This window comes from Neolamprologus brichardi, unplaced genomic scaffold (assembly GCF_056152115.1).
Source record: "Neolamprologus brichardi isolate AB-2024 unplaced genomic scaffold, ASM5615211v1 NODE_ptg000038l+_length_1369362_cov_1, whole genome shotgun sequence".
Classification (NCBI taxonomy): domain Eukaryota; kingdom Metazoa; phylum Chordata; class Actinopteri; order Cichliformes; family Cichlidae; genus Neolamprologus; species Neolamprologus brichardi.
In genome coordinates this window covers 921,108-1,037,500 of record NW_028270040.1, presented here as the reverse complement: position 1 = coordinate 1,037,500, position 116,393 = coordinate 921,108, and the positions used below count along the sequence as shown (strand labels likewise).

At 44.6% G+C, this 116,393-nt stretch overlaps 7 protein-coding genes across 10 annotated transcripts; 2 read left to right on the top strand and 5 right to left on the bottom strand.

Annotated features, from left to right (window-relative positions):
• Nucleotides 1–29,109: 29,109 nt before the first annotated feature.
• On the bottom strand, nt 29,110–34,571 carry hhex (hematopoietically expressed homeobox). Its single transcript, XM_006801642.2, has 4 exons — nt 34,026–34,571; nt 30,263–30,441; nt 29,739–29,789; nt 29,110–29,640 (listed from the first exon to the last, which is right to left on the bottom strand). Exons 1-4 carry the CDS (start codon nt 34,414–34,416, stop codon nt 29,392–29,394), a joined length of 870 nt encoding a protein of 289 aa, XP_006801705.2. The 5' UTR covers nt 34,417–34,571; the 3' UTR covers nt 29,110–29,391.
• A 2,500-nt stretch (nt 34,572–37,071) lies between these two features.
• Nucleotides 37,072–43,178, bottom strand: trub1 (TruB pseudouridine (psi) synthase family member 1). The gene is made up of 8 exons (XM_006801641.3): nt 42,987–43,178; nt 42,802–42,900; nt 40,467–40,522; nt 39,620–39,701; nt 39,435–39,507; nt 37,881–38,020; nt 37,735–37,791; nt 37,072–37,660 (listed from the first exon to the last, which is right to left on the bottom strand). Exons 1-8 carry the CDS (start codon nt 43,132–43,134, stop codon nt 37,479–37,481), a joined length of 837 nt encoding a protein of 278 aa, XP_006801704.1. The 5' UTR covers nt 43,135–43,178; the 3' UTR covers nt 37,072–37,478.
• A 77-nt stretch (nt 43,179–43,255) lies between these two features.
• On the top strand, nt 43,256–57,984 carry lrrc45 (leucine rich repeat containing 45). Its single transcript, XM_087837001.1, has 18 exons — nt 43,256–43,520; nt 43,942–44,227; nt 44,657–44,718; nt 44,819–44,889; nt 46,111–46,289; nt 46,435–46,563; nt 46,655–46,767; nt 47,360–47,418; nt 47,509–47,586; nt 48,948–49,083; nt 50,563–50,640; nt 50,720–50,831; nt 50,909–50,979; nt 51,096–51,188; nt 52,758–52,850; nt 53,661–53,834; nt 56,633–56,780; nt 56,927–57,984. The coding sequence occupies exons 2-18, from the start codon at nt 43,999–44,001 to the stop codon at nt 57,124–57,126; spliced, it is 2,025 nt and encodes a 674-aa protein (XP_087693127.1). The 5' UTR covers nt 43,256–43,520; nt 43,942–43,998; the 3' UTR covers nt 57,127–57,984.
• A 653-nt stretch (nt 57,985–58,637) lies between these two features.
• Nucleotides 58,638–74,746, top strand: rac3b (Rac family small GTPase 3b). 2 transcript variants are annotated; one of them, XM_006801639.3, is made up of 6 exons: nt 58,640–58,828; nt 62,143–62,214; nt 63,127–63,244; nt 65,681–65,743; nt 66,318–66,477; nt 72,162–74,746. In XM_006801639.3, exons 1-6 carry the CDS (start codon nt 58,794–58,796, stop codon nt 72,290–72,292), a joined length of 579 nt encoding a protein of 192 aa, XP_006801702.1. In that variant the 5' UTR covers nt 58,640–58,793; the 3' UTR covers nt 72,293–74,746. The 2 variants fall into 2 exon arrangements, with proteins under 2 accessions (XP_006801703.1, XP_006801702.1); XM_006801640.3 differs by lacking the exon at nt 65,681–65,743 and having other exon boundaries at nt 58,638–58,828.
• A 1,849-nt stretch (nt 74,747–76,595) lies between these two features.
• On the bottom strand, nt 76,596–82,350 carry dcxr (dicarbonyl/L-xylulose reductase). 2 transcript variants are annotated; one of them, XM_035912453.2, is made up of 9 exons: nt 82,101–82,350; nt 81,910–81,955; nt 80,825–80,922; nt 78,997–79,151; nt 78,824–78,866; nt 78,304–78,403; nt 78,159–78,223; nt 77,167–77,284; nt 76,596–76,886 (listed from the first exon to the last, which is right to left on the bottom strand). In XM_035912453.2, the coding sequence occupies exons 2-9, from the start codon at nt 81,926–81,928 to the stop codon at nt 76,783–76,785; spliced, it is 702 nt and encodes a 233-aa protein (XP_035768346.1). In that variant the 5' UTR covers nt 81,929–81,955; nt 82,101–82,350; the 3' UTR covers nt 76,596–76,782. The 2 variants fall into 2 exon arrangements, with proteins under 2 accessions (XP_035768346.1, XP_006801701.1); XM_006801638.3 differs by having other exon boundaries at nt 81,877–81,955; nt 82,101–82,348.
• Nucleotides 82,351–84,795: 2,445 nt separating this feature from the next.
• rfng (RFNG O-fucosylpeptide 3-beta-N-acetylglucosaminyltransferase) lies at nt 84,796–93,382 on the bottom strand. The gene is made up of 8 exons (XM_087837025.1): nt 92,886–93,382; nt 89,826–89,874; nt 87,753–87,855; nt 87,526–87,679; nt 87,361–87,446; nt 86,978–87,143; nt 86,097–86,182; nt 84,796–85,962 (listed from the first exon to the last, which is right to left on the bottom strand). The coding sequence occupies exons 1-8, from the start codon at nt 93,378–93,380 to the stop codon at nt 85,887–85,889; spliced, it is 1,215 nt and encodes a 404-aa protein (XP_087693151.1). The 5' UTR covers nt 93,381–93,382; the 3' UTR covers nt 84,796–85,886.
• Nucleotides 93,383–100,016: 6,634 nt separating this feature from the next.
• On the bottom strand, nt 100,017–114,510 carry LOC102796497 (protein NLRC3-like). Of its 2 annotated transcripts, XM_087837024.1 has the most exons (12): nt 114,446–114,510; nt 114,262–114,367; nt 113,878–113,991; nt 113,363–113,441; nt 113,015–113,234; nt 104,776–106,573; nt 104,506–104,673; nt 103,097–103,270; nt 102,750–102,923; nt 102,451–102,624; nt 101,215–101,261; nt 100,017–100,696 (listed from the first exon to the last, which is right to left on the bottom strand). In XM_087837024.1, the coding sequence occupies exons 2-12, from the start codon at nt 114,345–114,347 to the stop codon at nt 100,140–100,142; spliced, it is 3,591 nt and encodes a 1,196-aa protein (XP_087693150.1). In that variant the 5' UTR covers nt 114,348–114,367; nt 114,446–114,510; the 3' UTR covers nt 100,017–100,139. The 2 variants fall into 2 exon arrangements, with proteins under 2 accessions (XP_087693150.1, XP_087693149.1); XM_087837023.1 differs by lacking the exons at nt 114,262–114,367; nt 114,446–114,510 and having other exon boundaries at nt 113,878–113,992.
• Nucleotides 114,511–116,393: the final 1,883 nt, after the last annotated feature.

Below are 116,393 nucleotides of genomic sequence, written 5' to 3'. Positions count from 1 at the left end.
CATTGTAGCTAATAAACAACAGCTTTATTACCTTGACCCCTGACTCGCCATGTCTGTAAAATCACACAGTGGAAAATACTTTTGATCACTCAAAGATATTTTGCAGTAGAAATGTGTGAGTCTCTTTAATACTGAGCTGTATTTGTATTTATGTGTCATTTACCTTTTACACACCAGCGCTCTCTGTAGAAAACCATACACTTCATATGGAGTAATGTTCTTGAGGTCATCCATGTCACCACAGCAGTGGGGCTGTGCTGTCCCTGTCCCTCTGTGTGCTCTTCCTCTTCATACTCTGCCAGCTTCCTGTGTCTGTTCTACTACTGACCTCTATTGTAAGTTACACTCCAAACAAATAGCACTGAAGGACATCCTGGAACGAAGACAATCTAATGTTGAAGCCAGGAAAGTTTTCTGGGTGTTTTAGAGCAGGGCTGCTTTCACTCACATGTGAAGTTTTAACATGGCGTTTGGGGGAAATACAGTTTTTGGAGATCTAAAAAGAAGGAGGAGACAGTTGGTAAATGTTGTGTATTAAAAATATGAGGAAGTCCGTCCCGACCAAACAGACAGACAAAAGGTGTCTGAGACCATCCACAGACTAATTCAGCAGCACTTTCTATTACAGCTCAGTAAGATAGAGGTAATAGTGTTTTATTCCTTAAGTTATATTTAGGACCATGACTCTTGTAGTCATTAACTTCACATCCTATCAACTCCCACCACTAGCAGAGTAGCTAACAGTACATTAGTAGCTAAGATTAGCTTAGCTAATGATACTGAGAGTAGCATAAAAATAAGGTTGTTGTGAAATAAGCTGACTATTATTACTGTAAATATGGAGAACTAGATGCTGTTAGTTATACTTTCAAATAAGACATACACCACTGAATCCTCCAAGCTCGGGTCCTCCACCAGAGGCCTGGGAGCTTGAGGGTCCTGCAGTATCTTAGCTGTTCCCAGGACTGCGCTCTTCTGGACAGAGATGTTGTTCCCGGGATCTGCTGGAGCCACTCGCCTAGTTTGGGAGTCACTGCACTGAGCGCTCTGATTACCACTGAGACACTGTTACCTTCACCCTCCACATCCTCTCCAGCTCTTCTCTGAGCCCTTGGTATTTCTCCAGCTTCTCGTGTTCCTTCTTCCTGATGCTGTCATTCACTACATCGATCACTACGGCCGTCTTCTTCTGTTTGTCCTCCACCACTATGTCCGGTTGGTTAGCCACCACCATTTTGTCCGTCTGTATCTGGAAGTCCCACAGGATCTTAGCTCGATCTCCACCACCCTTGGGGGCGTCTCCCATTGTGACCTCGGGACTTCCAGGTTATACTCGGCACAGATGTTCCTGTACACTATGCTGGCCACTTGGTTATGGCGTTCCTTGTATGCCCTGCCTGCTAGCATCTTGCACCCTGCTGTTCTGTGCTGGATTGTCTCATCTTTACACAGGCTGGGGTCTTGCCTGGTGTGATAGACCCCAGCCTCTATGGATCTGTGCTCAGAGCTTGTTCCTGTGCTGCCATGATTAGTGCCTCTGTGCTGTCTTTCAGTCCAGCTTTTCTGGATGTCAGCCACTCAGCTGTGCATGATGGAAAACCACCTACACTTTATCCTTATCTTTCCACAGGATGTTCTTCCAAAAGTTTTAATTTGTTGACGCAACTTTGCAAATCTAAGCTGTGCTGCATATTCTTTATAGACTAAAGAGTCTTTCAAACACTTTCCAACAAGCCACGCTTCTTCAGCCTTTTACTAACTGTACTGTCACAAGCTTTAATATTTAACATGCTAACGTCACTGACTCTATGTGTTCACACTGTACTGGCTGCATTAAATCTAATTTAATTTGATTTAATTTGTCAGCTGAATGAGGCATCACAGCGGTGATCAAGCCTGGAGCTGCACATGCCCAGTTTGCACTGCGATTTACAGGCGTGTGCTGTGTGCAGCATAAATCACATCATAGGTTGCTTTTTATTTGTAGGATTAAACCTTCAGTGACAAAAAGCTGTTCCATAATCATCGATTCAGCTCTCAGTGCTTATTGATTATAATGATGTGTGAAATAAAAGACATAGATTAGAGAAACTGCTGCAGGTTCAAATCAGTATTTAAGGGAAAAATATGAACTGTGATAAACTAATGATGTATTTTTCTGTTCATCCTCTTTAAATTCTTTCAGCAGGGCTGTGAGGAGCAGCACTGACTGTTGGACACCAGCAGAGGGAGCCATAGAGGAGGCAGCTGCCAGGCTGTGGCTTTATTAACAGCCCTGTAGTCAGAGGTGTTTTGATGGATGTCACCTCTGAACAGACGTTTTGTGTTTGTAACTCTGAAGTCGTCATTTCAGGTGAAAACGAGTAACCTCCCTCACTCGAGACCTTTTAAAATCCCAAAACCTCGATTCAAACGTCCAGCCCACAGTCAGATGTGCTCGTTCACAGAGTGTTTGACACTCATGTCAGCCAAGTGAAATCATTTCCTGATAAATGTTGAAAGTTGTCATGTGACTCCACATTGCCCAACATAAACATTTCACCTGCTCTCTGTGGAAGCCACAACAACACCTCTCATTTCTCACTTTTTATTGTTTGTTTGGGTTCTTCTAAAGTTATATTTCATAATCACTTTCTGTTGTTTGTTTGTTTATCAGATGACACGTTCTGGTTTTCTAACTGTTCAAAGATGAGTGAAAGTGTGAGTCTGTGTGAGTGCTGTCTCCTGGAAGGAACTCGTAACTGTAACGACTCGTGTTTTTACAATGAAACTTTAGTTTTTATTTTGTTTCCAGTTTTGTGATATTGTTGCCTTTTGGTTGTTGCTCTTATCGATCCTTCCTCATTGCTGTTGCTTTTTTATCATGTTTATTACGGGTTTTCTTGTCTCTGTATTTAGTTTGGCTCTTTGGCTATTTCCTCTTTTACTTTGTTATTTGTCTTTTGCGTCTTGTTTTACTTTCTTCCCTGTGATTGTCTTGATTATTATCTAGTTTCTCTCACGTTCTAAAGCTTCAGCCAGTAGATCTAGTGATATCCTTCTTCTTACTCTTTGTCTTTGGGCCCCTGTACTCCAGTCTGGTCTGTGCTTTTGGACTTTGAGTCCTTCACGATGCACACCTGAAATAATCGATTCTTTATATGAGAAAAGCTTCACAGAGGCTGTAGAAGCCACCAGTAGATTTTGTGGTTGCAGGTTGTCAGGAGGCAGCATCTTTGAGCAAGGAGCGTTTTTCAGTCTTGGATATATAAAGAAAATCCGTTGCTTCAGGGTCCTGCAGTATCTTTGCTGTTCCCAGGACTGTGCTCTTCTTGCCGAGATCTCCGATGTTGTTCCCGGGATCTGCTGGAGCCACTCGCCCAGCTACATATACGTGTGTGTGTGTGTGTTGGTAAAGAGCTCTTGTCATTCAGACAAAGGGCTCTGATGGCTCTGTGAGTGTGTCTCTGCATGTTTAGTGTACTCAGTCACGTTCACTACTTAAACGAACACAGAAGTGTGCGATGATTGCTCAGTAGACACAAACCACTCGGAGGCAGTCAGGTGGCTCTCCTGTCGCCTTCAAGTGTGCAGGTTGAAGCTGCTTCTCGTTCCAAAAACTGGCCGTCCGATCAGTGTTTGCGTTGCTACACAGTGCAAACGGGAGGATCTTTAAAACACTGACAGATAGAGTCTGTTTTATGGCCAGTAAAGCTCTGTCAGCTTGTCTGGTTGAGTTGGTTGACCATGTTTTGGAGTAAGTAAAAGTTACTTAGTTACTTTTACTCATGCATTGAAAAGTAGGCCTGCAGTGTGCAGCTGAACCACAGGTCCCTGCAGACGTGTGATTGTTTGCAGTGTAGTCTGTGTGTCTGCTCGACTGTGGACTCTTCTTCACCTCTGTTTCTCTGAAAGAAGAGGTCACGCTCATCCTGCCACGCAGATTTATCAGACACTAAGAAGAGGAAGTCAAACAAAGATAATGGTCTTTCTCTCTGACTTGTGTAGGCACAAGACTACAAGGGTCTCGAGGGTTTTCAGCCCATTGAAGAATGCTGACATGTAATTTCACTGCCAGGTTTATTTGAGCGTTTCAAACCAGGTTTACAGATGTGATGATGACGTGCAAATGAAACAGTCGTTTCTGTTTGGCTGATTAAAAGCAACAACAACAACAGCCTGACACTTTCTTTCTTTCCTCGAAGTTCAGTTTGTCGACCCACGGACTCATGTTTAGATAAACAAACAAACGAACCTTTTGTGTTGATTTTATTTTTGTCTATTTCATTTAGAGCACATTCAAATGACAAACGTTGACCAAAAGTGTTTCAGGCACATTTACATTCCAGGTCTCCAAACACAGCGTCAGTCCACATGAAAGGCTAAGTTGTGTTTTGTTGTGCTAATTATCGTGGAAAGTAAAAATCGCAGCTCATAAAAATCTGTTCACAATTTGCAAATTGATGACCGTCCATAAAATCAATCAGTCACGGTCCAGGCCGAGTGTCGGGTTTTTGGCGTGTCTTTCCTGCTCCTGAGTCCAGGTCCCACCTTCTCACCTCTGGGTGGAGTTTCGGTTCCACCTGTGCTCACCTCGCTTCATCAGCAGCACTCACCTGGCCTGTATGTGAGACCAGTCTCTGCTAGCCTGCCTGCTACGCTGAGCCTCACACTGTTTCTCTTGTGTTAATGTTGTGTTTTGTGTCTCCAGTCTACCTTCCCACCAATCCGCTGTTACCGTCTCGCCATCACGTTACCTGCTGAACATTTACCTGCCGACTCCTGCTGCTGCTCGTGCTTCTACCAGAGATCAAGACAGGAAAGGTTGGACGTCTTGAGTCTCGTGTTTTGTGACACTCACTGACACACACCTCTGAAAACTCTTCCATCCGATAATCCAAAGTTAAGCTAACACCTTCCACTCTCCCAAGAAAACACCCACCTTGAAGTCTTGTGTTTAATTAATCAAATTAATTAATCGTCTGTATGTTCGAGGGGATTTCGTCCCTGTTACACTCCCTGCCTATAACATTAAGACTATATAATTAAAGTCGATGCCCAATGAGTCTGTTTTTGGGTTCACACTTTGTTTTTATTTCATGTCTCTGTTTCCTTCCTTTTATGAAAGGTCTGTATATTGTTAGGTTGCAAACCTGATGCTGTATGCTAGCTGTAGGTGTGTGTCCACGATCAGCATGAGGACCGCAGCAAACATAAGCAGCTGAGGTGGACACCACCTGCAGAGCTTCATTCTCCTGTCACGGGAGTTCCTGCTGTGACCTCTGAACTTTGATCTGTGTCTCGAAGGAGTAAGGAGTAGGGATGGGTATCGTTTAGGTTTTATCCGATACCGGTGCCAAACCGGTACTTTTGAAACGGTGCTGGTGCTTAAACGGTGCTCAAACCGGTGCTTAAAGAATGGAGATCACAAACTTTGTCCAAAAACCTCTCATGTTCAGCTGTTTTTTTTTAAAAAGATAACAATGTTAGCCTTTTCTGCAGCTATGGGGCATATATGGTATCACTCTTGGCTGGAAGCAGCTTAAACAATGGAAAAAACACAAACTTTGTCTCGAAGGAGTAAGGAATGAGTTACCTTTTATTCTGGAACTGTTTAAAAAAATCTCTAATCATACTAAAACATTTACTTATGTCTCATAATCGCACCATCACCTTACAGCAAGAAGGGCCTGGGTTTGATGCCACTGTGCAGCGGGGACCTTGCTCCGTGTGGCGTGCATGTTTCCCTGTGTATGATCCAGAGACATGCACTGGTTGGGTTAGTCACTCAAGCTATGTTGGCCCATAGACATGAATGCGAGTGACTCTGTGTCACACCAACAGACTGGCAACCAGCCCAGGGTCCATAAGCCCAGGAACATGGATCCTCATAACATCCCCACTCACTGAGCTTCCTTCTGGAAGATGTGCAGCAAGTGTTTGATGCACAGTGTCTTCATTGATGGAACCTCGTTAACATAGCTTTGTGTGCGTGCGTGTGTGTGTGTGTGTGTGTGTGTGCGTGTGTGTGTGTGTGTGTGTGTGTGTGTGTGTGTGTGTGTGTGTGTGTGTGCGTGTGTGAGAAAACTTGACAAAGTTGCAGTTGATGTAATTGGACCCATTTCTGTCGAACAGCCACTCACAGTCCTGACGGCTGATAGAAACACAGACTCGCTCAGAAACAGACGCTCACTGAACCTTGTGTGTGTCTGTTTGATAATGTGAATGTTGGTCTGTTAGTCTTGTGAAATTGGCTCGGCTCTCATTTCAAATGGGGAAGTGAAAGAGAGGCGCACACATCCAGTGTTCAGTAAAGCAGTGCAGACCTGTGTGCGGTCTAGTTTGTTTTTGAGTCGACGAACATGTGCTATTACTGATAGTGATGGCACCCAGGGGACTGACTTTACACTGCAGAATGTAGAGAAGCACTCAGCCACATGCACCATCCAAGAACACAAGCGATTATATCTGCTGTTTAAGTCGACTGTTTCACATTTATCACAAGAGTTCATTGAATCTGAGGCAGGACGTGTGTGTGTATATGCAGGGACGTCTTTCAGACAAGTGTGTGGAGTGGTGGCCCCCCAACAGACGACACAAAATAGAGATTTGATTGCAAACTCGGGAAGCTTCACCAAAACAATAAAAATCAAAAACAGGACAACTAAAGCCACCACAGGCAGCAGACGGAGCAGGAACATCTCATCTCATGCATATTGTGCATCTCTTGCACAATAAACACAAGGACGAGGATATTGCTGCATTCATTTAATGTCTAAAGTTGTAAATTTCAAATTTGACTCAGAAACTTCAGTTGGAAAACGCCCTGACCCTGGACTTCCCACTCAGATCATCCAGCCTGAGTTTGAGGGGAGGAAGACGGGACAGGAGGCCCTGAGAGCGACAGCTGAAGCTGCGTGGAAATCGCTCCCTGTTTGTGCCTCATTGATACACCGAGCTCCAGAGATGGTACAAATAAACACAAATGCAGTTTTCCAAGTATGTGTCTGGACTTTATTGCAGTATTTATTTTTCCGGCACCTTTTCACTTTTATTCATAACATGTTTTTACTTCAGAATAAAGCATTCATGAGACGTCACTTCCTGTCACTGCGAGCTGAATGTAAATGGATCGAGGTTACTGTTGCACATGAAGAGATACAGAAACATATCATTTATGAACTCGGTGATTTAAATGGGCATCAGTATCTAGCGAGCACTACAGAAGAGGAGCATAAAGGCAATAAAAATGTGGCAGGTAACTTCTGCCAGCTCACAGTCCAGCTCTGTGCTTCCAGGGAGGAAAGGGTGCGAGTTCATTTCAATCAGAGATGGAGAAAGATGCCAGAAAGTAGAGGAAGAAGAGAGCTTGTTTTTAAAGATAACGACTGCTCAGTGATTTGATTACATGCAACGGTGCTTCAAACTTTGAGTCATGCAGAAGGTGACCCGAAACGAACACTGATGGAAAATCCACACATATTTACCTTTATGTTGTAACATTATGTTGTTATGTTACTTTCAAACATAAAATAGTTGTGAGGACCTGTTGTAGTGTGTAAGAATCGTTTAGGCTGAATCACCACAGACGTCAGTATAACATCATCTCAGCTGACTCTTTGTACCCCGAGGCAGAGGCTCAGCCGTGTTGATCATAAGTTTCCAAACTAAGCTGAAGAACATTTAGTAGTAAAGCAGGAGAAACACATGACCCATCAAATCATCGAGAAATCATTCATTGAAGCCCTTTATTGTGCAGACTCAACACTCGGCATCAGTTAAATGCTCCCATTCATACCAATGTACAGTTCTGAACACATGGCCAATGAAATATATTCCTGCAGGTGCCGTTAACATGAAATCATCATCAGGTACTAACCCTCCAATCCACACATGCAAAAACCAAAATGTTGACCTGGAGGATCCAAATAAGTGTCAGAGCCTTCCTAAGGTGCTGCTGTGGAAAGGATGCCCCGCCTGTGCTCCAGAGCACGACGGGCTCTTTTATAAACGGCTAAACAACATCAAATCAACTTTTAGCCAACGCCACTCTGCTTCCTCTTTATCCTTTTAGCTCTCTGCATTCTTTCTTTTACCCACTGACTGGGAGGAAGTGAGAAAACTCACATCCTGTGACCCCCATTGTCTTGCATAGCACTTTCCACGGATAGCAAGAATGCACTGGGGCTAAGGGAGACCTCGTTCCTGACCTTGCATAGAGGACTTTGTCTGCCGTGGCGTGCTGAACATAGAAACGAAAACAGCTAAACGATAAAATACCAAATATGAAGAAAAATAGGAGCAACGTGAATTATTATTTGGAAGGTTTAAAATGTGGAGAGCATATTTGGTTCAGGTCAAAGTGAATCTTCCTGACAGTGCAGATCTGTCTGTACTGCAGAACGTGAAGCATGAAGGATGTTGCATTTAAAACCCGACTTTCATGGAAGCGTTTCTTCTTTCTTCGTCTTCTGTGTCATTCTTCCTCAGCGCCTAACACAATGCTCCTTCTTTTAAAGACGCTCTAACTGTTCATTCTTTAACAATCTGTTTCCAGCTTTCTGTCTTTTAACCTCTTTCCTTATCAAACATCCTCCTTTGTGCTGGACAAGCCCCACCTTCCCTCCCAGCATTCCTTCATCTATTAATGTTGCTTCCTGTCTGTGTGGCCATCACTGTTTTCACAGTCCTTCGCCGGAAACCAAACAAATTAACACAGCATTGTTCTGGCCAGTCGCATTATAGCTGGAAACATCAGCCCAGCAATAGTTTCCTGAGGGCCACATTAAAAGGAAAGGCCAACAGCAATACATGTACGTGTCTCTAACGACTTTGAGCTTAATATGCACCGTCTTCACTGATGGGATGTAAATAAGGCAAATCCAAACAGCAACACAGTCGCTGTACAGCAGAAACCTCACCGTGGTTATGAAGCTGGGGCTCCTCCCACTCTCGTTAGTGGGCCGGACAAAATAAAGGTTTGTCTTTATTTTTTCACAGTGGATCATCTGCTTCCATCTCACCCTTTTCCCAGCATCTTCCTCTGTCACACGAACCATATGGATGCCCTCCTTCACTTCATCCTCTCCTCCTCCTGCCTGTCTTCTCTGTCTGGTGTCCACCCTGCCTCAGCCCTGCCTCTCCAACCTTTTCTCCAAAGCACTCAGCCTGAGCGGTCCCTCTCTGTGGCAGTGGGTGTGTTTGTGTCTCAGCTGCAGGAGAGGCTGGCTGGTACAGCCGGTGCACATTTTCTGAGGGCAACAACTGCAGAGTTACAGCAGTGAAGTTACAGTTGGGACGTTCCCATCATGCTATGACGTCCTGCTCACTCCCAGTAGGGTCTCCACACCCTCTTATAAACCTTCCCCATCATAAATCCTTCCTGTCCATAGTTTCAGGTGGCTGACACCAGGTATTTCAACTTATCCACCTTCTCTGTTCATGTTCACATTTTAGTCACATGTACTCTTTACTAGTGTTGTATTCTTTTTGTGGTTCCCACAGCTCTGCATTGTGTATGCGTGCTGCCACTTACAGGAAGGTAGAATTTAAAAGTACTGCCAGTGTTCGTGGAGGCTTTGAGCTGATGGCAGCTGCCACACTATTGGCACGCTAACTATTGTTAGCCTATCAAACAGTCTACTAGAGACTCCACAGACTACTGCACGAGCAGCACTTTACTGTTTTGCTCTAGGTAGCAAAGCTATGACCTGACAGTGTGATCGGGCGCAGGAATAAACAAAGCAAACACGTATGTTGCTGCTTGTTAAGGTTTCCACATGTCAGCAGAAAGAGAAGCATCCCAACACGATATCTGAGATTACCTCCATATCACTAAGCCCAAACACACACATGCAGGTGTGTGTGTGTGTGTGTGTGTGTGTGTGTGTCACACACTTTTACCCACTCATTTCTGTCGACTGAGGAGGTTTTATGAGGGGCCTACTGTTTGCACAGGGAGTGAAAATCAAATGTCATAAAACAACCAGCAGCAGATCAATAAAAGCTTATAACTTGATCATTTACATGTGTGTGTATGAGATGACGATAAGCTGCTTCAGCACTGTAAACATGCATACATACTGAGAGTTATTTATACTGAGAGTTCAGTTATTTATGTACTTGATACAGATGGTTGGGACATGTTCAACCTGGGCCCCTTTCAGCTGTGATGACAGCGATGACAGGGCGCGGTTTACCTTGAAATAACCTTTAAAATTTACCTTTAAATGCTCGTCCACAGCATGTCTTTATCCTGTCTTCCTTCTCTCAGCCCAACCAATCACAGCAGATGGCCCCGCCCCTCCCTGAGCCTGGTTCTATTGGAGGTTTCTTCCTGTTAAAAGGGAGTTTTTCCTTCCCACTGTCGCCAAAGTGCTTCTCATAGGGGGTCATATGATTGTTGGGTTTGTGTGTGTTATTGTAGGGTCGACCTTACAGTTGTTGGGATTTGGTGCTGTATGAATAAACATGAATATAAAATGTAATTTTACATTAACATACACTCACAAGATCTGTGTAACACAGCAACAGTCCTACACTAAAGTTTACATTGAAGAAATCTGATTGATCTCTTATGCGAGCATTCAGTGGCAGCAAGACCAAAGGTTAGGACAAACGGACGGGCAGCGTGCTGGCATCTGTTTTTTCTGGTAGTCCAGATACTCTCCTGATGCGTCTCATCGACTCACTGAAGAGATTTGCGGGAGGTTCCTGTCGCATCACTGTCACATCCAGATGCTCCTGATTATTGTTGATACCAGCTGTCAGAAATTAAACAGTCTTTAATCTCACGGTCACGGTCCGGGCGAGTGGTGGTGTTTTTCCACAGTGCTGTGATCTCCACCCCTGGGCGGAGCCATCATCACCTCACCTGTTGTCTGCACCTGGTGGTGATTAGGCCGGCGCACACAACTGTCTGCTGCTCTACATTAGTGCTAGTGAATCATTGTGTTTGTTGTTCTTGTGCCCTTTACATTCTTCTGCTCAGCATGAAAGATATTTGAGCTCATCAGTGCAAACAATCTTAACTGAATTCAAATGATGCGTCTAACTTTTTCATTTTTGTTTAAGGTTCATGCTTTCTGTACTTCGTACCTGCATAGTTGTTTCAGCTGTGGCTGGATCGTGTCCTGGGAGAAGAAAGCTGTGCATGGGCATCAAGATTCATTAGTTTGGCTGTGATTTTGTCCAGGGCCAGCCTAATGCATATGTGTCTATATGCACAGTTAAAAATCATCATCACTCTGTCATACCAAGGCTCGAGTTGGACCCAGGGAGCAGACTCAAACAGTGAGCGGTTCCAGCTATGCAGGGATCTGTGTGGAGATGTACTGTTAGTGACTGAGAGGGATCACCATGTGCCAGCCAACAGGAACTCATTACAGAGAGTGCCCATTTCCAAGGCGAGCAGGCAGAGGAAACAGGCAGGAATGATCCAAGTGAGCCTTTACAGGTCAGCAGTTATCTGGACGTGGTATCTCCAGAGGAAAGCTGGAATGGTGGAAACTCCAGGAAATGACTGGAGGACATTGACATGGAAACTAGAGTTACTTCACAAGAACCAAATAAGTAAACAAGTTACCACTGAAGTGGAGACGACAATCGGGCGGAGAACTGCTGCCACAGCTGCTTAAAGACTCGGTCTTCAAGAGCGATAGTGGGGTTTCTTTGTAACACAGCAGCGTCTTTACAGAACAGTATAAGTGCCTCGAGGAGTTACTCTGACATTATATAAATAAAACTGTTGTCACACACAACTGAATTCAATATTACTTTTTAAAAATAAATTTCTCTTTTTTCCCGTCTGTCCCGTTTGGTTCTTTTGCATCAGAATTATTGTCTCAAGGCAAAGAAAGATGCCCAACAGATTTACTTTACCAAATGGACCATCCCAGCCTTGCCTTATTGGCCTATTTGATTCACCTTTTATTGTTTATTTTATTTTATTTTCACTTGCTACACACGGGACAGACTTGACTGGGAGAAAGAAAAAGAGCGGTGAAGAGGGACGGTGATAAAGGGCAAAAACCAACAAAACAAACAGACAAAAAACACATCTATCAATCACCTGGATCACCTGTTGAGAAAGAAAAAAGAGAAAACAAGCAAAAAAAGAGCAACATAATAAACAACATCATCGCGATGATCTATGTGAATATAACAGTAAATACTATTAAATATTATTGTGCAGCCCCGTCCTCCAGGGCATGAAGCAGGTATGGAGGAGATCAAGACTCCAGACATCCAGAGGCCCCCAGAACACAAGAGACCAAGGAAGACCAACAGAGGGAACCAACAGAAAAAATGTAATCGATCCATTAAATATAAAAAAGCACTTCGCAAAACTTGCAACACGGCGTAACTCGGCTCATAACCGTAGTACGTTGCAGCAGTGTGCATCACGTGATAGAGCGGCTGTGTGTATTTGTAGCCTTGCTACCAAACCAGCATTTCATCTCCGAGGAAGTTTTCCCAGAGAGAAGTAAAGCAAGTGTGTAAGTTCATCTCTGAATGTCTGTAAAGCGTTCAACAGATATATGGAGCCAGTGCCTCTCTCTCTCTCTCTCTCTCCTGCTGCTACTTCAATCGTGAAACTGATCAATGATCAGCTGATCGCCTCTCTTCTTTGTTTTTGTCTCACTTTGCACCAGAAAGAGGAAACCAGCGGCTGAACAACAGCAGCACGTTTAAGCTTGATAAACTATTGTTAGAATTTATTTAATATTATTTCTACACCAGGATCTTTTTCTACAGCTGACGTAACTGTGCAGGGGCGGATCTAGCAAAGTTTAGCCAGGGGGGCCGATAGGGCATGAACAGGGAAAAGGGGGCACAAAGACATACTTTTCTTTCTTATTCTCATTTAAAATGTCGAGCTTTTAATAAATAATTATCTGACTCTTACACCCAAAGTTTTAATCTGATGTAAAATATATAGAAGTCCATTACTGTATATAGTAACTATTAAGTCTAATATACCCTAGTAAGCTGTAGTACTTTTTCCTTTGGGAACCATCTGTGCAGTCTGCAGTTCTGTTGAAGAAAGATGTTGAATCTATTTAATTATTCTTGAAAAATAATTGATTTCTGTGCATTTTTTTTTTCACACTGCATCAAATTAAATTTGATTACATCGATTAAGCATCATGAAGTGGGGGGGGGGGGGGGGGGTGGTTCCCTATTTTTTTTGCTGGGAGTTTGCAACCCTATTAGTTAGGTTGCTTAATATTTCTGCTAAGTACTCTTTAAAATACCAGAATAGGGAGGATGGTGCAGGTTTAAGTTTATTAAATTGATCAGTTTTGCTGAACTATGAAATATTTGGGCGCAGTGTGTTTTTTACATACAGGTGTAACAGAATAGCTTTAGTGTTGTTATTTATTTAAACTTGAGTATAAACTTATACAAAAGCAGCAAGATATTAAAAACTGTTTTATTGATTAAAAACACTATATCGGATTCATATCGGTATCGTCAGATATCCAAATTTATTATATCGGTATCGGACATTAAAAAGTGGTATCGTGCATCTCTAATATAGACACAAACAAACAGGCACACACAGATACAAACATCCATTCCCACCCTCATGCTCTCATATACAATTACTCAACACTCACCCAACGTGGAGACAGACATAGAGAGACACTGTACACACAATCACACTCCCCAAGCGTACTCTATACCCCAGGTCTATATCCTTGCCCCTGGAGGGGGAAACTGCACCCAGACCCAAGTGGTGTTACCCTTTTCCCTGGGGTGGAAAAAAGCAGACCGCCCCTACTCGGCAGCAGCAGGGAGGCCCCACATTCCAGACCCCAATCTGACGGCCAACTCCTCCTCCCAGCCCCCCGCTCCAACAGGCTGCAGAGAACGGGGGTGTGAGAAGACTCCAAACCTCCCTCCGCCCGCTCATTTGTAGTGTTGATGCATGTGTGTTCTAAGGTGCATTTAAAACCCAGGAGTGCATGGAGCTACCTGCCAGAGAGCAGCAGGTAAGCGCATAGCCCCTCCCGCTAACCCTCAATGTCTATGTGTATTTAAAATTGAGAGGTGGGCAACGACGCCAGGGGTGAGGTTGTACACCTCGATGGTCATCTGGATGCCGTGTAGCGTGCCCAAGAAAGAAAGAAAGAAAAAAAAATTACTTTCACACTAAATACATAACAAAGAAAGTATTTTGAGGGACACACTCACACACACACTGTGCTCTGTTTCAGTGTGTTTTATTTGTGCTTTGTCCTCTAATTTCATCTTTTTTCCTATTTTTTTCTACCTCCACGTATCTTCTTATCTTCCTCCACTTTTTACTCATCTAATTGTTATGTGGTGCATATGTTTTTGACTTTTGCTGCCATGTCTCTCTTGGAAATGAGATTTTTACCTGGATAAATAAATGACCAACATCTTCTTCTCCTTATCTCTTTCCTTTCCTGCCCATTAGCTCTGGTATTGTTAGACTACGTAGATCAGCGGTCCCCAACCCCCGGGCCTCGGACCGGTACCGGTCCGTGAGTTGTTTGGTACCGGGCCGCAAAAGTTGAGGCTCAGGTGTGAAATGTATAGTTTTCAGTGTTTTTATAAGTTTTCAGCGTTATTTTGTTATTGTTTTTATTGTTCACTTGGTTTTCCTGGGTCTTTTCACGTGTGTTATGAATAAATTTTCTTTTTTTCGGTAGTTTTATTTTGTTGTATTTATCCGCGACACCTTAAAGGCCGGTCCATGAAAATATTGTTGGGCATAAACCGGTCCGTGATGCAAAAAAGGTTGGAGACCGCTGCCTTAGATAGAAAAGAGCTAAAAAGAGGAGCCTGTACAGTTGATAGAGCTGCTCTTGACAAGCAAATAGACCCAACAGTGCTTCATGACCACGGTTCTGCTTGCTAATGCTCGAGGACAGGACAGCTTCACAAAAAGTAAAATATATAAAAATATAAGAAATCACCTAAAATAAATATGAGAGGTTGTTTTGTTGTTGTGAGAGTGTGTCAGAATGATTGTGTGTGTGGTGAAGGCCTCAGCATTACCACGTTAGGCTGAGTTTAGCCTGTTTGTCGGACAGATGGCGTCCACAGTGACAGCAGTGTTTTCCACCTCTGCAGAGGTAGCATGAGTCTGACAGAGGGAACGGGTCAGAATTATTCTTATCAGACAATCAGCTCACCCCACAGGGACACAGTGAGTCCACTTCACTGTGGGAGGGTAAAAAGTCACCTGCAGGTTTTTATTTTTCTTCAAGCTTGTCTGGAAGTTCACATGTTGCTGTTTAAATTCTTTCTGATTTTCAGATTTTTACATTTATCCTAATTAAACATTTAATTTGAGTCGAGGTTTACACATTAAAACCTTTTGTTTTTTAGGAATATGCAAATATTTTCTCAACATTTCTGTGGTTACCACAGTTACTGCCTTATAGTGACATCAGACTGCGTCCACGGTCTCAGCATGTTTATTTCCAACTGTTTTGATCCAGCGAGGTGCTGAACACGTTACAGTGGGAACCAGGAGGTCCTGACATAACTGTGATGAACTGATGGACGGGGTTAAGGAATAAAGCACACCGAGAAGATGAAGCTGAAGCTTTGTGAAATTATTAAAAAAATTAAAAAACACTGAAAAGCGAGTGCATGTTTGATGCAGCTCGTGACGAGTCAGAGTGATGAGTTTCCTCTTAGGAAAGAAATGAAGATAAAAGCCTGTTTTTAACGTCTCATTACAACAACGAGATGTTAAAAAGTCTTTATTTTCCACGATATTCACCCAAGAGATTTAAGAGATTTCCTCTTATACGGTTCCAGAAACGTCACTTGTGCTCTAACAGCACCTTAATTTAGTCGGATGTTTGCAGCCTTTGGCCATAACTATTTATTATCTGTGTGTGCTCTGCCAGGCCAGCTTGTTTGAGCAGTTAATCGTTCAGATGGACTCTATCTAAATTGGATGGTGAGGCATAAAATCCTGCACTCGTTTAACTAGCATGTGAATACTTTTAAAACCTCCCTATCTTCCATTTGGATATGGCCTAATTGAAAAGTAAATAGTACACTTGAGTGCACCCATGAATCAGTGAGTGATATCTCCTTAGCTGCCAGTGGAATGAATCTCTAAGCTGGCCCCACGCCGCCTCTCCTGTCTTCTGCTGCTTCAAATGGCCTCCCTCCTGCTTTATCTATTGCATTATTGTTTGGGGGATTAATGTCTTGATGCAGGTCATTTTCACACAGACAGTAAGTGGTTTCTGGGCTCCAGGCCTCAAATGTTGACTCACCAGATGGAGCGCTGAACAAAGCCGAGCTTATACTCTCAGTATTCAGGGTGACTCGAGGGACTGCGAACATCTCGGAGCATTAAACGTGTTTCTATTGTTTGGTATGTTTTATTCTCCACACACTGCAGCTGACTACATGTAGCACAGCTGCTCCACATGAGGTGGGAAGATCTGAAAACGACACATAACATGTTGAAACATGTTTTCTCATCTCTCCCAAAAGTTGGGGACAAAGAGGTGTTTGGGTGGTTGTCAGGTGACAGCGATGTGAACTCATCAGAACGCCTCCTCTTTGATTTTTGACACTGAACGAGATCATTGCCATTCAGTCGGAGCTAAATACTCTGCAACACTGAAGGTTTCTGATTAATAGCTGAAGAGGATGAACTGTGGTAACTGCTAAAATGTTTCCATTCTTACCTGATACAGGCTTCATTGTTTATTCCAGGTGCTCAGAACAAAGGTCGTAGCATTTCATCCTCATCAGATCATTTAGTGAGCCGGTCATACATCTGGGTTTCTCACTGCATGTGTGTGTGTGTGTGTGTGTGTGTGTGTGTGTGTGTGTGTGTGTGTGTGTGTGTCGTTAGGGGGAGGAAAGGATAAGAAGGAACTTGATGAGAACACTTAGGTAACAAAATCAGTAACAACCACTAACAGCAGAGTTTTACTTCTCTGCTTCACTATAAACAGAAAATTGTTTCATGGAAGGAAAAAAGTTGCCACAGATGTGATGGAGCCCGGTGACGGAGCCCTGTGATGGAGCTCTGTGATGGAGCCCTGTGAAGGAGCTCTGTGATGGAGCCCTGTGATGGAGCCCTGTGAAGGAGCTCTGTGACGGAGCTCTGTGATGGAGCCCTGTGATGGAGCCCTGTGAAGGAGCTCTGTGATGGAGCTCTGTGATGGAGCTCTGTGATGGAGCTCTGTGACGGAGCTCTGTGATGGAGCCCTGTGACGGAGCTCTGTGATGGAGCTCTGTGATGGAGCTCTGTGATGGAGCCCTGTGATGGAGCCCTGTGAAGGAGCTCTGTGATGGAGCTCTGTGATGGAGCTCTGTGATGGAGCCCTGTGAAGGAGCTCTGTGACGGAGCTCTGTGATGGAGCCCTGTGATGGAGCTCTGTGATGGAGCTCTGTGATGGAGCTCTGTGATGGAGCCCTGTGAAGGAGCTCTGTGACGGAGCTCTGTGAAGGAGCTCTGTGATGGAGCTCTGTGATGGAGCCCTGTGAAGGAGCTCTGTGACGGAGCTCTGTGATGGAGCCCTGTGATGGAGCTCTGTGATGGAGCTCTGTGATGGAGCTCTGTGATGGAGCCCTGTGACGGAGCTCTGTGATGGAGCTCTGTGATGGAGCTCTGTGATGGAGCTCTGTGATGGAGCCCTGTGAAGGAGCTCTGTGACGGAGCTCTGTGATGGAGCCCTGTGACGGAGCTCTGTGACGGAGCTCTGTGACGGAGCTCTGTGACGGAGCTCTGTGACGGAGCTCTGTGATGGAGCCCTGTGACGGAGCCCTGTGACGGAGCCCGGTGATGGAGCCCTGTGATGGAGCTCTGTGACGGAGCTCTGTGATGGAGCCCTGTGACGGAGCTCTGTGACGGAGCTCTGTGACGGAGCCCTGTGACGGAGCCCTGTGATGGAGCCCTGTGACGGAGCCCTGTGACGGAGCCCGGTGATGGAGCCCTGTGATGGAGCCCAGTGAGGGAGCCCAGTGATGGAGCCCAGTGATGGAGCCCAGTGAGGGAGCCCAGTGATGGAGCCCAGTGATGGAGCTCTGTGATGGAGCCCTGTGATGGAGCCCAGTGATGGAGCCCAGTGATGGAGCCCAGTGAGGGAGCCCAGTGATGGAGCCCAGTGATGGAGCTCTGTGATGGAGCCCGGTGATGGAGCTCTGTGACGGAGCTCTGTGATGGAGCTCTGTGACGGAGCTCTGTGATGGAGCTCTGTGATGGAGCTCTGTGATGGAGCTCTGTGACGGAGCTCTGTGATGGAGCCCTGTGACGGAGCCCTGTGATGGAGCCCTGTGACGGAGCTCTGTGATGGAGCTCTGTGACGGAGCCCTGTGACGGAGCCCTGTGATGGAGCCCTGTGACGGAGCCCTGTGATGGAGCCCGGTGATGGAGCCCTGTGATGGAGCCCTGTGAGGGAGCCCGGTGATGGAGCCCAGTGATGGAGCCCTGTGATGGAGCCCAGTGATGGAGCCCAGTGATGGAGCCCAGTGAGGGAGCCCGGTGATGGAGCCCGGTGATGGAGCCCGGTGATGGAGCCCTGTGACGGAGCCCTGTGACGGAGCCCTGTGACGGAGCCCTGTGACGGAGCTCTGTGACGGAGCTCTGTGACGGAGCTCTGTGACGGAGCTCTGTGACGGAGCCCTGTGACGGAGCCCTGTGACGGAGCTCTGTGACGGAGCTCTGTGACGGAGCTCTGTGACGGAGCCCTGTGACGGAGCCCTGTGATGGAGCCCGGTGATGGAGCCCTGTGACGGAGCCCTGTGATGGAGCCCGGTGATGGAGCCCTGTGATGGAGCCCAGTGAGGGAGCCCAGTGATGGAGCCCAGTGATGGAGCCCTGTGATGGAGCCCAGTGATGGAGCCCAGTGATGGAGCCCAGTGAGGGAGCCCAGTGATGGAGCCCAGTGATGGAGCTCTGTGATGGAGCCCGGTGATGGAGCCCTGTGAAGGAGCTCTGTGACGGAGCCCTGTGACGGAGCCCTGTGATGGAGCTCTGTGATGGAGCTCTGTGATGGAGCCCAGTGATGGAGCCCTGTGATGGAGCCCAGTGAGGGAGCCCAGTGATGGAGCCCAGTGATGGAGCTCTGTGATGGAGCCCGGTGATGGAGCCCTGTGAAGGAGCTCTGTGATGGAGCCCGGTGATGGAGCCCTGTGATGGAGCCCAGTGATGGAGCTCTGTGATGGAGCCCAGTGATGGAGCCCTGTGATGGAGCCCAGTGATGGAGCCCAGTGAGGGAGCCCAGTGATGGAGCCCAGTGATGGAGCCCTGTGATGGAGCCCGGTGATGGAGCCCTGTGATGGAGCCCAGTGAGGGAGCCCAGTGATGGAGCCCAGTGATGGAGCCCGGTGATGGAGCCCGGTGATGGAGCCCGGTGATGGAGCCCAGTGAGGGAGCCCAGTGATGGAGCCCAGTGACGGAGCCCTGTGACGGAGCCCTGTGAAGGAGCTCTGTGACGGAGCCCTGTGACGGAGCCCTGTGATGGAGCTCTGTGATGGAGCTCTGTGAAGGAGCCCTGTGATGGAGCTCTGTGAAGGAGCTCTGTGATGGAGCTCTGTGAAGGAGCCCTGTGACGGAGCTCTGTGACGGAGCTCTGTGACGGAGCCCTGTGACGGAGCCCTGTGACGGAGCCCTGTGACGGAGCTCTGTGATGGAGCTCTGTGATGGAGCCCTGTGACGGAGCCCTGTGACGGAGCCCTGTGAAGGAGCTCTGTGATGGAGCCCTGTGATGGAGCCCGGTGATGGAGCCCTGTGATGGAGCCCTGTGATGGAGCCCAGTGATGGAGCCCTGTGATGGAGCCCGGTGATGGAGCCCAGTGATGGAGCTCTGTGAAGGAGCCCTGTGACGGAGCTCTGTGATGGAGCCCAGTGACGGAGCCCTGTGACAGAGCCCTGTGATGGAGCTCTGTGACGGAGCCCTGTGAAGGAGCTCTGTGACGGAGCCCTGTGAAGGAGACCGGTGACGGAGACCGGTGATGGAGCCCTGTGACGGAGCCCTGTGATGAAGCCCGGTGATGGAGCTCTGTGACGGAGCCCTGTGACGGAGCTCTGTGACGGAGACCGGTGATGGAGCCCGGTGATGGAGCCCTGTGATGGAGCCCTGTGATGGAGCCCAGTGATGGAGCCCTGTGATGGAGCCCGGTGATGGAGCCCAGTGATGGAGCCGGTGTGCACCACGAGGACAGAAATGCACAGCTCGTTACGCCCTGAGTCTGTAATTTGATTTAATTTAATTTATTCTGCTTTTCTGAGGAGGTGCATCTCTGTGCTTTGGTCTCTGAGTCTTTAAGGCTCACATGTGGGTGTCAGTATTTGCTGCAGAGCTTCTACACGTGTGCAGTTAGCTCACCGTGCGGCTGCAGTACTGCTGACACGCACAGTGATGCTCTCTGGTTTTACTTCTGTGTTCTTAGCAGTCGTGTCAGCAAGGACAAGCCCATCAGTTTTACACATAATCGTATCAGGTAATACTCATCCGGTGACAACAGTTTTCCTAGTGACGCCATCAGGGTTATCTCAAACTGGAATTTGGAAAGAATGCCTGAAGCACAAACTGGAGTGGGCGTCGAAGAGAAACACAAACCAGGAAAGAAGTGCACGACATTTTCAAATCTTCATTAACACTGGGATGTAAAAACACAGAAAACACTCTTCTATGTTTGTGAGCCCGATTTGTGCATAAAAAAATAAAATAAAATCGAGTGGTAATGAAATTTCATCCTTTCTATCAAAGCTGATCTGAATTAGCAAACGATGACACCAGGTTTGACAAACGAGGAAGTATAGACGCCTGCTATCTTCAGATAAAGAAACATAATGAGGTACTTAGACAGCCTGTTTCTTCAGATAACATTCAAATGAGCAGGTCTTCAGTCAGAATCTCATTGGTCCATTTGAAATGATGAGATTACTAAAGCTGGTGATGAAACAGTTTACATGTTGATCACAAATCAGATCATTATGAGCATCAATATTTAAAATCACATAGAACATTTTGTGCACCACATCATTACAGTCTGCAAAGTACAAAAGCTTAACAACATGAGCAGATTTCTCCTGTGTCGGCTTCCCTTCATTGGCTCCCTGTTAAATTCAAAATCCTGCTCCTCACATACAAGGTCTTAAATAATCAGGCCCCATCTTATCTTAATGACCTTGTAGTACCATATCACCCTATTAGAGCACTTCGCTCCCGCTCTGCAGGCCTACTTGTTGTTCCTAGAGTATTTAAAAGTAGAATGGGAGGCAGAGCCTTCAGTTTTCCTGAATCCTCCCTTAGTTACGCTGCAATAGGTCTGTGTGTTTATACACCACTCTGCATTGAATTATTAGTTATCCTTGACTCTCTTCCACAGCGTGTCCTATCTTCCTCACCTAGGTCTATAAATATATATTTAAAAGTAGAATGGGAGGGAGAGCCTTCAGTTTTCAGGCCCCTCTTCTGTGGAACCAGCTTCCAGTTTGGATTCAGGAGACAGACACTATCTCTAAGATTAGGCTTAAAACTTTCCTTTTTGCTAAAGCATATAGTTAGGGCTGGACCAGGTGACCCTGAATCCTCCCTTAGTTATGCTGCAATAGACGTAGGCTGCCGGGGATTCCCATGATGTATTGAGTTTTTCCTTTCCAGTCACCTTTCTCACTCACTATGTGTTAACAGACCTCTCTGTATTGAATCATATCTGTTATTAACCTCTGTCTCTCTTCCACAGCATGTCTTTATCCTGTCTTCCTTCTCTCACCCCCACCAATCACAGCAGATGGCCCCGCCCCTCCCTGAGCCTGGTTCTGCTGGAGGTTTCTTCCTGTTAAAAGGGAGTTTTTCCTTCCCACTGTCGCCAAAGTGCTGCTCATAGGGGGTCATGTGATTGTTGGGTTTTTCTCTGTATCTATGAAGCGCCTTGAGGTGACTTTTGTTGTGATTTGGCGCTATATAAATAAAATTGAATTGAATTGAATTGAAGTTTGCATTCATAGGTTACTTAATAAATCGCTGTCATCGTCCTTATAAGGCCTTAATATGTTTTGAGGCTGTTTACTGATTTTATATATATATATATCTATAAAAAGAGTCCCTCTGCTTCCCCCCCTGACCCACAGATAACAGTGTTCTTTACAGAGCTCCTCATCAGGAGATGGACTGAGTCAGAGGATCTTAGTTCGTGCACAGTTTGTGAAACAACACTTAAGGCTTGCTTGGTCTACAGCAGCAGTCCCCAAATGTATGTTTTTTATTGTTATTTCTTTACTGTTTTTATGGTTAACTAAACGTATCGTTTCTCTGGGTCTTTCCTGTGTGTTATGAATAAATCTTCTTCTCTTGGTACCAGTACTGATGTTGTTTTGTTATTTATCTGCGACACCTTAAAGGCCGGTCCATGAAAATATGGTCGGACATAAACTGGTCTGTGGTGCACAAAAGGTTGGGGACCGCTGCTTTACAACACTGATAACTTTGGTTTCCACTTGCTTGTTTTTTCTGCTTTGACTGTTGGCAGCACGGTGGCACGGTGGTTAGCACTGTTGCCGCACAGCAAGAAGGTCCTGAGTTCAATTCCACCATCAGGTCTTTCTGTGTGGAGTTTGCATGTTCTCCCCGTGTTTGCGTGGGTTCCCTCCAGGTACTCCGGCTTCCTCCCACCGTCCAAAGACATGCAGCTTGTGGGGATAGGTTAATTGAAAAATCCAAATTGCCACTAGGTGTGAATGTGCGAGTGAATGGTTGTCTGTCCCTGTGTGTTGGCCCTGCGACAGACTGGCGACCTGTCCAGGGTGTACCCTGCCTCTCGCACTATTCAATTCAATTCAATTCAATTTTATTTATATAGCGCCAAATCACAACAAAAGTCGCCTCAAGGCGCTTCATAGATACAGAGAAAAACCCAACAATCATATGACCCCCTATGAGCAGCACTTTGGCGACAGTGGGAAGGAAAAACTCCCTTTTAACAGGAAGAAACCTCCAGCAGAACCAGGCTCAGGGAGGGGCGGGGCCATCTGCTGTGATTGGTTGGAGTGAGAGAAGGAAGACAGGATAAAGACATGCTGTGGAAGAGAGACAGAGGTTAATAACAGATATGATTCAATACAGAGAGGTCTGTTAACACATAGTGAGTGAGAAAGGTGACTGGAAAGGAAAAACTCAATGCATCATGGGAATCCCCCGGCAGCCTACATCTATTGCAGCATAACTAAGGGAGGATTCAGGGTCACCTGGTCCAGCCCTAACTATATGCTTTAGCAAAAAGGACAGCTGGGATAGGCTCCAGCGCCCCCCGCGACCCTGAAAAGGAGAAGCGGAAGCGAATGGATGTATGACTGTTGGCTGATGCCGGAGCGATCGTGGCTCAACAGCTGGCAGTTCGTCTTGTAATCGGAAGGTTGCCGGTTCGAGCCCCGGCTTGGACAGTCTCGGTCGTTGTGTCCTTGGACACTTCACCCGTTGCCTACTGGTGGTGGTCAGAGGGCCCGGTGGCGCCAGTGTCCGGCAGCCTCGCCTCTGTCAGTGCGCCCCAGGGCAGCTGTGGCTACAATGTAGCTGCATCACCAGTGTGTGAATGGGTGAATGAATGGGTGGATGACTGGATGTGTAAAGCGCTTTGGGGTCCTTAGGGACTAGTAAAGCGCTATATAAATACAGGCCATTTATCATGATGTTCAGCAGACTGCTGAACTGCTACGCAGAGCATCAACACTGCATATGGAGAAATAATGTGTACCCAGTGCAGTTACACCGAGGGACCTGTCACGTGCTCTGAGTGCTTGTGTAGAGCAGACAAAGTGCTGTAAGAACCATTCACACTCTGTGTGGCACAGCTGTTAAAGAACACTGTCTGTAGTGTGGAAATGCCAGCACCTTGGCTCACACAACAGGACTGAATATTCCAGCTTATACTCCATGTGTGGTTCTCATAGGAAGTAAACAAGCTGCATTCTGAGTGTTTCAAATGATGTTTCATATTTTGTTCATAGTTATTTGAATTTTTTTTTTAAATAACTTCACATCAGTTTCAAGGATTTCAGGAATGTTTCAGTTAAATATGCAGCAGAGTTTGTATATTTGGTAAATTACCGCATATCCTCTGTTTCCATTAGCTGTTAAAATACAGATTATAATAGTATTTAAATATAAATCACTGCATTACTTTTAAAACCGTCTGCATGCAGCTATTCTGTCCAAACTGTGTAAAGCTTCGCAGAAGTGTAATGCACTGTTAGAAATGTTAATTATGCACCAGCATTAGATCTCAAACACTGTTGCAGTAACCTGTGGTATGCAAGAAATAGAAAACACTGTCAGTATTTCACTGGAATCTGCTCGATTCTTCAGACTGAGGCACTTTGCAGATAAACTCACTTGATATTATTTGGTATTAACCTGCCTCAGAGGTGCTGGAGTCAGTGCAGGACTGTTAATACTGTGGTGTTACAACTGTCTGCACACCAATCTATGAGTGAAGGACTCCACTCAACAACATCACACCAGCCAGAGCACACACAAAGCTGCAGCAATGCAAATGTAAAGGCCATTACGAGTCGCACTACTTTAGTCTGCCACAGAGCGTAAAGATAAGCTGACACCAAAGATGAAAGTTGTGTTACTCTTAGTTAGATGCATGATCCCTGCAAGAAACCTGCTGCGCGCACAAACTGTCCCAAAGGTCTTGATATAGATGCATTACAACTTTGCAAAAAAACACAAAAAAGAGAACCAACAACAAATGTAACAATGTTGCAATAGTTAGTACTCGTGTAAAAATGGCAACTTTCTGAGTATTCTGGTGTCATCAGTGCCACAGTCTCTGGTTAAAGATGCATGACAAAAAAATACTGTAATAATTACAATACTGCAATATTACACATGAGAAGCTTGGGCTGAACCACAACAGTCTCAGCCGTTAATATGATTTATAACTAAAATTTAAAGGTCTGGAGAGTTTTGTGATCACGTCTTTCATCATTTTGGTCCTTTTGCCTCGACAAGTTGTGTCCACAGGCAGACACATGAACATCTGTCTCTGTGTTTGTTTCTCTACAGATGTGTACCTGTGGTGGGAGGCATCTGTCAGGCTAGGAGAGCTGAGCTCTGGATGGCCAACGTGTGCATTTCCATTTCATCAGGTGTGCATGGCAGGGACTGCTGCTCTTTGCAGGATGGTGTTGTTTGTTTAGGATGACTGCCCGTGTTCTTTGCATTTCATCACACAAAGGTTATTGCAGTGTCTCTGTCACCCGTGTTTTTGTACGGTGTGACTCTGCTTCTCTCTTCAGGACTTCGTGCTGCTTGGTAACGAGGGATCCTGTGCAGCTCTTCATCCAGGCTGGTGCGCTGTTGAGCTTCTCCAAAACAGCAGATACTCAGGGCTATTCAGCACATGTTCAGTGACAATACTCTCTCTGGCACACAGCTCAGAGTAGTGTCCACCTCAGCCCTCCATCTATCGTCTCTGATCCTGAATTATCTCACCGTTTATAGATTTTGCTCTGTGGTAGAGGATGGTGAAGAGCTGACTTGTTTGAAAAGAGTAAAGCTTCTGCACCTGCACACACTCAGAAGGAGCCGGCTGAGGCGCTTTGGGCATTCAGAAAGGCTCTCGTCTCAACAACATCTATGTCAAGTGTTTTGGGTGTCCAACCTGAAGACCCGAAGGCAGAACCACTACAGACATCATGTGTCTCTGCTGGGTCGCAAATGCTCGTGTTCCCCAGAAGAAGAGCTGGAGGAGGTGGTCTGGGCATCTCTGATGACCTCTGATGACCTCTGATGACCTCTGATGACCTGGGCCAATAAGTGAAAGAAACTGGATTGGATAGTACTATCACTACTATTGCTGCCATCTTCCCTCACTTTGCCCATCCTTGTCTCAACAGTGATACTGAACAATGACAGTAATCTCTCAGTTTCTGCCCCCCCGACCTGTGTCCCTGTGGCTGCTGGCGACACTAGTATTGATGTAAGTGCTGTTTTCTCTCATTAATTTATCAGCTCAGTAGAGGAGGGGGCCTCAGCAGGGCGAGATAATGGCTTCCATTTGGCCAAGGTCAACAGTCAACACATTCCTCAGTCGTTCAAATATAACCACACATTAACTTGTGTCACCAATACCACCCACACACACACGCACACACAGCTAATAGACTGTCAGTGAGCTGTCCTGCTGCCTATGACTGTTTCATCCTGTTAAAGAGGTGATATAAAGTCCCACATCTGAGAAACAGACCTCACCTCATCAATATCCTTCCTGTCTGTGCGTCGCTCGTCATGTTTCAGTCTGAGAGATGAAAGTTGTTTCCAAATGTCTCATGATCATGATCAGGTCACAGTGACGTTCTGTTGGTGCTGCTGCTTAATGCAAATGAGTCAAACTATCACAGTCATTGGATCTTATTATTCTACATAACTTGTTAGGACAAAAACAAGCAGTGTGTGTGTGTGTGTGTGTGTGTGTGTGTGTGTGTGTGTGTGTGTGTGTGTGTGTGTGTGTGTGTGTGTGTGTGTATTGGCCAGATCAGATGGGCACTTTGGAATCAGTCAGCTATCGTCTGAACATTTCACCCACCAGCTGTTTGTGCTATTTGTCCAAATGTTGACTTTAGCCTGCACAATTTGTGAACCATTACTCAATACAGGAGCTGAGATCAATCGGTGTGCTCTTGGTCTGAGTATAGTCTTGTACGGTGAGGCCGTTGAACCTCAGCGATGGTGATGCAGCTCAAGTATGGCTACAAGAGCGATGACCTCTCCGTCCAAATATCACACAGGGTTAAGAGAAAAGTTACGTTTCCCAGAACACGTTTTCATTTCAATTCCTGATTGGTGTTAAGTAATCTATTATATGAACCAGTACTGTGAGCGTATTGTAAGACTATCAATCCAGCCTCGCTGCTATCTCTCTGCTGTCCCCGGTGCTGAGGGTTCACTCAATCATTAACCTAATCTACTCACTGCAAAAGTCCCACTCATGCTGTTTGCATGAGATTGACGATAAGCTATTTGAAGTTGAATGTGGTGATGGGACAACAATTGACAAGGACTAAACTGTTTGATAATCTTTGGCTGCTTTTGATTCCTCAGAGATTCTGAAACTGGATACAGCAGAATGAAGAGCAGCTTTGTTGGCGCCGCCTCACAAATCTCAGCTGACACATTTTACACATCATGAAATAAAAACTACGACTAATCTAGAATCTTCTATAAAGTCCAACAACTGGTCCCAGATCTCCCCAAAGACCCGCAAAGTGTTGAACACAAATGAACGATGGTTTTAGGGTTTGTGCAGATTTTGTTTATTTCCTCTTGCTCTCTATTTAGAAAATCACAGAGCAGTGTGACTGTAATTCAGCTTAATGCACGCACAGAGTCTTAATGTACCTCCTCACATTCACTGCTGATAGTGAAGGCAGTTATCATCGTTATCACTGAGTGATTACACACTCTGAAGATCCTTGACAAGTTTGAAGCTCTTCCTTTTTAGCTCAGCTGTTCTTCAGTGTTTTTGTCCCTGACGCTAAATATTTTATAAAGCCACACGTCTGGATGCATTTTACATATAATAAATTACCATCTCAATCACACATATGGTTCTTACACACACACTGGACATTCTGGACATTGTTTCCACTTCATCACTTAAATCACTTTAAGCATATTTGCACTGCACAAGACACTAAATAATGTGGATTGCACAACACTGGACATTATGTTCCTCATTTCCAGTTAATACTTGTACAGCTGCTGTTATTGTGTGTATATATATTTATATTTCTTCATACATTCTTATATATTACTGTGTATTGTGTATTTTGTTGTACAGTTATTTTATTTTCAACTTTAATTTATATATTTTATTTTATTTTATTCCTTCCTAGTTAAATTTACCCTTTTTAATTTTCATATTTATTTCCTATCTTATTCATAGCCTTTTCTTTTTTCTTTAGGTCACGAGCAGTTGTCTAAGCATTTCACTGCATATCGTACTGTGTATGACTGTGTATGTGACAAATAAAATTTAAATTTAAATTCTGATTTTCCATGAATGTAACAGCAACATTAAACCAATATTAATAAAATATTACTGAAGGCAGCTCCTTTTGTTCAAGTCAGATTTGAAATGCACTATTTTTATATTGATCATGTGTTGGTTCATCTACAGTCTGCTTTTCTTCTGTTTTAAACGCCACTGGTTTCCACACTAAAAGAATTAGAGCTCGTGGTTATAACCAGCACAGCCACACATCATAATGTCCTGTAATATGACTGCTGCTGTTTTATGAGACAAACTTTTAACCAATGAAAAAAGAATATGTGAAAATAAACAAACAAAAGGAGAAACGTCTCAGATCTCCAGCTACACAAAAACTACCACGTTGGATATAAAAATATATTTCAGGCTTAATGTGTAACAGACACAATATGACGTCTGTATGACGTTTATTTTATGATTCTGCAGCTCAGCATTTAGACAGACAGGTTTCCTGTTGATCGCACGTTTACTCGCAGTGATTCTTTATTAAATGTACTTTTGGTCCGAATATCCCTGAATGAGTGAGTTTGAAACTGACCGGAGCGCTTTGGTTCTTGTTGTTTTGGGTTTCTGTGATTATTTGGACTGATTATAATTCTTCCTGCTTCTTGACGGATCTTTCACACGTTGCTCGATTGTATGTCTTCGTTTATTCTCACCCGCAGGAGGAAACTCCAGAAAGTGGATCTTGTTCATCTGGATGTGGAGAAATGCTTCATTTACAATGTTTCATTTTCACACAGCAGAGAAAAGAGTTCACAGACCAGCTGAGCTGCATCGAAACGTTTGGATTGATTGTCAGAAAATAGTTTATTAGACATCAGACAAAACTGAATTTGCGCTACATTGATTATTTAATAAAATGTCACATAAAAAAACACGCCGACACACACACACGCCGACACACACGCCGACACACACACACGCAAAACAAAACAAAAAGAACTAAAAAACACGCTATAAAAACACGTATATGCTACAGTACAGAGAAACTGATCTACAGGCATACTATTCATCTGAAGAACATCTCTCACACACACTCACACACACAAACTCACACACTCACACACACACACACACACACGCACACTCACACACACACACGCTCACACACTCACACACACAAACTCACACACTCACACACACACACACACAGTTACAGAACATTACGCATATGCACACAGGTTCAACAAAGAAGACAGTTCTGATGAAAGGCACTCGGGTTTGAGGGGCTGACTTGTCTTAGTATTACATCAGGAACCAGTCTATCAATCTGCAAGTCACCAGGCTGGAGGAGGAGGAGGAGGAGGAGGAGGAGGAAGGAGTTACAGCGACCCGACCGTCGAGAGCTTGAGAGCTTCAGTGTCCGAGGCAGATCTTTATGGAGCCTGTGTTTCAGAACTGGGGGTTTAGTGTGAAGTCCTCGTCGTCCTCTATGTCCAGTTCCTGGTCCGTGTCGTCTGACACGTCAGAGTCCAGCTCTGTGTGGGCCTGCTGTAAGGACGCACAGTGTCCCGCTTGCGCCAACTCGGGGGCCGAGCCTGGCTGCCTCTGCTCCTGGTTCTGGATCCCGGCAGCTTCTATCATCTCGTCTCCTTTCTTACCTCTGGAACTGTTATCCTCCACCTCCCTCTTAGGATTCTCCTGGTGAAAGCGAACCCCGTGGGTTAGGAGACGGTACGAGTGTATTTTATATGAAAGAGTGAAAGGAAGGTAGGGCGACACCAGTCACCGCAGCTCACCTGTTTTAGTCTGCGCCACTTCGCACGTCGATTTTGGAACCAGGTTTTAACCTGAAAGGAAATGTTAAAAAAAAAAAAGAAGAAAGAAATGAATTTAAATCTTTAAATATTAAAACTCTGAAAGGATGTTTCTTGTGCGCAAACTCGTCCGTAAGATTTAGCGTCAATTTAAAATTCGGTTGGTCCGCTACGTTCATGTGGAAGCGGTTTATTCATTTTGGATCAAGGCCCCATTGAATCAAATCAGCACGCTGCACAAATATCACACACACACATACACACACACACACACACACACACACACACACACCCATCAGTAATTCGTTACAAATTTCAACCATCCGCAGTCAGTAAATAGCTTTCTAGTAATAAAGTAGCTAAATCTAGCATTATGCTACATTCCAAAAACGGAATAAATAAATGTATAAAAGTGTTTCATCGAAGATTGCGGCCGATCCTCCAGAGATCCTTCCAAACAGAGTCAGGCCCACGGCACGTGTGTGAACCACAGAGGCTCCGCTCACCTGTCTCTCGCTGAGCTGCAGCATCTTGGCCAGGCGTTTCCTCTCCGGAGGTGACAGGTACTTCTGCGTCTCAAACTTCTTCTCCAGCTCGATGGTCTGGTCGTTGGAGAAGCGCACCTGGCCGCCTTTTCGCTTATGTAAGGGCCGCTGGATGAACGGCGTCCACAGCAGAGGCTTCCCTGTGGAGAGACCCCACGGAATGCACCGTGTTTGAAATACATGAAATAAAACGAAATATTTATTTCTGGCTGTGACGAACGTGCCCGCTACAGCATATAAACCTTCCTGCTGCCATCTCACATGAAATGAATTCTTTATGCCAAAGTACATGAACAAAACACGCTACGCGACATAAACACGGTACATTTGTACTGCGTTATATTAGGCCCACTGACGGCATTTTCACTCAAATTCACGCGTTTGAACTCTTGCGATAAATGAATTTTATCCACATGAAAATATAAGACAACACATTTCAAACATTTTCATTAAAAGCTCCTGAGCTGACGGCACCGGTCTATACGCAGACATGCGCAGTGCAGAGACGTCGAAAAATCCAACTATTCGGTAACAGAGAGAAGATGTGTTTTTAGACTCTGCGGCCTCTCCTGGTCACCACAGACAGCTGAGGACTACAACGTGGAAAAGTTTATTATTTTTTAGGATTAATTATTAAATTATTATTATTGGATTTATAATAATAATAATAATAATAATAATAATAATAATAATAATAATAATAATAATAATTATTATTATTATTATTATTATTATTATTATTATTATTATTATTATAAATCCAATAATAATAATAATAATAATAATTATTATTATTATTATTATTATTATTATTATTATTGTTGTTGTTGTTGTTGTTGTTATTATTATTATAACAGATAATAATAATAACAGATGTAAAATTGTAATGAAGAGTTTCTGATGGACAGGGCATAAACAGGAAGAAAAAGTGGAGACTATTAGTTACTAAATATCGGAAATGTGTGGGATTAAGTAAGCTCGCGCTTCTTTCTATTGCATTGTGAAATAAATGTAAGTTATATATAATTATTATTGTTTTGTTTGTTTGTTTTTCTCTGTTGTTAAAATATTTTAACATGTTCAAAATAAAGATTTCATACAAATACAAATAATAATTATTATGATTATTATGATGTTTTATGTGTTTGTTGTTTTACGCCGGTGCTGATTTTAATGAGGCTCAAAATCTCCGAAAGTCTCGATGTGCTTTTCAAAGTTTATTCCCTAAACCTCGATTAGAAATGAACATAATTCCTAATTTACTGCGGATTAATGAGGGGAAAGGATCGGTGCTGTTGAAGAGATTTATTGGAGCGAAAGGCCGCTGGGTGCAATCAGAGGTGTTTTTGTCCTGTCTGCTTTCCTCCCCGGGTAATGGCCGGGAACAAACAACGGCAGCCTGCAGCCTGCTGCGAGCTGTCTTTTCAGGAAGGTCGTGACAGTGAAAACTATGGCCAAATATCCGCTTCATGTGCTTCCTGCTTTGCGGTGTGATTATAGGCAATGGCATCCACCAACAGACACTCCTGTGCTGCGCTCTGACACAATATGAATGTTTGTGGTCGAAACTGCTGTCAAAGACCTTCTTATTGCTGCGCTTTTCCTAAGGAAGTTAGCCAATCCAGCCCCAAGAGACACTGAGCGAAAATACGAGTGCAGGAAAGATTGAGTAAAAATCAATTTGCGGCACAAATGAAGGAAATGACATAAAATGAAACATTTTCACTGAATATGCTTTAAGTTGACGTGTGAGAAGTTTGTGTTCGTGCCTTTTACGCTCGGCTAATAAAGATCTGTGAAACTCAGATGATTTGCGCTAATTCGTTATAACTGTGGTCATTAAGCACGCGCACTTCTGTTTGAAATATTTCACAGTTTTTGTTGGCTTTGTGTTACTTTGTAACTTTCTGCCGTTCGTGCGCACAGCGGCCTGCAGACAGTCTCATCAAATCAGAGTATTACCGTGAGCGCTGTAAATAGATGCACAGATGTTGGGATGACTCGTTAATAACAGTTTCATAAAACTGTGAGTGACAGAGATCGGAACATACGGGCCTGAAAGCGCGCACACTGCGGGCTGCTTAAAATAGCCAGAGGAGGTGTGCGCGATATTTATAGAGCTCCGCATCTTTAATGCGCTGTTCAGAAGACAAATCATACGAGATGATTACAGATGATTGTAGCGCTGAAACCAATCATTGTTCTCCTCGGGCAATCTCAGTTTATGCTTGTTTGTCGTCTGTCTGAAAGGTCAGCAGTTGGGAGGACAAGACTGTAGCTGCTGTTAGGGGGACTTTATCTTTCTCATAAGTCCCCATTAGCTCTCTGTTTGCCTTATTTTCCTCTCGCCGCCAAGCATAAAGAAAGTCAGCCACATCCTCGCGAGCCCGGCAGAGGAAGTGCAACAATATGTGAAAAACGGATCCCGGGCTATCAGAGGCCGAGTGTTTCCTGAATATGTCTGTATTGAGGATGTCGATAAAATAATCAGCAGCGTGCAGCGGGCTCCCGAGGAAGCGGCTGGCCGGGGTGAGACAGGAAAACATTTAACAGCTTCTGAAACCAGATTTACTCCTATCGACAGGCTCACAGCTTCCGCTATGAACGGAAAAGGCCCGGCTTGTTCAGCAGCACAGTCAGACGGTCCGCTTGTCACACTATACTTGAGAGGACCATCACTTCTGGCCTCTAACACGGCACACAGCGTGCGTGAGCTCCGAGCACCCCGTGGACATCATGTAAAGCAGCTTTCACGGCTCCAAACTCACACAGCTGATTTCTAACAAGCCCACAACATCAAGATCGGCTTGTTTCACGTCCTCCAGCCACCGCCGCTAATACTAATACTGCTAATAATTATCATAATAATAATAAAAACTTGTTGTAAGCTCATGGTCAGTCAATACCCGAGAGAAAAATAACCTAACTACTTGGTGCTCAAAAGTATATGACGCACGCACGCACGCACACACACACAGAGCAGTGAAATAACAAGTGATTTAGGGCCTGGCTATGTTTTAGTCACTCGGTCCTCTGATGTTTCAGAACAATGGGAGTCAGGAAAACGAGTCAAGGTTGCCATGCACCTCCCTATCACCAGCAGCACACTGAATGGATATGCCTGCTGCTATTGTGGCCCCAAATACGTCTGTCACAATAACAATGTGACTCATGTGTGCGTGGTCGGGCATCACGCACACATGTTCTTGTGAGACCAAAACGAGTTGAAGGCTGAAGACGCACAAAGTGTGTTTAAGAGCAGCAGTGCAAGTGTAGATGATCTTGAGTTCGACATGCATGACGAAGCGTGATGTTTATGCAAAAATGGTTTCGTTGGGACTGAAACGAAGCTTGTGAAGACATTAAAGTTTTCATGCAAAGAGCAAAACGTTGTCTTACTGCCACATCATCCAAGTTTATATGTCGCCGCGAACAGATTTCAGGTTCACCTAAATTGTCACTGAGGGATATAATGTCCAATAATATATGATTTATTTATTTATTTACAATGCAAAGTGTGAATATATGACCTTAACTGTTTTAAGGGTCCTGATTTCCAGTGAAATAAAACCAGCAGTGCAGACTTGAGGAACTGAGTTTAACTGGCGCATTTCCACACAGGAAAACAAGAAACGTGATGCTGTCTGACGGCAAGAAAATGTCCCGCAGGATATGTTTGCTAAAAAATGATAGGACAAATATCAATGATGGAAATGAAACTCACCGAGAGGGTCGTGCCTGAGCAGCGCCTGTGCGTACTCCCCCATGGAGCGGTGGTGTTGCTGGTGAAACGGGTAAAAGGAGCCGGTGAAAGCCCCCGCCGAGGCGTACGTCGCCGTCAGCGCAGCGTGGTGCGACAGCGCGGGGTGGATCGGCGTGGGTTCATAAATCGGGGTTCTGTACGGCGAGATCAAACTTTTGAAGGACGAGTTGGGAGACGGGAGAGTCGGCGTGGGGATGACCGGAGTGGAGCAGGAAGATGAAGACGTTGGCGATGAAGAATAGGACGGAGATGTGGAGGTGGTGGTGGAGGTCCTCCCCAGAATGTCCTCGATGTAGAAGGGGGTCGGGTGTGCCGGCTGAATTGGGGTCGGTGCGTAAAGCGGGACGCTCATGATGCCGATCACCGCTGCTGCGCACTGGATCCAAACGAGGGGAGAGCTTCGCGTCTTTAGTCCCGCAGCCTTCCTCTTTCTATCACAGCAACGCTAACCAACGACCAGAGGCTGTTTCCGAGCTGCTCGGGGGACCGTTACACTGTTTTAGTGTCCATCAGGTCGCTGAGGAGCTGCCACTCTGTTCAACTGTTGCTGCTGTTATCTGTCTGCAGCCGAAGGAGGGAGGAGATAAGTGGACGGCCAACTTCCTGCAGGTGGCCGGCGGCCGTTTCTGATTGGCTTGCGCGCAGTTCTTAACGAACCCCACAGTGATCGGATGACAGGAGAGGGGAGATAATTGTGTTCCAGAAGAATCGACCCGACGCAAACAGGTAATCAGAAAACAGACGAGTGTAATGGAACAGAGCAGCTGATAGCAGCTGGGTCTTAAAATGCAAATACGGGACCAGCTCACACTTCAGCCTCCCCACGGTCACACTAAGAGTGTACACCGCCCATAATGTTTGAGTAAAAGTCACACTCCTGCTCAGCTCAAAAACTGTTTGCATTTAAATATACCCAAAGTACCTCAATCAAAACTTGCATGCAAAACCATATTACTGAATAATGAGTGTGAACATCCGTTTATTGTTGCAGTATCTGCACTGCTGCGTCATATATCAGCACAGTGATGTGTGGAACTTGGCACAATAAGAAATAAGTTTTCACATAAATGAAATATAATAGTACACGCACTGTTACACAGCGTTCGTGACATTGTCTGTTAGCAGCTGTCAGATGATTTAATGGTAACTTTTTGCATTAGAGCCGGACTTTCAAAGATAAGTGTGATTTGAAATGATCGTTTTCACCGGTTTTGCTCCAGGAAGTATCGTGTCACAAGTCAGCGGATTGGCCCACGAGGGTCACTCTCCAAACTGTTTAGGTTCAGCCAGAGATCGGAATCATTGCTTTATGCAAAAAGACGTTCCCCGTGTTTGGCTCCACGCTGAAGTAAGACAGGCAAAGAGCGCGATGGTGCACTTGTTTGAATAACATTTCTGTGTCAACATTGTTTTTAAAATGTTCAACAAATGTTGAATGTCAGATGTAAAACCCACGTGAACAGAGCACAGACAGCACGCAGCGCTGGCTTTATACCCACACACACCTTTGTCCAGTCAAACGGGCCGCAGCCTTATCTTAACAGCATAATAAAGGCCGATCCACGGCCCAACGGCGCTGCTCAATCAAGTGGCATTAACTCGTGATTTGAATGTTAGGAGTTTTCCTGTGAAATCCACTCTGGGATGAGATAAACGCTCGTGTGTGTAACCGCTCACTAAGTGGGTGGATGTCCCGTTAAACAATAACCGGAGACTTCTGCTTTAGTTACAGCGGGGCCCAGCTGCACGCGCGGAGGGCCTCGCGACATTTTATCGTCACACGAGTTCATTAATCGTCGCTGCAAACGGCGAGTCGCACCCGGGAGCCCGTGTTGTGTATTTAAACTGCTATAAATAACTTGTTGATCTACAATATGTGAAACATATGTCACATGTATCCCTCATGTCATCTTAACCAACAAACAACATTCCTGTAACAAGGTAGAAGCGCAATCACTTTCTGGCAGTGACGTTTATGTGTCCTTTATTTATGCAGTTAAAAAAAATGTTTACTTTAAAAACGTCTGTTTTAAGAGTCATCTGGCCAAGAAGACATCTGAAATTGCAACAAATGCAACAATAGTTCTGTAAACATATTTAAGTGGACAAAAGGAAGCTGATTGATTATAATTAAGTACAATAACACAGCTACGAAGATAATTGAGAAACAGGTCATTTTTTTACATTTTGTATATAACCCCTTTGCAATACCTGTTCACCGAAGTCTATTTAGCATTATACGTAACGATATTACACATAAAAACACACGGAAACATCGGACATCACTTTTGACACAACACCGGCCGACGTTTATCTGCTCGCGCCCCGAAACCAGCCGCTGGCTCCATTTCCTGGCGCGCGCCCCCGTCTGCCAACTTTCTAACGGCTGTAATTTAGATAAAGTGACTCCGAGAGCAAACAGCGCTGCAAGCAGCCTTAAAGACATCAAAGAAATCCACGAAACGGCTAATATTTGGACTGAGACAATCATTGCAGCTCATTGATCCGCCAGCCTCCCGTGGCGTCAGACTCCGGGCCAAAACCCGCTGATAACTCGAGTGAGCCGCCCCCCGGCAGCTGGCGCCATATATCTGCCATCGTCAGTGCAGGCCACTCACAGTCTCCTCCTCACGAGTCAACAGTATCCCAATTATCAAACGCATCGGGATGTGCCGGCCTTCCTTTGTTCAGGTTTGCAATGACCGAGGAACCGGTAACAGTGAGAAACGGCACAGAGCATGCGCTATGGACATAAAGCAGCAGGCGATACTCGGAAAATTAGAATAAGTATAACCATGCATACGCAGTCTGCACTTGTTTGGGCCCCTTTTGCATGAATTACTGCGTCAATGCAGCGTGGCGTGGATGCTATCAGCTGTGGCGCTGCTGAGGTGGAGGACTGTGGCCACATTTTGCACGATATTTGAATTCTTCGAGTTTCACCTGTGGATGTCTTCATTGTAGTGGGAGGCTCAGAAGCACAGAAATAACAGTCCACACGGGAGGTTAGAGGAGCTCAGGGGCTGTTTTACTGAAGCATGTGCATCACTGCACGGAGCAGGAAGACTTTGTAAAAGACATTTTTACATCAGTGAACTGAGTGTAGGCGCCTAGAAAACAAATCAGATCCTAAACTTACAACAAAAACTTTGATCACACTGATCTCGCCGTTCCCTCGGAGCTCCTCGCCGATCGTACCATCAGGTTATTTACTCTTCACAAATGTGTGCAGGTCAAGCAACACCTGCTGAGTCTGCTCACGTTTCTCATTATAACTGTTTGCTTTACAACTTTTAATGTCATGATGTTCAAACCTTGAACCACACATGTAACTAAAACTGAAGAGTATGAACCAAAAACCAGTCTTTACATGAAAGGAAACCCCTTCCTCTCCCCTCTGGATCCTGGTCCCGGTCAGGTGACTACCTTCTTTGGCTTCAGATGCTCCTCCTGCTGCTCTCCCTCTGAGCAGGTCTTCAGCGAGCGCAGGACGTGTTCCAGCGTCCACTGCTCCTCGTGTAAGGCGTGCTCCTCCAGCGTGAACGGGCCCTGCTTTGTCCTGGTCAGCTCCTTCACATGAGCGCAAGAGGACAGAGCTGCAGCACACAGACAGCGTTACTCAGCGACACGCCGTCGATGCAAAGGTGAAACAGGTGGAAGGCAGTCTCACCTTTTCCCAGGTCATCCACCAAACTTCTGACGTAGAACCCACCACCACACTCAATATCTGCAACACGAAGGAAAGCGAAACATTCAGCCAAAGAGGACACAACACCAAGTTTGAGAGGAGTCGCTGTGGGAGGCAACGTGTCGAACCCAGAGTGAAGAGAGGAGGCTGGAACTCCTGCAGGGTCAGGTTGTACACCGTGACCGGCCGGGCCGGTTTGGCATCCACCTTGTGACCTTTCTTCAGCAGGACAGACAGACGCTGGCCATCCTTTTTTAATGCCGAGTATCTAAAACGATTATAAGAAAAGAGTTAAAAATATACACATTTAGCACTAAGAACTGTTTTTATATAAACTCCATGTATAACGACACAAAGGCACTGCTCCTGCATCAGTGAACCATTTACCCGTGAATCAGCACTGCAGTGGAGGCAGTGAGCGAACAGTGACCTCCAGAGGCTTCATGGGTCACTGCGCTACATTAATAAGACAAAAACCCTCAAATGTTTAAAGAACTTTGAAAGCTGGATCATTGAGAGGCCTTTCATTCATTCTCCCAGAACGGCATTGAAGGACACACGATCAGTTTACTGCAGCTGGACATTTAGATCTCAGAGCATCTTCACACAGAACCGGGTCCACACTCCGCCCTCAGTGAGCCCACACGTCACTTCTTAGCCTTTACAACAATCTCTGATCATATCATTAACATCAAACTGGCTGCACATTCAAAGAAAACTGGTTTCATTTCAGCCACTGGTTCAAGCCTCTGGCGTCTACTGCAGCGTGTTGTGTGCTCTGCTGTGAAGGCGATTGGCTGCAGACTCCCATCTCTGCAGGACCTGTGCACCTGCAGGACACTGGGGCGTGCAGCTGGGATCACAGCTGACCCTTCTCACCCTGGTCTGTTTGACCTGCTCCCCTCAGGCAGGAGGCTCCGCTCCATTCGCACCAGAGCAGTTTCTCCTCTGCTGTTGGACTCATGAACAATAACCGTATGACTGGTCCCACCACTAACACATGGTCCCATACTTCTCTGCATCTGTTCCACTTTTGCACACATGTATATATTAATCTGCAGCACTTTTCATCTTCATGTTTATTTAAGTGTTTGCCTTCATTTCCTAATGTTGTAAACCTGCTCAACATTTGGCAACAAAACCTTTTCTGATTCTGATCTTTGCTTGTGTGGACTCAAAACGATGGCACGGCTAATGCTCCTCAGAAAATGGAAACAGTTTCTCCACACATGGACATGTAGACCTATTTTAACAATCACAGTCATTTTGTGGTTCCCTGATTTGAATTTCCCGGCTGCATCAGCCAACCTGGCAACCTGGAAGTGTCTGTGATAAAGCTGGAAATCCACATCGAAGACGAACCGTCCAAAGCTGTCATCGCTGTTCAATTCATGCACCTTCATGTAAGGTAAGCATCGAACCACTGCACCACAGAGCTGCTAAATGACTGCAGCCCCCAAAAAGGAAACTCACATGACCCCCACGTTTATACATCTACCATCAAATCCAACACCATCCCAAACAAGCACAGAAACAGAGGACGTGAAGTCCTGAGCTGCTGCTCTGACACGTTTAGGTTTCGTTTTCTGTAAAAGAAGATTTCATCTTAAGAAATAAACATTTGGTTTGATCGAACTAATGCTTCAGATGTTTGGATGTTGACTCCCAGAAGCCGTACTCACAGCGGAGGCACTTGCATGATGTCACCAGTGAAAGCTTTCAGCTTTTCCTCCACGTCCAGCCTGGTTATGTGTTCTAGAAAATGTATGAAAACACGAGTCACTGAGAGACAGACGTAAAGGAGAAACCGAAGTTTGCAGATTCTCCTGCATCTGAAAGATCGAATGAACCGATTTACACCATTTACCAAAACCTTTCTCCAGAGTCACGCTGCCGGTGGCATCAAGAGTGTCTGTTGCTTTTCCAAACTCTCCAACGGCAACGTATTTCTGAAAAACACACAACATGTGTCACGTTTGTATCACACCAAGTTCATCCACAGTTAACAAGTTACAGGAATCATTCATTTGTCATCGCAGACATCTAAAGTTCACGAGGCGTTCGAGTCTGTTGTATACACGCTACACAATGTCCTTATCAATATATTTGCATGTGCACTTGTACCTAAAAAAGTGCGTCTTCTACACACAGAGGTTTGTGTTGTGGTTTCTAACAGCTCGTTAGTACCTGTTAGATCTGCTACCATGAAAGCAGGAACAAACCAATCAGCACGCATCGACACAATGCTAGAAGTTCACGGGGGAAACTTCACTGTGACACAAACTAAAGGTCGTTTTATGTGGAACATGTCAGTGTGCATCTGTTAAACCAACATGTTTGGCTTCGTCCAGGTAACGACATACAGTCAGAGCTCGGCTGTGCTCGTCAGCATGCACAAAAAACTCAGCCACGCACAGCAGTGCAGCTCTGACCTGCAGTAACGCAGCTCTGACCTGCAGTAACGCAGCTCTGACCTGCAGTAACGCAGCTCTGACCTGCAGTAACGCAGCTCTGACCTGCAGTAACGCAGCTCTGACCTGCATCAGTGCAGCTCTAACCTGCATCAGTGCAGCTCTGACCTGCAGTAATGCAGCTCTAACCTGCAGTAATGCAGCTCTAACCTGCAGTAATGCGCGGTGCCTCGCACTTCTCACCAGACGTCATGCTTTAATGCACATGTTAGTTTAGTTCAAACAGCAGTGAAGCAAACTGACCTTTGACCCAGTCAACATTGTGCTGAGCATTTTGGTGCCGTTCCCAACACCAACAACTGAAACAAAGAGAGTCCAATGATTAAAGTCCTGCTGGTGCCCCCTACAGGTTGAAATGTTCACTGAACTCATGTTTAATTCATTCATCTCATCAAAGTTCAGCAAACTCAGAATACACTGAAACATTTATATTACGTGTTCATCTTTGTGCTTTAAGTTGATAACAACCTTTATTCCCTTCTTCATGACATCATCACTGGGACTTTGCGAGCAGCAGTGAAGCGGCTGCTTTTCCCTCAGACTGACCCAACATCACCTGACTGAACAGCTTTGCTTATGCTTACGGACGAGGTGGAGGCGTGCTCTCGCCTCGCTGTGCTGCGGAGCGCAAATCAGACAACACGGCATCGTGCTGCAGGATGTTGTAGCAGCCATGCTGGTTAAGAGCCGTCTTCCAATCAAAGCCATGCCACACTGTGGGAAACGTGCACATATTTGTCTTCTGCACCTCACAAAGGCACAGCAGCTGGAGCATCAAATCTCACATTATCAAAGTCCATATTTGGACTCGTTTAACGTCTTTTGCTTGTATTTCTTGGTGCACATGGTTCCTTTCGTCATGACAAAGACACTTCAGGTTAGCTCTGACTCCATTTTCACTGCTTTTCAAAAGACCAGTTTGGTCTCTTTACCCAATTTTCCCTTTGATGGTGACTGTGGGTTAAATTCAACCACAGTGAATTAATTTTTCCTAAAATTATGGGTGTGGCCACTTTGCCAGACGTACCAGCACAATCAGCAGGGTTGTCTGGTAGGTTCATCTCTGCTAACTGGAGTCAATGGACCAGACTTCTGCACTTTTAGCTGCTTTATAAAACACTTTAATAAAGATAAGAACTGCAGTTGGGCTCATAAGTTATGAGGAAAATCGAGTCCTATAACATCATTGTTCAACGACAGTGGTTTAACTTGCATTTGAAGGAGGCCATCATTGATTTAAAAACACAAAAACAAAATACAGCTATCAGAGAGCAAATTACCAATGTAGTCCGTTCTTAAAAAGATGGAAAGCACGGGCCACCCAGAAACACCTAAAGGCCCAAAAAACACTGAAGAAAATTTAAATGAATTCTTCATGTGAAGAAATAAAAATCCTGACACGACATCGACTCAAGTCCCAAAAACAGTTGAGGAGCTCGGCCTGTCATTGTTAAAACCTACGCCATGGTGCAAACCACTGGTTACACTCAAGCCCAAGAAGGCCGGACTACATCTGCCAGGAAACATTTAAAAGTCACAGTTCTGGAGAAAAAACCCCACTTTTGTCAGGTGAAACTGAGATAAATTTGTACAAAAATGATGGGAAGACAAACAGTATGCAGAAGGAAATGAAGCATACCACATTATCTGTCAAACATGCTGGAAGCAGCATTATGGGCTTGTACGGCTGCCAGTGGAACTGTGCCACTTAAAGATGGTGTGACTGCTGATAAAGCAGCTCAGAGTTAGACAAAGGGGACACTGACAAACTGGGACACTGACAAACTGGGACACTGACAAACTGGGACACTGACAAACTGGGACACTGACAAACTGGGACAGCCTGTTCTACACTGCAGAAATGCAGGAGAAAACACCTGATAGATCTAACGAGCTGCCCATAGACACTGATGCTGTTCCCACTGGCACCTTGGTGGAAGTGAGAGAGAAGGAAAGACAGGAGTGTGGAGGTGCTGCCTGAACATCATCTGTGATATCAGTGCACCTCCCCAAGGTTGTGTTAAAAAGTCCACCAGCCTCCCTCCTACACATCTCCACACCTGCACAGGTGTGTCATCTGGACCATTCCACTCTTCATAGAGGATGACGGGCCAGCACCAGGAGTTCACTGCGTATGATATAGCTATATATCAAAACAATAAGAAGATCAGATTTTACTATATTTTATCCATAGAAAAATAGCAAGCATGTTGTCATAGGAAATGCAGGAGTCACGATGTCGCGGACTTTCTCAGGACACGCGTGGGAAGAAAAATGTGCAAAAGAAAAGAAAATGCAACAACTTCTAGACAAACAACGTGTATATCTCAGGAATTTGTTATCAATATAAATCAATTTGATCTTAATAGTGAACTCTGTCGTTCAGAGACACGCGTGACTGAATCAGACTGGGGTGATGTGGAGCAGCCCTGAAGCTCGGGCCCTGTCGGTGCTTTACCGATAATAACAGTAAACACGGAGGGTGGGACTGACCCCCTCCCCCCTCCTCCCAGGGCAGGAATGACAACAGTCGCACGTGGCCCAGCACCGGGACGTGAACGCTAGCCTAGCCGCTTACCCAGCACCCCGCTGGCAGCGCTGTCCAGCGTCCCTCCGTGTCCCATCTTCAGGCTCTGATTCTTCCTCTTCCGCGGGTTTGGATTTTTGACTCCCGCCTCTGAAAGATAAAGCGACACAAACGGTTTACGCTCAGCTCTCCGCAAACACCGGGCTGGACGTCCTGCGGCTGTTTGGTCCCGTTACCCTTGAGCAAAGCTTCCTTGAGCACATTCAACACGTCCGCGGAGGTCGGCCCTTGTTTTTTATATATCGCAAACAATCCGTTTAAAGCCTGTAGTTGTGACAAAGAGCTAGCTATCGCAGGGACGGTGTTACTGACGCTCCCGGCCATGCTCGCTTCTCTGTTCTTTGGCTAATGTCCATCTTCTTCTTTTCCCCTCAGTGGCAACTATGCGACCCGTTGTTGTCTTTACTGCCCCCTGCTGGTTGAGCAAAAACTTCTTCCTTCTGCATGAATATTATTAAACAACACGACGCTTAACAACCTTCTGTTTTTGACGATCTGTTTAAACAGTATTACAGGCAGTCTCAGCTCACACAGATCAGGCCTGATAAAAACGAACAAACAGATAAATACAGACTTATTTTTTCGAAACTACGTTGACCAACATGCTTTGCGTCAAACACTTCCTAGTTACTCTGCGCCCTGGTTTCCTTTTTCTGTCAGCTGGTCGAGCTACAACAACAATACCTGTCAGGACGACCGTTTTGGTGGAGGTCTGTGTTTTTATCTTAACCTGAAATTATTATTTTGATCGCTAGTCACGAAATCCGGTTTAAACACCTCCTTACTTTGATCGTCGGTTTAAGATTTGATTGTCCCGCGCGAGCCTCTGACTCGCGTGGAGATAGCTCCTCGCGTCACTTTCATTCAAAACTGGCTGCTCAGCGTGGCTCTGCCTGTTACAAGCTACCGTGTAAATACACGTCAGTACGCTTTACATGCACACAGCTGTGCAGGCTGGTCGCTACAGTGCTCACAGTTGAGTCAGTGTCGTGTGATCGTCAATTACTTCTTAAATTCAGCGAAAGCTCGGCGTTTTCGTTATTGATGAATGAATCTTTGATACAAAGAAAATCAACAGCACATGTATAGACAGCAGCAGCAGCAACTTTTGTCTCTCCTTCTTTTCACCAGTTGGTCTGAGGACGGAAAGCTCTGCTCATCACATGATCAGGAGTCTGCAGAGCCTGGATGGAGGATTTCAGGCGGATATACCTCCGTCTGTGTAAGGAGGGCGGCGTGGAGCCTCAGGAGGGGGTTGTAGCTCAGCTCCAGGAGAGCAGGTCTGCTCAGGGCTCCAGACTGGACCTGAGTGGACAGAGCCTGTCTGCAGATACCTGCTCGGTGCTGGCTAAGGCCTTCCATAAGGATACTGTCTTTACTGAGGTGTCACTCAGCGACTGCATGCTCAGCGAGGAGGGTGCGTAAGGACAGTCTTTATGTCATGTGGAGAATTATACAGTATGTGCAAGGGTATGGTGCTCGGTGATGTGGCCCTGCCCGAGTCACACTGCTGCGGCGCGTCTATTTAATGTACTTTAGTCAGTCTGATGATTGATAAAACTATCAGAACGAGTGTGTTCGGCTACATATCACACAGATGCTGTGACAAAAAGTCCTGAACACATCTTCACAGAGTTTGCTCTGCTTGACTTAGAAGGATAAATGCAAGCAGTCTTTTTTAAATGCAACAAACAAACAGAGAAATAGAAAATATTCATATAGATCTTTTTTCTCATTAGCATAATGAACCACATCTGCTGCTCTGGTAAATATTGTGACTCAGGATGCTGAGTGCAGGTTAAACTTCTGTGTGTGTGTTAGTCACTGTGCTGTGTGCGACTCTCAGGTGCCAGAGTGCTCCTCAGTGGACTGTTTGACAACACGACTGTCAAAGTCCTGGATCTGAAGGTACCAGCTCCCAAATCAGACTCTCCACACACGGTGACACTAGAGTTAAATTATTGCACAATATCTGTGTGTCCTTAGGTTGTGTTTTTATTGTTCACAGGGCAATAACCTGAGATCATCAGGAGCTGAGGTGCTGGGACAGTTGTTGGCACAAAACAAGACGCTGCGCAGGTAAGACTCGTGCTTTTCCCGTCTGTGTACGATTTCCTTCCTTTCCCTTATGGCTGTTAATAGTTGTGTAGTACCAGTTTACAACAACAGATCGTAAGCTGTGTTTTAACAGCAGGAGACCTGTGAAGCCCACAGGCTGAGTGTAGAGACACGCAGACACTTTAGTGATCACACAGAATATTTAGTAGTTGAGTTAACCACACAAAAACCGCTGTAGTCACTTCTGTTTGTGGTGAGAAACACTCTGACTTTGTATTTCACCACAAACGAGTTTCAATCAAACAACCAAGATGTGAACAAGAATATTGCATTTGTGGGAATTAAAGCGATTTTCAAACACATGACATGAAAGTAAGAGCAGACAGCCTGTAGTGTGGGACATCGTATCCTGGGAGGTCATCATACTGAAAACAAAATAAACCCATCAGAGAGACAGCAGAAACGTGACCCAGTCTCATCACGCATTTCTGATCATTGAAGGAATCTGTCAGCACTGAAGAGTGTCCCTAATTAATTCAATTCAATTTTATTTATATAGCGCCAAATCACAACAAAAGTCGCCTCAAGGCGCTTCATAGATACAGAGAAAAGCCCAACAATCATATGACCCCCTATGAGCAGCACTTTGGCGACAGTGGGAAGGAAAAACTCCCTTTTAACAGGAAGAAACCTGCAGCAGAACCAGGCTCAGGGAGGGGCGGGGCCATCTGCTGTGATTGGTTGGGGTGAGAGAAGGAAGACAGGATAAAGACATGCTGTCAAAGTGAATCAATGTTTTATTTTTTGTGTACAGGTACAATTTGGTTAAAAAACAGACATAAAATCATTTGTTCTTGCCAAAACTGGGAAGTGTGTGACGACTAATCATTTTTATACAGATATCAGACATTAGGACATAGGTACAGTACACTTTTTTTAATCCTTGGGCAATTAAAACTACCATCTACACAACACTTTAAAAATATCTAAATGGCCCAAGCTACTAGGGAAATGTCTACATTGGCACGCTGAGAAGTTGGAAGAGAAGCTGACAGTTGGCTAAACACTTAACACAACAGCTGTAATATTTAAAAAATAAATAAATTATAAACCCCAACTAGAAACAAAGGTGTCTTACGCTGAGACCACTAGCCATGAGTTCTGGAGTGTGCACAGACAGGTTCCTGTCTGAATTTAGGAGTCCTTTAAGTGAAATTAACTGGCAGTGTTTGGTCTTTGCAGGCTGGTGCTGGAGTGGAACGCGTTGGGCGTGTGGGACGAAGCTTTCTCGCTCTTCTGCAGCGGTTTAGTTTCCAACTGCGCGCTGACACAGCTGGACCTGCGCAACAATCAAATCAACCACCATGGAGCGTCGGAGCTCGCTCTGGCACTCAGACGCAACAGCACGCTGGAAGTTCTAGGTGAGTCTAGCTGGTTAACCTCATGTACCGTGTTGTTTGGTAGAAAGAGCAGCCTCCGTCGTATGGCAGCATCGTACGTTTAGGTTGTAGAGGCTGCTGTTGTCATCAGCAGATGGTCCATGCTAACTCCTCTTACCTTCCTCAGATCTGAGGTGGAACAATATCGGTCTGCTGGGAGGCAGGTCCATGCTGGAGGCCCTTCAGAACAACAAGAGCGTAGTGCAGCTGGAGATGGCTGGGAACAACATTCCCGGTGACACGCTGAAGGCTCTCGGTAAGTCCTACCTGAGGTCGTAACGCTAGCAGCATGGCTTTGTTAGCGTTACTGTTGCACGGTCACGCTGAGAGCCATCTTTACCTTTCAGAGCAGGCCACAGGGCACAACTCAGACAGGCGCTCCACCCTGAGGGAGAGCCGCAGCCGGACACAGGTCCTCAGCAAGGAGATTCAAACACTGAAGGAGGAGAAGGGCCGGCAGGTAACCTCGCATTCCCGAACTGCACCACAGGTCAGCCAATCACCTCCAAGAAACATTTCTCCCAGAGAAGCGATCAGAAGTCTACAACCTGTCTGGATACGGGACTTCTGATCCTCCCAGCACTCGCACCACCAGTAGGAAATCCCAGTGCATGCACTCCTGTAGCTATAGCCCACTGTGATGACAGATCCACAGATCTACAGACCACAGCATGATTCTGGTTTATTTTCTGTGTAGTGATGCACCTTTGTTTACTTTTCCAAAGAGACAAATGCAAACAGATCAATGTCAAAAAGCAATTTGCACTCGAGAGGTGAGTGCAGCTGTTTCTCATCACATAGTGGACACGCAGCCTACTTCCAGCTCAGTGTCCCATAAATAGCCAAGACACACACATCGGTACAACTCAGGTTAACGTTTGGACTGAGCTGATAAAGGTGCAGCGAGGGTTGATGAGTCTGATATCTGCACGGTTGTCTACACAAATTTGTAATGTGTAGTCGGATATTTCTGTGAGTCATAACGAACCACAGTAATGCCCAGTGGGGTCAACATGTCCACATAACCCACTCAGATTAAACTTTTGTTTCAGTTCCTAAGCCTGATGGAGACCATAGACAGGCAGAGGGACGAGATGGGACGCTCCAGTAGGTGAGTGGGGACTCTGTGGCCTCTGTGGAAGATGGCGTGTGGAGACACCTGCGTCCTCTTATGATTCTGTGACTTTCTCTCTGTCGTCAGGTCAACCTCCGTTCAGATCGGCCAACTTCAGGAAGCTCTGAACGAGAGAAAGTCCGCTGTCAACTCTCTCACCGCAAAGTAAGCGTTTCCTCCTCCGTCAGTCCTCGTCCAGTAAACAGCCGTGTGAGAAGACGGCTGCTCGTATGTGTGGCTGCTGCAGTCATACAAGAAGAAAGCACGAGGATCACTTTATATCAGGAGACTTGGCGCTCAAAAAAAGCCAGTCATGTCGTGCTGCCGCGTGTGAACACGAGGTTGTAATGCTGTGAAACTGTATGTGTGCCCAGCAGGTGTGGAGGAAAGCTCGTTACATATACTTTGTTACAGAGTCACAGAATGTTTGTTTTTGTGGGTTTGAGACCCACTGAGCACTGAAGTGATCGTTGTCCTGCTGGATCTGATCTGAGATGGTTACAGAGTAGCTACAGGGACGTTTCTGGGAGGCTCAGTCAGACGGTGGATGGACGTTTACAATCCAGCAGAAACGCAGGGTTCTGACTTACTTCAAGGTCACAGCTTTCAGATGCTGTGGATACATGTGGATTCAATTCAGTTCAATTTTATTTATATAGCGCCAAATCACAACAAATGTCGCCTCAAGGCGCTTCATAGATACAGAGAAAAACCCAACAATCATATGACCCCCTATGAGCAGCACTTTGGCGACAGTGGGAAGAAAAAACTCCCTTTTAACAGGAAGAAACCTCCAGCAGAACCAGGCTCAGGGAGGGGCGGGGCCATCTGCTGTGATTGGTTGGGGTGAGAGAAGAAGACAGGATAAAGACATGCTGTGGAAGAGAGACAGAGGTTAATAACAGATATGATTCAATGCAGAGAGGTCTGTTAATACATAGTGAGTGAGAAAGGTGACTGGAAAGGAAAAACTCAATGCATCATGGGAATCCCCCGGCAGCCTACATCTATTGCAGCATAACTAAGGGAGGATTCAGGGTCACCTGGTCCAGCCCTAACTATATGCTTTAGCAAAAAGGAAAGTTTGAATCTTGAAAGTAGAGATAGTGTCTGTCTCCTGAATCCAAACTGGAAGCTGGTTCACAGAAGAGGGGCCTGAAAACTGAACAGCACATGCAAAAATGTCCCCAGACATCTTGTAACTGAAGAATTTTTGCATGAAGCCACAGCCAAAAAGTGAGCAAGCTGAGGAGAGCAGTGGACAGTTATGCAAAAGGCAGAGGAGATATTTCTGCCAAAGAGGGAATTTTACCAGCAGACAATTATGGTTTCCAGTATCCAAACATGATAGCAGTTCTTTGTTTGTCCTGTTTTCCTGACAGGAACGTCAGGAACGTCTCGAGGCTTGGCACAGACGTCAGTTTGGACAAAGGATTAGCTGATTAGAGTTTGATAGTCAGAGATTAAAGATCAGTGTAACCGGGGCCTCAAACATGCGTTTAACAGCATCATCTGTTGTCGTGCAGGCTGCAGATGACAGAAGCTGCCCTCGCACTCTCTGAGCAGAAAAACCAAAACATGGGAGAGCTGCTGTCTCGACTGAAAGCTGAGAAAGAAGAACAGAGGGAACATCACAGCAAAGAGAGGAAGAAAGAGCACGAGGTACAGAGCGATGGCAGCTTTACCTTTAAATGGTAGGACACTTATAAACGAGCTGAAACACGTGACCGATGAGGTCACAGAGTCAGCAGACAAATCCAGTAATACTAACACATATTAACATCATGCAGAGCAGAGGATGTTATAGTGCTGCTGAAAACCCAACAGTGCAGTTAGCTAGCTTTTTCTCGCAGTAATTTTCAGTGACCATAGAGACAAAAAGGAGGTTTGACTCTGGTTTGTAAGGAATAATGGATCCAGTCCTGCTTTAAAAGTGGCTGCATGATCACATCACATAGAGACAACGGAGCCGAGAGCCTGACACCATGATGTCAGGAGAACAACATGCCGGAGCTCGCTGTGGCTGCAGGGAAGAGGCTGATACCTCCTCTTCATCGAGGTGGAGAGAGTCAGCTGCTTCAGCTTGTGAGAATAAACATTAGTGATGATGTTTGATGCTCACAAAACAGCAACACAGTGGCTCCTCTTCCTAAGGTGGCTGAGGAGGACTGGCACAGGCGGACGTATCACCTCCTTCTGTCATCCAGAGTATTCTGTGTGGCTGCATCACATGCCATGATGGCACCGGATACCGGTAATTTACGTATGTAATTTACGTTGAGTAGGCTAACCACGTTATTACATTAATGCATGTAAGGTGAACTAGCAAACACCATCATAGCTACATGCGGCTGTCTTCTTGTTTGATGGCAGATACTCCCTTCACCCTGGACAAAAAGGCTAAAATGACCAAAGAAAAAGTGGAAAACAGTTAAACATGAGAGGTTTTTGGACAAAGTTTGTGTTTTTTCCATTGTTTAAGCTGCTTCCAGCCAAGAGTGATACCATATATGCCCCATAGCTGCAGAAAAGGCTAACATTGTTATCTTTTTACAAAAAACAGCTGAACATGAGAGGTTTTTGGACCAATTTTGTGTTCTCCATTCTTTAAGCACCGGTTCGAGCACCGTTTAAGCACCGGCACCGTTTCAAAAGTACCAGTTAAAACCTAAACGATACCCATCCCTAGTCCCACCTATAGAGTCTTCACATTCCTGCTGTGGGCAGGTGTTAGCGGAGCATCCACACCTGAAACAGCAACAGTGATACAGCAGTAGAAGTTTCAGTCCACAAACCAGCAGCTGCTGAACTGATGAGAACGACTTCACCCGCAAACCAAACTCACTCTACAAACGAGTTGATTTCAAATTGCACATAATTCACATATCCCAGAACATTTATGTGCATGCACACTACTGCAGACATTAAAGTACATATTAATATAGAATTTTTACTAAGTAGTGTTTTAATGCACAAAATTCAAAAAACTTTGAGTCTTTGGCAGTTTGGTGGTCGTGTGTACGACCACGTCACACATTTGAGGGAGATCTTCTTCCAACGACACCTGACGTGTGTGTGTGTGTGTGTGTGTGTGTGTGTGTGTGTGTGTATCACTGTCACCTCTCTCCGTCCATCCTGTAGGACGCTGCACTGAGACAGGGAAAACTCCTCAGAGACATCCAGAACCTGACAGACACCAACGGTCAGCTGAAGACTAACGTACGAGGCCATCTTTTCACATCATTTGCACTTTGGTATTTGCACTGTGAGCACTCTGGGATGTTGGTGTGTGTGTTAGGTGGAGGAGGTGGAGCGCAGGTGTAAGTCTCAGCAGCAGCTGATCTTTGAGCTGAAGCAGGAGCTGACCACCAGCACAGCTGAGCTCAAGCTGCGACTAGCCCAGGCTGAAGGTAACGTTATCAGCTATGAACACATAAAGTCCTTTTGTGACGTGAACGGCAGCAGAGATTTCCTGTGTGTCTGACAGACCGCTTGGAATCAGAGAAGCGAAGGTCCAAGCAAGCCCTGGATGACATGGACAGTCTCCGGCAGAAAGAGGTGTGCTGTCGGGCGGCACACAGCGCCACGCAGAGGAATCAAAATAAGAGCAAAATGTTTTAATAGATGGAGTCATTTTAACAACATCAGTTACTGAAAGTTTATGTTCTGTGAAGGTGGAGCATATAAACCGACATCTAGAAGAAAGCGAGCGAGCCCTGCAGGATCGCATTTTCAAACTGGAGGGACAGCGGATACAACTGGAGGAGGTCAGAGGTCACACCACTCAAACTGCAACGCAACATACAAGTATTTATATGTTTACCACAATCAAAGTGATCCGTGCCAGTGTTACATCATCCAAATCTGTGACAGAGGAACTTGGCATAAGATACACTCTTGTATAGGGATGCACCGATACCGATACTGTAAAATGTGTGTGTACTCATACTCGTAAAAGTTAACCGATACCATGAACCGATACCAACTTATTTCATTAATCAGAGGGTGGCTTGTCATTTCTGTTGTAGTTTTTTAGATTGGCCACTAGGGGGCCAATTATTATTTTATTTATTATTTATTTAATAATAATTATTTTGTTTGTTTGTTTACAATATGGACACTCTGCAATAACTTAAAAGTTTATTTTATTCTCAAACCTAATTTGTATTTATGTTATTCCAAACAGAAGTGTTTATTTATTATTCTGAAAGCTCGAGACAGTGCCAATAGTTCAGTGATATTTTGTTAAATTACAACGTGGAGACTCTGCAATAATTTAACAGAAGTGCTTATTTTTCACTTGAAATTTTTTTGTGGTCATTTTTATTAAGATTTTATTTTTTATCGACAGGGAATAAAATAAAACCTGTCTTCCAATTCATTGTGTTTGTGTGTGTGTGTGTGTGGTAGAAGTATTGTTTTTGTACTCTGTATCGACAAGTACTCAGATCTAAGTATCGGTATCGTATCGGTTTGAAAAAATTGGCATCATTGCATCCCTACTCTTGTATCATCTGGCTTCATGGACAGATAGAGCTGGGTGTCATCTGCATAGCAGTGTAAATGTATGCTATGTCTTCTAATGATGCTGCCTAGGGGAAGCATGTATAATGTAAACAGAATTGGTCCTAGCACTGAACCCTGTGGAACTCCATAATTAACCTCAGTGTGTGAAGAGGACTCTCCATTTACATGCACAAATTGGAGTCTATTAGATAGATATGATACAAACCACTGCAGTGCAGTACCTGTAATACCTACAGCATGTTCTAATCGCTCTAATAGGATATTATGGTCAACAGTATCGAACAGATCCAAAACTGGAGTCTCTGATTTTGATCTGTCATATTGTGAATGGAAGATATATACATAAACTGAAGGCTGTCAGTGATGATATCAGAATAGTGACAGATCCAGGGATGTACGAGCTTTAACACAGAGCCTGTATTTAAGTTTGTTTCTTTACTATATTTAAGGTTCAGCGACAAAGACTGTGGGTCTCTGTTTATTTAAGGATTGAAGGGTCAGCTTTCCCCAACTGTATATTCCAGACAGTTATTCAAATCCACAAGCAAACACCTCTTTGGCACCAGGGAATTTCCCAGTTATCAGGCCAAACTGAAGGTGACTGTAGAGAGCATGGGACACCTTGGTACTGCAGAGGACGATGATAAAACCACAGCTGCTGCCCACAGTTCAATAAAACAGTTTCCCTGTAATCTGGGAGCATTACAGAATAAATGACAGTGAAGTGGAACTCTTAATCCTACACCCAGAGTGGGAGTGAACACCCCGAATGTGTTTCTCATGATGATCTGTCGTCTCATCTGTTCCAGGAACTGAGTAAAGCTAAAGCAGCGTTTGTGGCAGAAAGGGCCCAGGCAGAGGAGGAGCTGGGAAGAGTGCGAGCTCAAGCGCGTTTGGAAGAGGTGAGTTCAAACTTTGGTCACTTAGTGACTCACAACCTTCGTTTTCAAAGGTGGTGAGTGGAGAACGAGCATCTCCACTTTTCTTTCTCCACCCACCACTTTGTCTTTGACTAGCAGGACGAGTCATTTACTCAGAGCTCACCGACCCAACTGTCATCATGCTGTGTGTGTGTGTGTGTGTGTGTGTGTGTGTGTGTGTGTGTGTGTGTGTGTGTGTGTGTGTGTGTGTGTGTGTGTGTGTGTTGACCTGCAGAAACAGGAAGAAGCGTCTCGCTGTCTGTAAATCTCTAAATCTTGTACATGAATTGATGACGGTCGATTTCCCAGAGACTCCCTAAAAATGACCTTAAATGTATTTTTCGAGCGTCTTGAAAATGGTCTAAGCTGAGTAAAAAACTCTTTTTACTTTGCTTTGAGCTCCAGTGACCCTGCAGTCATAGCATCAGGCAGAGACGAATGAATTACATTTTACATTTCTTTGAATGGGTTAAATGCAAACTGCACCATATTTTATTTAATATATGAACATTTTGACGCACAGTGAGCACAAGCTCGCTGGTAAAGACAAAAAAAGAAGGCAAACTGACTCCACAGGTTCTTCTGTAGAATAAACGCTCTCTCCTTTAGTTACACAGATTTGTTGATTTATCACATAACTGATCACAGAATCAATATGGGCAACTTATTGGGATTGCATCATATTGTAAGTTTGCCTAATGTTAGAAACCACTGTCACCTGTAATAGCTGGACTCTAATACCTGAGAAAGACCCTCCACAGCATTTCCTTCTGTCCTGATTCCTCTGAGCAGCAGGAGCACGTGTCGTCCTTGGAGGAGAAGCTGCGCTCGGTGCGTTCATCCCTGCAGGAGGTCCAGCTGCACTGTTCCCAGCAGAAGCAGACCATCTCTGAGCTGCAGGCCAAGAACAGCCAGCAGAGCATTGAGATGGACGGACTACGACGCAGGATAGAGGAGCTGCAGCAGGTCAGGATGCACCACCTGCCTGTCGTACAAACACCACTCCAACTGTAGCTCCTGTATCTACAGCAGAGTTTGGGCCTAGAACAGGTTTCAGCTGCACACCTCTCACTATAAGACCCACCAGCAGAGGGCGCTAAAGTACACACAGTGTTTCCTTACTTGTGTTAAACGTTACTCAGTAACAGTGAAACAGTGCAGGTTCTGAAATGTACTCAGAGTAAGGACATTACTGCCAGATACTGCTCGTGCTCTGTTATCATCACAATCAAATAATATTAGCACATAACAGTAAAACCTCTGCCTCCACATCTAAACAGAGAAATGAGTACTAGGGTGGATTTTGATTCTCGATTTATCGATTAAAATCGATTCTAGCTTGCATAACGTGATATTGATTCATTAAAATCCTGAATCGATTTTTAAATATAATTTTATTTTGCCCGAAACGCCAGAATCTCAGGTTAAACCTCACAAACAACAACCAAACAGTAAAACAGTAAATGAGAGCAGGAGCACGGATTCTGCAGAGAGACGTAAACACAAAGCTTGGACCCGCCGACGCATCAGAATCAGTGAGATGTCGCCTTTCTCTCGCTGATTCTGATGCGTCGGCGGGTCCGAGCTTTGTGTTTTTGCCCTTTTTGCGCCGATTCTGAAGCTGCAGGTTTTATCTCTCTCCAAACAATATTGACCGAACCAGCAGCAAAAGAAGATCCAAACTACGCTTCACATAAACATCGTCATGAATTCACTCTGACTTTTGCTGTTTTGCTTCCACCAGGATAAAATCACACTTCATGCACAGCTCTCTCTCTCTCCCTCTCTCTCTCTCTCCCTCTCTCTCTCCCTCTCTCTCTCTCTCTCTCTCTCTCTCTCTCTCTCTCTGTCTGTAGTTTCCCGTCTAAAAATCTGTTTTCTGCATTATTCGCTTGCTTGTTACGCACAAGTTGTTTACAGCCTGTCGGCTGCTGTTTTTTTCCTTTTACTTACTTTCGAAAAAGAAAGCCTCATTTCTGCTCTTCAACAGGCTTCTGAACTTATTAAAAATTATGCAGAATTGCAAAACGCTGTGTTTGTAATCAAACTGCTGTAACTTTGCTCTGCTTCACTTCAGCAGCATCAGGTAATGTTCAGATGTTGTTTAATGGTTTTCTTTCGTTTTTGATCGACTGCAGAATATTTTAAGGTCATCGCTATAAAAAGCAGGCCAGGAAAATCTCCTTCATGCTTTTCTCTGTTTCATCCTCAGTTACTTTGACACAAAGGCCTCTGCTGTGATGCTCACACCTTTGATAAAGTCTCACAAGTGTCAGCTTTCTTTTTATAGATATAAAAATATGGAAATGTACTGATGCATGATCTGAATTATAATATTTCTCATGGTCTGAGGCAAAATTTCCCCGATTCAAATAAAATAGAATTGAATTGAATCGTGGATCGAATCGATTCTAGAAATCAGTGATGATAGCCCTAACGAGTCCAGTCGGGGTCAAAGACGGGCAGTACTGGCTCCATGTTGCTATTGTGAGCTGCAGCAGGTCTTCTTCCTCTGCAGGCTGTGATCAGCTGACCTGTGCCGCTGCTGCTCTGAGGTTTACTGCTCTTTGATTTGATGTAACACAAGCTATCTTGACTGATTTCCTCTGCCTTCATGCACACACCTCTGCTGCAGAGCTAGCTTGATGCTGAAGCACTGCAACCACCATTTTTGGACATCTACACCAAAATAGCCATTCTGGACCATTGCACCTACTTTAATACCCGAGCATAGCTCCATAAATGATACATCAATGTTATGATTTTGTCTCCTGCATTTCTTTGTAGGCAGTAAACCTCGGTGATGCTAGATATGCAGCTAGCTTGTGTCAACAGGAAACCAAAAGACAGGAGCAGCCCTGAAAGCACAGCTACCATAGTGTTGGCTGCATACAGCCAAGCATCTGTGCAGGCTGTTGGCTGATGTAGCAGACCGAACCAAAGGCCTTATATAGGGGTGTTGAACTCCAGGCCTCGAGGGCCGGTGTCCTGCAGGTTTTAGATCTCATCCTGGGTCAACACGCCTGAATCACATGATGAGTTCATTACCAGGCCTCTGGAGAACTTCAACACATGTTGAGGAGTCATTTATCCATTTGAATCAGCTGTGTTGGATCATCTAAAGGACACATCTAAGAACTGCAGGACACCGGCCCTCGAGGCCTGGAGTTCGAGACCCCTGCTCCACACAGAAAGGTCCGGCCAGGCGGTGGAATCGAACTCTGTGAGGCAGCAGTGCTAACCACTGCACCACCGTGCTGATGAACGAATGAAAGTAACCTTAGATATCAGCAAAGTGCTACTTATATTCATTCATGAGTCCGTTTCAGAGGCATGTGGTCTGTAAACACTGTGACGTGGACGTCCAGTGACACTGTGAGGACGCCTGCAGGAACTTTTGTCCTGTAACATTGAACAGTCTGCCTTCTTTCACCTGAACAACATTGTCTGAAGGGAAGCTCCTGACTCACAGTGGAGCTGAAAATAATGAAAATATTTCTGACTGATTCCTAATCCTTGATCCAGAATGCAGCACCAAGAGCTCTGAAGAGAAGTTGTTTCTACACATAGAAAGATTTTTTCATTGGCTTTGAATTGTTCTAAAATTAAAATAACATCTAAAAAAAGAAATAACTGAAATTGAATTGAATTAAAGATGTTGAGCATGGACAAATGTGACTAGAACAGTTCCTGTCAGAGCCTGAAACGCTGAAGTAAATTGGCCTAATCTGAAGTGATAAATGAGGGGCGCTGTGCTCTTACAGGAGCTGTGCTGTAAAGACCAGGAGAAGGTGGCTGAGGTGAGCCGGGTGAGGGTGGAGCTGCAGGAGCAGATTGGACACCTCCAGGCAGAGAGGACGGCTCAGGGAGCACTTAAAGAGAAGATCAGCGCTCTGGAGAGAGAGCTTAAAGGTTCGCCGTCCGGTTTTGTTCTGGTTACTTTGAAACTTTACATAAACTTTGCGTCTTTGTGCCAGGACTGTCTGGAAGCAACCGTGTGATTTGATTCTGTGCTGCTCTCTTTCATGCTGTTCTCTCTCCGGTTTGCCGTCTTGTAGTGCTGAGTAGTAACCACAGGGAGGCTCTTCTGGACAAAGAGAGCGAGATGTCTTCCATGTTGGAGAAGCTGCGGCTGAAGGAGGCAGAGATCCATAGGATTAGGGAGGATGAGGCCAACAGAGCCAGCTATTTGCAGAGTGCCGTCCTCTCGTACATCCACGGTTCTCCTCTGGGACACCACAGCAGCCTCCAGAAATGAGCCAGCAGGGCCTCTCAGGGGTCCCGCACTGGGCAGGACATCTACTGGGCAATATAAGGCATAGCTCCACAGAGCTGAAGAATATTCTGACGTGCTCAGCAATATGAGCATCTGATAAATAATAACCATTCCTAACATAATGTTAAAAAATGACAAATCTCATCAGGACGTGCTGGGTTCAATGGTGTGCTACTTTCTTTTTTTATTGCTACTTTTAATAAATACACAGCGCACTTTTTAGTGCCAACACTTTCCACATGTGTGAAATGAGTGAATGTAGTAGAAACAACGAGGTTTTCAAACGATGAAAAATAAGAATCAGCTGTGCATTTGTAAAAGGAACTTTGGCTTCACTGAATGATGGAGCGAATGGATTTACAGTGGCTGAGGGGAAGAACTGAGAGCTGTCTGAATAAATACTGATTTCAGAAACTCCTAACAGTCCAGAGGCTGCAAGGCAGCCATCACACATCTGCAGATGTTTCACAGTCACACAGCTGTTCGCACACATCCAGGACATGGTGACTGTGACCTTCCACATGTGAAGGTCAACGCTGCTGAAAGAGTCCTGTGATCAGAACCTGGTCTTGTGTCATAAATGTCCATTTTTATGTCCTTAGCTCACACAGTACATGTGATAAACTGTACTTAGCTTTTACTGCAAGCGAGCGTCATTTCTGCCACATTTCTCCAGTTTGAGTAAACGTACATGTTTACAGTCAACATGATATTTGGTTCAGATATGCCTTAATATTGTATACTAGACACTGATGCAAAGCAGGACACCTGCTGTTTTTACATTTTATAATGAAAGTCCAAATAAAGCTGTTCTGTTTCAGGTCTGCTATCAGCGACAAACCAGCATTGCGTTGTTTTGTGTTGATGCATCGTGATTCTGTGGTTGATCTGGATTATTCTAACAGATAAGGTTACAGTAGTGATAGTGATGGTGTGGCGTGTTGTTGGGGTGGGGATGTATGAGGTCACTAGTATTGAAACTGCAGCCAAAGATCATTAACTGCCGAGATGGTTCAGGCACAAGCTTGTGGAGCTTTAACGTAAAACTGCTGCGCTGCTGAAATTCACATCCAGGGGATCGTTTAAGATTTATTTTTAATGCGTTGAAACTTTATCAATTGAAAGTTTCCACTTGTACAAGACACATTTCTTTTAAATCGAGTATATCGAATATGATCAATTCTAAACGTTTCCACAATCTGGCGATTAAGTACGTTTCCGGTCTGCGTTTCTAAATATTTATGAAGGCAGCGGACACACATTTCACGAGGCTTAGCTCAGGATTGTCCGACGGGGTTAAACTAAATATCTTTGTGCTCAGTCACGTGAATTACCCTGTACTAGCTGTCTTTATAACTTAACGTTGTTCATGTAACGTAAGTAGCATAGCTGCTAGCATGTAGCGATGGCGGAAGTGATCGGAGCGAACCATCTCTTCGTCTACTGGCGTTCTTCTGTTCCACCTCTGTCCCTTTAAGAACGCTCGGCACTTCTCGGAGACTGTCGTAACTGCTCGTCATCGACCCTTTTCACTGCGGCTCCATCGCTGAGCGGACTGGCCCGCTGTTCTCGTGCGAGACCTCAGCGCTTACTGTCGGATCGGTGAACTCCCAGCGCCGGCTCCCTGAAAGCCTCCAGCTGCTGTCCAAATGCAGGCGATTAAGTGTGTGGTGGTCGGCGACGGGTAAGAGCACGCTCACAGAAACGGCACATTTGTCATGTGGGGCTCAGTGATGCATCCACTGATGGATGGATGATGGGAGGATGCTATGTAGTGAAAAGGGGCTGGGGCTCGGCGATCCGTCGGTCGCCTGTCTTTCTCAGATACAGCTCCACGGGCATCTGCGTGTGATCACGTCTTCATCCAAAGGCAGGAGCGGAGCATCGAGATGCTGCGGGAACACCTACACGCCTGGTAGGCCATTGAAGGCGGGCTGAAGTGCTGATGCACGCTAAGGAATTTGTGGCCCTGTCAGTGGCAAGCAGCAGGCCCCGCTGCCCTAATTCTGCTCCTACTGCATCCAGATCCCACCCAGCGGCATGTGCACTGAAGTCTGCTGCGAGAGTGCGCCGCGCCGTTTGGAAACGCTAATATGATTAGTGGCCGCTGATTAAAGCCGCCGGCACTCATATCAGTTCTTACAAACATCAGGAGCGGCCAAAGGTCTTTTTATCATCAAAGGCAAAATGGGGAAATAAAAGAATGCAAATGTTCAATGTCAGCGCTGCTGTCTGCACACACCGTGTTTACAGCACGGTGTGTGCAGACACACGGGAGCAGTCCAACCTACAACACAGTTTACCTTTCAAGTCCTCGCCTGCCTCCAGAGGGAGCTGGGGCCGCTCGGTCACTGCAGGAGTCCCAGTCTCACTTATTATTGCTCATTACTGAGATCACGCTTCTTTAACACACATTCAGCAACTTTTAAAACATCGTCCAGTTGCTGAATTTTTAACCTCGAGGGCTTAGGCGAAATAAGCCGGATATTTCCGAACAGCTGCACTGGTTTTATGGCTCTTTCTGACCAGATCTGAGCTAAATGTGCCACAGCCTGCACAAGTGTGAGTCTTTGACTTGTAGAGAAACAGGCTGTCTTGGATTTGTAGCAAAAGTTTAAAAAAAATGCAGCAAAATTATATAAATGTCATTTAAAAATTCTTTAAATAGTCTTTTTTTCACTTTAGAAGCACAGACTGTAAGTAAAGATGGCAGTAGCTTCTGGGTGTGAAAAGCAATGGCACCTTAGAGATGCATTACTTCTAATGGCCACCAGGAAAAGACCTCCAGTTTCACCCAAGTCTGTGGAAATGATGCTCAGCAGTTTAATCTAGTCTCACCTCACAGGTGTCAAGTTATACTGATGACATCACAAAGCCCAACGCAGTCACCAGGAAGAATACACCTGTGTCTGCTACTGAGCCGCCGTGCCCGGCTAATGTGAGGAATCAAAGAGCTACAGCGTGACAGTGACAGGTTGAGCATTCGCAATCAAAGCGTGACCCCGCGGTGGATACTTGCATCTTTGTGATGCATCCACTGACTTTAAACGTCACACAGCCCTGACAGTGTCGCTGAGATCACCGCAGGGCTCAGAAAGCTGTTTCTAACAGGAACCTGCTGTTATGTGCGATGAGGCTGTTTACGAGGTGGGCGGGATATAAAAATGTGTGTTTTTCTTATCAGCTGCCACAAACAGCTTTAACACAGACTGTACAGATGCTGCTAGCTGTGCGTTTGGTGTCTTCAGAACGTGAACAGATTGTTACCTGATGCCGTTCACGTCATTTGACCCACGCTGACAGTAGCACGCAGGGACGTAATGAAGTGAACGGCAGCAGGTTCGCTGCTTCAGTGTCGGAGCAGGGATGTGGTGTTACCAGCACCTGTGCATTCACTGCTGTGCATCTGAACGTGTAGCACTGTGTGTGTTTGTGTAACAGCATCTCTGTTTCCCTGCAGTTGTTTCAACTTCCTGTTCCTGTGGATCTGTTTGGAGACGTTTAAACTCACTCATGTGTGACCTTTTTGCAGGGTTTTTCCTTGTTTTGTTGTGCTTTGGTGCTACATAAATAAAACTGAATTGACGTTGAAGCGTGCACATCTTACAGCTGCAGTTTGTGCGACGCAGAGCAAACCTGAACCATTTGTGTGTTTTGAGTGAAACAGGTGTGATTGAGAGACGTACTGTGTGAGTCCAGAGGTCTGGAAGTGAAAGCAAAGGCTTTGCATATTTTCCAGGAGACGGGTTCTGCTTGACATCTCCACCTCAGTGGGTGTCACGGTGGTACAGTGGTCAGCACTGCTGCCTCACAGCAACAAAGTCCTGGTTTTGAACTTTGCATGTTGTTCCTGCATGCTTTCTCTCCTGTACAGCGGGTAGTTCATCTCACTGTAGCTGTAATTCCTTATTTATGCAGTTCTCTTGTATCTGTGACACAGTCACGTAGATCTTTGTGTTTTGTGTGCTGCCCAAGGACAGCCTGGATGAGCTGGGGATCACACACCAGTGTTTAGATCAGTGGATGAGCCGCTCGATCTTCTGAAGAATAGTCGTAACCACTGAAACTGACTAATGAAGCAGCTGTAAGTGTCAGTGTTTCCCTTCTGACCAAACAGACCCACTGACCTCAAACCACTCTCATATCAGTCACACATTTTGCCACCGTGTGTCACTGCTGTTGGTCATGTCTGTGGAGACGAGCACACAGAATCGCTCATGAGTCATGCATGAGCAGCCAGCCAATGCTCATCCACGCCGCCACCAGTAGCATCGAGTGGCTCGAGTGGGAGGGGAGGGGTGCTGTGGGCCTGTGAGCAGAGGGGAGGTGGGCTGTGTGTGCGAGTAACTGTGTGGACAGGTATGAACGTCTTTGTGGGGACCAAAAATTGGAAGCTTACTATACTCGCTTACTTTCTTCTCTCACCCCAACCAATCACAGCAGATGGCCCCGCCCCTCCCTGAGCCTGGTTCTGCCGGAGGTTTCTTCCTGTTAAAAGAGAGTTTTTCCTTCCCACTGTCGCCAAAGTGCTGCTCATAGGGGGTCATATGATTGTTGGGTTTTCTCTGTATCTATGAAGCGCCTTGAGGCGACTTTTGTTGTGATTTGGCGCTATATAAATAAAATTGAACTGAAGTCTGAAGGCATTTTTGAGACTCAAAATGTGGTTTTACTCGTGCTGTTCTAGTGTCAGGGTTACCATTAGGTTATGGTTAGGGTTAGCCATTCATCTTTGATGGTTGCATCATGTCCATGAGATGTCCCCACAAGGATATAAGAGTGTGTATGTGTGTGTGTGTGTGTGTGCGCGCGTGGCTACCATAGAAGGCTACTGTGTCCCTAGGCAACATGTATGTAGGCCAGTGTGTGTGTGGCGCTCAGCTGAAAGCGGATAGAGGCCTCATTGTGCTCACACATACATGTGGCCTGTTTACGCTCAGGTTTGTATGAGAGTGGAGCTGCAGCCTAATTCTGGATCCTCTGCTGTCACTTCCTCAGGGCTGTGGGTAAGACCTGTCTGCTGATTAGTTACACCACCAATGCCTTCCCCGGTGAATACATCCCCACTGTGTGAGTAACCCCAACACTCCTCATGCTCTCACCACACCACCATCGAACGCTGTAGGGCTGAGCGCTCTGTCAGAGACACTGTGCTGTCTAAAGGTTTCAGGGTTTAATAATAATTATAATAATAATAATACAGCTGCTCTCCTACAAGACCTTAGTTGACAATAAAGAGACGAATGAATGTCGAATCAGATTAAATAAAAGATATCGCTCATTCAGCGAGCTGTGGATGTGCTGCACAGTTCTGCACACTGAGAAACTATACGTGCTTATCAATGGATGATATTTGTAGTATTTACATATTTAATATTGCAAATCAAACAGACTGATGTTATGTAAACTCCTTAATGCTTTTTTAACTTTTTAAATTTTAAGCTGTTAAGATATTTTGGTGTTTATCAGCTACGTCGTGACACAAATGTTACATTTTTAAACCAGCATAACAAAATAATCATGACGACTGTGCCAAGCCCAGAAAAGTTCCTTAAATCCTGTTTTTCAAATATCTGCATCAGTCGTGTTAAACTGAGCCAACTGGCTCTTTAGTGTGAACAGCATCCATCCCATAGGTTGGAAACCAGTTCATATCAAATTAGAGTTAGTGGAGTAATTCAGTTTCAAAGTGCTGGACCCACCTGATACCTGAGAGCCCAGTGAGCACTGGGCTGAATGAGGAGCTCCCAGTTCAGCTCAGGACTGTTTGCTGTCCCTTAAATTTCATTCTCTCCTTTAAAAGCTTTTATCAAATATAGTCATGCAACACCAAAAAGTAGACTTGGAGGAGAAAAAGCTTCCTTAAATATTTACCAACCCTTATCTACGCAGTCATGTAGTTCTGTTGTTTAGGAGTAATCACACTACTCTGTCAGTAGTCTCAGCTGCTTTTTACTCAGTGTGCTGTCCAACTTCCTGCAGCTTTGACAACTACTCTGCCAACGTGATGGTGGATGGGAAACCAGTGAATCTGGGTCTGTGGGATACAGCAGGACAGGAGGACTACGACAGGCTCAGACCACTGTCTTACCCACAGACGGTACTCCTACTCTTTCCTCCCACACTCACAGCACGCCGCAGATACGTGACTGAACCGAGCTCTCTGTTGTGTGACCTGTTTAGATGAGCGAGTAAGGGAAGGTGGTTAATGCACGAAGGATGCTGCAATGCTTTGTAGACCTCAACATTTATCAGTTTATTCATTTAATATGAAAACTGTTTGCCTTAAATTACAAATGATTTAAGTCCAAACTGCACTCACCAGTTCAGATGGTTATGTTCAGATGTACACGGTGTGAGGAAAAGGCTGTTCTCCCATTCAAGATTAGCAGCTGCTTCCCTTCCCCGTCTGCAGTGCATGCTGGAACTCTGGCAGTCCGTCATCTTGATTGTTGTGGCAGGTTATCCAGTTAGTGAGCAAAGAAACGCCACCATTTTCACTGCGTTGTGCACGGGCGCAGGGTAGATCTGCTCCCCCAGACACCCCAGGGTGTATGAGCGAGCTCCTCCAGCATGCAGCGTGTTCGGCTTTAAAGCTGCTGACTCTGTAAGTGCAAACTGCCAGCTCTCATCAACAACGACAGTCCGTCACGTGAAATTCAGGCTAGTTTGAAGAAGAATTGGATTTGAAGTCTGATGAAGCCTGTGCAGTGTGGGCACAACAGAACTTCTGGAGCGATCCAGAAATAGCAGGTGGAAGCTGCCTGGAAACGGCCAGAAGGATGATCTGGGAGGCGATTATGCACCGAGGCACTGAGTCAAACAGGGATTTTCACTTTCATATCTCTGTCCGCGTGAAAAGCTAAAAATGATGTCAAACACTGGGATGACGAGAAAACAGGCGGAGAAACGTTGGTCAGCACGGTCTGACATCAAAACAGGAGATAACGGCGCACGCCTTTGATGTCCAAGAGGAAATCAACATTTTCCTTCACCAAGTGCACGAGCAGAACATGGTTCCTGAAAGCGTTCAGCCTGGGCTTTAAGAAGCCGTGTGTTTATAAAAATGGGGATTTACTTGTGTATGAAAAACACTGAAAAACACTGAGGAAAAGCTACAGTTACCAAAGTAGCGCACGTGTGGGCGGGGCTCCGGTTCAAGGGAAGGTTTTCATGCACAGTGCTCCCTCGCTATAACGCGGTTCACCTATCATGGCCTCGCTGTTTCAGTTTGTTTTGGGTTTTTTTTGTGCAATTTTGCTTTTTAAATTATTTTTTTTATTACAGCGCATTGTGTTCTCTCTCCTGATTGGCTGTAGACCACTGTCAATCAGTCTCGTGCCGTGTCTGCACGATCTGATATCCTCGTGTTGGTGTTGTTCCCAGATCATCATACTAAAGGTTGTTCCAGGATCAACATTGCAAGTGACCAATCAGGATGTTGTGATGTCATACTTTTGCGACTTCGGGAAAAACCGGCGTAAAACAAAAAACTGTACTTAAGCTGCGAGAAACCGCCTCTGTCCGCCGATCAACGGACCCTAACCCTTTAATAAACGCTAAGCAGAATTGATATTGTCCTTGCAACATTGGAATTTCATAAATGCACGAATGGGTTGGTGCGCAAAAGAATAACGTCACAATAATGTGATTGGTCACTTGCAATGTTGGACCTGGAACAACATTTTCATGATGATCTGGGAACAACACCAACACGAGGATATCAGATCATCCGCCGTGTCTCCTGTCCAGGACAGAGTGCGTTCAGCTTGTCAAAGTTACATAAATCTTCGATCCCAGCAGCGTGACTCTGCTGCACTGTATGTTTGTACGTTTTCTCCCCAACAAACACAACGATGTCGATGAAAACGTCGTCACCTGCGCGTCTTTGGTTTCATCCTATAATACTGGACTTGAGTTTAAACAAGAGAGAAACGTGTGAAGATGTTTCTGCCTGTCTGAGTGTATAAAGTGTGCAGTTACAGCCTTAACATTAATCTGTAATAACTGTAAGAAATGAAGCTGCCTACTTCGTAGATTTCACCTATCGCGGGTTATTTTTAGAACGTACCTCCCGCGATAAACGAGGGAGTGCTGTGTATATTTGCCCACTGTGTTGATAACCACTTCTTGTGTAGATAAGTACCAAACATTCATCCACTGTCTTATCCGGTTTAGGCTTGCAGTGGTCGCAGCCTATCCCTGCTGCCATAAGGCGAGAGGCGGAGTCTGTCCTGGACGTCCTCGGTCTATTAAAATGTCTTTGAACAAACAATATGAAGCAGAACCACGCCTCTCTGAGCCCTTTGTGTTGTGACTTTTAATAAGTGTCGAAGACTTCAAATAAAGCTGATTTCTTGTGGTGGTTTTACACTCTCACACACTCACACACACACACACACACACACACTCACACACACACACACACACTCACACACTCACACACACACACACACTCACACTCACACTCACACACACACACACACACACACACTGATCTCACTCTCAACTAGCGATGTCTCTGGTTCTCTCCCAGGATGTGTTCTTGATATGCTTCTCCCTGGTCAGTCCGGCCTCCTTTGAGAACGTCCGAGCTAAGGTCAGTACGCTGACCGTCCACCCCGTCCCCTCCTTTCCCCCCTTTCACGCCGAGTCTGACCACAAGGAGGCACATCTTTGGCTCCACCTGGTTTATCTCACCTGCTCAGTCCTCAGCTTACAATGGTCTGGATTTGATGTTACTCCAGCAGGACGTGGAGCGCAGACACACGTTGTAGGCTGAGGCCTGAGCGAGTGCAAACACTCTGCAGAGGGAGCGGCCGGCTGTGGTTTGATCTGCTGAGCATCATGAGACGCTCTCGTGTGAAACCACACTTTTCACGAGGTCGGGTCCCTCTGTAGAGTCTCTGTTTCTGACGGGATTGTCCCATCGTGTGATGTGATTGGAGGTTTCTTTGCCTGAGGATGTCTTGTGTTCATGCAGCTATGCCTTCATTCAAACTTAATAACAATGTTTTCTGTAGCCACAACTCAGTTTGTTGTCACTGTGGAAAGGCTCATGATGTTCTTCCACCGCCTCCAGCTGACTCTTCTCTTTCTCCTCTCTCACTGACTTTGTCTTTTGTATATCCATATGTACACATCTGTGTGTGGTTGTGTGTGTGGGGCCCTAGTGGTACCCTGAGGTGAGACACCATTGCCCCAACACACCCATCATTCTGGTGGGCACCAAGCTGGATCTACGAGATGACAAGGACACCATTGAGAGGCTGCGGGACAAGAAGCTGTCCCCCATCACCTACCCGCAGGGCCTGGCCATGGCGAGAGAGATTGGTGAGGCTGTAACGGCATCGTTTTTTCTTTAATTTAGCTTTACATAATGATTGTTGTTTGTCTGTTGTCTCAGTAAGTCACATATTAAATTGGATACCAGTGACAGTTGATCCAAAGAAAAGTGTGTATACAGTTTTCTGGGTTGAGGGAAGTAGAATATTGGTTAGTCAGAGGTGGGATAACCAGGCACATTTACTCACTTATGTAGGTGTAAACTCAGTTTTAGTTGCTAATTAATTCAATTTTATTTACCAAATCACAAAAGTCGCCTCAAGGCTTTTAAAATGAGTTTCCTGCCCTTCCTGCACGGTGACAAACTGAAACCAGCTGTTTATGGACGAGTAGCTTCTTCTACTTCTCAGCACACTTACAGTGGGGCAAAAAAGTATTTAGTCAGCCACCGATTGTGCAAGTTCCCCCACTTAAAATGATGACAGAGGTCAGTAATTTGCACCAGAGGTACACTTCAACTGTGAGAGACAGAATGTGAAAAAAAAATCCATGAATTCACATGGTAGGATTTGTAAAGAATTTATTCGTAAATCAGGGTGGAAAATAAGTATTTGGTCAATAACAAAAATACAACTCAATACTTTGTAACATAACCTTTGTTGGCAATAACAGAGGTCAAACGTTTACTATAGGTCTTTACCAGGTTTGCACACACAGTAGCTGGTATTTTGGCCCATTCCTCCATGCAGATCTTCTCAAGAGCAGTGATGTTTTGGGGCTGTCGCCGAGCAACACGGACTTTCAACTCCGGCCACAGATTTTCTATGGGGTTGAGGTCTGGAGACTGGCTAGGCCACTCCAGGACTTTCAAATGCTTCTTACGGAGCCACTCCTTTGTTGCCCGGGCGGTGTGTTTTGGATCATTGTCATGTTGGAAGACCCAGCCTCGTTTCATCTTCAAAGTTCTCACTGATGGAAGGAGGTTTTGGCTCAAAATCTCACGATACTTGGCCCCATTCATTCTGTCCTTAACACGGATCAGTCGTCCTGTCCCCTTGGCAGAAAAACAGCCCCATAGCATGATGTTTCCACCCCCATGCTTCACAGTAGGTATGGTGTTCTTGGGATGCAACTCAGTATTCTTCTTCCTCCAAACACGACGAGTTGAGTTTATACCAAAAAGTTCTACTTTGGTTTCATCTGACCACATGACATCCTCCCAATCCTCTGCTGTATCATCCATGTGCTCTCTGGCAAACTTCAGACGGGCCTGGACATGCACTGGCTTCAGCAGCGGAACACGTCTGGCACTGCGGGATTTGATTCCCTGCCGTTGTAGTGTGCTACTGATGGTGACCTTTGTTACTTTGGTCCCAGCTCTCTGCAGGTCATTCACCAGGTCCCCCCGTGTGGTTCTGGGATCTTTGCTCACCGTTCTCATGATCATTTTGACCCCACGGGATGAGATCTTGCGTGGAGCCCCAGATCGAGGGAGATTATCAGTGGTCTTGTATGTCTTCCATTTTCTGATGATTGCTCCCACAGTTGATTTTTTCACACCAAGCTGCTTGCCTATTGTAGATTCACTCTTCCCAGTCTGGTGCAGGTCTACAATTCTTTTCCTGGTGTCCTTCGAAAGCTCTTTGGTCTTGGCCATGGCGGAGTTTGGAGTCTGACTGGTTGAGGCTGTGGACAGGTGTCTTTTATACAGATGATGAGGTCAAACAGGTGGCATTCATACAGGTAACGAGTGGGGGACAGAAAAGCTTCTTACAGAAGACGTTACAGGTCTGTGAGAGCCAGGGATTTTCCTTGTTTGAGGTGACCAAATACTTATTTTCCACCCTGATTTACGAATAAATTCTTTACAAATCCTACCATGTGAATTCATGGATTTTTTTTTCACATTCTGTCTCTCACAGTTGAAGTGTACCTCTGGTGCAAATTACTGACCTCTGTCATCATTTTAAGTGGGGGAACTTGCACAATCGGTGGCTGACTAAATACTTTTTTGCCCCACTGTACATGTGATTTTTGAATAAACTGATCATTCTTGCTCTTACTGAGGTTTCCACATGCACAAGCTTTCCCTGTAGTAAAGTATTGTTACGATGTAGTATAAGTATGTATGTAGCTTTCTACAAACGAGGTCACCAAAGCCCTTTTCCAGAGTGACTCGGCGGTTTTCAGGCTTTCCCATTAGGCCATAGTTCCTGGTACCAGTTACTTTTTTAGCACCTGCTTGGATTTCAAGTGATCCAAACAGGTACTAAATGTGACGTCATCAGGCTGTATGCCACTGATTGGCTGGCCGTAGCGTTCATGAAAGTCCAAATCGCCATTTTTGAAACTGTAACGAGGGAAATGGCTACAAAAACAACGCAGTGATCTCTGTGTGACAGAAAGCCACGGACCGAGTAGCAGGCATGTGTTTGCTTCGACGTCCACCTTTGTTGTGGCGTTCGTGTCGCATATTAATTACGTCTCGAGACGCGCAGACGCGTTGCTATGACGACAAGGTACGACAGCGTTCTAATGGAAGACCAGTCGAGTAGGCGGGAAAGGGGCTCGTGTGACACAGTGGACAGAAACACGCTTTACAAAGTCGATTCCTAAAAAGCTGTGAAAATGAAAACAGGCTGCGTAGATTTAAAGATCTCATGAATTCATATTTTACTGATAATGGAACATAAAAAACGTTTAAACCGGACAAATGTCACATTTTAAGAGAAATAAGAGCTCGTTATTCACTGCAGAGCAGTAACATGTTCACAGCTGCTGCTGGTGCTCAGCAGAACTTCATTCAGACTGAAAGCACGAACGAAAAATACTTTTACCAACTTTTTTTAACCTCACTCACTAATTAATGCATAACGCTGTTTGTTCTGTGTACACACACAGATGTGGAGAGGGTGTGCTCAGCCCCCCCTGTACATAAACATGTCCATTAGTTTGGGTTAGAGCTGCTTTGAGTTCAGCCTCTAAACTGAGGAACATCCAGCCTCAGAGTGCTGAAACAGCCCACACACTGACGAGCAGAAGCATGAAGGCGTAATCGGAGGATGATGTTTGTGTAAGTGAGGAACCATGAATTAAACACAGTTCCAGCTGTCAATGAAACATCCTTCTATAAACCTTTGAAGCTTATTAACTTTCCAACATGACTGTTAAAGAGGATTTAGAAATCATGACCACAGTGACTGTGAGGAAACAGTGACCAGATATCTGCTGGGGGATGTTGTTGTTGCTGTTAGAATGGGAGTCACAAGGAGTCGACTCGATCTGCTGTCAGTGCACTATAAGTAACTTCCACATGTGCCTTTTTGTCCTGACCTCCTCTCAATACTCACTGGTATCCATCTCACCAGTTCAAGAGCCAATTTACAGTAACTGTCAACCCAAATCAATTCATATTGTAGGATAAAGACCCACGAATGTCAGTTAGGGACCGAGCTACCTGCAGACCTCTGCTGGTGTCAGGATTGCTGGGAAAGGCAATGTTAGCCTATAAATGCTGTGGGCACATGAATCGTATGAACAGCTGGAGAAAGATACCACGTTTGTAGTTTTCTGCTTGTCACATGAAGATTATTTGCTCCATTGTTGTAGTCCCACTAAGGAGATGATCCAGTGTTACTCCGGCCTTTGTAAAGGCTTTCAACAATCTTATAATCTGAAAGCAGCCGATGATGTAGTAAACCTTTAATTCACTTTGACCAATTCAAATATGGCTGATTATTGTATATCAGTTATGAAATTATTGTATGTCGGTATGTATATAATTATTAAAAGCTGTGATAAGAAGCAGATGTTTATACAGCAGCATAATATTCAAGGAGCTGTTCCAACATGCCAACATGTTGATGATTGTTATGATTGTGTAATCCTGATTCATACATGTGGTTGCATGACTGTTGTTGTGCAGCATCATTGTTTTTATGAATGATCTGTGCCACTTTGATTATTTGCTTTTTTAATGAAGGATGTTTCAGTGCATCCTCCAGTGGATACTGAAGGAAGCACTGACGCCCTTTCCTTAGTTTATTCATTTAGAAACTGGTCTTATCACAGCTTTAGTGCAGGGACCAACTCGTTTAGAAAAGTCATTTTTAACTCCAATTAAAAAAAAAATCATTTTAAAAACAACAAAATGAAATGATTTGCAAATCTCATAAATCCCTATTTTATTCACAATCGAACACAGAAAACCTGGTAAATCTTTAAACTCTTCATTTTGAACTATTTCACAAAGAATCTTGACTCATTTTGAGTCTGATGACAGCAAATGTTTCAAAAAGGTTGGGACAGGCGCAACAACAGGCTGGAAACTCAGTGGTCCTAAAAAGAACAATGGGGGAACAATTTCAATTCAGTTTAATTGTATTTAGACCGCTCCAAATCACAACAACAGTGACCTCAAGGTGCTTTATATTGTAAGGTCGACCCTACAATAATACATACAGAGGAAAAACCCAACAGTCATATGACCCCCTATGAGCAGCACTTTGGCGACAGTGGGAAGGAAAAACTCCCTTTTAACAGGAAGAAACCTCCAGCAGAACCAGGCTCAGGGAGGGGCGGCCATCTGCTGCTGCGTTTTTATAACTAATAATAATTATAACTAATCAGTCTGTCTGGGTATAAAAAGAGTTCCTCAGAAGTAGGCGGGACCAAACTGTGTCTACAAATCATGGACCAATGTCAGCACACTGTTCAGAAAGAGATGGACAAGAAGAGCTCCTCGAGGCAAGTGTTGTTGTGATTTCTCTCGATATAACTCAGACTGAAGATCCAGGACTGCGGAGCTAGTCCTGTCAGACCAGAACGGGACAAAACTCCACAGCTGCTCTCCTGTTTCCAGATGTTAGAGAAAGATACTACAAAGATGGAAACATGCTCCTGTCACAACCTTTTGGAGATGTTCTATTGTGAATAAAGTATTGGTTTATGAGATTTGTAAATCACTTTGTTTTGTTACTCAGCTTCCCAGTAGTTGAACTGTGGCTGTGTTGAGCAGTGGGTAGAGACAGCGTGTCATCTTTAAACAGTGTTTAAAAACAAGATTAAACTATTTCATTTAAAATAAAAACATTATTAGTAAATATTTATATTGTGATTTGAATTGCACTCGCCTTGTGTCAAGGAGGGAAAGACGATCACGCACCTTCTGTAACAGTTGCAGGGGTCTCAAACTCGCGGCCTGGGGGCCACTCGCACAAACTCTGTCACTTGTATTTTGTTAAATACGAACGTGTGTGACAGAGAGGACCAGTGTGTTTATTTGCTCTTTCAACGAAACCATTCAGTTAGTCAGTTATTGCTAAATAATATTTCCATCCATTTTCTTCTGCCGGGTCGCGGGGGCAGCAGCCCGAGCAGAGAAGCCCAGACCGCCCCAGCCCCAGCCACCTCCTCCAGCTTATCCGGGGGGACACTGAGGCGTTCCCGGGCCAGCCGAGAGACATAATCTCTCCAGCGTGTCCTGGGTCTGCCCCGGGGCCTAGATGATATTTGAAATTAAAAAAAGCAAACAAAACATTTTCAGAATTTTGTTTTTTGTATTAATTGAACACAAAAGTATCCTTCAGACGACAGCAGTGGCCCTCAGCTCCAGTGTGAGACCCCTGCTTTATTCATACTCAGTATGTGCATGGACCGTTATCTGTGGGGCCCTTTGAGTGCTGGGTGCTCTGTTGGGTAATGTCGCTGGGCGTATCCTCGTGTGTCCTCAGGAGCCGTGAAGTACTTGGAGTGCTCCGCGTTGACCCAGCGAGGCCTGAAGACGGTATTCGACGAGGCCATCCGAGCTGTGCTCTGCCCCCCACCCGTGAAGAAGAGGGGGAAGAGATGCACCATGTTCTAAGGAGGAAGCACTGCTAACACTACACCACGTCACCATGAACAACAACCACTACTTCTCTGAGAGGATGAGAAAGAAAACTAGCGAGAGTGAGTGTGCACTGCTGAGATTGCTTTCTTTATATCGATGTTTTTTCAAAGTCATATTGGTAGGACCAATATTTAACCCAGTTTTTTTAACCATTACAGAGTAAGCTCATAGGTTCTCTGTGAAAGACGATGACTGTCCTTTGTACTCATAGACACGTGTCATGTTGCCACGAGGGCTCACAAAGACTTCTAGATCTTCTTACTGCAAACTCTTTTGTTCCTATGCTTGCTTGAAATAATGCAGTGTTGACTAGATAGAACATGAACTGTGAATACGCCTTCAGCTCCGAAGTTACCCTCAGCTTCTGATCTAGGATCAGCACATTAAAAGAAATACTGCCTTCATTCGTTCAGCCCTCATTTCTGACAGCATGCACAGCGAGCTCACCCCTGACATCTGGTCACATGACAGAAACACCAGCAGTTAGACTCTCTGACAGCTCGGTTCACTGGTTCCTGATTGGCATTTGATTATTCCCGATCCAAACCATCCATCCATCCATCCGCTTCCGCTTATCCTTTTCAGGGTCGCGGGGGGCGCTGGAGCCTATCCCAGCTGTCATAGGGCGAGAGGCGGGGCCAACACACAGGGACAGACAACCATTCACTTGCACATTCACACCTAATGGCTATTTGGATTATCCAATTAACCTATCCCCACAAGCTGCATGTCTTTGGACGGTGGGAGGAAGCCGGAGTACCCGGAGGGAACCCACGCAAACACGGGGAGAACATGCAAACTCCACACAGAAAGACCCCGGCCTGATGTTGGAATTGAACTCAGGACCTTCTTGCTGTGCGGCAACAGAGCTAACCACCGTGCCACCGTGCTGCCTCCCGATCCAAACCAAGTTCTTTAAAATGGCAAAGTATTCAAGTTCGCTCTATACCGCCAGATCAGTGTCTCATTACTAAACAGCACATTGGAGAAAGGTCGTACGGCCCAAGATGCTCCCTGTAGTTCCTAACGAGCACAGTGACTGTAACGATGGTCTAACTGCTGGTATCTGTTCAATCCTCTCAGTAACTTGTCGAGTTCGGACAGATTTCCTGCCAAACGATCACATCAGCGCTGCAGCATAAACATGTAACCATGAACTCATCCTCTCGGTTTCGTCTCCGTAAAGCCACAGATTCATAATCGTAGCCCCGTGTCATCGTTCTTAACTTTCCAATGAGAAAAAAGAGATTTTCAGTGAGACACAAGGTTTAACTGGAGGTTTCAGTCAAAAAGAGTTCATAACTGTACTTTAGAGGTCGACCTGCAAACCTTTCGCTCGCTTTCAGAAGCATCCTCTGATCAGTTGAAGAGTTATTTGGCCCCTGCAGCGTGTTCTTGCTTCAGTCGCCTGATCTTGGTCAATTTCTTTGGGTAACTATTCTTAACTGTGAAGATGTGACAGACGAGCTTGCCAAACACACGGGGGCTGTACAACCTTGCTGCCTGAGTTCTGCCTGTGGGAGTGGAGGAGCTTGCATGGGTCTTAAAATATTCTGTCTTAATTTATCCCATTGTTTAGACTCTGTGTGTGTGTTTGTGCGCAAGCACATGAATGCGTGCGTGACAGGTGTGTTTGCGTGCGTGCACGGTGGGCGGGCATGTGTCGGTGTCGGTGAGACGGTTCGGGGTAGTGCATAAGAGACAGTATTGTTTTAAGCCAAGTTTTTTAGTGTCCAGTTTTTGGTACTATTTCATATTGTATTGTAGTAAAACACGAGACTTTTCAACAATCTGTGACGTAAAGGAAGGAAAACACGAATATCAGTGACATCCAGTCATGTACAGAATAATCCTCAGAAAAGGAATGCGTTATGAATATCTACATGTACCTGAATATTTAGCTCGTAAAACGAAAACAACTCAAACTAAAGGGATTATAGTCGCTCATGTCCAAGTTAGAAGTGTCGCTAACAGTGTACAGTAAAGGGGCCAATCGTCGTGGGGTTTGTCGCCGTGGCAAACAGTGCAGATTGCACCTTTATGAAATGCATTTCTGTATGGTCCTGCTGTGTGTCTGTCTCCCCCGTGTGGCGAGACGCAGCACTGCAGTGCGCTCCGCTGTCTTTGGTTGGCATAGCTGTGTGGTTGAATCATGTCGTGTGGTCCTGCCTAGCTAAGGTGTCGAAACGTAGCTGAGAAACAGCAAAAGAAAAAAAAACTACTACTATTGCATGGATCTGGTTCTTTGACCCGCTGTAACTCTTAGGAGAGGTTGTATGATGAAATGCATTGGCCATGTACGTATGTAATGTAAGATGACTTGTATACTTGTTTCAACTGTTTGTCTTATTTTTTATTACTTCACATGTCTGTGTGGTGACATATTTCAATTTTTTGTATACTAAATACAAATGTATATGTAAGGTAGTCTGCTTCCTGTCGTCATTTCCTCCTCACACAGCGACGCGTTCCCTCGTGTTCATATCCAAATGTGCTTCGTGGACCAACACTGTGAGGAAAACTAGTGGCTGCACGACTCCTGTTTTTACAGGTTTATTTAGATATTAACAGAATACAGAAGACTTTTGGACCTTTAGTTGTTTACATTTATCAAAGTGACCAAATGAATCATTCTGACTGTAGATGATGATGATGATGATGATGATGGCTCTTATTCAGCTTCATCAGCAGGCTCTCCAGCACACGTCCAGGCTTCCGTTCTTCTTTGCTATTCTTTACTGCAGCACTGAAACAACTACAAGAGCCTGCAGTGCGTCAATGTTTGAGTTCATTTAAGAACCAATTTAATAACCAGAACCGGTGTTGTGCCAAAAACTGATTTCCAATGTTTCTGTGTATTTTTTATGTGTAATATCTTTACGTATGTTCGTAAATACACTTCAGTGAACACGGTTTACAAAGGGGTTATATAGAGAATTAAAAAATTATCAGTTTTTCAAGTATCTTTACAACTCTGTGTTATTGTACTTACATTATAACCAATCCGGTCCTTTATCCCCACTTAAAATATTTTTACAGAACTATCGTAATATTTGCTGCCGTTTCTGCTGTCCTCTTGGCCAACTTACTCTTACAAAAGACATTTTTAATGTTAATGAGATTTTTTTTAACTGCATAAATAAAGGTTATATAAAAGTCACTGCCAAAAACTGATTGCGGCTTCTACCTTGTTACACGAATGTTGTTTGTGGCTCAAGATGACTTTATGTCATCCATAAGCGATGCATTTGACATATGTTTCACATATTATAGCCCAACAAGTTACTTATAGCAGTTTAAATACGAGCAATCAGTTTTTGGCAAATACCGGAAATCAGTTTTTGGCAGACAATCACTTTTTGGCACAACACCGGCCTGGTTAGTAAGGCTACGTTCACTCTGCAGGTCTTGATGCTCAATTCAGATTTTTGATCAGATCAGATTGTTTTGTCTGCTCGTTCACACTACAAATAAAATGCGACAGCAAACGCGCTCTAGTGTGAACGCTCAAAGCGGCCGCATGCGCAAAAGAAGACGTCACACACAACGTGCTCTGTTTAGACCCAGAGCAACAGTCGTGTTTGACTGATGGCCTTAATATAAAGACTTCGGACTTTACGTTTCCCAATTTTTGCTTTAAGTTATTTTGTTATTTACATAATAATGTAGATAACCTAATAATGATCCTTATTGCTGTTTTAGAGGAGCGGTGCTTCAAAGGATAGTTGCAGATTTCTGTCAGAATCTGCAGATTATACAGAACAAATAAAATGTTCACGTTTCTCCAACGTTGTCTTCCCAACAGTTTCACCGGATGGCCAGGAAGGTTCGCGATGTCTTCTCCGGCGCTGATAATTGGCGTCTGTCTTGTGTCAGTGACGTAAAAGACGGATTTAATGCGACATGACCATCAAACAGCAGCTTTCTGAAACATCGGATATGTATCGGATTCAGCACCACATACGAAAGTGACCCAGATCGGATTTGAAAATATCGGATTTGTGCCGTTCACACTGTCACACCATGATCGGATATATGGGTCACATAGGGTAAAAAAAAAATCGGATTGGATGTGCTTTCGCCTGCAGTGTGAACGTAGCCTAAGTGTCCAGTGGTTCTGTCACTTTGAACCAGTTACTAAACTTTACTAAGGCCTGTGTCTCAGCTCCTTACTTCGCCTCAGTTGTGGAGCGGTGCTGTAAATAAACAGGACCCAGAGTTGGTGACTTAGTCTCTGTGATCATTTATATTTCAGTAAAAAACAAACAAACCACAATTTATTTTTAAAGTTTTTGTTTTTAATACTGATTCTAATGCAGCAGCATGTTTTTATCTTTTAATAGCACAAGTTCCATCAATGGGTCAAACAATCCTTCGGGTGCCTCGCTGGTCGAGTCCAGTTATATTAGAGACAATCACAGTGAAGTTTTGCTCCGAGCAGCTGGACGACGGGCTGATGTGGGTCAGCAGGCCAGGAAGCCTCCATCCACCGGCAGAGTGACTCCATTAATCATGCTGCTCTTTTCACTCAGCAGGAATAAAATGCTGTTCACAACCTCCTCCACCTCTGCACACAGACACACACAGACACACACACCACACTCAGCTTTACAGAGCTAACCCTGACACCACGTGTGCAGACCAGAGGGCAGGACTGAGTCTATCATTATGTCCCGAACCCTCATCATGCAAACTGATCTCACTGTGTGGACTCGTGACCTGTCTGTGGGTAACACTGCTCTCACATTAGGTAGATTTCCATGCATGCAGGAGCTGAACACAAACAGTGATGTGATCTGAGAGGACGCGTCTCCCTGTTCTACCTGACCAAGACTGCTGCGACTGACCTGCGAAGCGGCCCAGGGGGATCCGGGACTTCATGCTCTTGGCTTTTTCAGGATCGCTCCAGCCCAAGCGACCCATGTCCGTCATCACCACTGTGGGGTTCACGGTGTTCACACGGATCTGAACACAAGACGACACCTGAGTTAATCCAGTCACCAAAAAGTGATCCAGTCTTTGTTCAGACGACCCTGATCCCACTGTCCAATACTTTTCTTCATGTTAACAGCCGGACAGGCAGCAGTAAGTAAAGTAACATCCTAAAGCCACTGTAGGAAACCTCACACATGCTTTAAAACACCGGCTCATTTAGTGTTGGCTGCTGTCTTATTGTTTGCTCCCAGTAATCGTTGAGTTCACAGGAACTGATTCAGTTTAGATGCAGCCTCTACAAAACTCTGTGTGGACTTTGGTCTCAGGTTGGTGCCGACACCACTGACACCACTGACACCACCAACACCACTGACACCAGCGACTTTTTACACAACTGCTTCACTATGTTGCACATATCACACTGTGCTTTCAGGCCTGTCGTCCTCAGAGAGCGAGGGGTCACTTAGGGTCTCTCCTGGGATTTGAACACATCCTGTGTTTTGATGTCGTGTGATTATGAATCTGCTGCGCTCTCTCTCAACACCACACCAGGCTACGTGAGTTTGCAGGAGGTGTTTCACAGTGAGCTGTGCTGGCATTGATGTGCATGCAGTGTTGCACTGTCAGGTCTCATCAAAGTACTCCAATGCTTTTCAACACCTTACATGACGTGAGGCACACGTCATGTCAAGGAATAATTAATATTCACATTAAATCATTTCCTGGACAGTTTCTTGCATATATATTGTTTTCCCCGTATTTCCTGATCATTTAGAAATAAACAGCACGAACTGAATGCTAACACTGTGGCATCACTGACTCAGTTAATGCTTTCACAAAGATGCACCTGAGCTAACCATGTTAGCATTAGTAACTGTGAGGTGGAAGCTGCACAGCGATGTACCTGATGGGGTCCCAGCTCTAAAGCCATCACCTTACTCAGCATGTCCAGAGCCGCTTTGGTAGCACCTGAGCACAGAGCAGAAACAAGCTCAGTTTGTTACCCTCACTGGGCTTCTTCATTTAAATGTTGTTAATGTGTTCCTCACAGTAGACGGCGTGCTCTCTGAGGGCGCACTGCGATGCCTGGCTGGACACATTAACAATGGAGCCTCCCGATCCCCGGGCCTTCATACCACGAGCCACTAACTGCCAACAGACGGAGCTTTGTCTCATTTCAGAAGCAGTTGGATGAATGAGCCGGGTCAACCGAACGGCTCATCTGCATCGAGCTTTGTTATAGAAACTTTCCAAAACTTAACCGATAACATCAGCGTCAAACAATTCATGCAACAAAATGTCATCTGTTCATTTTTAAGCACAGATTTTTGCACAGGCGAAGCACAGATATAGAGCCGGAGTTTCCAGATCTACACAAGACATTTCTTAATATCGAGGTAAAAAACTGTTTTACTGTAAGTCCCAATCACACGTTTTCTAAAGCAGCTTGTCCAACACTCATTGTGACGGGTTCATTCACAGCTGAACTTCAAAGCAACGCATTTCCCACAAATCAAACCCAAAGAAAGGAAACACCGTGGTTTAATAAAGCAGCCGTGTTCGTTTTACCTGAGAAACCTGCACCACAGCTTTCACATTCACACTGAAAGCCCTGGAAGACAAACAAACGTGACAGGTTAGCACATGATGAGGCTCTGGCCTCCGGCTCACAGGCCTGTGCTGCGTCCTTACGGCTGCACTTCCTCAGCAACAAATATGAAAGTTGAGAATATTTGCTTTACTGCTCAAACTTGTCAGGTGTGACTTCCAGAAATGGCTGTAGGTTGGCGCAGGCAGCGTTATTGACCAGCAGGTCGACAGGGCCGACATCCTGCAGGGCCTGCTCCGTGGCCCCCCAGTCTGTGAGGTCCACACACACCGGGGTGATGGAGGCGCACTGTGACAGGAAGTCAAAAGCAGACGACTCGGATTAGAAGACAAGAGACATCAAATATTTATAATGAGAACAGAACTGAATCAGTCACAACTCTGACGAGGTTACAGCAGCTGTGCTAATGCTTCTCATGTTAGCCGTGCAGATTGAAAAGAATAATTTCTCCATTATTGTAGTTTTGCATGACGAACATACTGCAGATTCTACTTCAAGTGAAAACTACATTAAACAGCGTTTAAAGTCATCAGCCAACGTCAGCTGATTGAAATCTGTTTGATTTAATGACAGTCAGGAAAGGTTTGGATGAGTTATTAATAAGATTTAAAGAAGAAATTTCACTGTGCAGATCAAAGCTGTGGGCAAAGAGTCGATTAAAGTCTCTCAGGTTTGTCTGTGCATCACAGACGCTCCATCAGAGAGCTGACAGAAACAGCTGTGAGGGTTTTCTGACGTCTTCCAGGCACAGAGCTAAAGCTAAAGCTAAAGCTAAACGTGACGTCAAGTCTCTGCAAAAAGAGGATTTTTATATGTAACTGTTTTTTAAAGACATGACACTCTCTTCCACAGCATGTCTTTATCCTGTCTTTCTTCTCTCACCCCAACCAATCACAGCAGATGGCCCCGCCCCTCCCTGAGCCTGGTTCTGCTGGAGGTTTCTTCCTGTTAAAAGGGAGTTTTTCCTTCCCACTGTCGCCAAAGTGCTGCTCATAGGGGGTCATATGATTGTTGGGTTTTTCTCTGTATGTGTTATTGAAGGGTCTCCCTTTTAAGATTAGGCTTCAAACTTTCCTTTTTGCTAAAGCATATAGTTAGGGCTGGACCAGGTGACCCTGAATCCTCCCTTAGTTATGCTGCAATAGATGTAGGCTGCCGGGGGATTCCCATGATGCATTGAGTTTTTCCTTTCCAGTCACCTTTCTCACTCACTATGTGTTAACAGACCTCTCTGTGTTGAATCATATCTGTTATTAATCTCTGTCTCTCTTCCACAGCATGTCTTTATCCTGTCTTCCTTCTCTCACCCCAACCAATCACAGCAGATGGCCCCGCCCCTTCCTGAGCCTGGTTCTGCTGGAGGTTTCTTCCTGTTAAAAGGGAGTTTTTCTTTCCCACTGTCGCCAAAGTGCTGCTCATAGGGGGTCATATGATTGTTGGGTTTTTCTCTGTATCTATGAAGCGCCTTGAGGCGACTTTTGTTGTGATTTGGCGCTATATAAATAAAAAAATGAATTGAATTGAATAATATAAAGCACCTTGACACGACTGTTGTGATTTATAAATAAAACTGAACTGAACTAGGACTTTTTTTTAAAAGAGGCTTTATAAAGGTTCCTAAATATTTGTTAATTCTGTGCTTTTATAATCCATATATATAATTTTAATAATGTATTTCTTTTGGACTCTTCTTGGACATTTTATTTATTCAGCACTGAATCACAGCATCAGTCAGCTCAAAGTGCTTTATATTGTAAGGTCGACCTACGATGATACCAGACCCACACGCCTCTCCAGCTCCTCGCTGTCGGCTCCCTAACGGTGCATTTACACGTGGTTGGTTTTTATACGTGTCATTTTTAAGTGGCCTGAGATGTGTTTTATGCTGATTGACAGTCCACTGTGTGGGTCAATGGTCAGGGCTGGGGCCCCTCAGATGGGTGTGCGTGTGGGGTGATCACCTCCTCCACCAGGCTGTTGAGATCGGCCTGTGTTCGTGTGACCGCTATGACCTTTGCCCCGCAGCGTGCCAGAGCCAGAGCGGTGGCCCTACCAATCCCTGGGACACAGGAATCCATAAACACAAAGACTGATTAGAGTGGACACACACACACACACTCACACACACTCTCACACACACACACACACTCTCACACACTCTCACACACACACACACACTCACACACACTCACACACACTCACACACACTCTCACACACACACACACACACTCACACACTCACACACACTCTCACACACACACACACACTCACACACACACTCACACACTCACACACACTCTCACACACACACACACTCACACACACTCTCACACACACACACACACTCACACACACTCTCACACACTCTCACACACTCTCACACACACACACTCTCACACACTCTCACACACACACACTCACACACTCTCACACACTCTCACACACACACACTCACACACACTCACACACTCTCACACACACACTCCACACATGTCTTAGGCTTCGTTCCACCAACAAAGCTCCTGTTATTCCACTTTCTCACTGATGACACTGGCTCAGGCTGCGTGCAGTGTCATCAGATTCCTCCAGCACTGCTGAGTTCACAGTAATCAGTAACTTCATCGCTTCCATCAGCACCGTCTCACTGTCTGTACCGCGGCTGGAAGCCGACAGAAGGACGTGTTAGTGTTGATGTATGTGAAGGACACGTTTATACAGCAGCCTCCGTTTTGGGGCCACACCAGGAGCTACGATGGTTGTTTTGTGTTTGAGTGTAAATCAGCATCACTGCTGACATTTAATGTTCTCTTCAGAAACGTGTTTGTAAATCGAGCTCAAGCGGAAATCACGTGAAACTTCACATTAAGCGTTGATTCGTTTAAAAACAAACAGTTTCATGAGAGGAGAGTTAGTCTCGGTCCCGTGACTATTTGCACGAAGGTGGGTGTTGTTCATAAAGCAGCCTGCTGGTGTCGCTGTGCGTGCGTGCGTGCGCATGCGTGTGTCCTTTACCTTTCCCTGCTCCGGTGACCAGAGCCCGTTTACCTGCAAACGAAGCCTCCATGTTCGGCCTGCGTGGGTGAGCGAGCCGCTGCAGGGGGAAGACACAGACGGAGTTACGAGTCACGTGACACTCAGGTTGCGCGAGCTTAGCTTAGCAGCGTGAAATGTCCCACGCGTGTTCTCTGTGCTGTTCCTCGTGTTTTGTGTTTGTATGACAGAAGAGAGGTACTCACCAACAGCGCAGCGGACAGAGCTGTGTGTCTGTGTGCGTGCGTGTGTGTGTCCTCCGCCTCTGCGTGTTTGTCTTCCAGGTCACTCGTGCAGCCCGTGGACAGGCACGGAGCACGCGCTCAGCCCTGCCTTATAAGGCGAGAGCTGCAAAGCTCCCGGATTCCTGTGAAATCCCCAAAAGTCAGATTTTATAACCGGTAACCGCAAAAGTGTTTTTCAGGAAACTCCACAGCTGCTCAGTGAAGTGATGCTGCAGAGACGATCAAACCAGGAAGAAAGAGAAACTCTGACAACTCCAAACTGGTGCTGACACTTTCCCCTCATCAGTGTTTCTGCATCTATGCTGAAAGAATATTTTCCACATGTAAACGCTCACAGCTCAATGCTGGAGTGAGTTTTTATAATCGCTGAATGTTTGGTGAAATAAACCACGAGTCACGTTCAGCTGGGAGAGCTGGTGTCACAGCACAGCTGGGATGATGGGAGTAAAGTCTACAAAAGTCATCAACCGCCTCCAGCTGGAGATGATGGTGGGCTTCAGGCTGAAACCACCACATGTGATCTTCATGCCCAGTGGACACAGTAAACCAGGTTCTGGGAACCACCATCTCCCAGCACCTAAACATCAGCTTCCTCGTCCACGCGGCACAGAAGAGGAGGAACAAAGTCACTGATGGTTTGAGATTCTTGATAAGTTCATGTTATCATTAGTCGTCTTTTTCTGACGTACATTTTAAAGATGTTCAGCTACTTTCCAGCTTTGACGCTTCAGCTTTCAGCAGTTCTGCACCTTCAGCTGAAACATTTGAATCAGCTCGTTGAACGTTTCAGCTCTCAGCATTCACACTGCAGCAAACGCATCCTCTAGTTTAAGTCTCTGTGATCATCCAGTGAAACACTGCTGTGATTATTTCCACTCTAAATGTGTCTGTAGATCTACTGTAACCTGCCCCCCCCTAAATGTTCACTTCTCCATTTAACGTTATTGAATATTTCTGCATAATACACATGTGATGTGTTTCATCACATACTTGGACGTGTTGCTCTCAGGCACTGGGATGATCCTCGTGTAATTATAAATCATATAAGGAGGTCACAGATTTGATCATCTGTTATCCAAAAGCTCGTTTGTTGAATGTGATCGCTGCGAAGTTCTAATCAGAGTCGATGTTTCTGTTTCTGGGCCACCTGCACACTCACGGTTAGTGCTGACATTTAAAACAGGCGACAGTCACGTGTGAGTTACTGAAGAAGATACGAAGATTTGTTATTAGTCTGCACAACTCAGAAATCACCATCATCAGAAATCACCATCCATTCTCAGGAAATGCTTTTGGCGTGTCCATTAGTAGAAAACGTTTAAATATTTTTCTCCTTTTAAATAAATCAATAAATCAATAAATATCTGACATTTGTAAAAAAGCTAGTTAAGTTAAGAAATTACAAGTTTGTCAGTGTTGAAGAGAGACGCTGGTGAGAAAAATAACTTCATTAAACCAATAATTAGAGTTTCAAGATCTCAAGTTACTTTTATTTGCCTCCTGGGTGGCCCCCAGTATGGGCCCCCAGTATGGGCCCCCAGGGTCCTGAATATCCTCTGGATGATTTAGTGCAACTCAAGAAAACTGACAAACTATTAGAGGAAAAATGTTGAGTAAATAAAATCCTTCTTTCGTGATCTAAATATCAGGAACATGTGACCTCTGCTGTAGCCTAGCTCCACGCCTTCTCCTGTTTGTGAGCGCCCGTTTAAGGCTGGTTGCCTGCTGCATCCTGAGCACGTGTTCAGGGTGAAGACGCGTCACATCGTCTTCCAGGTGTTTAATCAACTAATCAACAAATGTAGCGTACACGATGGCGTACACGATGGCGTACACGGTGGCGTACACGATGGCGTACACATTGACTCAGAACATCTGCCCCTGGCTTCTTCCAGTGTGGAGGAGCAGCAGCTCTGCTCCACCCGGGTCCTCTGGCACGTACTGTTTCCCACATTTCTCTGAATGTCTGTTGACGTGTCGTCATCTCTGCAACGGTTTTGTTGGACTCTTTGACCTCGTCCAGGTCAGGCTTCAGCGTTGGTGACACAGTCGTCCTCTGCAGCTCTGATGTCAGTCTGGGCTCGAAATGCTTCCTCACTACTTTCCTCGATCAGTGCTGAAGCTCCAGGTCTGATCCAGAGGAGTTTCTCATGTCCGAGTGTGCGCTCGTGTTGACGTTTGTAAAGCTTAGCTGTTTATTTCGGAGCGTGTAGTCCCGAGGGGAAAGGTCTTCGTCTTTCATTCATCAGCATCAAACGGCATCGTCTGCCCTTCCTCTTCTTCACACTTTTATTATAAGCTGGTGTTTTGGATGCTGTGTGCAACACGGTGTAACTGGTATTATATAGACTTTTATAAATTATAATGGAAAAGTTGTTTCTTGCTGATTTTATTTTTCACTTGTAGCTCTGCTTTTCATTTGCACTCTTTGTGTCTGCGCTCCATCCACGGACACTCCGCTGTGATAAAGGACTACGTCACATGTTGATCCCAGCGAGCTCATCACTTTGTGGTTTAATTACAGGAGACCCCCCCGAGGAGGCCGTGTGACTCAACCTCCTATAAATCTGACAGATTTCAACATGACACTGAATATTTCCGTGCATCGTCTTGGTTCTGTGGTTTTCTCTTCAATAGATCAACGTGACAGAAACACTCAGGAATGCAGAAAAACTTTATTGACAACAGATCAGCTTTGACAAAAACACACTCGGTCTCACTCACTGACCTGCAGTGGGACTCTGTGTGGGGTTTGGTTTCTAGTCTTGTGCAAACAGGCTGGTGCTGCACACCAACACCTTTCACCTGTGACTGAACATACAGATCAGAGTGGGCGGAGACAAAGGTTCATCCTCCTCTCTTTGAAAGAGAGAGCAGTGGAAGTTCAGCAAAAATCTTCACACGAGAAACTCGACGGTGACACAATCCTGCACCGTGCTCACTGGTCAGCTGTGAATGTGTAGAGTCTAAAAGCAGCCTCAAAGACGATGCTGCTGCTGGGCGGAGCTAAAAGAATAAGCCTCGTATAACGCTGTGCTGCAAAGTAACAGAAACAGAAAACAGGCGTCACAATAACAGACCTCATGCTTCTCCAGACCGCAGCTGAAACAGCCAATCAGGAATCTCCTACCTCCTTCAAACTGTTTTAATACTCTTTAAAAAGCTTTTAAACTCCAGTCAGTGATTTACCAAAGTGACAGGAACAGAAAGGTTTCCACAAACATCTGTCATGACCTGAACTCGCCGAGCTCAGGGAGAAGAGAGACTGCGTTTTCCCCTCGGCTTTACCGTCGCCCTTTAAAAACAACTTTGTTGGCTTGAACGACACAACCTGCACACGCATGAAGCATTTGTGCACCAGCTGTCCATCATTGTTGCTGTGTTAGCGTGACTTTAGCAACAGTCGCTCACAGATAATCGCCCGCGGTTACCCGGAGCTCAACCAGGTCACTGAGGGTCTCAGAGAGGCTTTCTAAGATCATCATGTGTCATCCAATCACAGTTCAGTGTAGATGCAAAAGTGAACGCCTCATTGTCGTCCTGAGCGCTGTTCTTGAACTTCACCTTTTCAGCTTCTCGACCATAATAAACATGCTACAGATGAATGTTGAATTGAAGGTGAATGTGGTCGACTCTGCAGGCCTGGATGGTCTTCAGCTTCTTTGGCTTCAGTTTTTAAGGCTTCACTGTGTGTTTGATGAATATCAGAGAGTTCAGAGCGACGAGGATCAACGTTCACACTGGAACTCAGTTTCTGTGGCGCGCTTTGAGCTCTGGACACCACTCAGTGTCAGGATACAGGAGGCAGTGGACCGTCTTAAACCTGTGAACACACAGGGTCAAAGTTCATTACAGGAAACCATCAACAACAATTAGAACAGCTGAACACTGAGATCGCAGCTCATACAGATGGTAAATGCTTTCTGATGTTCAGACACAGCGAGTGTCAGTGTTTACCTCGTGGGGTCCTCAGCCAGTGAAAACCCTCCGACCACACCGACCACATTTCTTCTGTTCTCAAACCCTCCGTAACTCAGAGTCACCTACAGCAAAACAATCGTACAGTGTTTAATGGAGACTGACGTCACAGCTGCTGTCACTGAAAACCCCCCTCATGTGACAATGACGGATTTTAGTGAATCTAAACAAATGTGCACATTAAATACAAAAGCATATAGTTAGGGCTGGACCAGGTGACCCTGTATCCTCCCTTAGTTATGCTGCAATAGATGTAGGCTGCCGGGGGATTCCCATGATGCACTGGGTGTTTCTTCTTCACTCACTATGTGTTAACAGACCTCTCTGTATTGAATCATATCTGTTATTAATCTCTGTCTCTCTTCCACAGCATGTCTTTATCCTGTCTTCCTTCTCTCACCCCAACCAATCACAGCAGATGGCCCCGCCCCTCCCTGAGCCTGGTTCTGCTGGAGGTTTCTTCCTGTTAAAAGGGAGTTTTTCCTTCCCACTGTCGCCAAAGTGCTGCTCATAGGGGGTCATATGATTGTTGGGTTTTTCTCTGTATGTGTTATTGTAGGGTCGACCTTTCAATAGCACCTTGAGGCGACTGTTGTTGTGATTTGGAGCGGTCTAAATACAGTTAATTGGTGATGTTTAAATAAAACTGAACTGAATTCTTTGTAAGGTTGTATCTCCTAAATGCATCAACATATTAAACTATATTGGGATGAATCTGAGTGGGTTGGTATCATCTCCTTTAGTTCACACTGGTTTTGTGGGTCATTTTTTAAATCTGTTAACTGAACTACATTTAGACGTTTCTCAGGTTTGGTTTCAGAGCTTCTGTAAAACGCCGTCCCCGGTCACCTCTCGCTCACCTGCTCCAGCACAGAGTCAATGGGCAGCTTCTGCAGGTTCTCCAGGTGAGAGTGGAAAAGGTGCGTGTGCGTCAAAGCGACCTCCAACAGCGCCTCGATGATGTAGCCGATGGTGCAGTCATCTGGAAGTCGGATCTTCTCTGCTGTGCTGATGAAATTCCCCAAACTGAAAACACAAGACGACAGTGTCCAAGCTGAGCTTTCTCAGGATCAACCATGCAGAAAATAATGAAGAGGTTTCCAAAATCAAGAGGAAGCGTCACCCTCACAGGGGCGGCACAGAGACTTGATGCGAGCATGTATTTGTGTATAAATGTATATATTTTGCACCAGAATGTAAAAATATAAGAGCGTAGAAATCCTTTCAAAGCAGAGGCAGCTACCTGGCCCACGGACTCATTTTCAGGGCCAGACCTCGACTGATACAGAAACCTGCTCCACCTGTGGCGAACCAGAACTTGACAGACACCTGAACCAGAAAGGAAAGAGCACATTAGCTAGCTGTGGAGTGGAGCCAAAATCTCTCACTAAGCGGAAAGCTGACCCACCGAACCGTCACTCTTGACCCTCTCTGCAGCCTCTATAGGGTGATCCAGGCTGGGCCGGCCCAGGTAGACGTCCTGGCTGTGGTGGTAAGACGAGAGCAGCCGCAGCAGGCTGGGCAGGATCACGTAGTTGTCATCGTCCACGTGGCAGAACCACCTACGACGCAAACACACAGTCAGACGTGCAGCTGCTCTCAGAGTCAGAGCTGACAACTCCATCCTTCACTCACTTCCTCTGAGACTCGATGAATTTATCGTACTCTACAGACATCTTGCAGCACAGAGCCTGTCGGGTGTGAGCTGCTGAGCAGTTAGTGTTGATGATGTTAGCTCCTGGTGAAGAGACAACAGAAAAGACTTAACGTAAGGTTTCTTAGAGCATCCCACTGCATCTCCATATGTAGACTGGATATAATGGCAGCAACTCTGCTTTGTTTCAGACCTGCATAGATCCATGTGGCTACAGCACATTATCTTTGTGATGAGACAGCATGAGGGTTTGAATAGACTCCTGCAGAGCTGTGTGCAAAACTCTAAGAGTTTTATAAACAGACAGTGAGCGAAGAAGAAGAAACCCCCAATGCATCATGGGAATCCCCCGGCAGCCTACGTCTACTGCAGCATAACTAAGGGAGGATTCAGGGTCACCTGGTCCAGCCCTAACTATATGCTTTAGCAAAAAGGAAAGTTTGAAGCCTAATCTTAAAAGTAGAGATAGTGTCTGTCTCCTGAATCCAAACTGGAAGCTGGTTCCACAGAAGAGGGGCCTGAAAACTGAAGGCTCTGCCTCCCATTCTACTTTTAAATACTCTAGGAACAACAAGTAGGCCTGCAGAGCGAGAGCGAAGTGCTCTAATAGGGTGATATGGTACTACAAGGTCATTAAGATAAGATGGGGCCTGATTATTTAAGACCTTGTATGTGAGGAGCAGGATTTTGAATTCTGGATTTAACAGGAAGCCAAAACAGGAGAAATATGCTCTCTCTTTCTAGTCCCTGTCAGTACTCTTGCTGCAGCATTTTGGATTAACTGAAGGCTTTTCAGTGAGTTTTTAGGACTTCCTGATAATAATGAATTACAGTAGTCCAGCCTGGAAGTAATAAATGCATGAACTAGTTTTTCAGCGTCACTCTGAGACAGGATATTTCTAATTTTAGAGATGTTGCACAAATGGAAGAACGCAGTCTTACATATTTGTTTAATATGTGCGTTGAAGGACATATCCTGGTCAAAAATGACTCCAAGGTTCCTCACAGTGTTACTGGAGGCCAAGGTAATGCCATCCAGAGTAAGAATCTGCTTAGATACCATATTTCTAAGCTTTTCAGCGCCGAGTACAATAACCTCAGTTTGATCTGAGTTAAGAAGCAGAAAGTTAGTGGCCATCCAAGTCTTTATGTCTTTAAGACATTCCTGCAGTTTAACTCATTGGCGTGTGTTATCTGGCTTCATGGACAGATAGAGCTGGGTGTCATCTGCATAGCAGTGAAAATGTATGCTATGTCTTCTAATGATGCTGCCTAGGGGAAGCATGTATAATGTAAACAGAATTGGTCCTAGCACTGAACCCTGTGGAACTCCATAATTAACCTCAGTGTGTGAAGAGGACTCTCCATTTACATGCACAAACTGGAGTCTATTAGATAGATATGATACAAACCACTAATTATTCAAATCAAATAGCTACAACAGTGTATTCTAAGGGCTGTAATAAAATATTATGCTCAACAGTTTCTGTGATGAGCTGTGAAACCTGACTGAAACTCTTCAAATAAGCCTCTGCAGATGATCTGTTAGCTGTGTTAATGTAGCAGATAAGCACAAAAATAACTGTTGTAACAGGAAGTGATTGATCTATAACTGTCTTTACGTGATGCAGTTTGTCTGACAGCACCATCATCGTGCATCTAAATATTTCAAAGCTAACTGTCCACAGCACTGACACACTGGCACGAGCCGGGCTTCTCTGCTGTGGGTCAGGTTTCACTCACAGCACTGTGGACTCAGTCATCATTTTTCAGCCTATTTCAGTCTTTTTAAAGGTCTAATTTTTAACGTTGTAACAACAGCTTTTGTTTGTCCAAATGGTATCAAAAAATTGTGCTGAACATCAACAGTTTCAAACATTGCATTCTCATTACCAGGATGAGCTGTGCACACACGCTGTGATAAAGGTCAGTACTGCACAAACAGCAGATTACTGTCAAACCCCTCTGCAGTCTCCACTGTGTCAGGACAACATGTGATCACACTGCTGCAGCAGTCTGAGGGACGTTTTTCCTGTAAGATTGGTTCCTCTTACCAGTCCTCGTTTGCAGCTCCTTGTCATCACCATCAGTGAAAATGAAAGTCTGAAACAAACAAGGAAACGCTGTTAGAGTTGTGCAAGCGCACAATTACACAAGCTAACGCTCTGCAGTGAGGACGCAGTGAAGAACAGCTTCACTCCTTTGTTTGCTCTCCTCGATCAAGACGAGCATTTGCAAGAGGAAGAGCAAAGATGGAGAGCAAGTAAGAAAGACCGCTTCATTTACTTTCTGCACCGACTCTTTATTTCTAATTATTTGTTCTACATTCATCAGCTGGACTCCTCACTCTACACTGGGACTGATTATTTGTGCACAAGGTGACATCAGGCTGGACTTTACATCGTTCCTTTAATGTAAAATAAATGTAGCACATCCTTCCCCTTTACAGCTGCAGGTCCAACACAACCACCTCTTCCAGCACTTCAGGGGACACACTGACATGTTCCCAGCACACGCTGGAGAGATGATATCTCCAGCGTGTGCTGGGTCTGTGCCATGGTCTCACTGGGAGGAGGACTTGGCCCCAGTCACCTCATCTAAGGGTCATTTCAGACCTACATTCCCAAACCATCTACAGCTCTGGCCTCAATCATTTCTCTCCTTTCTTAACCTCCTTTATCCTGTATGATTACACAGGTCTGCATCCAAAACACTGCACAGGATTTTCTGACTGTTTCTTATAGATTGTTACTCACTGAAACCAGGAAAATATTTTAAAAACTCCTTATTTTATTTTATTTTATTTTATTGTTTCACACATGGTACAGCAGTAATTCATTCCCATACACAACCTTCCTTTCAAAGTAACACTGTTTCCATGCATGAAAAGGAAGAAGAATAAATTCTTAATTCCTCTTGCAAAACTCATGTTTTTAGTTTCATTAAGCACAATTTCCTTTTTTACTCTGGAATCCTATACTTGAGTCAAAAACATATGCAATAAGGATTTCTTACATTAATTTAATATTTCTAAGAGTGAGACTCTTAGAAATAAAAGTAGAAAACGTGAGGCAGTGAGGGGCTTCAGTAGGCGGGCGGGGTGCGGTGGGTCAGAATAGTGATTTTTTTCACCGCTGTTGGGCTTTTTTAATGTAAATAAATAAATAATGTAAATAACTGTACGTGATGGAGGGAAGTGGAGTTTTTGGATTCAGCACCCTGAAAAACATAAGTTTACCAAAAACCTCCCAGCAGCTGAAAAATGTGTTGTTTGCAGATGTGTGTGATTTCTGTGATGATTAGTTAAATAAAGGACTGCACGTGACAGGAGCTTCAGTGAGGAGCAGCCTTTAGTTTCACATTCAAACACACAGGACACTTTACTGACCTGAGAGCAGTGAAACGATGCAGCGACAGGCCTGTAACAGCATCTGGAGGTAAGTAGTTACCCCACACAGACGAGAACTTTCACAGCAGACATGGACTTAACACTGGTTTGAGGCAAACTGCTGATACTGGGTGGACAAGCTGAACTGGAACAGTTGTGTGTGGCTGAAGTGCAGCAGGCTGTTTGTGCAATAAAGCTCCTTCTCTGCAAACTGAGGCTCTTTGTCCGGCGCTGCGACTCGATAACTGCTTTTAACACAGCTGCAGACCTGCACCGGCTGTGCTGCTGACTTTAAACTCCAGTTACTTTAATGAAAACCAGTCACACATCAGATTTTGAGCACGTTGGTAACATCAACTCTACATCGTCATGTTTTTGACCTCAGCGTGCTGCAGGAACACACATGCATGAAATATTAACGGCAGTTTGGGGGCCACACACACACACACACACACACACACACACACACACACACACACACACACACACACACACACACACACACACACACACACACACACACACACACACACACACACACACACACACACACACACACCTGGATGTGCAGCATTAGCTGTTGTGTACAGCAGACCGTTGTGCACACGGAGCAGAATGATTGGATAACTCTGACACATGCAGATGCAGATTTTTTGTGCTGAATGTCACCGCGGACAAACTTCACCACATTAGCTGTGCAATCTCCAAATCCCCCTAAAGAGCCACACAGTGTACACAACAGTAAATCCTTCACGACTAACATCTGTGTGTACACACAATCCAGATCACATGTGCTCACTACATGCTGTGGGAACGTGTCTCTGTCACAGACACTCTTCTCCTTACAGCAGCGCTCTCAGCCTCAGCTCACTTTAACGCAGAGTTTTAGCTGACACAGCACGACTGTGGCACGCCAGCAGCACTGAGCAGCCTTACACTTACACTGGTGCTCTGCAGTGAAAGCTGCATCTTCACCTTTTGTGTGGAAGCTGCAGAAAGTTGTGTCCATGCAAAGCACAACCTTCCAGCACCGCAACTAAAATAGTTTGGACCACCGGGAGACAAAAACACGTCGTTCTGCAGCCAAGAATGACTTCAGTAATGTGTAATCAGACATGTTTCAGTTATTATTAGCTGTTTGAATGTGCAGCACAGAGTTAGTTTGACTTCTCTGATATTATGGAACAAAAGTCAACAGAAATGTAAACAGTATAAATATGTTTGAGGTGCACAGAGAGCACGTGCAGATTTACAGAGTAAATATTTTAAACATTTTTAAGGAGCTTAGATTCTTTTATTCCATTTGTTTATATGTTGAATGTCACATTTCTCATGTGCCAGCTGCTGTTAAACGATCATTTCTTCTGTTTCTCCAGTTTATCAGGATTGTTTCTGTCTGGCATCTGTTTGGGACGATAAAGGACGAGCACTTCACTGTGGACATCACAATAAAACTCACATGTGTCTTTCCCTGTGTACAGCCTGGCTAAACTCTCCACATATCATCATCATCATCATCATCATCACTAAGCTGAGCAGGCACACACGAGTCGGTACAGGAGCACGGGTCAGAGCAGCTCTGAAACAGCACCAGCTCCTGGTTGACACCAAGACCGGACCTCTGCCTGCATCAACAATAGGAAAGCCTAACAGCTGGACACTGGAGTGCACAGCTGGAGTGCACAGCTGGAGTGCACAGCCACGTGACAACAGGAGTGGTACTCACCTGTTCTTTAGCTTGAGACACCCAGGTCTGAATGAGCAGCTCCAGTCTGGACTTGTGATACTTCCTGGTTGTCTTTACTGCAATAAAAATGTCCTTCAGCTCCAACTTGTCATGTGACTTATACTCTCGAGGTCCACCAACGCCTCTTTCGGGGATTCTTCTGACGCCCTTTCCTGTTTTGGGATTGCTGTTCCTGCTCATTTCAGTTTTGATGGGTTTCCCCAGCCCTTCTGAGCTCCTCTTAAGACCTGCCGTTATCTCTTTGTCCCCAACATGTAAAAAACCTGCTGGAACCCCGACTTGGTGTGACGTCCCCGCCTGGGCAGGTCTGACCTGGGGTCGGGGCTTAGGCAGCTCCACCTGGCGTGCGGGGGGCCGGAGAGCTGGAATGAGCAGGAGCAGGAGGCCGCAGAATGCGAGAGAAAACAGGAAGCAGAACTTGCTGACCCCGACTGAAGCTATGTGCATCCTGACTGGCTGACGGAGCAGATTCATCAGCCTCCAGGGCTGCAGTCACTCCCAGCAGCACGCTGTCCCATCATCAGATCACAGCGACGAGTCCTGCAGAGAAACAGGAAGATTCAACAGCGTGTGGAGAGGCACGTTCATCCCAAACCCTCAGTTTAACGGTGACACAGCAGCACAACGTCACCTGCAACAACACGGCTGACGCTCTGCTAAAGACAAAGCTATTTCACATGTATAAACATGATCAGACTGTGGTGATGGAGACGGCGAACCTCTGCCAACCACATGTGATTTATTACAAAAGTTGCAACAATGTAAAGAAAAAGCAGAATCCAATGATCAGGACACGTTACATGTTTCTATGATTTTTATAATTCAGTGTTTTCAGTGGATGACAGGATGGATCCTACAGAGCTGCTGGGATATGTGCATAATGTTGAAGGTGCCCCTGCCTGAGACCCCACCCCCACGAAGCTGGTGTCAAACTGTGTGCTAATAAAAGCTCCCTCTCCTCTTTAAGCCAGACAGTCAGAGCACAGGACCGTTCTGCTTCACTTCATCCCATCGTACGTGAGCAGCTGCCTTTGCCTGCAGCAAGAGTCCTGACAGGGACTAGAAAGAGAGCAGATTTCTCCTGTTTTGGCTTCCTGTTAAATCCAGAATTCAAAATCCTGCTCCTCACATACAAGGTCTTAAATAATCAGGCCCCATCTTATCTTAATGACCTTGTAGTACCATATCACCCTATTAGAGCACTTCGCTCCCGCTCTGCAGGCCTACTTGTTGTTCCTAGAGTATTTAAAAGTAGAATGGGAGGCAGAGCCTTCAGTTTTCAGGCCCCTCTTCTGTGGAACCAGCTTCCAGTTTGGATTCGGGAGACAGACACTATCTCTACTTTCAAGATTAGGCTTCAAACTTTCCTTTTTGCTAAAGCATATAGTTAGGGCTGGACCAGGTGACCCTGAATCCTCCCTTAGTTATGCTGCAATAGATGTAGGCTGCCGGGGGATTCCCATGATGCATTGAGTTTTTCCTTTCCAGTCACCTTTCTCACTCACTATGTATTAACAGACCTCTCTGTATTGAATCATATCTGTTATTAATCTCTGTCTCTCTTCCACAGCATGTCTTTATCCTGTCTTCCTTCTCTCACCCCAACCAATCACAGCAGATGGCCCCGCCCCTCCCTGAGCCTGGTTCTGCCGGAGGTTTCTTCCTGTTAAAAGGGAGTTTTTCCTTCCCACTGTCACCAAAGTGCTGCTCATAGGGGGTCATATGATTGTTGGGTTTTTCTCTGTATCTATGAAGCGCCTTGAGGCGACTTCTGTTGTGATTTGGCGCTATATAAATAAAATTGAATTGAATTGTTCCTGATGCAGTCGTTTCCACCTGAGCCCCGGACCAGGACTCTGGAGTTCTGCTTTCAGCTCTGTCACTGCTGCAGAGACGCTTGCCTCCGCTTTAGTGCCTAAAATGTTTGCCCAGCCACACGTCTCTGCCACGCCCCTTCATTAAAACAGGACATTACTTTTGCACATGTCACTTTCTATGTTTTATATGATATTTTCTGTGTGAAGGACTTACTAAGTACTTTGCCTTTCAATCCTCCATTTCACAGCTCGATTGAGCTCGCTTGGTTCTCCAATGTGCACATCTGTTTCCACTACTGGATTCTCCTCCATGCAAAGGGACTCGCTTAGTTTCAAAATGGTGAACGGGATTTGCTGCCAACCCCCATCTGAAGAGGCTCGACTGCAGTCCTGCAGAGTGATGGCATGTGTCTAATACTGAGTGCATGATGTGAGAGGCTCGCTGCACACAGACTGCTGCACTCAGCAGCACCTCCACCACACACAGCAGCATGTGTGTGCAGACAGCAAAGCAACAACTGTATCCCAAAACTCTTTTAGTACAGAGGAACACCTTTCAGCCTTGCTCACATCTTCTCTTTACTTCTCCAGCCTGCTTCTACCAGAGACCGACCTGATAAAGGGACGTCTTTTCTCCCACTGTCACAAAGTCACAAGGGACCGGGGTTCCCTCCCCACTCTTATAGGATCTTTACCTTACTTTATTGGGACAACAGAACTGACGACCATCCACAACACGTCTGAAACGCCCCAGCACAGATGGAGAGGACTTGGCCTTCTAATGTGAAGACGGGCTCCTTTTGATGGTTTTCTTTTATAATAGTGTTAAATGTGACATTCAGAGGGAAGATGGTCAGACAAAACTAATAAATCATGTTTTCATCCATCATCTTCCACTGATCCACCTCAGGGTGATCTAGAGTCACCAAATGATCTAAGCACCTTCATGTTTGGACTGTGCAGCAAAACCAACCCTGGATATAAATCAGTCAGGGACTGCCCCCCCCCCCAAAGCCCACAGCTGAACATTACTGAAGCTGTGCTGAATAAACTGTCTCCAACCCTGTCCATCACGCCCAGTGAAAACGTGAGCATCTCCAGTCTCTTTGTCCAAACCACGCATCATAGCAGAGCTCAGCACCTACATGCAAACCCTGCCTTTCACGCCTGCTGTGATCCTTGTGTCACAAACCATCGTCCGTCTGTAAATGTGTTTAGTAAAGAAGTCATTCAGTGTTAGTTCGGTGAGTAAACCCCTCCAGCTGAGTACCGCTGGGAAGAGCCGTAAACAGGCAGACTTGTTACTGAAACTCTTTCGTGTATCCTGCGCCACACGCGTTAACTTCTTGTGCTACAACAAGCGCTCCTTAAATGGGAAGATTTTAAAGTGGAGTCTGGCATGGTGGAGGAGCACAGGCACCTTCGCACCAACTTACCGTGAAACATCAGAGCACACGCGTTTACCACAGGAAACACCAGGAAAGCGCCACTGCAACACAAACGATCCCGGGTTAGTTGGACGGTAAACAGCACCTGGACCCGCTGGCGTCTTTCCCCGGTGTGCCTCCGACCGCGCTCGGTTAGCCTGACGGTAGAAAAAGCCCCCTCCACCGGCAGAGTTACACTCTGTGCCCCGGGTTAGCCAAACACTCCACAAACAACGCTCTCACGTCAGACTCGCACCGGGTTAACCACGGTCAAGAAGGCTGTTCCGGTCAAACCTTTCAAAATAAGAGTTTTGTCTTCGTGTCGGGATCAGCCCGTGTTTGTCTGCTCTGACTTCATTTAAACAGGAAATAAAACTTATGACGACTGTGACTGAATCAGCTCTATACCACAGCTTTGGTGACGTTGTAACCTTAGTTTTATTTCCTTGTTTTAAAGGTAAATTCCAACCTTTGAATGTAACCAATCACCGTTTGAATGTCACATGGTTTGAAACGATCGTGTTAAATGTGCATCTTTTAACTGTTGTTAAAATGTTTAACAAAGGAGACGGCTTCTTTCAAGCTCTACCTCAGCGCCCCCTGCCTGTCACGTTTGTCCACTGCATCAGTGGCAAAGCAGACTGAAACAGCAGGGCTCAGCGACCTACCAAAATAATGTCTATTTATTAGTAACATCAATAAGCTGATGTCACGTTCTTAAGCCTCACAATGAGACGACACAGCCTTCACTGTAAGGTTCAGGAATATGACTTATGAGCCTACTGATGTCACTAATAAGTGGAAATAATTTAAATCTTTGACCAAATGTAACTTCTCTGCAATGGATTTTAAAAATGATGATTTAGTATTTTAATTTTGCCATGTCATTAGAGTAATACCATATTTTGTTGCATTTAGCAAATAAGACGTACAGGAACAGCTCTGACAATGGTCCAAGACAGATTTATTTCAGCATTTAAGCTACACATGATCAATCATAACCATCTGATAATTTACAGTTTATTCATGTAAATAGGGCGTCCTCTTCTTCAAAAGAGTTGGTGTGAAGTTTCACTGGGTTCTCTGCTGCGACCAACAGTTTCTATAGTATACATGATTCCCTTAGGCTGTATCATTGAAAACAGTGCAGGTAATACCCTTCTCTTTATTTATACATGAAGCCAAGTGATACAAACAGCAACACAGGCATGTATTAAACGTATAAAGGCCTGGATGTCCTGTAATGCTCTTCTCCTTAATTTTCCATCTTTATAGTCTATTAGTTTCAAGTTTATTGTCATTGGCTCACTTTCCATTTCCGTTCCTGGCAGGATCATTGCAGATATGTTGCTTTCAGTCTGTACTACTTGCATTGCAGGTTTATCTTCATTGACTGGTGTACTGGGCTTGACTGCGGCTGAAGCAGTTGTTTTCCTGATTTCCCTTTCATAATATGAATTCATAGCATTGGAAGATATATTAGATATACTTTGAACTTCAGCAGCTTGGAAAACAGCTAACTTTGCAGAAGAGGCAGAAAGCAACGCTTCCAGCTCAAGCTGTTCACGTTTCCTCCTTAGCTTTAGTTCTTGCTCCTCCAAGGCATGCTTCTCTTTTAGAACTGCCATACGAGCGAGTAATGCTGCCTTTTCTGCTTTTGCTTTTATTTTGGCAGAAGAAGTTGTGCTCACTTTACCACTAGATGAGCTTTTAGTGACTGAAGATTTACCAACAATATTTGAAACACTGTCCTCTGGCTTAACACCATCATCAACATCATAATTGCCCTTTACATGTAAATGTTCGCAACCTGATAACCATTCCTTCACGTCATAAGTGAACTCATCATAATGCATTGTTTTTGCTTTAAACCATGTTTCATGCTTTTCTTTTTCATCATCTGGTAACAAACACATCAATGAACCGTGAACTGTTTTTGCTTCATTACATAAACCAACAAAATCATTGAAAGATGCTTGAACCCTCGAAGTTTCATTTTTTCCCATTGAGACCCTTATACTCTCTTTTAAATTATTAGCTTTAATTAATTTAGCCTTTCTATCACGTTGCAGTCTGTCCAGTCTCTCTGCAAGTGCCTTAGCAGTCAATTTCACCACTCGTTTCTCCTTTTCTGCATGTGTCCCAGCCTTGCTGGCGTTGCTACTTTGCACAGCTGATTCTGCAGCAGGCTCAGGGGGCCTGTCAGCAGCTTTAGTTGTGTGCATAGTTCAAATGTTCCAAAACTCAAATATTTACCAAGTATTGAGGGTTTATGCGGACATGCGAAAGTTTGTTTATAAATCAGAGCTATTATGTTTGACCACCAATGCATTGGAATTACGTCTTCTTAAATAAGTGTGCACACTTTTATAAATGGCCATTATTAGTAGCGCTACTCATACCTTGCGTTGGGCGCCGTACTGATTCTGATGAAGAATTCTGAGTCCTCTCCAACATCCACGGAACAGTCGCCAAGAACTCCACGTTGTCAGCTGACAGACCGATAGTCCAGCTGTCCGCACCTCGCGAACCCTCCAGGGTAACTTTTTCCAAACGGCATTCAGCTCTCCGCGGCGATCGATCACTCAGACTTTAATTGTCCTGTTTGTCCTGTTCCCAAAACACCGCGGTGCAGTTGGCACAAACCTTTCCCCAAAGAAAAGCGAGTTTGTGACTCTAATATAGAGGCTAAGCCTACGCTTGAAGCCACTGAGGTGGTCGTTAACGGGGGGTGACGCGATGTCACTGGTATGCACGCATTAAGTAAACAGTCCAATAAATCCAGCAGTATGTATCTTGTCCTTTTTTGGTCTTTATTCCATATCAACTTCACATAACAGCGCAACGGTCACAAACTGTTTGCCATCTTACAATTAATGACACACCTGACGCCGTTTACGTGCGTCTACCTTAAATACCTTTACATAATCAAAACAGAAAAAGGTGACCTCTAGCGACCACATAAGGTATTAACCCAAGAATGGCTCCTACAGTTGGTGTGAAGTTTCACTGGGTTCTCTGCTGCGACCAACAGTTTCTATAGTATACATGATTCCCTTAGGCTGTATCATTGAAAACAGTGCAGGTAATACCCTTCTCTTTATTTATACATGAAGCCAAGTGATACAAACAGCAACACAGGCATGTATTAAACGTATAAAGGCCTGGATGTCCTGTAATGCTCTTCTCCTTAATTTTCCATCTTTATAGTCTATTAGTTTCAAGTTTATTGTCATTGGTGTTACCCAGGCTGAAACACTGTTTCTCACCAGCCTCTACAGGCAATAGTCAATACAATTTAAAAAGAAAACGTTTTAAAAAGAGCAGTAAAAAATCGTAACAATAAATGGGGATAAAGGACATAAAATCTAAATTCTAAAACAAACACAAGTCTAAACAGTCACACTCATACAGGTAGCAGCAGCCCTTTCAGAAGCGGGTTGTTAAAATAAGTAGTGTGTGTATCTGGGGGGTATATTTTGTGTGTGTGTGTGTGTGTGTGTGTGTGTGTGTGTGTGTGTGTGTGTGTGTGTGTGTGTGTGTAGATAGGGGGCATCACAGTCCGATTGTGGATCTTACAGTGTAGCTGTGTGAGTGGCTGAGTGGATGGGGAGGGGGCACAGTCCATTTATCAGTCTCACAGCTTGTGCAAAGAAGCCTTCCAGCATCCTGGTGGTTCTGCAGCTGATGCTCCTGTACCTCTTGCCAGACGGCAGGAGGAAGAACAGGCCATGAGACGGGTGGTGGGGGTCTCTGATGATGGAGATAGCTCTGCGTATGCGGCGCTGTTTGTAGACAAGAGAGGGGCACCAACAATCCTCCTGGCAGTCTTAACAATCCTATTGAGTTGTTGCTTCTCACAGGACTTGCAGCTGCCAAACCAAGATGTAAAACTTTGTGTCTGTTATAGTCCATTATAGTCTGTGTTTGTCAGTTATCTTCAAATTACAAAATGCTTTGATTAAACGTGTAAGGAAAGCAGTTTGTCTCTAGTCTTCTGCATCCATCTGACATAGAGACACAGCGTTGTAAACACCATAGGTGAACTCTGACCGTATCCTGAAGATAGGATAAAGAGGTTCGGTGAAGCTGCAGTGGAACGTGTGGATGTGTGTCAGTGTATCCAAAATGACTCTGTAGAAGGCTACAGTGCCAGCAGACCAGTCCAAATACACTCCCACTCTGTTCGTGGAGGGAGCAGGGCTATCTATGATCCGCACTGAGTTATTATGCCATGCAGAATAATTATCAGCAGAGCAGTCCAGACTCCAGGAGATGTTGTTCCCACCAATACGACTGTCAATACCAGCACCACTCCTTTTAATCCCTCTGTAAGTCACTCCTATAGACACCAGCCCACTCCAGTCCACCTCCCAGTAACAGTGACCAGTCAGGCCACGTGTACACATCAGCTGGTACCAGCACTCAAACCTCTCAGAGTGATCTAGATACAGCCATTCCTCGTCGTCATCTGTCACAAGGTTGTTTTCTGACAGGTAAAGGTTCCTGTGTACTGTGTTCAGGTCCATTTTGAGTTCACAGGCGTCTGACGGCAAAATGAAAACAGAACCGTCAGAACCGTCCATAGAGTCGAGCACTGATGCCAGTCAGATCACATGACTGCATCACCAGTCAGATCACATGACTGCATCACCACGCAGATCACATGACCCAGAGTAAATGAATCCATTGTTATATCAAATTATTTTATACCACAGCTTCAGATAAACAATTAGTAAATGTATTGCAAGTCAGCAAGTTTAAGGCATAAAATCTTAAAATATAAAATCTTTTTGCCAACTTAATATTAAGAAATGTGATAACAACACATCGGTGCTAAAACATGAAATAAATCTTTTAACTGTGAGCTAACAGAGTTCAAAGACATTTGGTAGGTGTCAAAGAAATGATACAAACTCCACATAATCAAGTTTGATCATAAATGTATTTAAACCTTCACAAAGTCCAGGTCATAGATCTGTCTTTTCTTTAGATGAATGACACTCGGTGTATATATATACATAAGCTCATGTTAGCTTCATTAATCAAGCTAAACACACTTACATTTCCTCAGTCCTGGTTTCAATCGTTGAGCTCCGCAGCTGTCCAGCCTGGAATAATAATTCAAACAAAGAGACATGAAAATGCTTGACTAGCTAAAAATTTAAATCATTGAGAATATTAACAAACTAAAAGCAAGATATTTTCTTTAATCTCAGAACAGTATTCTGTCCTCTAAAAAATCTAATTTATTACTTCCAGGCTGGACGACTGTAATTCATTATTATCAGGAAGTCCTAAAAACTCCCTGAAAAGCCTTCAGCTAATCCAAAATGCTGCAGCAAGAGTCCTGACAGGGACTAGAAAGAGAGAGCAGATTTCTCCTGTATTGGCTTCCTGTTAAATCCAGAATTCAAAATCCTGCTCCTCACATACAAGGTCTTAAATAATCAGGATCTTATCTTAATGATCTTGTAGTACCATATCACCCTATTAGAGCACTTCGCTCCCGCTCTGCAGGCCTACTTGTTGTTCCTAGAGTATTTAAAAGTAGAATGGGAGGCAGAGTCTTCAGTTTTCAGGCCCCTCTTCTGTGGAACGAATTGTGGATTTGGGAGAGAGAGACAACCTCTCGACTTTGAAGATTATGCTTCAAACTTTCATTTTTACTAAAGCATAAACTAATGGCTGGATCAGGTGACTCTGAACTCTCCCTTAGTTACACTGCAATGGGTCTAGGCCTCTGTGGGCTTCTTCACTCCCCTCTTCCAAATCTCTAAATGTTTATACACCTCTCTGCATTTAATGGTTAGTTATGATTCATCTCTGGCTCTTTTCCACAGCGTGTCTTTGTCCTGTCTCCCTCCCCTCACCCCAACAGATGGCCCCGCCCCTCCCTGAGCCTGCTTCTGCTGAAGGTTTCTTCCTGTTAAAGTTAAAGTTTTTCCTTCCCACTGTTGCCAAGTGCTTGCCAATAAGGGTTTGTTTGTTGATTTTTGTAGGGTCTTTACCTTACAATATGAAGCGCTTTGAGACAACTGTTGTTGTGATTTGGGGTTATGTAAATAAAGTTGAACTGAACTGGATTGAGTGGGTGACTATGGTATTGTTTGACCTTGGTAAAGACTTTCCTGATGGGTTTATAGCCTCAGTCACTTGTATTAAATAGAACATGATGTTTGTTTTGTACACTCTTGCTCCAGTTAGCGTAACCATGTGACTGACAGGTTGCTTGTAGTATCCATAGGTTGGTTTCTGAAGTCTTAACTTGAATAAGGTTACGAGCACCTGTCTTCCTACCTTAGAGAGTCCAATCTGCAGTGTGGATCCTGCAGTGCAGCAGAGAAGAGCGTCACTCCTGTGGGTCCTGGGTGATTATAACTCAGATCCAGCTTTCTCAGATGAGAAGGGTTTGAACTCAGTGCTGAGCTCAACAAAGCACAACCCGTTGTTGTTATCAGACAACCTGACAAGCTGTAAACATTTCAACATCACTGGGTTTATCTGTTTGCAATTTTGCATTAACTGTAGAAAATGTGTGATATGAAAACATTAAAAAACTTGAAATAACAAAAAACAAAAGCATATTCTTATCTAACCTGAGAGTTTCAAGTTTGCACTGAGGACTCTTCAATCCACAAGACAGCAGCGCCACTCCTGAGTCCCGCAGGTCATTATTGTTCAGGTCCAGCTCTATCATACTGAACGACTGGCAACTGAGGACTGAAGCAAGAGCTTCACAGCTTTCATTCGACAGGCTACAGCCACCCAGCCTGAAGAAAAAAAGAATGAATTCAGCTTTTGCAAAGTAAAATTTATAAGAAATCCAGCAAAATAGAATTTTCAGGACAAACTAGACCCTTCAGATTCTGAAGGTTAGCCACCACAGGTTCAGAAGTGCTGATTTGAATATGAATGTTGTCACATGTTGTTGAAGAGCTCTTACCTGACAATCTTCAGTGTACACAGTTGACTCTTAAGTGGCGTGAAGAGATACGTGACTGCTAAATCCGTCAAGTCATTATTATTTAGATCCAGCACTTCCAGAGTAGAGGACTGACTGCTGAGAACTCTGGAGAGAGTTTTACAGCTTCTCCATGAAAGCTCGCAGCCACTTAGCCTGAAGACATAATATTGAGCATTCATCAGAAATATGGAATAAAAAAAATACAGAAAAAAAACTAATTTCAGCTCGTACTAATGAGAATTATTAAAAAATATTTGAATATAGATTTATTCATTCAGGGGTAGGTTCAGGTTACTATGGTGTCATTCATCGACACTATACATTTTCAATACAAACAGAGACAACAGAAAAGCATAATATTGCATAACGAAGAAATAAATAAAACCAAAAATGCCCCCTCTGTTTCACAATTTGATTTTAAATCGTGTTAAATAAAATCTTCATGGTTTATTAAGGTGGAAATAAGACAGCGTTGTGAAACATGACTAAGCTTCTCAGTTTGTTTCAAAGTTCAGTTTGGAATCTATAATTGTTCCGAGGTATTTGGACATTGCACCATCGGACCTTTAAGGGACATGATCTTGAAGAGCACAGCCTCCATTTATTTTAAAACCACTAACAGGGAATCTAGCCATTTTTTAACACTATTTGATTTTATTAACTGAAGTCCCCTCATTTCAGTGTTCCTGTTGAGATGTATACTTTAATTATATTTACTTAAATACAATTACATTTAAGTATTGATTATTCTGAGCTCTTGATGTCCCCATTTACTGTGTTTTTCTGTTAAAGGTAAAGGACCCACATTAAACCTGTAATTCAGCGTTTGTTTGGGGTTGTTGTTTGTTTTTTCAGAAATGAATTCTTCTTATTATATAAAATTTAGTTTTTGATTTATTGAATCACTTGTTTTGGTTGCTGTAATACAGTGGTTTTTTTAAGAAAAAATAAGATCTATGTTTTTCTTCCTAAGATAATCTATCAAGCTATCAATCTATCTATTGGGCTGTCTGTCTGTCTGTCTGTGTGACCTGTAAATTGTGCGAACTGCAGCAAAAGAACGTGGACTAGAAATAATCATCAGTCTATTTGTATGCTATTTAGCACCAAGAATATTCACTGAGTAAAGCTTTTAATTTGATCTGGCCATTATTAGACTATGGGGCCAAGTTTAGACCTGAAAGCACAGAGTGGCCTTTAATGTTTAAATGGATCCAGCTGAAAGTTTCAGAGTCTCAGTGTGCAGCCATCACACTAAAAATTAATGGTAAGTATGAAAATACACATATGAACTTATGGAGATTAATAGTTTCCTGACTTTCCTTGTTTCATTTTCTAACCTATATATTTAAATAATACAATTTTAGTGTAAAAATTCTGAAACCAACCTGAGAACCTCCAGTTTAAAGTTTTTCTCCAGATCTGCAAACATTTGTCTTATGCCTGAATCCTGCAGGTTGTTGTAACTCAGGTCCAGCTCTTTTAAACTAGAGGACTTGCTAAGAACAGAGGACAGCGCTTTACAGCTTCTGCTCAAAAGGTTACATCCAATCATCCTGATGGGGTAAGGAAAAAAACAAGTAGGAAGTTAATCATTTTTTCTCTTTCTTTACAGTATTTAAAGTGACAGTGACTTATCTGGTTGTGCATGAACATACAGAGATTTACTGGAAGCTTTGACCACTGGCAGCAGCCACATAAGACCTTCTTCAGAAGCAGAGTACTTCCTCAGGTCAAACTCATTCAAATCTTTTTCTGAAGACAGTAAGATGAACACCAAAGCAGACCACTGAGCCGGGGATAGTTTAACCGTGAAAAGATTTCCTGATGTCAGCGACTGTTGGATCCTTTCCACTAGAGAGTGGTCGTTCAGCTCATTCAGACAGTGGAACAGGTTAATGCTTCTCTCTGGGGACAGATTCTCCCCAATGTTCTCCCTGATGTACTTGGCTACTTCCTGGTTTATCTGTGAGTTTACTCCTGTCTCTTTGAGTAGTCCTTGTAGGAGAGTCTGATTGGACTGCAGTGACAAACCCAAAAGGAAACGTAGAAACAAGTCCAAGTAACCATTTGGACTTTGTAAGGCCTGTTCCACGGCACTCTGGTAGAAGAGTTTCAGTTCCTTTTGATTAGGCTTTGACATCTGAGTGGTTGTTTTTTCCTCTTCCAGCAGGTTGATTCCAGAGTTGATGAAGGTCAGATGGACGTGAAGAGCAGCCAGAAACTCCTGAACACTCAGATGGACGAAGCAGAACACCTTGTCCTGGTACAGTCCTCGCTCCTCTTTAAAGATCTGTGTGAACACTCCTGAGTACACTGAGGCTGCTCTGATATCGATGCCACACTCTGTCAGGTCTGATTCATAGAAGATCAGGTTTCCTTTCTGCAGCTGATCAAAAGCCAGTTTTCCCAGAGATTCAATCATCTTCCTGCTCTCTGGACTCCAGTGTGGATCTGTCTCAGCTCCTCCATCATACTTGACCTTTTTCATTTTGGCCTGAACCACCAGGAAGTGGATGTACAGCTCTGTCAGGTTCTTGGGCAGCTCTCCTCCCTTCTTGGTTTTCAGCACATCCTCCAGAACCGTAGCAGTGATCCAGCAGAAGACTGGGATGTGGCACATGATGTGGAGGCTTTGTGATGCTTTAATGTGGGAAATGATCCTGCTGGCCTGCTTTTCATTCCTGAAACTCTTCCTGAAGTACTCCTCCTTCTTCGAGTCAGTGAATCCTCTGATTTCTGTTATTACGTCAACACATTTAGGATCAATATGACTGGCCATTGCAGGCCGTGTGGTTATCCAGAGTCGAGCAGATGGAAGGAGTTTTCCTCTGATCAGGTTTGTCAGCAGTGCATCCACTGAGGTGGACTCTGTGACATCAGTTAGGATCTTATTCTTTTGAAAGTCCAGAGGAAGGCGACACTCATCTAGACCGTCAAAGATGAACACAACCTGGAAGTCTTCAAATCTGCAAAATTCTGCATCCTTTGTTTCAGAGAAGAAGAGGTGAACGAGTTCTACCAAGCTCACCTTTTCCTCCTTTAATCCATTTAGCTCCCTGAAAGTGAATGGAAATGTAAACTGGATATCTTGGTTGTTTTTGCCTTCTGCCCAGTCTAGAGTGAACTTTTGTGTTAATATCGTTTTCCCAATACCAGCCACTCCCTTTGTCAGCACTGTTCTGACTGGTTGATCTCTTCCCAGCAGCGGCTGAAATATGTCTTTACAGGCGATTGTCTTTTCTAACCTCGCACGTCGTCTAGATGCTGTTTCGATCTGTCTGACCTCATGTTCGTCACTGACCTCTCCGGTCCCTCCCTCTGTGATGTACAGCTCTGTGTAGATCTGATTTAAAGGTGTTGGGTTTCCTGCTTTAGTAATTCCCTCAAACAAATGCTGGAACTTCCTTCTAAGATTTGATTTGAGTTTATCCTGGCAAATGGATGCACCCACTCCTGTTGGACAAAAAACAAATGAGATGGTGTTAAAATTTCAGAACATTGAACAGCTGGTTAAAATTTAAAATATGAGGCTTTTCTAGCAGAGGATAAATATAATGTGTTTGATAACCACGGCAGCTGTGTGCTTCTCCGTGCTTCCCTTGGGCTGGCTGCTTCAGTCTGTATGCCAAATATCACTGGGCAAAATAAGAAGCCCAAGTTGCTCAGCAATGCTCCTCCACTGCGGAATGAATTCAATTCAGTTTTACCTATACAGTGCCAAATCACAACAAGAATCATTTCTTAATGACTTGCTTTGTGAAATAAAGGTCACATTGACTCGCCAAGTACTTTTAAATATACTTGTAATGTTTGTACAGACAATGACTAACCTTATGGATGATTTCTTATTTTTAGACTCATTAAATAGTACGTTAGCCACAGAGAAATTACTGGGTTATAGTGTCATATCCCAGTCGTTGTACACGACCACGTGCACCCACAACAGACTGAGGCTTTGCATTAGGGGTGGGCGGTATAAACAGTATATGGTAGAAACAATATGAATTTGACCAACGGTAGGGATTTTGACTATACCGCTCTACCGCGATAGCGCATGCTGATGGTGTCATCAAGTGCCTGTTTTGGTCAAAAGCATCGCAGCGGCTGCAAGCAAAATCATCTGCAAATTATGGCGGGCGACAGTAATAATGAAGAGATGAAGCACTTTTGGAATATGAGGAAAGCCAAAAACTGCGCTTCCTCCACTTCTGTACCATTGATTCATCAATGCTGAATTCTCTGGCAGCTGCTCTGTTCTCATGTTGTTGCAGTATATTAATGACTAACCTCGTATTGTGGATGGATTATCTCAGTTGTTCTCCTGACTGAAGTTTGGTCCGTTTACAGCATCCTGCCATGCGATTGCATTTGTCCCTGACCATCAGGAACCCTCACGTTAACTTTTATCGAGTGGAAAAAGGTTAGCTTCACTGTGTTTATATATATATCTGCTATATATGCTAACATAGCTGTGTCGCTAGCAATCACGTAGCACATCATTATCGTCACTTGGTGTTCGCTCGCTCTGTGGTATAGTATCACTTCCTGTTCCTGCTCAAACACAGTGGTGTTTCTGAGTAGCTTATTTGCTTAGCAGTTTAATTAACAACTTTTAATACATTCTTTTTTCATAGTATAATCTTCACGTGCTTCATCCGAAGCACACTTTCTGTGTACTCACTACCTAATTTATAGCCAAAGTATCCACTCACTGTCTCTGTACTGTTTCGCTAGCTTAGCTCGTAGCCGACTCACTAGCACCATGGCTACTTCACCTGTCCCTTCTGCACTTTCTTGCTCATTGTGTTAGATGTTTAGTTACTCCTCGGCCTCCTTTAGCAGTAATGATATCTGTAACAAATGTAGCATATTTGCAGCTCTGGAGGCCAGGATTACTGAACTGGAGACTCGGCTTTGCACCCTGCACTCACCCTTAGCTAGCCAGGCCCCTGTAGCTGGTGCAGCCGAAGATAGCGTAGGCCCCGCTAGCTGTTCCCCGGCAGATCCCAAGCAGCTGGGGAAAGACGGCTGGGTAACGGTGAGGAGGAAGTGTAGTCCTAAACAGAAGCCCCAGGTACACCACCAACCCATTCATTTGTCTAACCGTTTTTCCCCACTCGGTGACACACCCGCTGGGGGTCAAACTCTGGTAATTGGTGATTCTGTTCTCAGACATGTGAAGCTAGAGACACCGGCAACCATAGTCAATTGTCTTCCAGGGGCCAGAGCAGGCGACATTGAAGGAAATTTAAAACTGCTGGCTAAGGGTAAACGTAAATTCAATAAAATCATAATTCACGTCGGCAGTAATGACACCCGGTTACGCCAATCGGAGGTCACTAAAATCAATATTGAATCAGTGTGCAACTTTGCCAAAACAATGTCGGACTCTGTAGTTTTCTCTGGTCCCCTCCCCAATCAGACCAGGAGTCACATGTTTAGCCGCATGTTCTCCTTAAATTGCTGGCTGTCTGAGTGGTGTCCCAGAAATGATGTGGGCTTCATAGATAATTGGCAAACCTTCTGGAGGAAACCTGGTCTTGTTAGGAGAGATGGCATCCATCCCACTTTGGATGGAGCAGCTCTCATTTCTAGAAATATCGACAAATTTATTAAACCCCTCAAAATATGACTATCCAGAGTTGGGACCAGGAAGCAGAGTTGCAGTCTTACACGCCTCTCTGCAGCTTCTCTCCTCCTGCTACCCCCCCAAAAACCCATCTCCATAGAGACTGTGTCAGCTTCCAAAAAGACAAAAAACAAACTAAAAACTAGCAACAAACAACTTAAACATTTACAAAGAAAGAACAATACAGTATCCACACCTGAACCAAAGAGTAAAACAGTGAAATGTGGATTATTAAATATTAGGTCTCTCTCCTCCAAGTCTCTGTTAGTACATGACTTAATAATTGATCAACAAATTGATTTACTCTGCCTTACAGAAACCTGGTTGCAGCAGGATGATTATGTTAGTTTAAATGAATCAACACCCCCGAGTCATTCTAACTACCAGAAATCTCGAAGCACAGGTCGAGGGGGCGGTGTGGCAGCAATTTTTCACACCAGTCTATTAATTAATGAAAGACCAAGACAGACTTTTAATTCATTTGAAAGCCTGATGCTTAACATTGTCCACCCCAGCTGTGAAACTCAGAAACCAGTCTTACTTGTTATCATCTATCGTCCACCTGGGCCTTACACAGAGTTTCTGTCTGATTTCTCAGACTTTATATCTAATTTAGTTCTGAGCTCAGATAAAATAATTATTGTGGGTGATTTTAACATCCATGTTGATTCTAAAAATGACAGCCTCAACATGGCATTTAATCTGTTGTTAGACTCAATTGGTTTCTCTCAAAATGTAAAAGAACCCACCCACCACTTTAATCACACTCTAGATCTTGTTTTAACATATAGCACAGAAACTGAACATTTAACAGTGTTTCCTGAAAACCCTCTCCTGTCTGATCATTTCTTGATAACATTTACATTTACAATAATTGATTACGCAGCAGTGGAGAGTGGACTTTATCAAAGTAGATGTCTTTCTGAAAGCGCTGTAACTAAGTTTAAGAATATAATCCAGCCACTGTTATCATCGTCAATGTCCTGTACCAACACAGAGCAGAGCAGCTATCTGAACGCTACCCCAACAGAGGTCGATTATCTTGTTAATAATTTCACCTCCTCACTACGTACGACTCTGGATACTGTAGCTCCGGTGAAAACTAAGGTCTCTAATCAGAAGTACCTGACCCCGTGGTATAATTCTCAAACACGTACCCTAAAGCAGATGACTCGTAATCTGGAGAGGAAATGGCGTGTCACAAATTTAGAGGATCATCATTTAGCCTGGAGAAATAGTTTGTTGCTTTATAAGAAAGCCCTCCGCAAAGCCAGAACAGCTTACTATTCGTCACTGATTGAAGAAAATAAGAACAACCCCAGGTTTCTCTTCAGCACTGTAGCCAGGCTGACAAAAAGTCAGAGCTCTTTTGAGCCAACCATCCCTTTAACGTTAACTAGTGATGACTTCATGAACTTCTTCACAAATAAAATTTTTATCATTAGAGAAAAAATTACCAATAATCATCCCACAGATGTAATATTATCTACAGCTACTCTTAGTTCCATTGATGTTAAGTTAGACTCTTTTTCTCCAATCGATCTTTCTGAGTTAACTTCAATAATTACTTCCTCCAAACCATCAACGTGTCTTTTAGACCCCATTCCTACAAAACTGCTCAAAGAAGTCCTGCCATTGATTAATTCTTCGATCTTATATATGATCAACCTATCTCTAATAATCGGCTATGTACCACAGGCCTTCAAGCTGGCTGCAGTTAAACCTTTACTCAAAAAGCCATTTCTAGACCCAGCAGTCTTAGCTAATTATAGGCCAATCTCCAACCTTCCTTTCATATCAAAAATCCTTGAAAGAGTAGTTGTCAAACAGCTAACAGATCATCTGCAGAGGAATGGTTTATTTGAAGAGTTTCAGTCAGGTTTCAGAGTTCATCACAGCACAGAAACAGCTTTAGTGAAGGTTACAAATGATCTTCTTATGGCCTCTGACAGTGGACTCATCTCTGTGCTTGTCCTTCTTGACCTCAGTGCAGCATTCGATACTGTTGACCATAATATCCTATTAGAGCGATTAGAACATGCTGTAGGTATTACAGGTATTGCACTGCAGTGGTTTGTATCATATCTATCTAATAGACTCCAATTTGTGCATGTAAATGGAGAGTCCTCTTCACACACTGAGGTTAATTATGGAGTTCCACAGGGTTCAGTGCTAGGACCAATCCTGTTTACATTATACATGCTTCCCCTAGGCAGCATCATTAGAAGACATAGCATACATTTACACTGCTATGCAGATGACACCCAGCTCTATCTGTCCATGAAGCCAGATAACACACACCAATGAGTTAAACTGCAGGAATGTCTTAAAGACATAAAGACTTGGATGGCCACTAACTTTCTGCTTCTTAACTCAGATAAAACTGAGGTCATTGTACTCAGCGCTGAAAAGCTTAGAAATATGGTATCTAACCAGATTCTTACTCTGGATGGCATTACCTTGGCCTCCAGTAACACTGTGAGGAACCTTGGAGTCATTTTTGACCAGGATATGTCCTTCAACGCACATATTAAACAAATATGTAAGACTGCGTTCTTCCATTTGCGCAACATCTCTAAAATTAGAAATATCCTGTCTCAGAGTGATGCTGAAAAACTAGTTCATGCATTTATTACTTCCAGGCTGGACTACTGCAATTCATTATTATCAGGATGTCCAAAAAACTCACTGAAAAGCCTTCAGCTAATCCAAAATGCTGCAGCAAGAGTACTGACAGGGACTAGAAAGAGAGAGCATATTTCTCCTGTTTTGGCTTCCCTTCATTGGCTTCCTGTTAAATCCAGAATTGAATTCAAAATCCTGCTCCTCACATACAAGGTCTTAAATAATCAGGCCCCATCTTATCTTAATGACCTTGTAGTACCATATCACCCTATTAGAGCACTTCGCTCCCGCTCTGCAGGCCTACTTGTTGTTCCTAGAGTATTTAAAAGTAGAATGGGAGGGAGAGCCTTCAGTTTTCAGGCCCCTCTTCTGTGGAACCAGCTTCCAGTTTGGATTCAGGAGACAGACACTATCTCTACTTTCAAGATTAGGCTTCAAACTTTCCTTTTTGCTAAAGCATATAGTTAGGGCTGGACCAGGTGACCCTGAATCCTCCCTTAGTTATGCTGCAATAGATGTAGGCTGCCGGGGATTCCCATGATGCATTGAGTTTTTCCTTTCCAGTCACCCTTCTCGCTCACTATGTGTTAACAGACCTCTCTGTATTGAATCATATCTGTTATTAACCTCTGTCTCTCTTCCACAGCATGTCTTTATCCTGTCTTCCTTCTCTCACCCCAACCAATCACAGCAGATGGCCCCGCCCCTCCCTGAGCCTGGTTCTGCCGGAGGTTTCTTCCTGTTAAAAGGGAGTTTTTCCTTCCCACTGTTGCCAAAGTGCTTGCTCATAGGGGGTCATATGATTGTTGGGTTTTTCTCTGTATCTATGAAGCGCCTTGAGGCGACTTTTGTTGTGATTTGGCGCTATATAAATAAAATTGAATTGAATTGAATTGAAATTATATACCAGCTAGCCCAACTTCAGTAACCCTACAAACATCACTGCTGTTTAGTTTTCTGTCTTCATTTATGTTGGAAGTGATAGCAGAGCTGTACGTTTGAATTTTTCACATACCTCTCAGTCAGAACATGCTATATCATGTTTAGGTGGAAACTAGCGAGCTAACTTCCTGCTAACTTCTAACTCTGTTGAATTTAATAAATTCTGTTTTCATGGATGCCTGGATGTTAAATTTTACACCTGGTAAAGCAGCAACACTGATCATTTTATTAAAGGTGAAAGAATTTAGACAGTTTTAACTCTCAGTGATGCCGCAGTGTTCATTTGACTTTGGGACCTGAAGAAGACGGAGTTTAGGACCCAGATTACTCTGCGAGGCTCCTGACTATGGCAGCCGTAATGCTCCAACAATCCAACAAGCCGTGCGGCTTCATAGCTTACCAAACTCGTACTACAACATTTTTGACAGATTTTTGAGCGCCGTGTAGCACATGAAATCGGTTCGAGGTCAGTAAGCACAACCAGAATTCATACATGAGACGCAGATTGTAAGGCACACTGTTGATTTTTGAGAAAATTAAAGGACTTTAAGTGCGCCTTATAGTGCAGAAAATACGGTATACAGAAGAAAATAATAAATTGTGATATATATCGTTACCGCACATGCTTCAACCTATACTGCGATATGGATTTTAGGCCATATCGCCCAGCCCTACAGCATCAGTGGGAATGCCCTTACTGCTCTGCAAACAGACAGACAGCTCCTCCTGGTTCATCCCCCTCAGAAAGTCCAGTGTGATCTTCACAAAAGCCTCCCTGGTGCTCCATGTCTGCTCTTCAGCCTTAGAAGCTAACACATCCTCATCCTCGCTCTCCTTCTCTGGGCAGGTGGAACTCAGAATCCTCTGAAACCTTTTAAGCTCATTCTTCACAAAAGTGATAATGTTCTCTTCAAGCAGCTGGAAGACAATATTATAGGAAATTATCAGCATTTATGCATGTATTTATTCATGCATTGTGCATGTATTGTGTCATTGAGCCAATTAGAAACAGAACAGTGATGAAAATGTGCTTTAGACTTTCCCACCATAAAAACTGAGTCCAACGTTGTTTGATGCTGCTGAGCAGACTGACAGCTATGAACCTCAGACTTTTGTTGCCCGACTCTGCGAAGAGAGCGCACATGTGCACACATCCACAATTAACATTATTAAATGCAGTAATGGTCAGTAACACTATGGATCACTGCATAAATACACTGAAAGTTGAATATGTACACAGTTATTTCTGGTATCTGTCCTCTGATCGGCACATATTCAGCACAGCACGGACCAGTAGGTAACGATAAAGGGTCTGCAGGTGTCTACAGGTGTACGTGGGATTAATGAAATACTAACTGAACCAAATGAAATGCAGAACTACAGTAAAGTGGGCGAGACACTGATAGTTTACATCAGCTAAGTGTAGGAGTGAGGACAGCAGTGAGCTATGAGACGCCCACTCCCTGATGGAGTGGACATTTAACCCTTGGGTGCAGCATTAGTGATGTTTCTGAAAACAAAGAGGCAGGGCTGATTGCTTTTATGACTTTCAAAATGTTACCTTTTGTCAACAGAGAGGTTCCCTTCTTTGAAATTTAAAGGCGGGTCCATAGACCAGTCACTTTTCATGGACATAGAGCAGGACAGAGGAGAGCCTGCTAACTGCTTCGGCATCCTGGTAGGGAAACAGCATACTGTATATTAGATTTCAAAGATATCAAATCCAGTCATTACGTGTCAATGATTTTATTATACTTACTTTCTATTTGTAAACATTTTTGGATAAACAAATACATAGAGGGACATAACTTGGTTACTCCACTTCCTTTACAACATGGCTCACTGTGTTAGCCGTGGGGGGAGACCCCCACAGAGCATCGCCTCAGGATTATTTTAAAATAAAATAGCACTAGTTTGTATGCAGTATGAGAAGTTCTTGTCTCACCCCGTAGCTTCATTGTCCAGGCAGTCTTCCATGCTCTTGGCACATTTAGATGGTGTGGCCCCCTCCTCTGTGTCACACTGACTCATGGCTGAGTGGACCACAGTGTCTTAGCACATAAACACACACAACATGAATGCTGGGCAGTTACGAACACTGTGCTGGTTAATAAAGCTCATGTCATCACCTGTTCACTCACACAGCTCAGCAGCTAGTTTCTGTATTTCACCTGGACCCACAGACGGAGCATTAATGCACCGCAGACTTTGATCATGCAAAAATAGATTCATATTAAAACATACCGACATCAGATAAACTATAAACAGATAAACTATATCTAGTAGAATAAAGTTGCACAGATATTTGCATCCTATGCTGTGAGCTGTTATGCTCGACATTGTGCCATTGGCCCGATATTACTCATAGTTTGATAGCGCAGAGCATGTTATGTGATTAAACACTGCAGATGGAAATGTATTATAGTATTATATATGTATTATATTATATATAAACGATGAAACCAATGAAACTGGGCCCGCAGTTCGGCCCACTCCCTGCTGACTGTATCTGCCCTCTTACCTGTTCAGCTGTTGCACATTTTACATACAAGCTCAAATGTACATTCAACAGTGTTACGTTATGAGTGGTGCTCAGTAAAAGAAGACTTTTAAATACCTTGTAGCCAGAAAAACGAGCCGCAGCTCTGCGTAGAAATGAAACCGAAACTGTTTTTAGTTTACAGAGAAATGAGGAGCGAGCTCAGCAGCGACACCCTGAGGCAGAGACGTGATCACTGAGATGTGACCAGAATTATTTCAGTGGTGGATTAACACAAAATCATCTATTCTTAGTCATTTTATTTACAAAGCAAGGAGAGACGGACATTTGTCGATAGGCAGATTTGGAAAGGATGTGCAGATGGAACGGTACTAAGAAGTGAAGGGGAATGGGCTGAAAAAGGCTCCTGGAGGAGCTGATTAAGGAAGACAATTGGAGAGGAGGATGAATCAGGAAGTGTAGAGGAAGGAGGAGGAAGCGAGAGCCGCTGTAAAGAAGTCGATGCAAAGCTGTAGTAGGGATGCAACGATACCAGTTTTTTCAAACCGATACGATACCGATACTTGGATCTGAGTACTTGCCGATACAGAGTACATACTTCTACCACACACACACACACAAATGCAATGAATTGGAAGACAGATTTTATTTTATTCTCTGCCGATAAAAAATAAAATCTTAATAAAAATCACCACAAAAAAATTTCAGGTGAAAAATAAGCACTTCTGTTAAATTATTGCAGAGTCTCCACATTGTAATTTAACAAAATATCACTGAACTATTGGCACTGTCTCGAGCTTTCAGAATAATAAATAAACACTTCTGTTTATTTATTATATTTCATATCGCAGCTCGAGTATGCTGAGAAGACGGTGCAATCCTATGTTTTCCATGACCGGCATTGGCTGGTCATCCAGAGCGATAAAATGAGTCGAGCCTCTGTTATTTTAACTGTCCGTGGATTTTCTCTTGACATTTTTCATCGCTTTTCCAAAACCTGAGTTAAAGTTGGCTGTTCCACACTGCTGACATTTTGTTTAGCCTAGCTACAGCAGCCTCCAGTTTCTCTTTTTTATCTGGAGCTGCCAGTCTCACTCGTCTAACCCTGTGCCTGTTTAGCGTGGGATGTCCCCCTAGTGGCCAATCTAAAGAACTACAACAGAAATGACAAGCCACCCTCTGATTAATGAAATAAGTTAGTATCGGTTCATGGTATCGGTTAACTTTTACGAGTATGAGTACACACACATTTTACAGTATTGGCACCGATACCGATACCAGTATCGGTATCGGTGCATCCCTAAGCTGTAGTAACCTTGGCCAAGATACTAACCCCGGTGGTAAACGGTCTCTGATGCATCCATCAGAGTGTGGACGTTAGAAAGAAAGCACCACTGCATAGAAAAAGTGTGAATGGGTGTGAATAAGGCATGTTGTAGTAGTTTCAGTGCTCGGGGAGAGAATCAGGTGATGGGCAAAGCATGTTTCCTACGGGAAAGATTCATGGATGTAGTGAAGGACACGCAGAGGGCGGATGTGACGGAGGAGGATGCTGGAACGGGGGAGATGGAGGCAGA

Coding starts and splice junctions, on each gene's coding strand:
- trub1 (XM_006801641.3), bottom strand. CDS start 43,134: ATGGCCGGGAGCGTCAGTAACACCGTCCCTGCGATAGCTAGCTCTTTG. Junction 40,523..42,801: donor CGCTGCCAGCGGGGTGCTGG/GTAAGCGGCTAG, acceptor TCTTTGTTTCAG/TTGTTGGTGTTGGGAACGGC. Junction 39,508..39,619: donor GACTCTGGAGAAAGGTTTTG/GTAAATGGTGTA, acceptor TACATTTTCTAG/AACACATAACCAGGCTGGAC.
- rac3b (XM_006801639.3), top strand. CDS start 58,794: ATGCAGGCGATTAAGTGTGTGGTGGTCGGCGACGG. Junction 62,215..63,126: donor GGTGAATACATCCCCACTGT/GTGAGTAACCCC, acceptor AACTTCCTGCAG/CTTTGACAACTACTCTGCCA. Junction 66,478..72,161: donor GGCCATGGCGAGAGAGATTG/GTGAGGCTGTAA, acceptor GTGTGTCCTCAG/GAGCCGTGAAGTACTTGGAG.
- rfng (XM_087837025.1), bottom strand. CDS start 93,380: ATGAATCTGCTCCGTCAGCCAGTCAGGATGCACATAGCTTCAGTCGGG. Junction 89,875..92,885: donor TGTCTCAAGCTAAAGAACAG/GTGAGTACCACT, acceptor TGTTTGTTTCAG/ACTTTCATTTTCACTGATGG. Junction 87,856..89,825: donor GGAGCTGCAAACGAGGACTG/GTAAGAGGAACC, acceptor TCTCTTCACCAG/GAGCTAACATCATCAACACT.
- dcxr (XM_006801638.3), bottom strand. CDS start 81,928: ATGGAGGCTTCGTTTGCAGGTAAACGGGCTCTGGTCACCGGAGCAGGG. Junction 78,867..78,996: donor ACACCTGACAAGTTTGAGCA/GTAAAGCAAATA, acceptor TTTGTCTTCCAG/GGCTTTCAGTGTGAATGTGA. Junction 78,224..78,303: donor CAGAGAGCACGCCGTCTACT/GTGAGGAACACA, acceptor CTCTGTGCTCAG/GTGCTACCAAAGCGGCTCTG.
- hhex (XM_006801642.2), bottom strand. CDS start 34,416: ATGAGCGTCCCGCTTTACGCACCGACCCCAATTCAGCCGGCACACCCG. Junction 30,442..34,025: donor GCTCAGGCACGACCCTCTCG/GTGAGTTTCATT, acceptor GTCTCTCCACAG/GGAAGCCTCTGCTGTGGACG. Junction 29,790..30,262: donor TGCAGCTCAGCGAGAGACAG/GTGAGCGGAGCC, acceptor ATTTCCTTTCAG/GTTAAAACCTGGTTCCAAAA.
- lrrc45 (XM_087837001.1), top strand. CDS start 43,999: ATGGAGGATTTCAGGCGGATATACCTCCGTCTGTGTAAGGAGGGCGGC. Junction 44,719..44,818: donor TCAAAGTCCTGGATCTGAAG/GTACCAGCTCCC, acceptor TATTGTTCACAG/GGCAATAACCTGAGATCATC. Junction 47,419..47,508: donor GAGATGGGACGCTCCAGTAG/GTGAGTGGGGAC, acceptor CTCTGTCGTCAG/GTCAACCTCCGTTCAGATCG.
- LOC102796497 (XM_087837024.1), bottom strand. CDS start 114,347: ATGAGTCAGTGTGACACAGAGGAGGGGGCCACACCATCTAAATGTGCC. Junction 104,674..104,775: donor AAAGCTTCCAGTAAATCTCT/GTATGTTCATGC, acceptor TTACCCCATCAG/GATGATTGGATGTAACCTTT. Junction 101,262..102,450: donor TGCAGATTGGACTCTCTAAG/GTAGGAAGACAG, acceptor TTATTATTCCAG/GCTGGACAGCTGCGGAGCTC.